Source organism: Ciconia boyciana, chromosome 6, assembly GCF_034638445.1.
Source record: "Ciconia boyciana chromosome 6, ASM3463844v1, whole genome shotgun sequence".
In the NCBI taxonomy this organism is placed as follows: Eukaryota; Metazoa; Chordata; class Aves; order Ciconiiformes; family Ciconiidae; genus Ciconia; species Ciconia boyciana.
In genome coordinates this window covers 65,359,675-65,488,248 of record NC_132939.1, presented here as the reverse complement: position 1 = coordinate 65,488,248, position 128,574 = coordinate 65,359,675, and the positions used below count along the sequence as shown (strand labels likewise).

Below are 128,574 nucleotides of genomic sequence, written 5' to 3'. Positions count from 1 at the left end.
GCGTGACCTAGTTAATCATAACACTTGTGCGTGATTTTTATTAGTAACTTAAATTTACTGCCAACTACTTTATTCAAATGCAATCTGTGTATAACATGTATATTTCCCTTGAAAGTTTAAAGCATGTGTATTTTTCCTTTGTTATGATCAGGAAGAGAAACAACCCACTCAGGAAGGCAATGCTCTTAAAAGATACCTTTTCACCTCATTTTCTTTCAAAAAGTAACAAATGGATCTGCTTAAATTTTCCCATTCTATTAGACAGCTGGTAATGCGCTGCTTAATGTACAAAGGCACGCGCTGTTTAATGTACAAAAGAAGGAGTCTGAACCCCTGCTTAATGTGCGAAACAACTTTGCTTCACCACTGGAGTCTGCACTACAGTCCCCTGCTTAAAACATCACATTTGTTTGCCTTTCTGAATATTAAGATCTTCCAGGCATCATTTTGTTCAGTTTTAAATATTATAAATTATATTTCAATAGAAGGCAAATTCTACCAAAAAGAGGTGATTAAAAAAAGATAATTTGGACTTGAATGGAAACACCTGTGTTTTAAGAGTGTTGGCTTTTTATCTTTTGATGGCACAAAGCAGTGGGCGGTCACTCCGTCCATCAGCTGCTTGTAGGTGAGAGTGATAATAAGATAATACATTATTATCTTACGGGTTCTTTTAGGTCACATTCTGGGACACATGCTCCCTAGCATGAGGTCAGTACTGTTTTCACGTTATCACAACTGGAGCAGGGTTAAAAGCTTTCTCCTTATCGAGAGAAATCAAGTTAGATGGGAGTTAACAGATGCAACAGGGATTTTATGAACCACTAATGGCATATTTCTCTGCTTGTCATTTATGAATCACCTGTTCGTGTGGGGAATATGATAGCTGATTTTCAGTAGGATTAAAACTAGAAAGATATTCAGGCCGTGCAGGGCTAACAGAGCAATACCTAGGTATGTTTACAAATCTGATCCTAAGGGAATTCAGTATTTCCTCTTCTTTGTAAATAATCTCTTCTTCATAAAAGAAAATGTTCTAAAAATGCTTGTAGAGGGATGTAGTGAAGTACATGGTGAAATCTTGGCTTGTCTGTATTAGCAGTAGATCTCCAAGTTACTTAAGTGAAGTCCTGATTTCATCCATGAAGGGTATATGATAAAGCTATTGTCAAGGGAGTGCATGATAGGACTGAATATCATGTTATTAATATATTAAATATGCATTATTATGATTATTACTTCTCTAAATGAATGGATACTTTTTAAAACAAAGTCTCTGTGTTGGAGTCTTGGAATTGTTTCTAGCCTCTCCACACTAAATCAACCATAAGAGTCAAAAGAACTGTGAAAATGAGAGAAATTCTGGGGAAAAAAATATTCCTGAGGATTGCTCCACAGACTTAAGTGGCATTACTGAAGGGAGAATTTGGCCATTTGTACTTTTATTTTAAGACGGTGATTGTGAATGTATAATGAATATGAAATATCAATTATGTAATGAAATTATTTAATTCAGTGAAGCAACCATTTACGCACATGCAAAATACCTGGATCCTGTGGAACTCAAAGAGATCCTTTTGGCTTGTTCTGTTTTCACTCACCCTGATATAAATCAGCAATAAAAATCTCAGAATTTAGTTGACAAGAAGTCTGAATTCAATATGATTTCTTCAGATTTGCAATGCAAAAACGGAGGGCAGAATCTGATCTCTCCACCTTTACTACATAGTGGGTCGGTCTTTTTTTCCAAGAGCTTCATGATCTGAATTAATTACTCTTCATTTTTACTAAACTGGGATAATATCATGGATTATATTTTAATGAGTTTTCATGTAAAGGTGAGGAAGGAAGCAAAACATCAGTAGGTCTCAGATCAAGGTTTTGTGCTGGTAAATTTACTGTGCAACATTTTGGTTTGCTGTTGAGAAATACAGTTTAGATAATCACAAAAATTGCTGCTTCACTATAATAGATACTGTATCTATAGAGCCTTTCTTACATATATGTGTGTGTGAACAGATGCAAGAAATAGCAATGAAACTACATCTGAATGTAATTATGGACTTTATTATTCCATCTTTTAAAAAAAAAATCACTTTTCATTTTATATTTTTAAAAATACAGGGATTGGGGTATAGTGTATAGGATTATATAGGGTTTTAAAAAATATACTGGTATACAAAACTATAAACATGTTATATATCTGCTGATTTCTAAAAACTTGTAAGTATTTTTAAAGTTTTTTAAATTTTAAAAGTAGATGTTGATAACTTGCCATGTTACTCTGACATTAAAGTTCTTAGAAGACTTTAGAGTACTATCTCTAATATAAGAGCTTACTTCCAGACTCGATAAATTTTTCATAGCATTCGCTTCACGTTATCAGGTCAAATTAAATTACTACTAGAGTTATTGTGGGTTTGTAATTTAATAATTTGCATTTCTATGCTTAATTTTGAAGCCATCATCAAATTTCTGTGAATGATACTATTTAATTTTTATAATTAAGAGATTATTATACTCATACTTTTTGTTTGTTTGTTTCTCCTAGGTGATTTGAAAGAGGAGTTAGTATTAATTAGACTTACAAGTAGATGGCAGGCAGTAAGTATGAAGATTGTTACCAGACCACGGACACTGACGTTGTGGTCACATCCCCTTTCTGGCTGGTAAGTCGTCTTTGTCTCGCGTGTGGTTTGCAGGACAGCCACGAGGTGTCTTTGTTGTACTGCTCTTTTTCTACATCAGGGCTACTAAGACATACCATGAGCACACAGAGTAACAGAGACTCCCCCCTCACTTCAGATGGGTTATGGCAGATTTGCACCAGAATAAATCAAAGATTTAAATCCCATTCTTGACATTTCAAGGCAAGGAAAGAGCACTTGCAGTGTTGCAGAGCTCAGCGCGGGTCTGTGAGAGCAGCACAGCCTTTGGGTCAGATTCGTTTTGCTCTCTGATTAATTTGCAGCCCTGACTTCTTGGGAAATGGGTCTGAGTGTGAGTGGTTTGGGTGTTGTACAGACAGCTTGGATCACATTGCATCTAAAGGTCACTGCCTGGCTGTCACCTGCTAGCAGTCAGGTTTGTTCATTGCAGGAGAGCTAGAGGGGCCTGAACAAGGACACAGTAGCATCAGGGAAAACAGTTTGTACCTCTAAGGTGAGCCCAAATGAGATAGAAGCACATGTGTAGCTGATGGAGGCAGAGGAACAACACAAAACAGAAGATAGCCCCTCATGAGTCAACTGGTTGTAAAAGTACTACGTGGAGGAAAAAGAAGAGTAGGACTGCTCACACAGCACGTGGTGCTCATGGCCTTGTGTTACTGATCTTTGTACAAGGTCAGTCCCAGCCCTCCACAGGTAACAACTGAAATTTAAGGCAAGACTTAACAATTGGCCCTCACGAGGGATAAGGGGAGAGGAAAGGGATGAGAGTGAGCCCAGATAGCTCTCTGCAGACTGCTCCGTGCAGCTTTTTCCTCTTGTGCTCTCCGTGGAATTTTGAACCCTACAGAAAGCCCCTTGTGTAATCCTGAGTAGAAATACCCTGTGCCTTAAAGCAGCCAAAGTTTCCTAAAGGACTTGGAGCTTCTGTGGCACGCTACGTCCATCTCAGATGGAGAACATTGCTGTGCCAGCCTGTTACAGGTGAATAGCTTTCATTTCTGTAGGCTGTGAAAGTACAACATGGTAAACATGAAATTAGAAATATGTGTGTACTCCCTATAGCTTTGCTTCTTTTCATTCTCTGAACTTATCTATGCTTGTGCGTAATATTCTTTCAAATTTCCATCTCTTTCAGGGATTTTAAATTCCACCTTTGCCTATTGCCAGGGCTTTTTTAAGTGTAGAATTTTATAATGGAAGCGTATTTCTGTTTGGGGGGCTAACTGCACTCCATTTAAACACACTTTCAGTCTCTCCTGTTTTAGCAAAAATTTTCCTTTGTGAATAACAGTATAATTAGAGATAGTTAAATGCAGAAGCACCATAAATATACAGGGCACTCACATTACAAAGCTTTTAGAAGAGATGTCTTCGTGTCTAGAAGACATAGTTACAATACTGGAGCGTGTATGTGCGTTCCAGGAAATACAGATTCAAGCCCTGAGAAATTTATTAGCATTTAGGTGTTGTCTCCCAAAATTAAGTTGAAAGATTTAGTAACATTTTGTTTGCTTTTGATTCACACTCCTTGCACACACAGAGTAGCACTAGCAAAGCGTGGCAAAGGAGCTGCAGCAGGACAGAGATAGAAGCCTTGAAGCTGTGGTCCTATTTCTGTGCTTCTGCCTTATTAAACACTGGTTTTCTGGTATAAAATTCAAGGTTATTATGATGTTCTCTAATTGATGTTGGAGCGCACAGGATAATGGAGGTCTTCTCGCCCCCACTGACCTGCTTATGTTCATGACAAGCAGCTCCACCACAGCCTTTGCCGTGGAGAGGCATTAGTGGGGTATCACCACTCCCAAACTTGCCAGTGCAGACCCAGACGTAAGTGGTCAAGCAGCCCACAGACAGTTTAGCAGGAAGACTATAATTTACTGACAAGAAAAGGGATAAACCTTCAAGTAAAATCCCAGACATGGATTTAAAGGCTCGCAACAGAGACATGATCAGTTCTTTGGCTGGATGCACCCAGGATTGTCTGCATTTACTTATCAATCTCTTCTGTGGGAAGAATCTCAGCAGAAAGCAAGCCTTCTTGGAGCATCTTTGTTGAATGTCACTCAGCAGGCTTACCTCCACTGATGGGAACGGAATTGCCTCTGCATACACCATTACTGAATTTGGCCCAGTGAACTGTAGTGGTGCTAGAGCAGAGAAGTTTTGATCCCATACATGCATAGAAATCGATGGGATGTTTTGGCTGCTAAAAGGATGCAGGAGTGGCCCTTAGGTTTTTTTTCTGACTCCTGACTCTAAAGAACAGTGGAGCCTCTCTAGTATAAACACTGTTTGCATCCAGCCTTGTTGCATACATTCCCTGTAAAATACAAAATGAAAGCTTGGAGCCTGAAGAACACAGGCAGATCTGCTACAGAGGCCTCGCTTCTGCAACTGTCCCCTGGGCAGAACTGTGAATGCAGGAGTCTTTGTCTATTGCCTTCTTATTTAATTTTGTATAAAGTTGATTGTCAAAAAAAAGCAAACAAAACTTTGAATCTCTCCATCTGTGCATGCATGCAGCCATTTAAAAAGTACTGGTACTGCACCATTTCAATAGCTTTTGTCTGCAAAGTGTCACACTTTTCATCTACCATTTAATTCTTCTAAATGGATGTTACTCTTCTTCCCATTATGGATGTCCGTTGCTTCTATGAAACATTATTTGCATAAAAGGAACTGAATAATTGATAGAGGATATGAGCAAGAGCTAGCACACAGCTTGGTAGGGGTTTGCTGGTAATCCCAGCGAGTCCAACACATAGCTCATAGCTCGTTTAATGGGATGGAAACTGACAGGGCTTCCTTGTACCTCTGCGACAGAACTCATCGCTGCTGCATGACCTCCTTGTACTTAGCTACTTTTCTTGTTGATCTCGCTGCTCTTTTCCTCCATTAACGGGAGAATTCTTAAAGGAAGTGATACAGTATGCTACAAATCGTGTTCACATACACCATCAAATACTACCGCATTTGAGGTCTGGTGGGCTTATTCTATTGCTTTTATGAAATAAAAAGGAACAAAAATCTTAAATGGATCATAATATTAAAGGCAAAGTCTGGGAACAGCTTTCATTTACAAGGTTGTTTGATCTTGAATTCAAACCTGAGTTTGATCTTGGGGCTAGGTGGTTGGGTTTTTTCATACCAAGATTTTGTTGTTGTTGTTGGAAGAAGTCTATTAAAACTGTAAACTCACACTATGAGGATTTTTTGCTACTGTTCTGTAACAGAAGTTTTATACTCAGTCTTCTGCATTTTAGATGTCTCCACTGAGTGGGATGATTGTCAGAATGAGTATCTATATTTCTGAAAAGAGAAAAAGCCATAGAAGTAATATATCTTGTAAATAAAATGTTTGGCAGTTGTCTGAAAAACTATCTAGAAATAAACTAAAATGACATCATTTTTCTTTTAGAGCTTTCCACATTTCTAAAGTCTATATTTCTTAATGATAAGCAGCACTATTAGGAGAGCCTGGAAACAGCTGGAACGATTAGTATTTTGTTTGGTGAGGGAGCCGTCTCAGCTGCTCTGACAAGCAAGCTGCCATTTTCAATGTAATCACTTTTGATTCTAAAGCGCTTGCTTTGCTTTTAACTTTGCGCAAATCCCTCTTGATATTTCTCTTTTTAAAGTAGATGCATTTCCATATGTCCATAAAAGTCTCCCTGACAATTTGGCATACTGTTCAGAATGACTTATTCCTGTTGGGTGATTTATGAAACGAGGCTGCTTTGTTTATTAAGTGTACATGTACATAATGTAAAACATACTTAATATCCTCAACCACTGCACAGATGTTTTTGCACTGAAAGGAGACTCAAAGTTTCGCTGATTTAATTAACCTTTCTTTTTCTCCCATTTGTAAAGCAATTTCTTAAGAACTCCTCCTATTCCTGATAAATACGTTATTCTATGGTTCAAATGTTAACTCTTAGAAAGAAACAGATTTCAGTATTCTCTGAAGAGAAATATTTGAGAATAAAAACATTTTTTTAAAAAAGAAAATCATGAAAATAACTGATCCAGATACTTCTGTTCATTCTGCCATTTTCTGTCTTCAGAACTGTGCCTGATGGTTTTTGGGGAAAAGGCTTTCCGCAACAAAAAGCTACTGCATGGCATATTTTGTTAATGTCTCAATATTTTATTCCTCAAAATGTTTTACACATGCTTTTTCTATTCTCATAAAAATAAGTAGCAAACAAATATATATCAGTAGCATTTTTAAATTTCAGTTCTTATTCCTTCCCATCAGTTTGGCTGAAAAGAGGTATTTGCAAACACTGGTAGCCTAATTTCTTATGGCCTTTCATTTTTTATGAAGTGTTTTCAAAAGACTTCAATCAACCTTAATGGTGCGTTTTTAGTTAAGGAAACAGAATGGAGAGAAGTCAATTTAAGCTCCCCAATGAACAAGTGTGTACAGAAAAAAAGCCATAAATGGGTTTAGAAAACAGAGCCAGTACAAGCAAAATGCAGCGAGCAGAGCGCTCAGGGAAGCCAAGATATAATGGAAAGAGTAAAATACTGCAGAGCTTTTTAAACTATATACAATTGTAACAATGGACTGGACCCAGACATCTACGTTAAACTGTTAGAAGATAGGTGAAAAGCAAGCTGCAATTCTGTAACCGGGGCTAGAGAATACTAGAATGGAAGGGCTTAAAGCTGAAGCAAATGAATGTGGAGTAGTTTAGCAGCATAGAAATCAAGTCAAAATTGGCATATTTCACTGTTTAATGTACCATGTGAAGAACCATCTCCTGGGTTTCTGTATTAAAGGACTATTAGCTCCTTAATGAAGCTGCTTTTATGCCACCTGTGAAATAATAATACCTTTTTTTGCACACCTATTTTTACCAAAATACTTTAAAAGCATTGGGTAATTAAGTAATGTAGCCTCTGTGAGAATACATTATATATCTACAAAATATATAAAACAGAAATACACCTGGGAAACTATTACCCAGTGATTGTTTAATTGTCTCCCATTATTTAAACATGGCATTAATAATACATATAACATATTTTTCCAAAGCATCACAACCTCACTGGTAAAAGGGTAACTACATAAATATTAAAAATCCAAAGACTGAAATAATTCAATCCTGCTAAACCAGATTGATGGAAGCTCTTGGTTGGCTGGGCCCCACCACCTCTTTGAAACAAACTACTGTACAGGGTACCAGCGATTATTATCACTTGTATCGTAGCGTATCAGTTTATACTTCGCTTTTATGCATGCTTACAGCTGAGTGCAATTGTTTTTTATGTCTGCCTTACAATATGATTCAATCCATTGGGGTAGCTTAATGCAAAGATTTCTTAATGTACGTAGGGACGAGTAGCACTAAGGCAACGAACATAGTACTCATTATTCTTTTAACGGGAATGTCAACAAGAAGAGGAATTAGAGAGGAAATCGTTGTAACTCCAAAAGAACATCTGACTAACCACTACAGATGACATGTTTTTTCCCTTTTTATCCTCTTCGTGATCCATAAAGCAGGATTTTTCCAAAACAATTAATTTGGTTGCCAAACCCTTCTTAATTCTAAGGAGATTTAAAACTCATCTACTTGGAGTCTGTCTCATGGAGCTAGACTCACAACCGGATTACAAGCTATTCCATCATATGGCCGTTGTTAGCCCAGTTGCTGCTATGCGGTACATAATTGGACTGTTTAAAAAAAAAGGAAGACATATAAACCTCCAAGTCTTCTTTACACTAAGCCCACTGACACCTCTGCATTTTATTATTTGTTGTACTTTCTCCTCAAAATAAAAGCTCAGCAGCCTGAGAGAAAAAGAGTTTCCAAAAACTTCTTCTAAGTAACCTTGGTATACAGTCCTCAAAATAAACAGTAATACTCTAAACTAAACAAGCCAATTGACAGCAATGTACACGCCAATCCTACAGCAAAACTGAGGTTTAAGTTGGTGGAATGGCTCTTCTTTGTGCCTAGTGTTGGCGAGCATATGGCAAATTTCAACTTAACAAGAATCTTGGTTTGCAACGCAACCTAAGTCCCATGTTAATTATTTTAATTATTGTATGTGTGTGTTTGTGTGCACACAAGTATGCGTTGTTTTGTTTCTTTAGAGAGAATCGGTGACCTTTAAAAAGCCGAAGCAGACTTTAATCCAGATTCACCCCTTTGTAACATCACTGACTTGGAGCTGGGGTCACAGTAATGTTTTCTTTCTCTCTGCTGGTGGTGCACAATGTTCTGCGCTTGATCTTTGCAAGCCAAGATAGGGCCAACAGTTAGATAATGTCTGCACTGACTGCTGTGGTCTTGGACCTCTGATGATCCAAATCAGAGCTCTCCTGAATACAACACAACCACCATCTAGCCTTTGTGCATGTTACCTTTATGTGGGAACTATAGAGGCCATGGAAGATGGAGGAACGTCCCGAAGGCTTATCCTGAGATGGCACTAGAAGCATTCATGGGTGAGCTGGTTTAGAGATACTGCTGAAGTCCTCAGTTTAGGATTTCACCCTAAAGCATAAACTCAGTTGTTTTGCTGGTGGCCTCATACCCTTTATGTTCCTTCATTGTATTTCTTTTATTTAATGTACTGTAGGTATATAATTGTTATTAAGCTTCTAAACATAATCTGTAGAAGCCCAAAAAGTGCAGCTGCATGCCCATCTCAATGCAAAATTAACCGGAACTGGTTGTCTCTGACAGAAGAACAAAGGTCTTAGGCAAGTGCGTTAATGGAAAGGTGTTTCTTCTCCCATTAACTTAAAAAAGATTATGTAATATGCTAGTATTTATTAAAGGTGCTGCTTTAAATTTTTTCTTTGCCATCAAAATACGCTCCTGGTGTGTTATTTTGTAATTGCCATGTGCACAGCCCCACTCAGATCCCACAACATTAATCTGATCATATGCGTGTGTGAGAACAAGTTTCAGATAAGTAAATAAACTCCTTTCCTCCACAAAGACCAGCAAGGGTGTCTGCTTTCTGTTATCCCTTTAGTGTACCCAAAGAGATGAACTCAGCAATAAATCAGTGCTTGTCATTGGTAATAGTTTTCTGATTTAGCAAATCTAAACAACTTCCAAAAATTAGGTGCTTGTGCCCTTTATCAGTCCCTTCACTCATCCTGTCCCTTTCTAACCCAGTTTGTGACTGGACATGGTATTGAGTGCACTGGATGCATTCTCTTTTTTTTTTTTTTCCTTGTGTTGACTTTTTATGACTGTTATTCCCAGGTCAAATATAAGTTGAGTTCACAAGAGTAACACAAACAAGAGTAACCTGGGATGACTCTAGACCCGACTGCCCAATATGCAGCAACACTGGCAAAATACATGGGGCAACCCAGGATTTTGAAAGAAATACTGAATGAATTACAGAAAATGGAGTAGAAGTGGTGCTTGAAATGCAGCTTGGACTGATTATTAGAAGACAGAATATAGTACAATCTGGATAGAGTATCTGCCTGGGAAGACCCCATCCATTTTTCAAACAGAAGGGATGAAAAAATTATAAGTCAAAGGGATGCTGATGCACATGAGGACCAGTCATTCAAATTCCTATATAGCTGCCCCATGTTTACTTAGGGTTGACTAATTGAATTTAACTGACTAAAGTTTGGCATGCCAGGAAAGAAACTCCTTAAAGCTAAATATTTAAATTCAGATAATCTCTTTTAAACTATTTCCTTCAGAAACAAAACGCATTGGCATCAGATCTTCACCTTTGGGTTTCAGTTTTCCAGCTTATAATAAGTCAAGAGTCCAAGTTTATCCTGTCTAGTAAATGCTACCCTTGTCCCAGGAAAGGAGTTGTCCCACAGTGCCCCTACCCCGACTCTGATCCTCTTTGGAGAGGAAGGCTGAAGTGTGAGTTTATGATGAATTCCAGCTTCTGAATCCAAGGTGCGATTTCTCCTCCCCATCTCTAACGAGCAGCTTTGGCATTCCCTCTGCTGCTCCGCTCAGCAGCGTGTGGGATCTATTTTGCCCTGCCACAGAAAAGCACAAGGAAATTCCATTAGCATTCCTCATCCTTGCTCTGTCCAGGGCTCAGAGGGAATGCCCCTTCTTCACTTCCTTCTTTTTGTGCAGCTCAAGCCAACTTTACCAACATTAAATAACAACACCCCTTCCTATCCCTGGTTTGTTCAGTATATTACGTCAGCTAGAACCAAACAAACTGCGGCATTTCCTAAAACAGAAATTGTTTTTAAAAAATTCAGGCTGGCCAGCTGTTTGGAGTCTCCCAGCTGGGAACGCTGCCTTCAGAATCCACACTTGATGCTCCTGCACGGTCTCTGTGTTGCTCACCAATCTGTCCATCTGTCTGCGTGGCGTGTCACCAGCTCTTAAGTTGGCCTGATCTTTATCCAGGGTATCAGAGCAATATGGATTTGGACTGACAGTCTCAGTAACTGCAAGTGTCACTTCTTCTGCTAGAAGTCCCTCTGCTGTGACAGCATTGCTTTTCTTGCTGGACTGCTATCTCAGGTTGGTATTTTGCCCCCTTTGGCCTTTCGGCTCTTTCAGAAAACAACAGAGAGATATTAATGCAGAGCCATAGAGTTACTAGTGAATATAAAATAATAAACACTGCATTTTTATATACATAATTTTAATGTATCTAAATATGTTCCTTCCAGTTAGGAGTTACATATCTGAGGTACATGAAAATGTAAGAAAAGTTAATTGTACTAAGTCACAAAACTCCCATTGGTCTTACTGTGACAAGAATTTTCCCCTAAATATTTTTGCTAAAGCTGTTTTAAAACGAGCAGGTTAGGACCCAACTTTGCAATCATTAGTTGAGTAGTACTGTGCTCCAAGGAAGTCCCACTGAAATGAATGAGATTTCTGCTGGAGACATTATCCATCATGACTCTGGGTACCAGGAGAGGGTTCTCAGAGCAGTGAATACGGTTTTTCAGTATTTTTCTTTCTGTTGTGTAGTTCCATATGTGAATGATCTAGCTGGACTTGCTTTCTGACACCACACTGGGAAAGGCTTCTTGTTGGGGTCATCACAATTTATAAATGACTTCTGCCATCCCTGGCTCAGAAGCAGCCTGTTTCCTTTACAAATTCCTCTTAATTCCAGTGGGCATATTTGCTCTGCAGCCCTCACAAATCAACAAGGCATTGCTTCTGGTTTTTTTCAGAGATCTAGGTAGCTTATGTACTGGATTGAGGAGAGCAAGTACCAGGTTGTCACTGTAACTGTAATTTATCTCCCAGTCAATTATTACACAGTGAAAAGTAAAAGTTTAAATCTTTAATCTGGAAATAATTGATGTAGGTTCTTGTTTTCTAAGACCACCTGGTTTATGCCCAGTTGATTGTATCGGAGTGGAGAGATAATATGTAACTTTGTATTAATTAGCATTTTAATTAAACATTTACATTTAGACCCTTTTTCATTTTTAAAAAATCTGTAAAATAAAAAAGTGCCTTTATGCAAAGAAAACAGTAAGGTGAGACTGACACTGATACTTCCTTGGGAAAATTGCTGTAAGGCAAAGCTTGCATCACTTCTATGTACACGACACAGCCCCTCCATCTTACAGTTTTCATGACCGCGAGCAGAGAAGTCAGCGCTGGTGAAAGGAAGGTTTATGGGCACCACACAGGCAGTCAGCCGAAGCACCGAGTCCCCCACGTCTCTCTGCACACCGACACGTGCCGGGGCAACAGCAGCGGCTGGGCCACCGCTCTTTCCCCCGGCTGGCAGCCAGTGATGGAGGCAGAGCAGCTCCACAGGGGCTGGGGGAAGCAAGTGGCACTTGGGACCGGGCATCCTGGGGGTTCAGGCTCTGCCAGGCTGCAGCAAGGTGGAAACAGACACATGCATTTAGCTGAGCTCTGCGCCTGAGCCGGCGCACCCGGGCACTGCCTCTAGCCCACGCCCCTGCTCTCAACCCTTCCTCCAGCCCCTGTGTTTTGTTTTTGAGGTTTTTTTAAGTAAACAATCTGTCTTGCATATGCATCACATTAAAAAGCACTGATGATCTAGTAAGTAACTTAATTCAGTATGTTCATCTTACTTCCCAATTGCTACTTATTCATAACTAAGAGGATAAACACCAGCAAAAGTTACTGTATTAGACAAATGACATGCAGGCGAGCATTTGGACCAGGGGAAACCTAGTCACTTAAATCGCTATTTAAGCACGTTTAAAAACTAAGGTGCTTATTTCTAGGCACCATAGCGTATTATGACAAACCAGAACAGCAATAAGAGCTCTGAAAGCTCAAGGTAGTCCTGTCTTAACAAAGAAGGCTACAAAAGTGAGGCCACTTCACGTCAGGAAATTTCTGAATTACGTACTGAAACCTTTCCATGCTTACCAGAAAGTTCTTGAAAAAGTATCACTCATGGGTGGTACATTCTGCATAGGGATAGGGTTATAATTAGATATGGATAATGATTTCCAAATTTCCCTATTTTCATTCTTTCCATTTTTTAATGGAGGGTTTTTTTTTAGCTTGCTTGTATTTTCTGCTCTTTTGCTATTACACAGTGTCACTAAGATTCTTCATCGGACTAAGCTTTAAAACAAAACACATGCACAGTGTAGCACACAGTTTCTCTACTGCGCAGAGAAACAACATGAAATCTGCAGTGGCAGAGAGCCATCCTAAACTACCCCCATACTTACACTGGTATTCAGGCTCTGTCGGTCTTCTTCAGGGGCAGTAATAACATTATAATGGGACTGGGAGACAAAACTGTCAAATTCTTTCCAAGACAATCTTCCAGGCTCATCAGCATAGACAATCATTCCTTTCACTTCTGGAGTAATAGGAAGATTTTAAGCAATATCTTTTGATTTGAGTTGGACTTGAAAAATTACATAGCTGGGGGCCTTATTTGAAATGCAACGAGACTGAAATGTAAAGCGCAATTTCCCATGCAGTCTGCGGAGAGAATGAGGCACTTGTCCCAGTTCTCTTAATTGTCTCTGATTGCTGTTTGTGTAGCACAGTCACTTCCTCGTCTTCAAAATCACCTTCAAGGGCTCCAACATTTTTCACTTCACTGTTTTAAATCAAGAAGGGCTAAACACCCACCCATTCAACTATTATGGCTCTTTTATGCTATTTATGTGGTTTATGCTATTAGGCTTTAAAATTTTGTTTATTTAATTGGCCTTAACAAGTACTTAAGTAACAGGTTTGAGGACACATCAGTGGGACTCAGCACATGTTGATTAAGGTGTGCTTAACCTGACAGTTAATATTTTGTACCATTTTCCCAGCAGCCGTTACTGTTATGGAAGAAGTGCTAATTTTCCAAAAATGGTTAGAGCTTGATTATTATGTTGGTTCTTTATTCACATGGCTTCATTATTTTGTTGGCGCTGCTCTGTGGGAGATGAAGTAGTGCTATTATTTCTACTCCCAACTCCTTTCAGTCTCTTGCAATCATTTAGGCACATGTGTGACATTGCTCAGATAAGCAATTCTGTTTGCCTTCAATGAGGCTGGGCAGATGAATACACCCTGTGAAACAAGCTGCTCACCTTCAGGAGTGACCACAATATTTTCTGGCATATACCTGGGGAGGTAAACAAGAAACAGTAAAAATCACGTTCATATGTCTCACCAAATCTTCTTTGTTTAAGTAAATAGCTTTCATTCACAAGACAAGTTCTGCCAGCTGGAAGCCCTAGACCCTCTCTCATTTTTGGGGGAGCCCAAAGCAGCCAGGTAGTTAAAGGAGGGAAAGGTAGGTATTGGAAATTTCCAAGAAAGGTTGCAGGTGAGTGGAAGCCAGAGTGGCCACTCTGGCCTCTAAAACTAGAAAGTCTGTTTCAGTCTGTGGCTGGAATATTAGAAGCTGGTACTCCCAAGTTATCCGACAAAGCAGAAGTCCACCTTACCTTTTTACATCAAATTATTCATGAAAGTCAGCAGGAGCTGGAGATAAACTATTCATTCTGTGCATATCTATGTGAAAGGAACTCTCGGGAGAGATCCTCAAGGTCCTGCCAAGAAAACAAGTGGAAACATTGTAAGAATGGGAGGAAACATTTATAATTGAAATCACCAACAGCATATTTTGATTAGTTAATTCTACCAGAATAAAGATGCCACCTTTCCTTAGATGAGTGGGTGGCACAGAGGAGCGCAGAGGAGGGTATGAGGGCTGGAAGGAATGTGACTGTCACCCCAGGGTATTCTGCCAGCCTGCTTTTTAAACATGACACTATTGGCCCTCTGTGGCCCCGACGCTCAAGACATCCTGACCTGACCAGAGAGTACCCAGGTACACCTGCCACCTCTCTCCTTCCTTTCTTCCCTAGTTGTCAACATAATACTACTTGTCATCATACCACTATCAGCTTCTCATGGAGATGCACCTAAAACAACGCCTCCTCCAACCTAATACTCACCCAAAGGGTTTCCAAGACCATGTATTGAGTAGCCTCCAATTCCCTAACAGCACAGTTGCAAATGAAAGGCAGGACTGTAGACAGAAGCTGTCTCTCTTTCGCCTTTCTTCACTGAAGAAATCAAAAGTTGAAATGCTGATTGAATGTTGTCTTATTTTTCCATGACTTTTTGTTGTTATTATTCACATTATCATAGCAATTCTGTCCGGTCATGGATCTGAATGTGCTGCACAGGGTTCCTGCTCCAAGGAGCTAACAACAACAGGGCGAGAGACCACCGATGGGCAGAGCCCAACAGACCATAGGGAAGGAAACAATCAAATAAGCCAGGTTACCATGTGTTCAGGGGGACTCGGAACACCCGCACTTTCATCTCAGAGAAAATAAGACTCCAGTAATATTAAAGACAGTGCCAGTTTCAAGACCATTTAAGCTAACTTTGTTTTTTCCCCACAAAAAGAAAGTTAATGCCACATAAAATATGAATTTTCTTTAAAGCCCCTAGTCTAGCAACAGGGAAAGGGCATAAAGGATGTTTTTAAAATGAAAGCTTTTGCTTTAAATACAGCATTCAAAATGAAAAGTATTAACCGTTTCTCATTCTTTATCTTTAATAACATGTTAAGGGGTTTCTTAGCAGTATTTGTGACAATGGGAATAAGTCAGGGTTAACTTGGCAGAAACCCCAAACCACACTTAGCTGTTCCCTATTGTAACAGTGAACAAAGGTTTTATTAACATCTTACCCTGTGTCGGGCCCAAGAGTCCCTCTTTTCAACACAACGGGAGCTTTGAGTCTTCAATTTACAGCTCTGTGGAGGGGATTTATGCCTTCAGATTCAGCATGTTGTTCAGCATTTGTTTACATTTATTTCCAACTGTCCCCATCAAAAGTTATCTATGAGAAGCAGAGACGTTTAAAAAAAAAGTATTTTTTAAAATGTATCCAATATGGACACAAAATCAACACATGAAAAGCCTTCTGAACTCCAAAACTGAGCTGCACATAAAAAGACGGGATGGAGGAGGGGCTGTAGTTCATGAAGCCTGCAGTCTGTAATAGCAGCAGAGGAAAATCAGAGAAAAAAAACCTTCATTGGGAAAATCTTGCTCCCCAGGTGCCTGCTGGTTCAGGTGCCTCAGAAAATCACAGCTGCCATGCTACCAGGAGGAGAAAAGCGGTCACACTGCTTGCTAAGACAACCAAGTAGAGTCGCATTCATCACCTCACCATGTTGGTGGGCTCGTGGGTGCACAGGTCCTGCGTGAAATACCTCCGCGGGGTGCCACAGCCTCTGCTTGCTCCCAGCTCTGAACTCAAGCGCTCTGTGCTCCTCTAGTCTGACAGGTACATCAGAAACAAAGAAACAGAGGTTTTGGTCAAATGGACATAGTGGACTTTATAGTGACTGTTGCTGTCGGGGCACCTGGAAGGGGCAGGAGGTCTGAAAGGACTCAGGCTTTAACAAAATACAGCCAGCAATTGCCTCCTGTGTCTATCTCCTGAAACCCTCATACCAGCATTGAATGGGATCAGATAGAAACAGCCTGGAGTGACTCAGTTGGATCCTGTGAAAAGGTGACAGCAGAGGCTGCACAGTGAGGTTAAATATATCCTGCTCAGCTGTAAGGGAGACTGCTAATAAATCAGCGTGCACCCATGGCATGCTCATCTCTCAGACAGGCTGCCCTTGCCCCAAACACTCAGCATCAACCCTATCCCAGTCCAAAACAAAAGTGATTAATTCACTGACTCTTGAGGACCCACCGTATTGCCAATCCTTGCTCCTTGTTGGATTTTAGATGAGGCATTTTTGGAAGGACAATCTGCTGTCACCTAGCAAGGGATATTTCAAGACCAGGCATCTAACAGTCACTTTAAAAGAGAAACCTACAGCTTGCAGTCCTTCACAGTAAGGTGGTGATCACATCCAAGGTGTTCAGCTTCCCCGCAAGCAGGAGGGACAGGCACCTCACTCACAGACCTTCCCCGCAAGCACAATACCCTCTATTTGACTTGAGCCCAAAGGCTGGCCTTCCTAAGGTTTCCTAATCCACTTTCGTATCCAAACATGTCAGCGTTTCCTGATGCATTTTGTGCTAAACTTCAAGGGCACCAGAGCATGTTGTGGGAAACGCGTTCCCTTCCTGCGTGGAAACAGCTGGCCTTTAACCTTGCAATGATCCGCTGGCTCGCACTCCGGGGAAATGCACCTTTATGGCCTCAGGGCACGGCAAAGAAGCATCTCCCGTGCTTTTTGTGTCCTTTCTAGTGCTTGATCTCATGGAAAAGCTGGAGGCGAAGAGATTGGCGTGCTTTTTTAAAATGGAATCCAAAAAACCACTGAATTTGCATGGAGTTATAGCGAATTTAATTTGTTTTTCAAAGCAAACAGCAATTTCTCAGCTGCTTCACCAGGGTCTGTGTTTCCAGTTTGTGTTCCAGCTGCCATAAAATAGCGAATAAAATGGGCTGCTCTCCTACCTCGAGAGGGCACCATGAGACAGTTGAAAAAAAGGAATGGTAGCAAACAAGCTTTACCTCAGGCACCAAATATTCCTGTCATGAGGATGTTCAATTACAGTAATTAGCAATAATCACATAAGCAACAGGACCTTCCCTTACCTCCCTTCACCCCTCCGAAGAATGGAGTCTGCTTCATTAAAGCCTCCGCTTAATCCCAGGGACCCGTTCACGGGTGCTTCCTTCAGAGACCTGAGGACCGGGATTCACCACCACAGCTTCCCGGTGCTGCTGCCGAGATGCCGGGTCAACGTTAACCACAACATATTATCATGAATCATCTGATTTCAAAATGGAAATTTTAAAAGGAAAAAAAATTCTTGAATGTTAACAGGACCTATTAAACAAACCGGAGCCTATCGTTAGTATGACTACCACTACGTTTTCTGTAACAGCTCTGACCTACTTACAAGAGATGAGCTCTGTCTATGAAGCAGGATTTGGGGTTTTTTTTAAATAATTATGTTTTCCATCCTACCACCTGGTATCCAACCAACTTAGTCTGACAGTACCTAATTTGCAGGGGGAAAGCTGAAATTAGGAGATTTACTGAAGGTCAGATGAAACCACATTTGTTTAAAGAAAACAATTTTTCACTTTTTTAGCCTGGAAGCATCTCAATCCAGTAACAAACACAAGCCCCTTCTTCCACCCTCCGAATCGAAGTGTCCCAGCAGGGAGGCGTGGGGCACTGTACTTGCAGGGCACCCAGACAGCAAGGCACTGGGCTATGTCCAGCCACGCAGGGAGCGGAGCTGCAGCCCAGATCTCCATGAACGTGAAGAGATTCACACTACCGTACCATGAATACCCTACGTCCGGACCTGCTTGAACAGTGAAGTTAGGAGTGAGCAGATTAATCGTAAATATCCTAAGTAAATTTTAGCAACGTTTCTACTTCCTTTCTTTGCTACGTCCACTTTATAATATTGTTATTTCAGTTGCACACCTTACTGATAAATCTAATTTTTGGTGTTATTGATAAATTTGCAGCATAAAAACTGAAGGAAACCAAAAAAATTTCAAACCAAAGAAGTGAATTAAAAAAGTAAGTAAACTACATTTATCTATTAAAAATTACTTAGTGAGTTTGGGTAAAGAAAGGTAGCTAGAGGGTTTTGAATGTGCTTAAATTTCTCAGTGTGGATGAAAGAACAGGCCTGGGTACTCCTGACCTCCAAATGGGTTGAAAATACAGGCTCCTCCAACACAAAGGCATATTCATTATTGACTCCCCAGAAACCAGGATTATGCTCCTGATGTCCTTAATGCACTGTCTGAGCCATCCATCATAGACCAGGAAGTCTGGATTCAAGGTAGGGCCCAAAGTAACAAATCTTCACAGCTGGGTGTAAATCCACGTCGTGAATTGACGACTGTCCAAGGTGAATGGCAAAGGTAAAGGAAGAAACCAAGAGGACTATCAGACTGCTCCATGAAGCTCTAGGTCCCTTCTATCCCCAAAATAACAGGCAACATGATAAAGGCACAGAAAAAAATGGGACGTATTCAGGACATTTGGCAATCTGATGGCGATTCCAGTCGGTGACATTTCACAGCCAGCATTTCGCTATATTTTGTATACTTGGGAAACAACACGGATGCTCTACTTCCTCACCATAGGTGAGCTGAGGGCAGAGGTGGTGAGGCCTTGTTGTTGGAAAGAACAACCTTGCAGAAAAAACATAGTATACAGAGAAAAAGATTAATTTCGGTTATATAAATATACAGAAAATAAGTGGTTCATTCATAACCAAGAAGCTTCTAATTACACACATTTATTTTTGGGCAGAATTCCTGTAGTTAAAACAGAAATGCTAGAAATAAAAAATTGTAGGACTCAGATTACAACACGGAGAATTAAATACCTGCAGTTCCTCTTTCTATATAAACTTAACAAAGCTAATCATTGTATGGATTGCTTTTGTTCTCATTTCAGATTTCTGACAGCCTCCAGAGCTCAGGATGATGACTTGGTCAGGATGATGTGAGAGTCACAAGGAAAAAACTTAGATAACTAACGATGTGGATTTTGTGGGAACCTGAGATACTTAAATCTCCATCTCTCCAGCTCTGTCCCAAGTGGTTCTTTGTAAAGACTTACAACAGCCAAATAGCAATTTCATCAAGTTCAACAAAGAGAATTGCAAAGTCCTGCACCCAGAGATGAATAAGCCCAAGTACCAGTACAGGCTCAGGCCACCCAGTTGGAAAGCAGCTTTGCAGGAAAGGCCTTGGGGGTCCTGGTGGACGATGAGCTGGCCACGAGCCAGCAATGTGACCTTGCAGCAAAGAAGGCCAACAGCCTCCAGGGCTGCATAAGGAAGAACATCTCCAGCACGTCAAGGGAGGTGATCCTTCTCCTCTCTTCAGCACTGGTGAGGCCACATCTGCAGTGCTGGGTCCAGTCTTGGGCTCTCCAGTACAAAAGAGACATGGACATACTGGAATGAGTCTAGGAAAGCACCACGACGATGGTTAATGGATTGGAGAATCTGTCATATGAGGAGAGACTGAAGGAGCTGGGACTGTTTAGCCTGGTGAAGTTCAGGAAGATCTTATCAATGTGTATAAACCCCTGATATGAAGGAGTAAGAAGATGGAGCCAGACTCTTCTTGGTGGTACTCAGTGAGAGGACAAGAGGCAATGGACATGCATTGAAATACAGGAAACTCCATTTAAATATAAAAAGTTTTTACTAGGAAGGAGGTCAAACACTGGAATAGGTTGCCCAGAGAGGCTGTAGAGTCTCCATCCCTGGAGATACTCAAAGCCCAACTGGATGCTGCCCTGAGTAACCTGCTGTAGTTGTCCCTGCTCTGAGTGGGGCTTGGACTAGATGACTTCCAAAAGTCCCTTCCCACCTCTGATTTCTGTGATTCTGTGACTGTCTAGCCAGTTTTTTTCCAAGTTATTGATGTGTTTTGCAACAGGAAGAGCAACAAGCTGTATCAACAAACTTGCCACTGGAAAAGCTGAATTAATTGCTAGAATCACACCAGCCAGCTGGAGTGAATGCAAGTTTCTGTTCAAAGGCCTGCCAACGTAAACATTATTGTTGCAGAATCTGAGCTCTAGCCGTGGGCTATATGCCAGATTTCTTAAGGTGCCTCAAGAACACAGACATCGTTAGCCACAGTATTAGCGCCCTGGTAAGAGCTTCATGTGATAGCACTGGGAGGGGCTGGCTGAAATGGTGATTGAGCCTGTGCCACAGGCTCTGCTGCACCGTAAGGGCTACGGGATGCCTCAGCCCGGCCAGAAAATCATCCTGTGACAAACATTATGCCAGATATAGGAAAGAACTATGAAGATGGTTACAGTGCACCCAAGAGAGAAGCCTGGGAGAGCTGACCTTCTTGTACTCCAGGGAAACCTGTCAGCAACCCCCAGATCCTCCTGATCATTTCTAGTCTTCCACCCAGCCCCTGGACGAGAAGCATTTCATGAACATTCATTTAAACAGCAATATTTTGCTGCTCCATGACTCTAGGTGGAGTGGGAGCAATGGCCAGGCACCAAAGCAGAAAGACATGAGGGATAAGCAAGACTGAACACTGCTGGGAAGGGGTGGGCTGGCAGCCATGTGTATATTTACTGTGGCAGGAGAGCGAGAGGACAAAGTGGGCAGTTGACTCTTGTTAATGCTGCGTGGTGCAACGGGCACGGAGGACTGTGTCATGGGGGACAGCCATGCTGCTGTGCAGCCATTCCCCACCACCATTCGACCTGCCCGGTCCAGCCCCACAGGCTGGTATGGGACGTTGTCCCAGCCTGAACGCTGCATTTAGCTGAGCCTCAGGGTGGAACCATCCAAACCTCTCTGTGCATGGAAAACAGGAATGGAGAGAGAATGGTCCTTCCCTTCCATTTCCTGGTTAAATGATGAGCTGCTTGGTAGAGATAAGGGAGATTTCATTGCAAACCTTGCCTATTTGGCAGAAGGCATTTTTAAGCTCCAGTTCCTGGAATACATTTAATCTTTCATTTTTTCAGACCTAACGATTTCAGAAAAAGCAATGTAAATATAACTCCTAAAGACACAAAGCTGAGAAGCAATACTCCTCCCATCTCAAAATCATTCAGCCTAGTTTTTAAGTCCGTCACACAAATTAGGGGAGGAGGAGGTCTGCCTAATTATTTACCAAGCATCTGCAGATGAAAACACTATTCTAAAGTACATAAAGTGTATTCCAAAGCCCAATTTTAGGCCTAATAGTGTGGTCTGTTACATCAACCACAGGAAGTTATTTTAACATAAGTATGGTTTTAGGTTTTATAGATTTAATTGCGATGCTTGCCTGCCCCATTCTATATAGATGACATGAAATGAAACAAACTGGAGCTAGATACTAAGGAATGATTTATTGTGAAAAAATGATTGCACATTTTTAATCAAGTTTGACATGGTTGTTTAAACAGACCTGTTCAGGAACAAAATCAATCTTTAGGCTGGCTTTATTTTTCATTTTGTAATACATTATGTCTCTCAATGTTGCACTACAAATTATTTCTAACCATACCAGTGTTTTTGTTGTACACTCAATAAATTAACATCCGAGAAAGGACATCCTCTGCATTTTGTAACTGCTCAAGCAATTTTCACTTCAAACCCTGTTATTCTTTACTCTTTGCTTTCTTGTCCAGTTCTGCACATCAAATGTCTATAATTCAAATGTCCATCCTCCAAAGTGCAAATACAGCCTGTTTATTTCTCACATCCAAAACACGAGCACAGGAATAAAGGTTGACTAAGACAAGCATAATTGTTGCTCACTAGAACAATCCCCCAAGATCCAAACCTGGCAAAGTTTGTAAGCATATATTTAATTTAAAACATGTTAGTATTTCCATTGCCTTCGAAATAACACGTTTTATGTTAAGGCTTCTATAGAAATTCTCATACTTCAATTATGCACAGCCCAAAGAACTTCACTGGACAGAGGTCTGAGCACCTTGCAAGCTGAGCAGACCTACTACACTAAATGCAACCTTCTTTGTCCTTCAGAAACTAAATTCCTCTAATTGTCTTTATCCTGTAATAGACTCAAACTTCAATTTAAGGTTTAAAATGGATAACAGAAATAAGACATACATATTAATTGAAATTTCAGATGTAAGGTTTTCTAATTTGCAAAAACAGTTCGCTAGAAGTGGTTCATTCTTAGCAAATTACCTGTGACAAGTCAGAATTTCACTGATAAGCCTCTCAAATACTACATCTTCTGTTCAGAGGAGTATCTAAAAACTCATCATGCCCAGTCGTTGGCGAAGAACAAGAATTCAATTCAAACTGAAAAGAGGCAGTGCTGGGAGAGGTTCTGACATTCAGAAAGGGTAGGAGGATAAAAGAGAGAGAAAAATGACAGACTCAGTCTGTACCATTACTAAAATTAGATCATTTCTTTTGTTCTCCTGAACCTTCTGCTCTATTTGCCAGGAATCGTATTAGCAACAGAAACTGTGAGAATCTGTCCAACCTTATTAGAGAAGCTGGACACAAAGAAATTATGAAAATCCCTTTTAAATGTACTTGCACATACAAAGAAAAAAGCAGAGTTTTAGAATTCTGCAAGATTAGATCAAAATCCAAGTCAGAAAAACTGGACATCAAACTAACAAAGCTTAATTAACAGTATTGCAGTGTGCTGAGTACCAGCACAGAACAGTACTTTACCATTTGTGTCTCTCTATATATAGTTTTACTACTTAGGACAGACCTGGACAGGCTTAAACAGACGCATGCTCACAAGCTCTTCTCAAAGCAACCAGTTCACCCAAAATGTTCCTCTACTGTCTAAGCATACTATTCAATACTGCCACCCAAAAGGGCTCTGAAGGGCCAGCTCTGCTTCTGGGAAGCATTTTGATGGCTGGCAGTGAATCTCTTCTCTGTGTGGGATATTCATCAGCAGACTTAATGGCCTGTAACGCTGTAGGAGCAAGTGATGATTCTGGTATATACCAAGACACCGTAGCTGAACTCAATATTGTGGAAATGTCACGTGAGAATCTTTACATGGAGATCTTCGGTTGCTGGTCTGCTTTTTTGAGAATATAATTAGAAGCAACAGGTAAGGACTAATTAATACTTTAAGTCAGGCACACGAGGGAAATGCTCGTCCTTGGGTGATGGGATCAGGCTCCCTCTCTAGTCTGATTTTACTAGGATAGCAGATAATGGCCCTTCCATAGTCTTATCTGTAGCCTCATGGTTAAGACATCTTTTAAGGAGTGGCACAGTGAGTTGGACCCTTTCAGGCTACGAAGGTCCTTGGCCTCCTTCCTCTTGGGGCTGGCAGTCACTAGCCTATTTGCCTACTCTGCAAAAGGCAGTGCCTAGCACCATACCACTGCCTTTTAGTCCTTCTTAAGCAGGTACCAGCCCTGCCAGGGGCATCACTGCTCCGAGTGGGTTGAGGCACTTTACGCACCACCAGGAATCAGATGCACTAAGGCAGCAGCTCAGACCTGCTCCTAGAGTGATGCTTCCTAACAGCTAACGTCAGCAGCTCTCCACTTAGTGAGCACGGGACTATCCTCCAGAGACACCTCTTTCTCTCTGTTCCCAATCTTGCACAAAGCCCAAATGTCTCACTTAGATCTCTGAATTACTTTTTTGGGGTCAAGAATATTTTTTTAAGTCATTGCAAAGTTGGATGCCTGATGGCGGTGATCGGAACCTAGTCTTTAATAACTAGCACGTGTGAATATAACCGTTCTTAATTGGGTGAAGTGCTCAAGGACATAGGATACACTGCCTTGCATGTAGATGATACAAACTTTAATACTGCTGTGGCAGCTACGAATTGTCCTTAAGCTCTAGCAGTAAAAGGTTGTGTGTCACTGGAGTGGAGCGTCTTGCACACGATCTGTCTCCATTTATAACCACAACATCTGTGTGGCCACGGAATGTGGTATAAATGACAACTGTGAAGTCTGCATGGCCACAGGACTGTTACACCCTGTCAAACTAAAGATGCAGAATATCCCATAGTCAATCCTGCATTGTCACTTACAATTCCAGTAGTACACAAATTTGCAATTTGTAATTCTTTCTCTGTCTCTTTCTCCTCATATCAGTGATAGATTCTCAAAACACAGCAATTGAAAGAGACTTCCAAGGCAAGTGAGTCTTTCCCAAAACACAAAATATTTAACTAGATTGCTGCCATAATCAAGACATTTTCAGCATTAACTGCAAGCAGGAAAAAAAAAAGGAAAACCTTGCTTTGTTAAACAACAAAAAGAATTCAGCTCACAGTTCCTGATTTTAAGAATATCCTATAAAAACTAAAAGATAAAGGCATCTGCAAACTCACAGATGGTTTTGTCCTTCGCTGGCAGTAATATTGGAAGAATACGGTTCTCATAAAATCCAAACTACATTATACACAATATACAATACTTTTATATTTTCATGTCATAATAAATAGCTAGATATCAATTCTGAAATGACCTGAATCATGTGCTTAACTGCCATACAGGAAGGGTAGCTGAATGGGAGTTGATACTTCAGCTGATGAAACTCATGACATGGATGACTGTTACCCTTGAACTCTTAATGGTAGCTCAGGAATGTCATCAGAAGCCTTTGCCTTCAGGAAACCATAGGTATCTCTCGCATGTAGGGATGGATTACTTTTTCGTAAAGTTTATTTTAAAGGGATAAAGTCACCCAGAAAGAAGCAAGCTCCCTAGTGTGTTTTTCTGCCAGCCTAAGGCCATATTGTCAAAAGGCGTTACTTCCAAAGGAGCCATAGAAAACTAGTCGTGGATAACATACATCCAGCATACGCAGCTTTCCAGAAAGCTACACAGATAAACACAAGATGGGTCCCCTACGGGATGCAGAACAAAATGACTGAGTAAAACGAGGAGTCAGATTTCACTCTGACGTCTTTTGTTTGGGAATGCCAGCTTACAGATCTCAATATACCAATAATTAACTTTGGGCATCAGGAAAAAGAGAATAAATACCTTCCATGATCTGATTTGAAAGTAACCATTTTTTTACTTAGCACTAATTCTCTTTAAAAGAATACTTTCCTACAAGCGCTGTCTTCCTTAATAATCAGTAAATGCAAGAAAGTGTCTATTTCTCCTACCCTTATAGCTGTATACAAAGATGCATTCCAAAACAGAAATCACTTTTTCAGTTTATCTTTAAAGAGGAGAAAGGTCAGTAAGAAAAATATTTGCTCCTGCATGCATCCTTCTAAACAACGTAAACATTAAAAATACAGAAATATGCAAAATTATTTTTGGGGGAGTCAGGACTAGTAGCCCTTTCACAAACTAAAAAGAAGCAAGCCAAAACCCAAGTCCCAAGTCTGCAAATAGTTTCTGTGTATCATAATTTTAAGCAGACGAGGAGTCCTATTAATTTCAGTGGGATCGTTCACACACTTGCAGTTAAACATTGTGCGATAATCTGCAAAAGACAGCTGGAGGTTGGCAGAATTTACCTAGAACAGTTTACGCTGTTAGCAGGTTTTATCTTGTTTTATATGACCAAGAAAATTCTTAGAACTCTTAAGAGAAATAAATTAGTATGCTCCCTTCTCCAGTAAATAGCTTGGAGTTTGCACTGGCTGAAATTCTGATTTATTCTTTTGAGCAAGTGCAAAATCGTAGGAAATGAGGACAGGCAAGAAGCTTTCTCTGAGTTTTGAAGGACAAGTGGCAGAGCTTGCAAAGAAATAAATCTAATGTCTGCTTCCCCCCCTGCAATTTTTATTTAGGATTTACATATTCCAGGAAAGAATCGTCATCTTTACAAAACTGTAACTGAATTGGTAAACTGGGACAGGATGAAACTTGTCAACCAAAAAGAAAATACCTGCTACTGACCTTTAGTGAATTGTACAGAGATGCTGTTTACCTTGGAATATCTATGAAACACACAAATACTTAATTTTAATAGGATTGCAACCCGAAGGACAGGGTGAATAAATCTTAAGTCATAGATCCTGAAAAAACCAGATTTTTTTTTTTAGATACTTGTATTTGTCTTCCAGGAGGCTGGACTCTAGTATCATTTGTACCATTGAACTTCATTTAAAAGAAATTCAGTAAAGGTAAATTAGCATTTTTCTTTGGTAGTGTTTCCAAGGTTTTACACTGGATACCCCAATCTAACTGCCTTTCTATTATCTCTGAAGAATAAAGATTAACAGACCTACAAAAACAGTTATGATGCTTCTTATAAGAATTTTTTACAGTGAATCCTTTAGTCTACCTAAAATTCTTAGCATATGCCTGTGTGTCAAATTAGGGATTCAGATTAAAATGGATATAACTGTTTGTAAGAATTTATACGGTGATTGTTGTAACATAGATATTAAGGTAGACATATGCATGCCCTGGTGCTCTAATGCATACAGTGAGTTATAGATTTTAGCATTATTAGATACAAATTATATTAAGCATGCTCACTCTATTCAATATTGTCAATGTTTAATGGGTGTAATTCAAAGTGGTACGTAGTATTGCAGTATTTGGATTTACATTTCAGTTTGCCAGTGAATGCTCAAGTTTAGTTAACCTAAAAGAAAACTGAGAATGCATTTGCCTCTACCTGAGGCTAGAATCAGTGTTCTCATCTTGAATGAGTTATACATAAACAGAGAAAGACCATTAACATTCAAGATCAAGGAAACTTTTAAGAGTATTTTAATGTCAGAATGCTGTGGATTGAGTATTTGTGCTAAATGTTTTAATATAATACTAGGATGTTGTGTATTGAATGTTATATGTTGTAATAATTAAAGAAACAGACTAATTTGGTTGGTTTTGCACTTTTAATATGGGAAGATTATGAAAATGACTAAAAAAGTTATGAAAAACCAGCCTCTGACATTTCCATGCCAGCTCTCAGAGGGACAGAAAGAAACTTGAGGAAACCAAAGCTGTCTGGGTGACAAATTCATCAGCTAAAGAGGGACCAACCCCAAAAAGCGGCGCTGATGAAGTGGGATATGGACTGATGTGAACAGAGGAGCCCCAGAAGGCACAAGGCCCGGCTCACGGCTGGTAATGGCGGCCACAGGTAGCCCCTGCCTGCCTTGCCACAGCTCCTCTGCGGGCAGAGGGATTTTTTTCATCCTTCTCTTTTTCTTCTTCACTTCGGGAAGCTGCTGGCAGGCCACAGCTAGCGAGATGCCTCACGCCTAATTTTACAACCGAAGGAAGACGGTTACGTGTGGAAAGCACAGCTGGAAAAACCCGTACTGCTGAGGGAAGCGCCGGCGGGCAGGGCGGTGAGCGGCCGGCGGGCTCGGGGCACCAGCCTGCCGTGGGGGCAAGCCCCGCCGCAGGGGAGCGGGAAGGCGATCTGCCCCTCACCTTCGCCGCCGCTCGCGCCTCGCGGCTCTTGTGCCGACCCCGCCAAAAAGACGCCCGGAGAAGCCCCTCGCCCCCACCCCGCGGCTCGGGGCCATTTCCCGCAGGCAGCGCGGACCCCCGCAGCGCCTCGCCGCCACCGGCTGCCTCAGGCGGACAAAATGGCGGCGGTGGCCGAGGGGAGGGAAGAGGGGGCGGGGAAGGCGCCGCCGCGGCGAGGCCGAGCTTCACCGCCGCCGTTAGCCACCGCCTCTGCCTTCCCCCCTCCCCGCCGTCCTGAGCAGCAGCAGCAGCGCCGGGGCGGAGGGGCACCGCCGGCGGGGAGGAGTGCCCGGCTGCAGCCTGCGCCGTTCACACTCCCTCAGGACAGCCTTGGAGCGAGGGGGAGGGGGAAACGCTCCGCCATCCTCCCTCCTCCCGCTGCAGGTTCAGCCCCGTTCCCCTTCTTCCCCCGCCCCGCAAAGCCCCTGACCTGCTCCGAGCCCGGGCCAGAGGTAGGTGCCCGCCTCGCAGAGGCTCTTTACCGCGGCTGCCTCTCGCCGGCCCCGGCCGTTCGCCGCAGGGGCGCAGACACCGACCTGCCCGCTTCCCCCCGGGGGCGGCAGCAGCCGGGGCGCCGCGGGGCCCTTCACTGGAGCAGGCAGAGGCGCCAGGGCCTCCCCGAAGTGGGGAGGCGGCGGTGCGGGGCCGGTCGAGGAGGCAGCGCGTCCCGCCTGGCTCTGCCTGACTGGCGTTGCCCTCCCCTGGGTTTGCCCACCGGCCATGCCTTGGCGGCCCCGGTGGCTCCCCTTCCCTTCCGGAGTTAAAAACAGCAGAGGCTTTATTCTTGGTCGCTTGGTTGATTGATTCTGCTCCTGCAGAAGATCGAGGGGAGAGGTAGCTGAGTAGAAAGTGTGGTGGCTCTGGTGGGAGCCCGTCTGGTCAGGTGCAGAGGTGTCTGGGGACGAAGGTGGTCTGCAGCCCTTCCCAAAGTGGTCCCGGGATGCTCTTCCCATAACTGGAGCAACGCCAGCCTAAAATGCTTTGTCCCCGGTCTCACTGGGGGATGGCTTCGACGCTGTTGAGGAGAGGCCCCCAGCCTGCTCCGTCTGGCTCCTGGGTTGGAAGCTGGCCTGCAGCACAGCTCAGTCTTTAACCATGGAGTAGAGGTGCGGGTGTCTGGGCACACAGGTGGGCAGGGGGTGCGTTTGGGGTTGCCTGGACAGGGGCTGTCCACAGCCCTCCCTGCGCCTCCCACGCTGGCGTTCCTCCTGTGCTAGCAGGTGGTTTATAACCATTACTTAGTCTTGCGTGAAAAGACCTCGAAGACCACTGAGGTAAGTATTTTTAAAGCCTTATGTGCTTCAGCAGCTTAGATGGCTGAGAACTGTACACGTGTTTTTCTGTAATCTGCTTGAAATAAAACCAAACGGCACTGAGCGGATCCACCGTCAGTGGACATGAAGAATGATGTTCATTTAGACAAAAATTCATGCCCTCCTATGAATTTCTGCCTGAATTTGAGCATGATTTGCTTTGTTTCCTTTTGTAATAAGGACACAGAGAGAATATTGGGGGAGGGGGGGGAACGACATGTTAAATGACTTTATGTTGTTAAAGTCCTTTTACCATCCTTGTTATGATAGTGTCTAAGTCGCATGGATCCCTGCTGGTGATGACAAACTGTTGTGGTGCGGATTGTTTGGGTAACCAGGCAAGTTGTCAAAGTCAGGCCAGGCCTGTATGTTAGGAATGTATATTGAAGCCAGGTCCTGTAAACATTCACTAATGTGTGGAGTCTTGTTGCTAGGGCTTTGTGCAGAAATAACGAGACACACATGAGTGCCTCTTTGAAGTCCTAATGTGCTACCTGGCTATTTGGAAGCCAGGACGATAGTCGAGGGTATCATCTCCATAGTTTGTGAGCTTCAGTCTTGGGATTTTCATTTATAAATAAATTCACATCTTTTTATGGCTCATTTTGGAGTATAGCCAAGTAGAACTATATTGTTTATGTGCATAGATTTTTGTGTCTCACACAAAAATGTCTATTGTTTACACAGAAACTGTAAGAGGAATGTTTTGTTAACGTTTTGTTAGCAATATAAACTGACAAACACAAACGCACACTAGAACTTGAAACAAAAATAGTCCTTCTTAGAGCAGAAAAACACAGCTGCCAGAAAACTGTTTTTCAAGGAAAACTATGCACCTTTTGGTTCTACGTTTCTTTTAAAACTCAACTTCTATCATTTACGTGCATATAAATCTTCTACGGCATGTAACTTTCGCAGCAACTTAGTTTCATGCCTATGTAGCCCTCTAAACAGTGTTTCTTTTTCTAAACAAGATTGGCTGAATTGTTCATTTTTTTTTAATTACATTTGAAATTCGTTTTTAGTTGGGTGTGTCCCTGTTACATTTTCAAATTCCTGAGCTGACTGAAATGAATTTCCCTCTCCATTGTCAACATGTGTCTTTTCCATTAAGACTGCTGCCTTCTCCTTCCTTTAAGAAACTTTGAATGGCTTGAAATAGTATGACCGAAAAAGCTCTATGTGTTCACTATGCTATGTGTAAAAATTCCAATTTAGAATTCCAACTTGGAATTTTTACTTAAAAAAAAAAAAAAAAAATCCACAGCCTACATGGAGAGTAGTTACAGAGCCTGTGGGGTCCTGCTTTTCATTGTGGAGTGTATTGACTTAGTTGAGCCTGAATGCAAATTTGCAGTTGTGATAATGCATATGAATGGCTTTTAATCTCTCTCATTTGCACTGTTTCCAACTTAGTCCCGTGATGACCAGTATCTACCCACAGTCAAGTGATTGATATCTGTTTAGATGTAAGGAGTAAGTTGTTCTCAGAAGCACCTAAAAGCATTTGGTATTGTAGGAAGAAGAGACACAGTAGTTTGGAAGCTCCACAGCAGCTGTGTGTTTCATTTTTACTATATCAGCGATGATGGCTAATAGGTATTCATCAGATTATCCAGGTCCAGTAGAAGAAAGTCAGAATTTAAGTACTTGCACATCTCCTAATGCACACCAACATCTCTTTTTTTTATAATTACTATTAACGAACTGCTTTGGCACTGCATTTTTGTGTGTTTTGTCACCCTGTTTCTTAGCATGAGTATTTCTACCTGTCGTTCATGGATTCTTGCTTTCGTGACTACTAGCATAAAATTATATTTGAGTATTGTAGTTACCATCTTACATTCATTATTTCTACATTGCCTGATCCTCTCTAAATGAGTATTCATATCTGATTTCTATTTGATGATTCATTGTAAATGTTTACAGGTATCTTTTTTTCCTTTTTTCAGCTTTCTCCATTGACATACAGAAGAATATATGCCAACTCTGCGACAACTCACAAGTATTGTGTTTATTTTTTAATTTTATATGTTTTAGGAAGCAGAAAGTGAACTGTTTATTTTATGTCTTGTGTAGTGCTTAGTACAGTGAGATCCTGTTTTGCAACTAGGCTGTGTAGGGAGGACAGTAAAAATGCTGATGTGGAAAACAATTTTTAATGCTTCTACTAATTTTTTTTTTACAGTTAGTTTATTTCATAAGGCTTTGATTTTTAGAGGGACCTCAGTGTGACTGTATCCTTGCACTTATGTGGCTATTCACTGAAATCACTGACTCTTCTGTTTGTATATGGAGATCCTTAACAGGGTTAATTGGAATTAGAGGTCTGTGGCAAGATGTGATTGGAATCAGACGGGATGGAAACAAATTTCAGTTTTAGGAAGGTGTTCTGGTGTGGAGACGAGTCGGTTTTATCATCTCCCAAGAATAGATTGTATGTTTTATTTGTTGCCTAAAGCTTCAGATCATGAACATATTCTTTATTTTAAAATAGATAGTCTTTTGCCATTTTAGGTGTTTTCTTAGTAGTTGTATTCTAGCAGATTCTGTGGGTGCTTTAGGATGATGTCTACTAACACTAACATCTCAGAATTCCAATATAACTTGCTAAATGAAAATAGGACAAAAGAATTCCCTGGTTAAATTCTGAGTTCCAGATTCAGTAATGTTTCCATCTCTTTCTTTCTGTTCTCTTACAGGAAAAATGATATTCATCCAGCATTCCTGAATAATAAGAATGGGTCCAGATGTACCTCTGCTGAATGATTACAAACAGGAGTTCTTCTTGAAGCGCTTTCCACAGACTGTGCTGGGAGGTCCCCGGTTTAAATTAGGCTATTGTGCCCCTCCTTACATATATGTGAATCAGATCATTCTTTTCTTGACGCCATGGGTTTTGGGAGGAGTAGGAACACTTTTGTACCAATTAGGCATTATGAAAGACTATTATACTGCAGCACTTTCAGGAGGACTGATGTTCGTTACTGCACTTATTCTTCAGATGACAAATCTATATGCGAAACAGAAAACAGTGAGAGTAGAAAGAATGCAAATTCAGAATACCCTAACAGATGAAGATGAGTTTGAATTTTCCAGCTGTGTAGGTTCAGAGACAGTAAAATTTATTATTCCTGGCAAGAAGTATATAATCAACACTGTATTTCATTCCCTTCTGGCAGGGGTATTGTGTGGGTTGGGAACTTGGTATTTGCTGCCAAACAGAATAACCTTGCTGTATAGCAACATTGGAGGAACTGTTATGATCTTTGTATTTGGATGGGTGACTATATGTATAGGAGAGTATTCGTTAATCATAAATACAGCTACCGAAACAGCTACTTTCCAAGCACTGGACACTTATGAAATCACTGCTCTGATGAGACCTTTCTATATTTTTGTCTTTATTGCAGTGGATCTTGCACACAGGTAAACCTAATATGGCATTTAGCTGATAAAAGTAATGGTTATTCCATACATTTGTGATGAGAAGGATGAAATTATTATTCTGAGGAAAATTTATTTTGAGATTTTAATCAACTGTAGGAACTCCAAAGAAAGAAGCTAGAAAAGTGTATGGTAAAAATTGATGCTCTACGCTGTGCATAAAAGGTTGTTGTTAAATTTTTATAGTGTTCCACGTAAATTAGGAAGAACAGTTTCTAAGTAAGGGACAGCTAAAATTATCTTGTAGTGTCAATTTCAGTATTTTTGTACAAGAGCATTTGCATCAACATCCTTTTAAAGGGTGTGTTTTATGTTTTCAAAGAATATGTTCCTGATCTGGAACCATAGATCTAAACACTGCAGACTTCAGGAGCGCTGGATTTGTATCCAGATTTCATCCTGGAATATTTTCTAATTTAATCTCTGCAAAGTGATTGCAGAGGGTTATAAATTACAGGCAAAAAAAGCCCATAAATTTGGTTTTAATGAGTGGATAAGCAAATATGAATATTGCTATATCTTTGTTATATGGATTTTGAACCTGGATTTTTAAATGCTTTTGTAATACAAAAGAACTATGTCAGTCTACAAATAGGAGACTTCTATATTTCCACTTTTCGGATGAGTGTCGTAGCTAAAGTATTTGTAGAATCTCTTAAAGCAAGATGCTTTTAGATTTACTTTATGCATTCTTCCTGTCAGGTGATATTTATATCACTTTGTCACATGTACATATTTTATGGTTGGGGTACTTCAAATGCATTAAAAAAAAAAAACCCAAGCATGTTTGATTTTACTAGTTTTGCACTCGGAGGTGTCTTTGTTAATGATTTACTATAGTTGCCTCTTCAGTTATGATAAGAAAATTGTACTCGTGGTCTTGGACCCCAAATTCTACTATCTAATTTCCTGAGGAGAAAATTCAGAGATTCTTTAAATTCCTGAAAAAATTCCTTTGAAGCTTACTTACTTATTTAGTAAGAAGTAAAGAGAAACCAAATATCTTAGCAGTCCACCTTTAACTTAATTAGGTAGCTGGTGAACTACATATGGCTTAGAATTTATGCAGATTTCCAATACTGATCTTTGTGTTTTTACACGAAGATTTTAATACTTTTATGTAGCAAATAGCATTTTATATTCCTAAAGAGAGTTTATCTCTTGGTGTACAGGCAACATGCCAGTTCTTTCAGTGTTAAGGCTTACATCTTGGGTCTTAGACTTGCATAAAGTCTTGCTTTTGTAATTCTGAAAAAATACTTAGCATCTTTTTGTTAAACAGTTGAGGTCTTAGAGCCTGTGGACCTTTCTTTTTGCACAAGTATTTCTTGAGTGTATTATCACAACAGTATCAAAACAATTAGGATACTTGCATCACTTGATTCATCTGCATAATCTGAAGTCTTCAAATCTTTTGAATGAAAAATTAGCCTGTGTTCTGATGTTCTAATTAGTGTATTACTGCCCCAAGCATAAATGTATGTCCTTATTTTTCCTTTTAAAATATACTAGTTGAGGTTTTGTAGATTGAATATGTAATGTTTATATTCTGGATTTGCTGTAGTAGTTAAACAAAAAGTCGTCCCACACATGAGTTATCTTTTCCTTCACAGAAGTCAAATACATTTCTTCTTTTATCCAGGTTTGCTGTCAACACAGCCATTCTAGAACAGACAAACCAGATTTTGCACGTCATATTTCTTTTTCTGCCGTTCTTATGGGCAATGGGAATTCTGCCCCCACTTGACGCATTTTTTCTATGGGGAATGGAACAACTGTTGGAGTTTGGACTAGGAGGTTCACCTATGTCAAGTAACACAAAGTAAATGTTGTTTATATAATTGTAAAATATATCAATATTGTTTATAACCTTTTTCTTTTCAAGCAAATCTTTTTTATTTTCTCCTTCACAGGTTATTAGTAATGTTTCTCATTTCTGCTGGAACAGCAATAGCATCGTATTTCATTCCCAGCACTCTCGGTGTGATCCTCTTCATGACTGGATTTGGGTTCATACTGAGTCTTAACCTAAGCGAGATTGGTTTTGCCTTCAAACACACCATGATCAGCCATTTAGCCTCCAGCAAATCTAAAAATATGCACAGAGGTCTTAGAATACAATTTGGGTGGAGGGAATTTATTTTTTATTTGACTGTGTTGACATTTGCTCTCATAGAAGCTAGCCTGCTGCATCAATTTGCAGGCTTTTCATCATTTTCCAAAGCCAGTCCTCAGGCTATAGCGAGTTACATTCTGATCATATTGCTTATAATTATGTGGATTCTTAGAGAGATTCAGAGAGTGTACTTGTTTGGAGTCTTCCGAAACCCCTTTTATCCAAAGGATGTCAGGACTGTGACTGTGTTCATGGAGAAGCAAAGAAGGCTAATGAAAGTTGGTGTTGTCAGGAGGATTTTACTAACACTAGGTAGGAATACGCACTGTCTGTTGTTTGTTAGATGATGCTTGTAGGAAGATTGAAACAACGCTAGAATTACTGTATGTGCAAGATTCTGTGAATGAACTAAGAAAAAACAAGTAGCTGGAAATATTTGTTGATTGTTTTGCTACATTGTGCATTGCAGTCAAAATTACTGGTTCAGAATATTTGGAAGTGATTAGTGATTTTTATTTGTTTCTTTTTTAGGGGTAAAGCTAAAAAGTTGAGCTTTTTAAAAGTCCAGCTCAGAAAGCAAAGGCTTTTAAAAGATTTTAGTTGTAACATCTGAACAAATGGCTCTTGTAGATTTTTTTAAAAGGTACTCAGAAACAAAAGTGAGTTGAGAGTCTTCAAGCTGACTAAATATTTGGTTGTTACAACTTGCTGGTAAAGGGAACAGTCTCCTTTCTGGTAGGTTAGGGACAAATGTATCTACTTTGGGGGAACCAAAATTTGATCTAAATTATTTAATTTTAATAAAGAGAGAAGGATCAGTTTGGGGAAGTAGATTGATGAGTGCTATTCACATGTTTCTTTTTACTTATTTGAGTATTCCCATTCTCTTGGGGAAACAAACAACAAAAAAGTAATAGCAAGTAACAACTAAGCGTCGACATAAATGTCTGCCATCTTGGGCCATTAGTGCAAGTACGCTGTTTGGTATCCTAGAAGTGTAATGCAAAGAGGAGTTTATAATAATGAAGGGAAGAGTTCTCTTTTTACGCCAAGATTTCCATTCTGCAATAAGACTGCTTACCTCTGTAGACTTTAATTATGTTTTTGAAAGGAAATCAATGATTCTTTTATTTCAATTACAGTGTCTCCGTTTGCTATGATAGCATTCCTGTCACTAGACCGTTCGCTACAAAATCTTCATTCTGTGTCTGTTTGCATTGGATTCACAAGAATATTTAGGATGGTAATTTGAATTTTAAATATGTTAGCCTAAGAAATTCTATTCTACGTGATTTAAGTATTAAGGTGACTTGGAAGAAATATTCCAGGTCATGAAAGCAGAGATAGATAAATACATTTTTAAATGTATGTCTAACATATCTCTATTTTAGGTCTGGCAGAATACAGAAAATGCCCTACTGGACATAGTGGTTGTGTCAGTAGCACAAATGTTGGTGTTTAATCCAGACCTCTGGTGGAACAGGAGCCTAGATACAGGAATCAGACTCTTGCTGGTAATTGTCATAATGTAAATTTGCGCAGATAGTTGTCACTTAAAGTCTTTGTTTCCTTGCCCTCTCCTATTAGAGAATTACAGAGTCCAGGACCTAGCAAATAGAAGCTAAAAAACTGTGTCCTAAGATATACACTCTAATACCAGTCAATGATAATCACTCTTCATTTTCTTAAAATTATAATAGATAAGGCAGCTTTGGCAGTGCTGAATATGATACGATACAGGGTACAAATAAACGTGCTTGCTGTATGTATCTTGCAGGTTGGTATCCTACGGGATCGGCTGCTTCAGTTTGTCTCAAAGTTGCAGTTTGCCATAGCTATTCTTTTGACATCGTGGACAGAGAAAAAACAACGTCGTAAATCTACTGCCACCTTAATCACACTCAATGTCGTTTTCTTCCCAATCCTGCTGACCTTCGTCACCATCTCTGCGCTCCTTTCTTCTCCCTTGCTGCCGCTCTTCACGCTACCGGTATTTTTGATTGGGTTTCCTAGGCCTATCCGAAGCTGGCCAGGACCTGTGGGCGCTACAGCGTGTGTTTGCTCCGATACCGTGTACTACCAGCAGATGGTTCCAAGTCTGGCTGTTGCTCTGCAGTCTGCACTAGCAGCCGGTAGCCTAGGTAGGTATGTTAGCAACACTGTGAAGGAATGTAGCTAAATATTTTAGGAAACATGATTTTGCTGGAGAACAGGAGAATCATAGCATCTGATTTAAACCACGTTTCATGGCGTAGGTTAAATCTGATATTCAGAGATTGTTCAATTGAGGAAAATGTGATTACTTCTATCCTTCTCGTACATCTCTACTTGTTACATTCTTGTAAAAAAATAATTTTGGTTTGTTATCTTTAAAATAAGGAGAAACTAAATGGTGATGAAACAGTATCAATCCTAATCTTTTTATACTGAACAAAAAAGGATGGTATGCGTTCATCCCACCTAATTGGAGGCAATAAATTGAGGAGTTTTCTTGGCAGTCAGTGGAGAGAACGAGGTGTGCCAGACTGCTCTTTGTGGTTGTGTATGTATGTGTCTTTCTCTGCATCAATCCCATTACTCAGGATCCAGAAGGTGACTTTGCTAATTTGGCTATGCTAAGTAGGTACGGTGAATATGGACTGGATGTTTGTAAAATACATGACGTAGCCTACCTAGCAGTAAACAGCTGAGAACAGAAGCAGTTGGTAAGACTTCATGTCATCTCTTGTGCAGGCAGTTAGGGTAGGGTTGTAACAGGACTTGTGGTCTTAAAGCCTGTGAAAGACATCATGATGGGTATTTTACAGAATTATATAAACAGAGGTGAAGAAAAGCCAAGTGTTTTTCCCAGCTGGAGACAGAATAACTGTTAAAATTGCAAGCTCGTTTTCCTGAGAAACAGTCTTTGTGTAACCTGAATAATCAAAAGATCGTTGCCCTTAGACAAGAGGCAAATATTTACATAAGCCTGTTAGAAAATGGCTTATGACTGGAAAAAATGGACTAATATTTGAAGACAGTGGAAGTTAACCTTAATCACACTTTTCTGAAGACTATATGCAAGTGCTTTACTAGGAAACATTTGCTGCATTTCTAGTACTGGTGTAGAGAGAGGTATTAAAAAAAATAAAACTAGGAAGCATTTTCCTCTAAAAAAGAGAGACGCTTCAGTTTGTCTACTGCATCAGCCTATGTAGGTTTTATATATATATATATAATAGATAGATACATAACAGATAGATATATTTATATTATATATAAATCTATCTGGTTTGTATCTATACATATTTTTTATATATATAGATTTCCCCATTGCCATCATGACTGTGGTGGCATGTATGCCTCAGATTAAATAATTTAAAATGCTAGTCTCAAGGGGGGAAAAAGTCTCTTCTTTAATGGGAAAATCTGTGAATGAATGTTTTCAAGCAAGAAAAAAATGTGGTGCTCTCAGATGAGTTCAAAATGAAGAGGTACCACTTTGTGTGTCTCTATTTTAATTTAAAACTGTACTTTTTTCTGTGTAAAGGCGTTTTAGTAGCTTTAACAGCTAGCAAGAAAAGAATTAAAATCTTTGCAAAATGTTAGCAAGAAAATGCACTTCATTAGCTCAGTGGGATAGAAGAGGTTACTTAAAATTTAACTACAGCTTAATGGTTGGTTTCACTGATTTCATCTTGCAACATTCTAAAACTAAAATTCTCTGTGCAAGTGAGTGGTCACTTGGACGTGAGTGACAGCAGAAGCAGGTCATAAACTGGCAGCAAATATGCTTAAGAACAGCACCATTGTATTGGAGAAGTTGACAGTAGGCTATAACTTAAAAGAAACACAGTATAACCACCAGTTGCTAGGAACTTTGGCATTGCACTTTTTATTGAAATAGGTAGAAGAGAGAAAAAGTACCAGTTTTTTGGACATAAGTGTCATTTAATTTTTACAGTGAGAGCCAGATTGTGGGATTTTTGAGTACTAATTACTTTGATGCGTGTTCTGAAGTTGTTCAGAACTTGATTTTCAAATTCCAGTTTGTTTGGCTGTATTTTTGGTGATGTCAAACTTCATACAGTGGGATCAGATCTATTACACACACACACAGAGACACACAGAGGTATTTCAGAAAGACTACAGATGATTTCCACTGTATCTACTGTTAGTGTTCAATGTGTATGATACTGATTCACAAATCTTTAAAGATGAGCAGGTGCTCTTGCTCTGCCTCTTATTTATGTATCTGTAAAATGGGTATGATATTATTGGTTGGTAAGCTTGAGCAGAATCATTTACACTCTGGATTTCGCATCCTATGGGATATTTTCCAATCATTCTGGAATACAGACAAGTCAATTTAGGAATTGGTAGTGTAGCTGACAAATCCTGTTGAGTTACATTTTTATTTCTCCCATAACATATAAACTTCATACTCCACAGCAAATAGGGCCATTAAGATACTCATGTACTAGATGATGATTCTTTAATGCATTTGGCAGTCATAAGAATTTTAGATCTCCAGGTGACATCAGTGGGAACTGTGCAGTTGGAAATGCAGCCAAGGATGATCTTTAATCATGAAAGTCATCTCTACAAAGGGAATTGAGGATGGGGTTGCTTAACCCTGGTCCAGTATGAATATTATAGTCCTGCAGTTGTGTGAGGGTTTCCCAGTTTTCCACAGCTTTTTCAAAGATAGCACTACAATTTCAAGATCTAGCTCTGCAGCTAGTTTCTTTAAGACTCTAGGGTACTAGTTAGCCAGTTTTAACTGATTTTGATGTTGATACAGAAATACTTTGTGTTTGCAGTTGAATTCCTCAATTGGCTTGTAGAAAAGACTTTCATCAATATAACACCACAGTAATACCATAGTTTTTGGTTTTTCTTCTTGTCTAGGTCTCTCTCTACCTGGATCACATTACTTGTGCCGTTTTCAGGATAGACTGATGTGGATATTGGTGCTAGAAAAAGGCTTCACTTACTGTGGTGTTAACATTAAGGTAACTGCATGCTAAGGCCTGACATATTAATGTTTTGAAATCATGCAAACATTTTGCTGTATAACATTTCAGCAATACACCTGACGTTACAGTCAACTTTTTTAAGATGAGTGTTATTGCTATATTAACTAGTCTTGCAACTGACATGCTTAGCAGATGTGAAATTTTTATCATCTAGCTTGTGACACAACATCTTTAAGCTGGCTAATAAGATCTGTATGAGGCACAGATTTATTTTTTTAAAGACATTGATCTGTGTCTAATGTTGTAGAGAGTGCTTTGCTATGACTGTTATCTCTAGTTAGATTTGTAGGTTCAGTTGTGGAAATACTGACAGTGGAACGTATCTTTATTTGTTCAGAAAAAATTTGTTGCAAGAAAACAGCTTGCTAGCATTTAAGATATGTACTGGTAAAGACTAAAACCAAATTGTTTTTCTTTATGCTTTAGGGGCTAGAATTGCAGGAAACATCCTGTCACGCTGCTGAAGCTCACAGAGTTGATGAAATTTTTGAAATGGCCTTCGAACATCAGGAGCACGCAAAGATTCTCTCTCCCAATCACCATTTTGGACACATTTTGACTCCTTGTACTGTTCTACCTGTGCGGCTGTATTCTGATGCCAGAAATGTGTTATCTGGAATAATTGACTCTCATGAGAATTTAAAGCATCTGAAAGATGATTTCATTAAAGTGCTTGTATGGATGCTTGTCCAGTATTGTTATAAAAAATCAAAAACATGGGAAAGCCCAGGCAATGCCGACAAGAACAAAAAAGGATTGTTTCCAGAAAATCAGCATAGCGGTGCAGTAGAAAGAGCCAGGCCTCTGAGGGAAGAAGATAGCTTTAGTGTTGATACAATTGAGGACTGGACTGATGATAGTGACATTTTTGATCTTGAACCCAGTGGCAGAATGAAAGACAGAAAAGAACCTGGGCAGTTGGGAACTACACCAAAAGTACCTCTGTCTATTCCAGGATCTGTAGAAACACAGAGCCAAGATGTCCCACAAGAAATGTCACCAGAAGATAAATTATACAGGGCTGTTGTGCTTGGGCTTCCTGCTGTAGACAAAGGGAAACAGCAAGAAGTTTTACCTCCGGTTGAATTTAGTTGCTGTTACTCGGAGCTATTGAGCATCCCTGAAGAATGGAGAACAGCCCCGGTGCCTACTTCCAAAGTCAATGAGATGAGGCAGAGGTTTCCAGAAGAATGGTACCATTTCATTTTGAGTCAACTGGACTTTTTTCATCTGAAAGAAAAGCCTTCCAATTTACTTGAAGACCTTATGAAAGATAAAGCTTTGAAAGACTTATACATCCATGGAGTATTGTCGTGTTGTTTTGGTCTGTTTGGACTGGATAACACCGTGCCTGCCCCAAGCCATGTGTTCAGAGCGTACACTGGTGGTATTCCATGGTCTGTTGGTTTGGACTGGCTAACCAGCAAACCAGAGCTATTCCAGCTTGCATTAAAAGCATTCAGGTAAAAGAACAATATTTCTTCAGATTATAAAAATGATACAAAGTGTCCTGTGCTTTGATAGTAAGTATCACTTCGCTAAGCATAGTTCATGTTAAAACTGTATCATTTAAATGTATTTGTAGCTTCTTCCTACACAAATATTGCCTGTAACCCCAGGCAGTGAAGGCTGTGATACAGAGATTCCTTCCTTCTTCCCTTCCCCACAGCAGCTGCCTCCAGCACTGGAAATCCACTGTGTTAAGTGGGGAAAAACCAACCCATTTTCATTGTCTCCATAATCTAAGAGAATTGTGATGGAGTTAGATATTTGGCACTTTCCATTATCAGGCAGCAGTAACAGGGTTTGTGGTGAATGAAAGATGTTGAAGCTAATGTGTTTTACATCTGGGTGAGCTAAAAGCATACCCGTACTAACTTCTAGTGACTCAACTGACAAGCGATAACTTAGGAAGTTGCTAGTGCTTCCTAACACTTGATGGTGCCTTCCTGCCTTTTCTAGCCTGAAGAGGCTTTCTTCTTCCTGTCTTCTGCTGCACTGCTTACGGCACGGCTTTTTGTACCTTTCAGATACACTTTTAAACTTATGGTTGACAAAGCGAGCCTGGGTCCAGTTGAGAACTTCAAAGAGCTGGTTAACTATCTGGAAGAATATGAAAATGATTGGTACATTGGACTGGTATCAGATCTTGAGTGGCAGCAGGCAGTTCTTCAGGAAAAGCCATACCTTTTTTCACTGGGGCATGACCCAAACATGGTAAGAAGAAAAATTACTAGTAAGCAAGGTCAAAGTTGGTTTTCCTTTCCACTGCCTTTTTTTTTTTTTTTTTTTTCCTTTTTAATTGTGTTCTAAAACATGAAGGCCGTGCAAGCAAAGATTGTTTGTACTAGGCTGGAGCTGACCTCACTGTTGTTGAAAATCACACTGCATTGTTCTTCAGATGCAGCAATATTTCCTGATTATCTTCATAGAGGGAAGAATTGAACTGAGGAGACTAGTTTATACACTTTGCCATTTTTAAAGGGACGATATTCATAGTATGTAGCCCCAAAGCTTGATTTAGTGCTTCGTAACCAAAATGCTTGGAGAGTGTGCTGAACATTTTGATCTGTGTGTTCTTAAAGGGAATTTACACTGGGCGAGTCCTCACTCTTCAGGAATTGTTAGTACAAGTGGGAAAACTTAATGACGAAGCTGTCCGAGGTCAGTGGGCAAATCTGTCCTGGGAGCTGCTGTATGCTACAAATGATGATGAAGAACGCTACAGCATCCAGGCACACCCCGTTCTTCTGCGAAACCTTACTGTGCAAGCTGCGGACCCGCCTCTTGGCTACCCCGTTTATTCATCTGAACTTCTGCATCTGCCTTTGTTCTAGAATGTCTGTAGCACTTTTATTATTATTATTATTATTTCATATTTTCCATCTGCATGTTGGGAATCAAATGCTCATGCTACATTTATACACTACAAGTAAGATTTTCCTCTCAAAATGGCGTTGGATGGCAGCGCCAAGCCAGTGTACATAATTTGCACAGAAATGGTGCTAGCCAGAACCTTCAGCAGGCAGGAAGTTTTGAACAGTTTTCTTGCTGCTGGAACATGTGAGACACCATTGCCTGTGTGGCTGACGAGCCAGGAGATGCTGAAGTTCTCTTCTCCAGTTTAGAGAAGAGCAGCATACTTCTGATCAGTAACTATTTTTGGTGCATTCTGATTTTTGTTTTGTTTTGTTTTTCTTTTTAATAGTTGGACAGGTGACTTGCACTGACAGGTTACAGCTCACTGTAGTACCGTCAACCGCAGAGTTGGTAACCAAAGTGTACATACGACTATTTATATGATTTTTTTTTTTATTCTGGCCATTTTATATTGGACTGAGTTCAATTTTAGCATTTGTTATATGACTTTAGCTGATCTTCCTTAGTTGTAGTAAGCTATCAGCTATGCTTTAACAAAGGAAGTTGTAAGGGACGATTTTTACCAAAGTACTTGTTTTGGGGGGCAAAGAGCATTTATATAAACCAGCGTGCATTCTGATGCATCAATAACCTGGGTGACCTACTGATGAAAGTAAACATGTGGAATTAGGAGGGAGAAGGAATTTAAGTCCAAAGGGATTCCTTTTATTTCCTCCTTCCAATATCCATGTATTTTATATATATAAATATATATGGGGTTTTTTGCAACCTATGGCCACATCGCTAACCAGTCTTCCACAAATACAGTGAGAGCTTGATGATGGGGGGGAGGGAAGGAATGCAGCTGTCTGTGCCAGAATTCCTTTTTTTTTTTTTTCCCCAGCCTTACCAGAGGTTAGAACAGAATTTGGCGATTGGTTTGCAATATTACAGGTCTCCTTGAAAACAGGTCTGGGTCATCTCTCCAGTGGCTTGTTTGTCCTGTTCGGCACCACCCGTCACTAGCGCATAAATGGGTTTCCTCTGTGGATCTGTAGTTAGTGTCGTTACTGCTGGCATATGCAGAGCAGGGTGTAGGTAATTGTCTGTCTTTAACCTGTAGAATCAATTTAAATTGGATCTGCTCCATAACTGAATTAATTCTGGTTTTAGGACACCCAGAGTCATATAATTTAGAGTCGTATATTTGGAGTAATAACGTTTATTACTTTTACTCCTCACCTTTCAGACCTTTTTGTATCAGATAAAATTTGTCACAGGACTGTGTACTGTGTATTTGGCTAGTACCCCTTCTTTTGATCAGTGACTATAAATGACTTAAAAAAAAAAAAAATGCAAACCTTGTAGTGGAATTCAGAGGTGGTAAGGAAATGCCTGTCAAACTCCATGGTATAACACTTTAACGATGAAAGGATGAAATTCACACAGAACGTTAATGGAAGCAGCTTTTAGAAGGTGACTGTTTGGTGTGTGGGAGCGTAAGTAACAAAGTGCTGATAACCGCAAATCACCTTGCTTGGCCATGGACTGTATCTGGAAATACAGAGTCAGGGAAACCGATCTTTTACATCAGGCTTTTAGAGAGCACCTGTTTCAGCTCCCTCTCAAAAGGAACTACTCCTGGCAAATGTTTAATCTGATTTAAAACTTTCAATACCAGGAGTACCATGACTTTGTCAAGTGGTTCCCTCCAGTTCTTTGCTGTTCTTCCAGCAGTTGGTAAGTTTGGGTTTTTTCCTAAATCTACTTAAACCTCCCTGCCTCATTGTAAGTCTCTTGCTACTTGTCTTCTGTATGGTCACAGAAAATTTAATTACCTTTTTTTGCAGCAGCAGTCTTTTATTTGAAGATGGCTGTAATTTCTGCCCTCATTCTTTGTCTTCTGTAAACTGAATAAACTGGTTGAGAAAAAAAACTGAAGAGAGCAGTGATCCTTTTCTCTTGCTTTCCTCCGCTTCTCTCCATCTGGTACCCAGTCTTCTTGAAGTGTTGCTGGTAACTGGCCCTGGTGTTCCTGCAGGGATCTTGACTGGTACCAGATGGAGGAACGGAATTAGCGATGTGCAGAATTCCTGTTTGTGCACAGGAATGTGGAGTTGGGCTCTAACGCACTGTCACAGCCTGTCCCCTGCTATTGCAGGCAGCATGTCCTACGGCCCCTTGTTCGTTAATAGACTGAGCCAGTTCACACATTCTGGTGTTTTGCAACAGTATGACCCCAATTCACGTTACAATTTTCTGTAACCCTCTTTAGATTCTTTTTTTTGGCAGAACCACAAGTTACAGCCTCTTGTTCTGTATCACAAATTTGCGCAGCCGAGCGCCCCTGTTACGTGTGTTGTTTTGTTTGTGTGCTCTTCAGCTGTGTCCTGTTTGGTTTGGAGCATTTCCTTGATTTATTAGGAATTTAGAGCGCCTTCAGGCCTGGTCTTGTCTGCAGCTCTCGTAAGCATGTAATATATGCTGCTCTTTGGATTACCGATGGCATACTCGTACTGGACTGAATACCTGGGACTGAGCTTATGACAGGTCCCCCCGCCATTTTTCCATGTGACCACTGAGAACTGCTCTAGGTTTTCTAACCAGCTGCGTGCATCAGCTTCACTGTCATTCTTATCAACACCTACTTGCTTTACAGATTGCAACGTTCATCACACAAAGGCAAGCATAAGACACCTTCATCATGGCTCTGGAGAAGAACCTTTACGTAACAAGATCAGTTTTAAAGTATTTTTCTAATAAATGTTCAGTGCTTACCAAAGGATTTTCACCCCCTTTTTTTGAGCCTTTACAAAAACCATTAAATCCTGGAGACTGCCTCTGTCCCATTCACATCCAATAAAGCAACAGGAATCACTTTAGTGGAACAAAGTGGTAGGGAAGTGAAGTTTTCAAATGGCAAATGCTTTTCCTTTTTGGAAAGAGTCTACATTCTGCATTTTCCTTGAAGGTCAGCTCCCTCTCTGAACAAGGTAATTTTGTTGCCAACTGGTCCCTGTCATCTCTGCTGTCACTCCTTCCATGCTGTTTTGTGTGCTGGTGGCAGCGGTGGCACGGGGGGGGGGGGGGGTCTGTGTTTACACATCTAGCAGCAAGTGTCCTTAGCTCACGCAAGAGAAGTGAACTCTTGGAGCACAAAAGCTTACACTTTTTTTGGTAGAGAAAAAGCAGCAAAACCTGTACATAAATGGGAGAGCAAGCCTTCTGCTGTGTGCAATACTGCCAAATCCTCTGTGGATTAGAGGATGGAAGCTAAAGCATCCCGTGAACATCATCTGCACAGGTGTTGTATTAAGAGTAGCTGCATTTTGTCATGCAGACTTACTGCTGCCTCTTAACTGTGGTTTGTGAAATGTGCTGTAGGAACTGGTGTGTTAGCAAGTGACATGAGCCTTCCTTCCAGACACTTGTCGTCATTTGATCAGTCTGGTTTTTTTTTTTCTAGACAGTCGTTTCCATCTTTGTTAAATGTCATGTTAAAAACATCACTCTTGGCTTATTCTTTGCTATGGTTGGAAAGTTTCAATGTTATAAATGGGCTGTTATTCTTTTATTACCACTTAATGATATAAGTAAGAATTTTTCTTAACTGGATAGTGTGTGGCCTGAGATACATCTAAACATTTCTAAGGCCGTTGTCAACAGCAAGAAGGTCACCAAGCTTGTAAGCACAGACTAGTTACCACTGCAGAGGTACTTCTAGCTAATGGGTGAATTTGGTATCAAGGGGATGGTAAATGTTTTTAAAAGTACAGTCCTCAGTTCCTCATGGCTGTTGCTGTTCAGTACACCACCACTACTGTTGAGATTGGCATCCTCTGTGTGTGGAAGGGCTTGTTTCTGACTGAGATGGGAACTCGGCTTCTATTTCATGCTTACATTGCCTATAATGTGATGTCTGCCCTAATTCAGCTCTGGCACGAGCACTGGTGTCTTGGCTGTAAGCAATCTGCTGTGCAATGGATTTCTCGCTAATACCATGCCCCCTCTTGTAGCTACAGGCTGTTCTCCTACAGGACCTTCCCCTGCTCCTCTCTCCATGACAATCCATAGATGTAACATACACCAGGTTCAGAGCACGGCTGAGTACTGCCCGTGACAGGGGTTACAATTATACCGTCCCGCTCTCCCTTCCCCTCCGCTTCTCTACGCACTGCACAGTCCTCAGCCCTTACAAAACAACCACGTGACTGAGGACTATGGACTCTGCCGTGGTGCTGAGAGACCTAAAGATTAAGTACTTCTAAATCTTGTGCCAGAAGTTAAGGGATTTAGCCCTAAATACACATCATGGTGATACACATGTTGCTCTCAGACCACCTGTACAGCAAAGATGAAATATAATCTCCTTTTCCCAAAGGAACACTTCACCAACACAGACTATACATCCTTACCCTTTATACCACAAGCTTCTGCTTGTGGCTTGGGTTTTTTTTTTGCTCAACATCCATTAGGAATGAAAGTGAGGGAAACAGGATCCTGTGGGTATATCATTTTCAGCCTGCTCATCAAGTATTTGCCAATGTCATAGCAGCAATCAAAATAATACTGCCTGGCCTCTTCTGTCTCAGTTCTTGTAAGCTTAAAAATTCAGCCTATGGGAGTTTGGCATGAAACAGGTATGTTTAGAAAGAGATTTTTATTTAGTCAAGTGTGTATACAGCTTGATAGATTTGTCAAGTTACATGATGACAAAGGTACAACAGATAAAAAAAGCTTTTGTTTGCAGTCACGCAATATGAAAAAAGTTTCTCAGCCTTAGCACAAGCGTGATTTTGTACATGTTTGTCCTTACTTCTTCTTTCTTGAGTAAGAGACATCAGCGTCCTGGAGTGAGAGTACATTAAATCAGTATTTTCCCACCCTTATTTAAGTCCCTCGCCCACAGTGTTATTTTGCTTGAAACAGCTTGTGACAGCATACAGTTACAGTGTGGAAGCAGGAAGTTTTAAGCTGCATGTGCCACCCTTATTTTTGCATTTCCCACTTTTGGAGTACTTTAACATTTTTTTTTGTACCACGTTCAACAAAAACACAGTAAGAAAAATACCATCTACCAAGCAGTACTGCAAGAAGAGAACACTGCACTGCACAGCTGTCTTCTGGGAAGTGAATGTGAGTGAAGAGCCCCGACAGACAGTAGTATTGCTTAACATAATTCTGGGAGGTGGTCGGATTACATGCCTGATATAAAACCTAGACCCAACCAAGGGAGAGATTTTCAACAGTCTTAATTCCAAGCTGCGTTAATAATTTACACTAGTGACTTATAGCTCAGGTTTGCCGAGTTCTAAACTTGCAGCCCGGGTGATGAAGATCAGCGCAAGAGCTCTGGCACTACAAGACATACTGACTTCCCTCTTCTGTGATGTGACTGCACTGCAGTAATTCTAGACTACCAGGCATGCAGCAATGGAGTCTGGCCTGGCATCAGCTGCTAGGGAAGTGAGGAGGGAAAAAGGAAACAGATCCAAAATGCAATCCCAACATTCCCGTGGCTAAAGAGTCTGTCAGCAGAGTAAAACAAGCAAGCAAGCACAGGAGAGAGGAATAAACTTACCACTCCGCTCTTAAAGTTCTGTATCCTCTTCTTGCCCATTCTGTTCATCAGCCACCAAGCCCAAGTGGGTGCATACTGCCAGAGGTAGCAAACGGCCAGATAGGGGTGGTCACTGATCCAAGCCTCCTTCAGGTCGTTGGCTGCGCTCACCAGAGTGAGCCGGACACAGCGGTCGGTTGGCATCTTGTGGGACTGATCACCGCTGTTCTCTAGGGACTGGAGGGGAGAGAGAGCAAGGAGGGATTAGAACTGGACTTCTGTTTGTGGGAGAGAAAGGGCCGGACTCTGTGCAACAGACATACTCCTCCCAGTGTCTACACTGTGCACAAGCAGAATAGCCCAGCTGGTACAGCAGAAACTGGGGCTGGGGAACCCATGCCTTGCTGTGCTAATCCTCTAGTTTTCAGTGTTGGAACACTTACATGCTTTAGCACACATGCTTAAATAAAGCACCCTTTCAATTAATGCCTCGATTGATGGGTCAAAGAAGGTTAAAAAGTGGATCTCCACATTCTGTCCTGCTTCAGCATGGCTTCCACTTTATTGTGAAATAAACAAGTTACACATTCTGCAGCTGAGGGCTCTGAGAAATGGGAACTTTCCTGTTCCCAGCTGCCTACCCCATTATATGCTACAAGTTATTCAGTAACCAAGTTAGTAGATGAGGCCACATTCCCCATTAACTTAAATATTCCTGCCAGCTCTGCTCTGTGGGCAGCCATCTCAAACAAGAGAGAAGCAACAGGCTTCTTCAGTGGCAGGGATGTCTTGACTTGAAATCCTGTCCACACGTATCACTTAGTGAACATAAGCCACAGCCCTGTAAATTTATATGCATTTCACTCCAGCAATAACAGACTGCTCTACCAATCTGTTCTTCTCTTTCCCAGAGCAAAAGCAATTCTGGTCTAGATTCAGTCTTCCTCCTAGGTCTTTTGCCACGCTGAAATCTGAGGAATTTGTTTTGCAAGCTTTCCAGACTGCTCAAAAAGTACATCTTTTCTTTTCACGGAAGTATGAAGTTTTGGAAGCCAAAAATCCTTTCAGAACTTGATTCAACAATGGGACGTTCCCCCCTGCCCCCTCACTGGTGGGTTATCCTGAGCTTCAAATCAATTGAATTTAGGACCTATTACATTTTGATGTATCACAGTAATGATTTTTGCCAGCCAGTTTGTTAGACAGCCTTTATTAAAAGCAATTGTGCAGTTGGAAGGTTTTGCTTTTTCTCCTTGAACAATCACTAACAGGAAAAGAATGCATGCCTTGCATCAGCTGACTCTAGTGGCTTTGCCAACAACAGCGTCAACTGAACAGTGGACATCGTGACTAGGGCAAACAAAAAGCTACCTGTACAGAAAGGACAGTATTCTGCATGCAGAATTGTGTCCAGAAAATCCCAGCCTTTCCCCCAAAAGTGTAGCAGGGCAGCTGTACAGTAAATTTTACTAGACTTGGATTGTATGTGATGGGATAGAGAAGGCATGACAATTCTCAAACTTTATTTTCAGTTGATATGGACTTGATACCACAAAGAATTACAAGACCATACATAGTTCTGCACCAATCAAAGCATTTCTGGGTAAGAAGATGAGGTTAGTGTTCGCTAGGAGGAGAAAAAAAAAAGAAAACCATGAATCACTGGGCCTGCAGCAGAAGTTGGATTTATCACAACAGAATTGAGTCCTTACCTTTGCAAGATTCTCCGTAAAGACATTTTGTATAATCTTAGACTGTACAGGCCCTGGGCATATGTTGATGATACTTATCTCAGGGTAGTCAGTCAGCTCAGTCCGAAGAGAATTAAAAAAACCCTAGAAGAAAAGACTACAATGTAATCTTCCTTTCCTGTATTTCCACATGTAGCAATGTTTAACTGACTACCTATTTTCATACTAATTCTATGCTGTAAAGATAACGGTATTCCACTAAAAGCAATTCCTACTACTTTGTTTGACTTTTCACATTCAGCGGCTAATTAAAAATTTTATCTGCAATTACAGACTTTGATATATAAATCACTGAGGAATCTATCCTTGACTTCTCAAATACACAATAATTTCTCCAAACTACAGCCAGATGCTGCTGCCTCTGTACTGAGGACGAGCCTCACTGTTTTGGTAGTGGAAGTGCCACCAATTGTAAGAACAGCAGTATCATGGGAATTATCTTTTGCAGGTGAGTTGCTCTTTGTGGTGAGAGTAAAGATTTTAAATTGTTTCTATTGAGTAAGTGGCACTGGTTTTGTATAAGAGAAGGAGGAAAACTTTTCAGCATATTAAGTCAAAGGTGCACCCTGATATTTTAGGGGGTAATTCTGCACCACTGAATTCACTGCAGAGTTTGAAATTTGCATCCACATAGATATAAATCTTATTTCAGCTCAGGAATATGCTACCAGTGTACCTAAGTTAAACTATAATTACAAAAGCTGCAAGTATTTATTTTCTTTAAGCTAACAGGATACAAGTTTTTTAAATCTCTGTAGCAACTCACATTTAGACAGCAGCTATTATGGCAAACATGATCAATTCAGGAAGGTGCTTCCTACCAAAGTTGCTGGTCAAGCACTGTAGAGCTATGATTTAGCAAACACCACATCATGTCTTACCTTTGACCTGGTTAACAACAGTTCCCTGTATTTATTCTAACACATAATTTTGTGTCACAACAGAGAGAGTGAGCACAGGCTGATAAACTTCTCCCACTGTAGTAAAAATTTGTAATTTGTACTCCCATCCAGCTTGGGAAGAGGGCTGGCTGACCCAGAGCTCTGAACTAAATTGCGAGACAGGGCTGAAATCAGTCAGGTATGCTCCTGTGACGACACAGAAGTATCAACTGGGGCAATCCACTAAAGCTAAGCAATGAGTTGCACACCTATGACCAAGACCATGGGCTCTAACTTCCCAATTGCTGGTGACTAATTCCAGCTCATAGATTGCATACAGGCTTTGCAGTTACATTCTATAAAAACACTGACCAGGTATTTCAAGTTATAAGTACCTGCAGGCCCCATAGCTAGTATCAGATCTTCACAGCATGTTGTCAAAGCCTGGAGATGTGTAACTTCCAGAGGAGTAAATTCTAACATGAAGACACTTACATGCCCAGAAGTCTGCTTCTGGACACATCGGGAAGCATCTCAGATCTGCCAACTGTACAGCTGTTTTGGATTAAAAACCCAGGCCCTCCCCTAGATTACCTCCTGCCCCAAGAGGAGCCTCCTCCTCCGTCCCTGGTGCACACCTTCAGATGTGGCACCAATACGGCTGTGCTTTATCCACCACTCTAGGCTCATGCTACAGCCCAGACCCGCACTTTCCAAGTCCCCTCCTTCCCCCAAGGGGTCCTGAGCCTGCTTATCTCAGAAAAGCCCCTTAACCCCCAAGTTGTGCAGTCCTGTCACAAAAGTTGTGCCATCGGTCCAGCTGAGGGAAAGTAACAAGTAAAAAGACACTAGACCCCAAAGGGGAGAAGGTGGCAGCCTGAGTCATCAGCATGGGCACTTGGGTGAGGGGGTGAGGTGGTACTGCTCCTTGTTCACCTGAGTGCTTTGTATCCTATTCACCCAGCCATGGCTGGAAGTCCAGGCTCTCCTAGAAATACAGCCTGAACAGCAGCCTACGCAGCTATCTTCCCTCCTCTGGGCAATCTTAGTTACTCCACCAATGCTGAACTGCATGAGCAGGACTAAGCAAGAGCTCTCCCAGCCCACATTCCCTTATCACTCCTTGGTGATTTGGTGAGGAACAGAACTGACTCCCATTTTGCCTGAAGGAGACAAACTCAAGATGTACTTCCAGGAGTTGAGGAGGTGGAAGGGTGTGTGTCTGGGAATGCTGTGATAGAAAGGAAGCCAGAAACATTGCTTGGTCACTTGTGACAAAGCACCTACACTAGCTTAAATGCTGGGAGGCTTCTGGGATACAAGTTCTACCTAAAAATGGGCACCTGCCTGCAGTCCTGAGTAGCCACATGAAGGCACACGACACTAGTCAGCTTTGTAGGCAACTCCAGACACGTTCCTGCAGAGGGCACTGGCTCTGGCACACTCCCTCTCAGACTGCTGCTTCTCTCCAAGCATTACAAAGGGAGCCTTGCTGACCTGAGCAAGTTGCAAGATACCAAAAGCCGAGTGTTGGGCCAGTGAGCTTATGTCATCTTTGAAGATCTTTTCTGCGCAGTGGCCGACCACAGGGCTGCTGAGGCTTTTTTCAGAGTGCTGTTTGAGTAGCACTGTCAAAGTCAGTGCTATTTCATTAAAGGGTCGCACAGCCTGTAAACATGAAATGCATGCAGAGATCACAGCGAGCTCCTGTTTCTGCTCTGTGGCCATTCTGCTATCCCCCTCCATCTCAAGGGGTTTGTGTGCCTCCCTAGTGCTGCCGTTCCAAGTTTTTACGCCGTGGAAGAGGTGCAGTCTTCACCAGCAACACAGGATGGCCAGGGCACTTGCTCAGCTGAAATCCTGGCTGACGTGCTGAACAGAGCCTCTTGAAGGCCTGAATTGTACATACTCTTAGTCCCCTCTGGAGGCTCTATCTACAGTATATACAGGTTCTCCAGCACTTATCTTAGATATCCAAAGGTAGGTGGTATGAAATTTCTCCACTTCCTCCCAGAAGAGAAGCTTAAAATTCCTAAGTAAGAAAAGAAAGTGCTCTCTTCTTTAAATTCAGGCAGGAGCAGACCCAGATTTGGCAGCAGTAAAGAACTCAAGCACAAGGGGAAGAATCTGAGTGTTTCCAACAAGCCCAGGCTGAAGCCAGCTCTGACATACAGACACAGGGTGTGTGGAACAGGAACTGCTTTAAGCCATCCCTGGCCTTTCCAGCTTAGTGACCAAATCCTAGAAGATGCTGAAGAAGGCAAGGCTGAACTGACTTCTGCTACAACAGAAACATTTAGAAGTTCCCCTAATGACTAGAGACTGAACAAAGAGAGTAGTGGTTGCTGCTCAGTGCAGTCCATGTGCTTATTAGACAAGTTCCTGATTAAGGAACATTTTGAAGGCCACCATTTCTGACCCACTCCACATGCCACCAATTATATGAATTACAGCTAGATGAATGGCGCATGATCTCCATGAGTACCACCACAGTAGGAGAGAAACTGCATCAGTCAGATGCAGACTCCCATGGACATGACTCATGCTCTTACAGCACTCCCAGAACTGAAATAAAGGGTAATTACATCAGTAGAACTTTGTTATGAAGAATTCCAATTGGCATGAATCAAAGCGTAATTGTTTCAAGAACAAATTTTAATTCTTAGCAGAATTCCTCCCTTCATTCCTCCTCCAACTGCCATATAAAACAAATTTAAAAACCAACCAAACAAAAAAACCCACCCCAGAACAAAAGGAGGGACTTTTTCAAAAAAGGCATAATGAAGATTACAGCATTAACTGTGTCAGCTGTGGTAGATTCCAAGGCATGAACTGAAAAAAAACCAAAAACTGTAATAGATTAATCGTGTCAGATGGGCTTACATATTTAATAACTGGTGGCCAAAATGCAATCTTCAGTTCAAGAAGATCTTAGAATACAAGTTGATACATGCTGGGAAAACACAACAGGAAAAACACCACTTTATGCTTCGTCTTATTTTTCCCCTACCCTTTCTCTAGCCATTTCTTCTTGGTCATCGCCAGAGATGGGCTACTGGGCTATCTGAAGAGGACTGCCATTCCTACAGACTTCCTTCACCTGAACTGTAGTGGTGAAGTTTGATATTTCAACAAAGCTTTTCTAGTTTTTCAGAGTTTCATGCCCACACCTAGCCATAACTCCAGGCTGATAAGAGACTCTCGGACAGAGTTTTTTCAAAATCTGTGTTGCAAATCACGTGTTTTAACACCTGCAGAATTACTGTGAAAAAAACAAGAAAGGAGGTTTGGAGTCTGGCCTGGTTCTTGAGCAGAGGTAGAAGCTGACAAAGATATAAGCAGTTCAGTTAGCTTATTTTTAATTAATGCAGAAATTTTAGTAAACTATCTCTTTAAAGTTTCTTCCATGTTCTAGATCTTAACATGAGATGCAGATTTCTGAGAATTTTTAAAGCAACATGTGAATTCCTTGTGCTCTGCAACGAATTAGCCATGCTTAGACCAACTACACCACACCCAGAAGATAATTCAACTGAAAGAACACTTAATAAAAGAACATAAAGGGAATTCATGCTTCTGCTCACTGCATTCTTCTAATTTAAATCTACTAGACTTGAACCAAAAGCTGGCCTCTAATGGGCAATTTCATCACTGCCACTCAAATGAAGAGCAGCACTGCTCTCCCCGTCACTAACTAAAAACTTTTTATTAGCAGAGGCCTGTCACTGTCTTCGACATCTTCATTCTTTCAAGTGTCTAGTGGTTTTGCAGCGTCAGACACTTGTTACCTTTTTTGTTGTTGTTAGTTAAATTGTCAAAAAGATATTGATCCCATAGCTTAAGTAAAGTTAATTCCTCTGTTTATGTGCTTAAATCCAGTGGGGAGTAAGAAGGTGCCAGTTTTTTAAATCATCACTGAGCACAGCTGAAGTTTATTTTACTGAGATCAAAATGTACTTTAGCAGGAAGTCAAACAGCAATGAAAGACAAATATGTCTAAATAAATTTACTCGTTAAACAAATGATTCCTCAATGATACAGGCTTCCTTTTTTCCCCAGATACTTTTCTGAGCTCTTCTTTTATGTTTTTCTACACAAGTGAGACTACTTTCAAAAACTCTTTCCAAGCAGTATTGAAAGTTAAGTGTTATGCAGAAGAGAACTTCCTAAGACACTATGAGCTGCCAGTTCTTTACGCCACAGCAAGATTCAGAACTGGTGAGAAGATTAGTTCAGATGTTCCCAGCTAGATCAGGAATCCTCATTTCTCTGAGTAGTCTGCTTTACCACTCGCTGTTCTCACTTTACTATCCTAAAGATTTCCTGTAGTCTTAAAACTCTCACCAGTGACTCTTCCTCCCTGACTGAATTAAGATGAGAACATTAGGGCTTCTACAGGCAAGAGAATAATCCTCTGACTCAGGTATTCCTTCATCTGAAGGCCAGAGGCTAAGGCCTTGTGTTTCAAATTGGAATTTAATTATATAGTGGTTAGGACCAACTAAGATGGCATCTGAATTTTAGTCAGGAAAATAAATCTGCACTGGGAGCTGAGATACTTCACATTTCAGAGCAAATTAATTTTAAAGGACTTTCAAAACCTGAGAAAGCTACATATGCTGTGTGCAATTTCAGGTGAGACTTGTGTTTTCTGCACAGAATAAAGTCCTCTGCTACAGTACTAATTGATGCTGGTCTATTACACAACAAGACTTAATTAACCTCAGAAATTTAACTTACCTGCAGAGCATGCTTGCTGGCACAGTACCCAGAGGCAAGAGGAGCTCCCATGATACCCATCACACTGCTCACAGTAACGATCTTTCCTTTTTTCCTTTGGATCATGTGATTCAGGACATGTTTTGTTAAAGAGATTGTACCTAGGTAGTTGAGTTCCATTATGGCACTGTAGACATCCAGGTTTGTATCCACAAACAGAGAGCGTTGGGAACGTCCACCATTGTTCACCAAAACATCAATCTCAGGAAAGATACAATGATAAATTAATATAACACATTTACTTTAATATTTGCACTTCCTCAGGCAATTGTTGACTATTCTCTTCCCTCTGGCGTCATCTCTGCCACACACAAGTAAGATGTATCAGCTGCTGAAGAAGTTTCAGCAGTTGCTCTCCCCCACTAGACTTTCCCTTTGAATTGAAGGCTGGCTAATTTTGAGCTGAGTCAACAAAACAGGAATACAGTGTTTGATGCCAAAAAAGGTTAACTCCTAGTAGCGGAACACTGGCAGCTGGAAAGCTGTTTTCCAACCAACATTTTTTAACCCTACTGCACTGTAGCAAATAACACAATGCTCAGGTCCCGCAAGGTGACCTCGGAAAATAAGTTTTGTGCAAAACCAGAAACCAACTAGAGTAAAGAACAGAAGAAACAAATCTGTTAGCAATCGTTTCATTGTGAAACCAAAATATCAATGGACTGAAGGCCTAGCTTGAAGCTTTGCACATTGTACTTAATGTTAGTTACACCCGACTGCTATTTTCTGCACTCTCTGGACTAGCAATCTAGAAGACTATGCACAAAACAAGGAAAACAATTGAGCCTGGTGTCCAGTTGTGTCCCGTATGGCTCTGAAGCCAAATTATACGCATTACTGAAACTACAAAATAAAGGTTCTGACTTTCATACAGAATTTTAGGCCCTAAATATACAGCTGAGGATTGTTCCAGTTGGTCCAGAAATTCAGTGACATCAAGCAAGTGATTTTTTAGTTCTTGGTAGTGACCAGTGATTGTTCATTGCTGCACCTCTGTAAAGCCTGCTGAAACCCAGAAGCATGCAACAGAAGGGATGAAAATTCAGGTACTTTTTGGTAAGTTTAATATGGAAATTTAAGAAAGGTGTAGACACTGGTGAATTTACCATATGATAGAATAAAAGTGAAATACAAACATAAATGCAGGTATAGGAGATAGAGAAGAAAAAGAAGTTTAACCCCAGAAGCACACCTTACCTTGCCAAAATGCTTAAGAACACTGTTGGTTGCAGCTTCATGAGAGCTTCTATCGGTCAGGTCAAGACGCAGAACAAGGATATCTTTTTCACTCAAGTTGCTAATCTCTAAAAACAACCATAAAGTGAATGGGAACCAGTAAGATTGCTGACATAACAATCGTGGGAAATGTAATCTGCTTTTAAATACCACATTGTCACCAAAAAGACACCAAGAAACCATAACATTAAGTTGGAAATAAAATGCTTGCTTTGTTTTCATTTTGATCTCCACATAGAATCCATTTTCAATCTGTTCCTACCAAGTCTTTCTTTTCTCAGCATTATGTTTTTGCTTGTGAAAAGCTTGACTTTATTAAATAGGCTTGTGTAGCACAATATAGAGAATTCAAGTCTCCAAATAAATTGCAATAGTTGTGAGTAACATGCAACAGGATTACTTGATACTGAAATTTTTCACTGAGCCATTCAGAAGTGCAGCGTATTGACACTTTGCTTGTATGTTAACTGGTCAAGTATGTTTATTCCTGACAATAGGACTAGTACAATTTAGACCCAAAACACAACATATATACATAAGCAGCTGTGAGGCAAAGTCTAGAGAAGCTAGATTATTGGAGGAGGTAGAAGGAGATGGTTTTTGTTTAACTGATAGCTTTTAATATGTCCATCTCCTGAAATAAAATTCAGCTGTCATCCAGTTCAAGCCTTCATGTTGAGTATCTCTACCACTGTCCCTTCAGATCACCTGATTTTTTCCATAGAAAGTATTTCTTGAGCAGTGATTAGTTACCCTGCAGTTTTGGGGCAGATGACTCACAAAAATAAGATCTTCAATGTTAATCTTTCCAGTTTTTTTTTTTTAACTACGTATAACATGATTATTTTACTTTATTTATATTAGTTTGATAGTGCTGGTTTTGTTTCTAAATTGATTCCTAGCCACAACTAAGTGTACCTGCTCCCCTTTAAGCAGGTGCCCTCTTTAGAGAGCCTAAGGCTCTGATTTTTTTAATTACTACTTCTTGCGTATACAGGTAAGGTTGAACTTCGTCTTTACAGTGATGTACAAATAAGGAGGTTACTTAAATCCGTAAGTTGCCTCTGTTCAAAGGTCACTAGTATTTAGGCTACTGGTTATAATAAACCCATCTGTCTGGTTTAAAGCTACTAGTATTTCCATTTATTGCTCCCTCCAACCCCTCCATGTGCATTTTCCCCTCCATTTCTTCCAGAAAGACATCAGTAAAATCCAGGTAGTTTACCCTCTCAGAGACACACTCTACCTCATGCTCCCTCAAGCAGATTTGCACAGCTGAAGCCTGCTGGGATGTGGAGTGTTTCTGCTGTGGATTAACAAGACCACACAGTCAACCCAGCCAAGAAAGCTACACGGGGGAAAAGAAAAAAGCAGAGGAAGAGACAGACTGCTGATAAGGAAGGAAGTGCTCTTTTATATGATGTAAAAAACTTTGGACTTCAGGAAATATCAAACCAGAGGCCTAGTTCTTGTTTTGGTGCAATCAGTAGTCCAGTCTGATTTCCATCCCCCAAAGCACTCAGACCATACATGTCTATCAGCCTCCTTATTTCTTTTTCTAGGGTGAGGAACCCTTGTCTACCTAGTCCCTCCTCAGACAGCTTTTACAAGACTTCAAACATTCTTGTTACCCTTTTTCTACACTTCTTCTACCATCCACCCATCCCCTTTTCTGGCAGATGACTAGAACTGTGCAGTGTTGAAGGCGAGAACGTGTCCCAGTTTATACTTTGTCGGAATGATGTTCTCCATTCCTTTTACTAATAACCCCTAATATTCCACTTCCTTTTTTGCCTGCTACCAAACTGATGTTTTTAAGGGAACAATTATGATAACCCAGAAAAACACTTCCTCCCAAGTGGGAGACCTTAGATTAGAGTTCATCGTTTCACACAACTCCTAACATACATTAGTTAACATCCTTTAGTGAAGTGTCTCCAGCTGCAAAGTGAATTGCACATGGCCACCAGCACTCGGATGCAACATACCTGAAACTGAGTGCTCAAAGCTCAGTCTACCCAGAACAAAGGCCACTTTCACACAGCTGTGTGTATTTTCTGGAGGTCTTTAAAATCTCCTTACATAGCAGCTTTGCACTACTTGGCTCCTCGTCAGGATCAAACTGCCCAACCACCAAGCAGCAGGTCTTCTGACTGACATTGTCCTATCATGCAACCATGGGCTGCCTCTTCCCTGTTGACAGTTCATTAAGTTCTAGTTACTTTTTAACTAAAACATGGTTACAATCACCCAAAGCCAACTTGTTTTTTGAAAGACAGCTGCATAAGTAATGCTGACTTAAAATAATATTTTGTTATGACATTAAGTGAACACCTCCTTCCCCTAGAGGATTTCAGATCAACAACTCTTTTCCATACATGTTAATCCAAGATAGCAGTTTCTCATAACACAATAAACGCTATTACTCAGCAGAGACCCTTTATTTCCCAGCTCTTCAGCACTTCCTCTTCTCTCTTTTATTTCTTTCTTGTATAATGCCCTTTAACAGAACATGAGCTTTTAGCAGAGGCTGAACAACATGACCACCTGAGGTCCATTCCAACCTCCATTACTGTATAAATCTATAATTTATAGATTGTCTGTCATTTATTTGGCCTATCTATATTTAAACCATATTTGAGCTTTGTCAAACCAAGAAACACAACCCCCATCTTTTTTTTTTTTTCTTTTTAGGGCTTGTGAGAGAAAACAGCCTCCAAAATTACCGGTGAAATTCAACTCATGTTCCAGAGAGTGGTCGGGGAAAATACAGAAGGCACTTGCTGGAACCACGTTAGTTATGTAAGTTGTTTTCTCTCCCTTCTGCAGATAAGTGTTGAGTTGGCATATGCATGACTCAACAGGTATTACCATAGCTTTTATGGTACTTTCCTTCTCTCTCTCTCCCCTTCAGCTTTTAAGCAGTGCAGAATGCATAAACGTGTATGATAGGGTGGTGTCTCTGAATTTTGAACAAGATAAATGTGCTTGCTTCTGACACTAATATGAAAACTATCCAGTTAAGTTCCTGCTGTGTATAGCATCTACAACTGGCACGTTAAACCCTATTAGCTGCAATTATGCCATATAATTCAGCCAAATTCATGTTGATGTTACATGTTGCAGCTCAATCTTAATCCATCCCACGCTAATCAAACCTTACAGAATACTCTTGAACTCAATTGCAAAAAGAAAACATGCAGGTGGAAGCAGGGACAAGCCACCCAGGGAGCACGTGGATCCACTGCCCAAGCATGCAGGGACGGAATCAGGAAGATCAACACTCAGACGGAGTTGAAACTGGTGAGGAATGTGAAAGGCAACAAGGGCTTCATAGGTACAGCACCAACAAAAGGAAGACCAAAGACAGAGTGAGCCCACTGCCAAATAGGGATGGTGATGAAGTGACGAAGGGCACAGAAAAACATGAGGTACTCGTTGCTGCCTTTGCCTTAGTCTTCACTGGCAAGATCTCCTCTCAGGTCTCCCACACTCCTGAGGCCACACTCTGGGGGAAAGAAATACTACCAATGTCAGAGGAAAACCAAGTTAAGGACAAACAGGGCAATATATACATCCAAGATTTACAAGAGCTGACCATACTACCAATGTCAGAGGAAAACCAAGTTAAGGACAAACAGGGCAATATATACATCCAAGATTTACAAGAGCTGACCAATGTCACTCATCTTTGGAAGGTACTTGGTAAGTGGAGTAGCTCCCCAGTGACTGGAGAACACCAAATGTCACACAGCCTAACCTCAGTCCTTGGGAAAATTATGTGGCAATTCCTCCTGAAAGCAATTTCCAAGTACACGAAGGACAAGAAGGTGACTGGGAAAAGCCAGCAATGATTTAGCATGGACAGATACTGCCTGACCAACTTAATTGCTTTTTGTGATGAGATGACTAGGTCTGTGGACAAGAGGAGAGCAGTGGATGTTGTTTACCTTGACTATGTAGCTTTCTATGTTGTCTTCAATAGCATCCGTGAAGCTGTATTGGGGAAATATGACGGGTCTAGATGAGTGGATTACAATGCAAGTGAAAAACAGGCTGGATCACCAGGCCCGAAGAATAGCAACCAACCATTCAGTCTAACTGGTGGCTGGTCATAAGTGGCATCCCTCCGTGATCAGTATCTTTTAATATTTTCATTAATGATTCAGATGGTGGGACAAAACACAGGTTTTCAGCACATTTTCAGTTAACATGAAGTTCAAAGGAACAGTTGCTATGCTGGAGGGGAGGACTGCCATTCAGAGGCATCTTAACAAGCTATAAAAACAGTCTGACAAACATCATTAAGCCTAACAAAGTCAAATGCAAGATTTCATACCTGGGACAGAATAATGCCATGCAGTACTGCCAGCCAACGTCCAAACAGCTAGGTATCAGCTCTCCAAACAAGACCTGAGGTCCCGATGGAAGGACAACAGCAAGTTGAACATGTCAGCAATGAGCTCTGGCAATTACAAATGCTAGTGGGCTGCACTAGCAAGAGCAGACTGAGGGAAGTGATTTTTAAGTGCCTGCACTTAAAAACTGTATCTAGAGTACTGTGACCGATTTTGGACCCCCCTAGTTCAAGAGAAATACTGATACACTGGAGATAGTGTAGCATAGGGCCACTAAGATGGTTAGGGGGTCTAGTGCACATGGTAATCAAGGAAAGAGGTGGAAAGCTGTGTTTATACAGCCTTGAGAAAAGAAGGATAAGAAGGGAAGGGGGCCTAATTACTCTCTTCCACTACTTAAAGGCTGGCTACAGAAAATATGGAGTAACTATGTTCCTAAAGAGTCTCCAATATTCCTACTAATCTGACCCATAGTTAAAATAAAATTCAGTAGCGTATATTTGCAAAACACATGGCTATCTAAGACGTTAAAGCTAGTATATACCACAGCTAAGACATTCACAGGGTTACTTCAAGTTGGCAGAGGCAGAAATTATCTTAAATAAATCTGTACTCCTGGTTCACATCAATTGAAATAATCTTTCTGAATATTCCTTAGCACATCGCATTCTCATACAAGCGTGGCCTGAAAATGGATATCCAGGATTATGGCTCCTGCCAGCCTATCTAGTGTTATCAGTTTTGCAATGACAACAAATGGCCGCAGACGCAAATGTAGTTGCATACTTTTACTGACCGCTAAACATTGTGTCATATAGCATTGGAATTTTGCCATCATGTGCTGGTTTTGGCTGGGGTAGAGTTAATTTGCTTCATAGTAGCTAGCATGGGCCTGTGCTTTGGATTTGTGCTGAAAACAGTGTTGGTAACACAGGGATGATTTCGTTACTGCTGAGCAGTGCTTACACAGAGTCAAGGCCTTTTCTGCTCCTCACCCCACCCCACAGCGAGTGGGCTGGGGGTGCACAAGAAGCTGGGAGGGGACACAGCCGGGACAGCTGACCCCAGCTGTCCACAGGGCTATTCCTTACCATACGGCGTCATGCTCAGCATATAAAGATGGGGGAAGAAGAAAGAAGGGGGGGACATTTGGAGTGGTGACATTTGTCTTCCCAAGTCACCGTTACGTGTGACGGAGCACTGCTTTCCTGGAGATGGCTGAACACCTGTCTGCCCATGGGAATTAGTGAATGGAGGAACCAAACCTTGTTTTGGTTTGCTTGCCTATGCAGCTTTTGCTTTACCTATTAAACTGTCTTTATCTCAGCCCACGAGTTTTCTCACTTTTACTCTTCTGATTCTCTCCCCCATCCCACGGGGGAGGAGTGAGCGAGCGGCTGTGTGGGGCTTAGTTGCCAGCTGGGGTTAAACCACAACACATGATTACAACTTAACCACACTCATCTTATGTCCCTTGCTTCCTTTTGAAGATATCTATTTAAGTGACTGCTTTTTTGAAGCACCAGAAAATAGAAATAAGGAGTTGTGTATTTTTGAAGCTCCTTGACAGATTTTCATAGTAGTTTGCTGCAACTTCTAGATTTCTAGAAATGTTGAGGTGCTAACCCAAGACAAACATTTCATTATTCACCAGCACTCATGCAAGTAAACTGTGGACATTCTGTCAACATTACCAGGAATGAACTGTCAGTGTCATAATATACTCAGTATAAAATATTGTGTACTGAGCTACAGAGGATATATAGTCTGAAAAAGACATAATATTAATCATGTTCAAAACTTCTATTTATCACCATGAATTAACTAACCCGCTTGCTGTCAAGCCAGAAAACAGGAGGAAAAGAGAGAAATAGGAGGAATGAAGCCAGACTACTGACTCAGCAGGTGTATGAAAGATAACTGGAATAGTTAAACATTCCGCTTCACATTTGTTCCTCTTGATCTACAGGAGATCCTCTTTCTTGCACTTGCTCAGAACAACTTTTTCTGAACATTTCTATTCATTCCTCTTCCAAAAAGGAAAGTCAGTTGTCAGTCTGCCTTTAACATCCACAAACCTGAAGGAAGATGACCTCTTAGTAGCATGTAGCTACATGGTTTGTTTCTTAATAGGATGATACCCCTCAGATTGTTTCCTCCATTCCCCACAGTATTTATTCCTTTTCTTAATCTAGTGTCTTACAAGACCACTTGCAATTGATTATGAGATTTTTAGGTAACATTGGCTTATGAAGAAACTCATAATGCAAGTCTATACAAAGGCTTCTCTCTCACAAAAAGAAAATACCAGCTTCAAACATACAGTGAAGCTACGTATAAAGTTCACTTTCATCATGAAATTTATTCCTGTGATATGCGGGTTAGTATTTCTGTGGCCACTCCATCACAGCAAGAGTGGAACTGCTCGCAGGAAGTAGCAAGTTGTACTTACGAAGGCATTTCTTTTTCACTCTTTCCAGCTCATCCTCTCTTCTTGCTGAGATGGCAAGCAAGGCTCCTATCTTTGATAGCTGGTAAGCCAATTCTTCTCCAATTCCACTTGAAGCTCCTGTCACCCAGACAACCTTGCCACGCAGTTCATTTTCTATCAAAAGAATCAAAACACTAGTTCACACATTGCCAATGCTAGGATAAGCATTTAAATCACTGCAGGGGTATAATCTGATACTGTTTAAGAAATACGCTCTTTTTTTTTTTGCTATTACAAAATCCTGACTTCTTTATTTTTTGGTCACATGCACTTGTGAAATCGTTCATAGCTGTTCTGTTGCCACCTGAACTTTGTTCCACAGCTAATCTGAATAAACACTGATTATCTACCTGATGGAAGAAATTTGATTGCATTTCTGCAAGCCATCCACACATAGTGTTTCCACTAACCCCATCAAAAGGAGCTTCAGAGGAAAAGGGAGAATTCTTGGAAATGACAGAAAACAGTTACTGTATTGCAAATCCAAACAAAAGCCTAAGCAAACCTTTCCCAATAATGTCCTACCCCAAAAATGTTCCTAAGTAATTGTCAACAGAATAAAATTCTCTGAACAAAGACAGTTAATCATAACAAACCAAATGGGTGTTCATCCACTCTGTTGTGTATCTGATGCAGGTTAATTCCTGCATTGGCCAGAGTAGAGTAGACAGAGTTCCCAAGGTACAAGCTCACATGTGAATTTCCTATGTACTCATACTTTCTGCCCAGGCACACTTTTTTAACCTGTAGTAAAAATAATAGCATCTTACTTCTTTTACTCCTCTGCTTCTATGCCTGTTCCCCCTTGTTTGCAATCATCCCCACTCCGTGATACAGCTGGGTACTGGGAAAAGGCTTAGCTTTCCAGACATATATCCAAAATCATCAAATACAACAGATGGATGAAAATCACCCATTTAATTCTAGAACATGATTAAAGGATGAATGATCGCTAATTTCAGAGCACTTTCCAGCATATATCGTTGCCTAACACTTGTATGTGTTCTTCAAGACTGGTCTTAGTGAAAATCTGACTCGAGTACTCAGAGCACTGCTGACAGGAGCTCTTCCTTCTATTTCTCAAGTTTGTACAGAAGAGCATTCCAACAATGTCTAGCCAACCAAGAAAGATTTCATGGTATAATTCAAATAGCAGAGCCAAATGCAGTTCCTCAGACTTAAAGCCAGTCCTATTCTGAAAAAGGCCAGAATTGCATTTTTCAGCTCACTGAAAAACTTACCCACTCATTTAATTTAGCAAAAGTACTTCTTTTTCACTGCAGCCAGTGGCTGGGACTGCTTTTACTTCCTGCTTACTTCAATAATCAGTTCCTGGTTCTCTCTACACCACACTGTCTTTCAAATTTCTAATTTCAGGGCCTTAATGACATAAATCCCATGAAGAGATCAGCACCAAAACCTTCCACCCTTCTGACAAGAGCAGAGAGCACTCAAGACTGAGTATCAGAGCTCAGCTTGAATCTGTGGGACTGGCAGTGAGTATTATTTGTCTTTTTTTAAGCTGATTGTATTTCAGTCAAAGAAAAAACCCTCCTAAACCCAAGCTTTGGTGGATTTGGGTTGTTTGGGGTTTTTGGTTTGCTTTTAAAAACAACAACAACAGTCACATTCCAAAGCAGAGATGTATTCTAAGATTATGAACTTGGGAGGTGGAAAGAGGTGTTGCTGAAGTTGTCAGAATAACCACTGTATTAATCGTTATACCAAATGGCTGCTGACTGTAAAGCTTATTCACACTCTTTTCCTACAGTTTTATTCCCATGTTACCAATTCATTGAATTAACCACAAGAAACACAGGGGTTCATCTCTCCTATTACATTTCTTTTTTTTGCAGAAAACCTGTGTAGACAAACACTACATGAACAAAAGAACACATGGACATACTTGAAACCCTGCTTACCACACTCATCTCCTCTTGCTACTGAAAACAAATCCGCTTCCTCCTACCACTTAGTTTCCCTGTTCCCAACCTGTCTTGGGTAGCTTCACTGCAGTTATTCAGGATCTTGTTCTGTGGACAGAATAATTAGTTGAGATAAGGAAAGTTTTCCACTGATTCCTCAGTGCTGATAGTTACCAAGCACTGAGCTACTGAGAGTTAACATAATGGAAAACCTAGCTCAAATGCTGTTGTAGGACAAGTATCAAACTACCTGCTTGCTCTAGAATAAGTGTCCTGTTGTTACTGGAAATAAGTTTAAAAATTAACCATGTCAAATTAAAAAATAAAAGCAGATTATACTATTACTAACCATTAACTACTGTGTTACAAGGCATAACAAATCAGAGGTTAAATAGAGTAGTACTGAAAGTAATCCAAGAATTGCCTTTGTAGCTGTTTAGTTTTTTTCCTCACATTTTACAGCTCCTACAGCACAAGGTTGCCATGTAATTTCATTCATGAAAAAAATTCAGGGTGAGGAGGTTTAAAGCAGAACATCCTTCCCACACCCCTAAAGAATCACACTATTATTCCCAGTTTTCAGAGTGGCCTTTCAGATACGTAGGCTTTCGTACATAAAAGGATCCTCCTTAGCCTGATAATATTACGCTGCCTGTGAAAAGCACACCGTTTAGAGTGAATGCTGTTCAGCTAATGAAACACAACACATAAGGAAAGTCATCCAGCACCCAGTAACCCTTGTCTCCCGACCACACAAATATTTAGAAGATGCGAAGCAATCCAGCACCTGCCAGTGACAAAATCCAGAAGTGAATGCTCCCTACAGAATTGAATCATTGAAATGGAACCAGTCTTACCTATATTAAGGCCGTTCCTCGTAATCATAGTTTACAGCACAAGAGAAAGAAACATATGAGATTAGTCTACTTTCTGGTAAGTATTTTTATCTCCAAAAACTTTGATATCCATAATAATGTTCTAGAAGCGATAACACAACATAATGAATGCAAGAGTGACAGCCCTAATAACAGCTTTAAATAAAAATCAAGGTTTTTTTCCATGGGATCCACACGTTACTTACCTAGGCACACTACACTATGTGCACAATATGGGGAGGAGGAAGAGAAAAGGAGGAACATATTTAAAGAAACATCTTTTCTAGTGTTTGTCCCTTCTGTTTTCATACCTGAACAGTTAGGATCAGCACTGTGGCACCACCATCCCACATGTATAAGGCTGAACTATCAGCAAAATGCCACTTAAATGCTACCGTTTCAGCTACATATTTTAGTTAATTACAAGCACTGAGGCTGGGAGACGGGGGGAGCAAAACACAGCTCGCCTCTTTGCAAAGCGAAGGAGGCTACGTTGACAAAATTCTGCCTGATTCTTCTTACATGTTGAAACAACTACATCAGAAAATTACTACATTGCTCTTTATATGGGAACTTTCAGATACTAGTTAAAAGGTTTCCAGGCTTCCAATAAGACTGAAGGCTACATTCAAATAACACTATGTCTACCTGAGAGCTCCTACATCTTGATGTGCGTTGCACATAGATCCCTCAGGACAAAGCTTCAGTTCAGTTTGTATTAGTCAAGATTTATCTGCCCTGAGTCTTTCCACTATCTTTGCAAAGTCCACACATGAAGCTTTTTTGTAGTTTTCTTATAGTAAGGGAACTACCTGATGGAGTTACTATAAAAGTTACTATAAAACTTTGGGCTGCATATCCAAAGAGTTACAGAAGATTGCTCACACAGATTTAAATTTAGTATTTCTTAGAGCTTTATTACTTGCGCATGCTTTTCTGTTCTCTTCTCCATCATATGGAATAGCACTTTTGCAGTAAGCTTCTACTGAAAGCAGAAGACAGAGATGTCTCAACAAGCTTGCCCGACTCTTCTCTCAAGCCCTTCCTAATGCCGACCTTCACCCATGCCACCATCCCCTACCAAATCATAGTCTCAAGCCCAAACCCTTACTCCACCATTCCCCCCCAGTCACACATTCCTGATCCGTCTTCATTCAATGCGGTTCTATCTCCCTATCTCAACCCAACATCCAGTTTCATTTCCCACATGGGACAGGCTTATAGTGACCCTGGTCCCATCTTCTTTCACATCAGCTTCTTCCCTTAACCGGTCGGATGCAAGAAGAGCTCCCCGCTTCCACCTCAACCACCCGCACCCAGCACAGCTCACAGAAGCCCCAAATCGCCACTGCTTGGCTAAGCTGAGGGGGGATATTCAGAAGTTTGTGGCTTTTCTGACCAAAAGTCTCTATTAAGCAAATAAAACCTAGGATTTTTAAAGATCTTTGTCCAGAAGTAGGCAGAATTAGTCAAATTAGAAAGATTAACATGTGCAAGAGCTGAAAATCCCTGACGGCATTTTCTTTAACCTTTGTACCCACAGGTGTCAAAAGGAGCACCTTAGAGAAAAGTGGTGTAAAGCCACAGCCAGCAATCACATGGTGCTGTCCCCTCACGCCTTCCAGGGCACAATTCTCAGAAGAGGAAACCCATTTAATCTGAACATTAATATTCATGTTTACTATGTTGTAAACACTTTCAGCACTACTGTGAAACTGTAATCTGCTTGACGACGGAACAAACTGAAACAGAAGCTAAACAGACTACGAAGCAACTCATCCTGGCCACATGTGCCAAGCATCCCCTTTTCTTACCCACCTGCCCTCGACACCCCCTGAACCCCACGCTCACCGGGCAGCCTCTGTTACTCCACATACTGATGCCAGAACCGGACATCTGCCTGGAAACTGTGCAAAACAACTGGTTTTGGGCCAAACGAGCCAGCCCTCACCACAGAACTGCTGCAGCTCACCGTTGCTGCAAAGTTGCTTTTAGACAGCTACTTTATTGGCATGAGGGGCACCACGCCTTGTTGGATAAGGGCAGGAAAATTATGCTTTTGGGGTTATTTTTATTGCTCTTCAGACAAGCCCGCAGGCTAGCTGCCGAGGGCTGGGTCCACCCAGCTGAGGCGACTTCAGGACTGTCCCCGGGGACCCCTCTCCTCCCCACACGCCGCCATGCCCCTTCCCCTCACGGAGCGCCCCAAACCCGCCCTCGGCGACACCGCGCCCCGCCACGGACCCCCGCCGCCACCCTCCCGGCGGTCGGCGGCTGCTGGCGGGCGGCTTTACCTGGCTTCTTCCCCCGCCACTCGGCCCACAGCACCGCGAGGTCGCCGTCGGCCCGCAGCCAGCGGAGCAGCTGCGCCAGCAGGGCCAGGAGGGCACCGCCCGCCACCAGCAGGCAGGGCACGCAGTCCCAGGCCATGGCCGCCCGCCGCCACCGCCGCCTACGGCCCCTGCCGCCCCTTTATCAGGGCCGCGGCGCGGCGGGAGCCGCCCCCCCTGCCTGAAGCCAGCGCCTGCCCCACGGCAGCGCGGCGCCGGCCTCCTCCCCGCCTCCCGCTTCGCCTTCCACCCCCTTTCCCCGCCGGGCAGGGGCGGGCAGCTCCGCTCCGCGCCGCTCCGCACCGCTCCTCCCGCCGCGCTCTGCCCTGCGCTTCCCGGCCCCGAGGCGGCCCCGGCGGAAGCCCCGCGGTGGCCGGGGCTGGTGGGTGACGCGGCCCCGGGGCTGGCGCAGTCAAGGCTGCGGCGATAAGCGGTGGCTTCGTAGGGGAGAGGCCATGCATGTGACAGCGGGTGAAGGTCGGCTTCTGGGAGCGGGGCCTTCTTTTATTTTCCCTCCCCGACGTGCCCCCGAGGGGAGAGGAGGGCTGCCCGGCCTTTTCCTGCTCGTAAACAACGCTGGCCGGTGCACGTCCTCGGGCGTTGGGCGGGTGTCCGGGGTGGGTTGGCTTCGGTGTTTAGAGATCAAAAACCGGTGCCCGTCCTCCTGACGAGAGCCTCACGGCTGTCCCTGGGGACACTGGTGATGCCTCTGCCCCCTGGAGCTCCCCGGCGGCCCCCGGCCCGGCTGCAGTCACCCCCGGCTCTTGTCACAGACCTCCTTTTGCAGGAGGCAGCGGCTCATTTCGCAGCGTGGAGGCCTTCCCTGCCCAGGTTTGTGCAGTAATGCTACCCTTGGCCATGCCTCCCGCTGTGCTGCCTGCCAAGGTGAACCCAGTTCTCGCATACACCCGCTCTGGCCAACGTTTCAGACCTTGGCTTTAAACCCTGGGCTCTGAAATCAGTGGTGCTGGATACCCACAAGTACTAAAAACCGAGGGACCGCAGCATTTCTGGACATCACATCACTCTCACCTACAGCTCTTCACCATAGATTTGGTACTGCTTATGTGCAGAGGCACAAAACTCTGTTCGTACTACCCTGATGTTTCGAAGTCTTTCACAGCAGGAGGTACATAAAAGGGGAGCTCATAATAATTTCTGCCTCCTTGCCAGACACTTAAATGCACGTGGAGCTTCTGTAGGACAGGCCGCATAGCTGTTCAGAGAGGCACACAGACCCTGTTGCCAAAATCTCATGGGCTAAAGCCCCTGATCTATCAGAAGACTTAACACAGGATGACCGTGTTTACTGCACACAGCTCCCCAGTCTGTCCCAGCTCCACCGATGACTGAAGGATTCATGAATCAACACTTGAATTGCCACAAAATTTGCATTACAGCTTTCTGAGGCAAAACACAGCCATGGTCTACCTTTAAACCTTTGGGTTCTGACTGATTTTTCAGGAAATCAGTCCGAACCTAATCCATACGACAAGGGAAAGGTGACAGAAAAGTAAAAATACACTGCCAACATACTTTGTTTCTATAAATAGTGCCAATCCTCAACTGTGTCTAAACCAATCGTTAATTAAATGGTTGTGTTTCAGAATAGGAACGGGTCTTTAGAGGTTATGAAGGAAGACTATCACAGGAACTGTGACTGCTTACAGTTATCGTCACGGTTACAGATATTCTTTGTATTTCCCTGTTTGCTTCTGTTTCACTGAGTTGAGAACTATTTTGTGTTAGTGCAATGCATAGCGTAATGGAACCCTAATGCCACACAAAACACAAATAATAAATAGCAAGTAATTTATTTTCCTTACTTTCCAGTGGAGAATTAGGGCATGATGAACAAATTTTCTCCTTGCAAAATTCAGCTGTCCATCCCTGCCAGATCTTTTTAAGCCCCGGTAAAAAAAAAATCTGGGTCTTATTTCCTCCTTGTGCTAAGTGCAGATCATGCACACACAATCATGGAGCTTTGCACCACAACACACCAGAACAGGCAGTGTGAAGTTGAAAGAGGATGTACACTGCACCTGCACAGTATATTCTTAGTGAGGATTTTCCCAGCTATCCCCAAAGAGACAGGTATACGGCAGCTTGGGCTGAGCGCAGAAGGCATGCGTAGGAGAAGCTCACAAGGTCCCAGCATCCTGTGATTGGTGAGCGGTGAGAATTTATCCTGTAACTCTGTGCTTCAACCCTTCTTTTACAACAAAACTGAGTAAAATAGATTTCTCATGTTAAAAAAAAAAGTTCTGTTACAGAGTTCTTGTGCATTTGTACAGCAGCACGGTCGCCATCAGTGGGGATTTTACTGCCTATGCCAAGATTACAAAGACAGGCATGAAGTGCCTGCTCAGTGCATGAAGGCATGCTCAGTGTCAGACTGAGCATAGGAAGGAGAGCACTGGAAAAAGTTACAAGGTCCTTTACAAGGTAATGTCCATTCTCGCTGTTTTCCAACTTATAAAAAGTAAATATGCTCATCTCATTAGAATTATCTTGATGATAGATAAATATACTTAAGGAATTATCTTAATTATACACACCTGAGTCTATTAAAAAGATTCCTTTTGAGATCCCCATCAGCTAAAAAGCAGCAAAGCTACCACAGGCTGCAGCTTTTACATATGGCTGCTGTAAACCATCCAAATCATGCCAGACTGTGAGATTTCTTCTCAACCCCAAAGCAACTGGCAAATGATCGAAGGAAGTTCAGGGTTGCCACTTCCAGTCAAACCTTGACGGCCAGCAGTGCTCTGACTTTCCTTGATGGAAGTACAACTTTGAGTGTTGACAGTAACATATGCTTTTTGTTGCTTCAGAGCCAGCAACTACTTAGAGAAGAGCTGTTTGACAAAGTACCAAAGCAAAGCGAAACATCTCTTAAAGGATCACATCGTAACGAAGCCCTTGGATTTGACCAACATCTGAATTCCCAAGGAAAACCAAAAATATTTCTCCTTCTGATGCCTTAACTTAGTTTACACAAGAAGCCAATTTTCACTTTCTGAAGAGGCCATTACTGCTAACAGTTTTTAAAAGTCAACCAAAGTCAACCTGAACATCAACAGAATGAATGACAGTTCTGTTGCACTTTGTGCTGTGATTGATGCAGACAGCACTTTGGAGTTCAGTAAACACACTCTGATATCTATACAAAGTACTTAACTGTGGTTGTGAAGTGCAAGAGCCAATGTAAAGCTGAAGTACAAGGCTCTGAAAACAAAATGAGAAATAGTTACCAATGTGGGAGGTCATAGTCTTTCTCCACACCCTGCTGTGAACTTTGCTGAGGTTCCCCATGTTGACTCTGTGGCAGCAGATAACAGATCAATCAAACTCAGCACATAACATGATAACGTGCCTTATTCTTAAGAGTTACACAAATTATATTGACACACTCAATGTAAATAAAAGCAAGATAAGCTACTTTCTGTCTCCAAAGCAATAAGGCAGAAATAAATGTTTGATTAGATTGCTGTTTCTGTATTTTTGTTTCTCCAGTTGTGCAGTATTGAGAAGATCTTGTGCAAAAGTGCAATGCCACAATGGAACAGGGGGATGAATGGCTTGAGAGCTGTCCTGCAGAGAAAGACTTGGGGATACTGGTGGGTGAAAAATTGGATGTGAGCCGGCAATGTGCACTTGCAGCCCACATTCTCCCCCTCTACTCCGCTCTGGTGAGACCCCACCTGAAGTGCTGCGTCCAGCTCTGGGGGCCCAGCACAGGAAAGACATGGAGCTGTTAGAGTGGTTCAGAGGAGGGCCACAAAAATGGTCAGAGGGCTGGAACACCTCTCCTATGAAGAAAGGCTGAGAGTTGGGGTTGTTCAGCCTGAAGAAGAGAAGGTGCTGGGGAGACCTTATTGTGGCCTTTTAAAATATAAAGGGAGCTTATAAGACACACGGAGAAGACTTTTTACCAGGGCCTGTAGTGACAGGACAAGGGGCAATGGTTTAAAACTGAAAAGATTTAGTTTGGGTATAAGGAAGAAATTGTTTGCGATGAGGATGGTGAGACACTGGAACAGGTTGCCCAGAGAGGTGGTACATGCCCCATCATTGGAAGAGGTTGGACGGGGCTCTGAGCAACCTGATCTAGTGAGAGATGTCCCTGCCCATGGCAGGGGGGTTGGACTAGATGATCTTTAAGGTCCCTTCCAACCCAAACCGTTCTGTGATTCTATAATTCTATAAAATGTGTACATTGTCACAGATTTATGGGTGAAGTCCTTCCTCTTTGAATGTTCACAAGGGGGCCTCAGACAACTTGATGCCAACCCTGATAATAATACTGTGAGAGCATGGGTGTGAATATTTTCCACAGTACTGTGATGCAATTTCTTTGATCCATGTTAGAGTAAATAAAGCTCCAGTGCAATTATCTGAGATTATTTCAGTGTCTGTGTAAAACATAGATTTGAAAAATGCTCTTACTCCACTAAATTATTTATGCAGGTACAATAACATTAAAATGAATAGCAATTAGAGCAGCACTATATTCCCTTGTCCTGTATTTCCTCTTCCACTGTGAGCAAATCAGAACAACTTCTAAGGAGAAAAGCTCTTTGCTTTGTTTAGGAAAACAAAATTTTAAGGAGAATCCATCATAAAATGCACACAAGTGAAGTACAGACAGTTTTGACTCCATGCTCTCTGCTTCAGAACGTTACCTATGCCATATGGTTTAGTGTTGCTAGAAGAGGAGACAAACAAACACACATCCAGGCAAAGACAGTCCCACATAAATGTAATGGAGTGCCAAAAATACTTCTTACATAAATCTGTTTGATCAGACAGTGGATATATACATTTTTTTCTGTAGTTTTTATTTTATAGCTGGTTTAACCGCAAATTATTATTTAAGAAAGTGTTGTCTCTTTTGTAATAACATTTACTGAAAACTTAAAAATTTATCTTAGGTAAGGGACATCCATTCAAGCCTTTTAAATGCGGGAATCATTTTGATCCGACACCGATTTGAGGTACAATTCTGCTGTCACTACGTCAGTGAAATTTTTCCTTTTGCTTACAAAGAGCACAAGCTGTCTGCTTTCTGTATCAGAATTACCTTCTTGAGTTCAAGTCTCTGAGGTTTTGTGCACTTAAGCCTCTGCATTCCTAGTTACCCTAATCTCCTCTCATTTCAGCTTTTAGCACGTTGTTCAGTCTTAATGGTTTTTAGCCCCTTCCACCTGCCTTCTTACTCAGGCGACTTAAAGACAGACTTGAAGGAAATAACTTCCATCTTTTCTTCCTTCAAATCTCTCCTTAATTTTACTTACTCTTTGCATCCATTTCATTTCAGTCTGTTCAGTTACCATTTTGTGTATGAGCTCCCATCAGTTTAAAACTTGGGAGTCTAGTTCTAATTAGGGCAAGCTGAACTACCGTGTCTTCTATCCATTTTTAAAACAGTAAATAAAACTGTTGGTACTGCCTTCCTGGCCACTGCATTACAGTTTAGGACAACCTGTTCCCAAGCAATAGAAGGTAAACCAGAGAAATCACATTTTTGCCAGAGCAAGCTACATCTATATCAGTAAGTCAAACAAGGCCAAGGCGTGGAGTCATACACTGGCAAGCGATCATCCATACTTTTAAACCGTTATCGTGGTTTATGGTATGGCTTTGCACACACACACTCTCCCAAGGAATGTGGGGTATGTCTGAGGGGCATCAGCTACAGACATAAGCCAGGTCAGGCCTGTTGGTCTCAGGACTAGGAAGTCCACAGGCTGTTTTACTTACTAGTAAAGACAGAGCAAAGATAGTTACAAAAGTCTTTGCAACTGTTTAGTTCAGCAAACTCTAAGTTAAAGTGGTGTAACTGTGAGTAAATCATTCTTTCCTCCTCTCTCCTCCCTACACCTCACTGTTTCCTCCCTCAGAAAATATATATATAGAAAAACATCTGACAACAACAGAGCATCACAGAAAAATACAAAACAGTAATATAAAAAGACACAGTGGCAAGACAATTCTTATTCAGACAGCCAGGACAAATGTAGGAAGCATCTTCAGACACAGAAGTAGATGACTCCTGGTTGTTGGTTAGTGACTTTTTGTGGGAAATCCCTGGGAAGGATTTCCTCACTATAAGAAGTGAGAGCCATTTTCTACACTCTACCCAGTGTCACACTTGTGTTTGAAGCTATAAAACTCTGCAGTGATCCCAGACACCTGCAGCTACACTGGGCCCTGTCCTTCTTCCAAATTTCACATCCATGACTTTAAAATTAGATTATAAACTGCTTGGCTTTGCTTTTTGTTTGCAAAGTGCTTGCTGTGCTTTTACTGACACCGACATTAACTGTATGTGTTTAAAAGGGGCATGTTACTTTTTAAAGGACAGTGTTTGCCTCTGACAAAGAGCTCCTGCACATCAAGTCACCCTCACTGACCTAACTGGAGATCTGAATGTGACTTAAGTGTTCCAGATGTGTCCTTCGCATAAGGGTGAATTTTATTCAGGACTGCCTACCTGAGCTCTGCTCATTCCTCTAGACCACACTACTTCAACTTCTCTTCCTGTTTATTGACATTAAAAGCACTTTTACTCAGAAATAATAAAAAGAGAAATCCAGAAAAACTCCAACCTTTTCTGCAGCAGACAGGCCATTTATATGAAGATAAGATTTGTTTAGTATGATGGGACAGTGATGGAACCCAGAGTCCTTAAGTCGCATTATCCATTTCCTTTTCATAACATACCTTCTTTAGTTTACATTAAGGGGTATGACTAAATCACCTTGTTTATATAAATAACAGAAATACAGAACATGTTCAGGTGAATTGAACAAAACTCCATTTGATGATAATGCCATTTTGTTTGTGTGACATTACTACTATGTAATTCTTCGTGATTATTCAAATGAAATATTAGAAGAAGTCAAGATACAAACATATGAAGGACTTTTCCTCAGAGGAATAGCTAAAGGTAAAGGCTAGAACATATCTGAACATACAATGTCATATGAATATATTATATCTGGATAAGCGAGGGAAAGCAAGTATTTCCTGTTTTTCTTTTAAAAAAGGTTTCTCACTTTCTTGATATGGAACAAACCTCTCATGATGGTGAAGAAGAGGAAGACATTATCATTGATGTTTACATTCTGATTCTTAGATCCCTGTTCTGTGTCTGTCATCCTGGGCTGGGTTACAAGGTCACCAAAGTCAATGGAAAGATTTGTGCCCCCTTTTCCACATTTGGAATTTTCCAAATACGTACATAGATATATAAAACAATATTTATTCAATTTAAATCTGTTGTAATGAATCTAGAAAGGTTTCTTTCTGTGGGCTCACTCATTGCACTAGTACTGAAAAGACGACTCATACAGGGAACTAGTGAAAATTTCTCTCCTGCCTCATTTAACATTAAGTGAGGGATAGGAGGAGGAAAAGAAGGTGGTGTCCAAAAGGCTGATTCTGCAGAGCTTCGTCTCCCTGAGCACCCTCTATAGTCAGCAGAAACAAACTCCACCGTGGGGGTGGCCAGGGAACATAAATGAGAAACCTGCTCTGAATCCTTCACTGAAAGATTTTCTCTTCCTCCATCTTTTTACACAGAGGTAGGTCATGGAGTAGCTTATGGAGGGAATGTCTCCCAAAAGCCATGAAAAGATACTTCAGGGAACCAGTCCTTTAGTAGCTGTTAGCCAATGACAGAATCAAGATAGCTAAAATTCCTTTCCTAATCCCCAAATTATTTTTTTCTTTAATTATTAGTACTACTTTTTTGACAGCCTCTTAATAGTGGGGTTTTGCTAAGGCAGTTAGTTTCCCTTCATTTTCATTAATGTATTCCTCTTTGGTTTTAACAGAGAACTAAATTAAAGTTTACTTCTTTTTTTTACGCTCACACTGTGAACAGTTCCAGCACAAACCTGGAATGGGGTTTGCTCTCTAGCTCAGGCACCCTCTGCTGGTCTTCCCAAAGCAAAACACAAAATATCAAAGAATATTCATTAACAACCAACATTTTTAAGAGAAAAATCCAGTTTTCTGTTTCTAAACCTTTTACTATCAGAATACAAATTATGAGGAAGATCAGCTTTGGGGTTGTAAACTGAGTATGGGGGAAGGTTTTTCATGAATTCAAGAAAATAATTGCATAATCAAGCATGTGAACCTGTGGAATTTCTCAGGCAAAAAGTCCGAAAGTGAACATGGCCTAAAAAGCTGATCACAGTCTGACCTGGCTTTTAGCAGAACCCTGTGATTGGCATTTTAATGAAGACATTATGTAAGGAGCCCTAGAAGCATACGCTACTGGGGACTTTTTTTCTGTGTATCTTGGTTAACAAAAGTCATAGGCAGTAGTCCTGCTTAGACAGTACATATTTTAAGGAGGTAAAGAGGTAAGGAGATACAGTGGCTAAATATTAGCTTCCATTCCAGCAACACAATAAACAGAGAGCTGATCTAATTATTCATCTGGGAAAATCCCTGGGTTTTCCTGAGAAGTAAATTAGAGCATAGTGCTTTTGTAATCAGCTGACGGATAAGACATCCTGGTGTTGGGAGAGGGTAAGTTTGGTGCACCTGGTACTCCAACAATCCCTTTCTGTTAACCAAAACCAAGAAAAAGCGGCTCTAAGACTGCTCTAACTACTACCAACATCTAAAAAAGTTTCCTGCGCTGCCCAGGATCAGGCAGATGTGGGTCTGTCAGGAAGGTGGCCCTGTTGTGTATAGGACTGTATGCTGCACGAAGTTTTGTTTAAAATCTACAGGGACCCAAATCCAAGATGTGTACATGATTTGATGAGCATTTCACCTATTCCACTTTCTGAAGTCAATTTTTCCTTGGCACTAAGCCTCAGTGCAAGCAGCCACGTGCTTTACTGAGGATCCATCAGCTTTCTGTATATGGTAGCACACGTGTCAACCCAGAGAGGTTCAGAAGAGTCGCAAAAGTTAGTAACATTTTATTTTGCATAGCTGAATTTTTTAATGATGTTAAAAAGCATTTTACATGACACAGCAACAGGCAAGATACTAGCCACAAGTATTTAAATCAAAGCTATGTAAGCAGCCTCCTGTTACCCTTCCTGGGTAAGTAAATTCTTCAGCATACTGGAGAAAGTGCAGTGGAGGGCCACCAAGATGAAGAGAGACTTAGAGAACTCTTTGTTCAGCTGTGAGAAGAATAAGGCAAGATTTTATTGCTGTCTTCAACTGCAGACTCTTTTCAGAGGTACATAGTGATAAGACAAGAGATAACAGACACAAATCGCAACACAGGAAATTCTGATTGGAAACACAAAACCAGGTGCCCAGAGAGGTGGAATTTCCATCCTCAAAGATATTCAAAACTCGGATGGACAAAGACCTGAGCAACCCCATCTCGTTGGACCTGCTTTGAGCCAGGGGTTGAACTAGATGACCTCCAGAAGTCCCTTCGAACCAAAATTATTCCATGATTTTATGATAAATGACTACTTTATCATTAATCCAGCTTAAACTGATGAAAGTCATTTTGACAGTACTAATGCTTCCCTGAGCAAATAAGAAATTTAAACCCAATCCAGACTCACTGAGGTCAGTGGGAATCTTGAGTATAACTTGAAAGGCATTGGATCAACTTCAACGCTTTTAGGATTCATGTTCAGAAAAGATCCTAAACTTCATTTTTGTAGACAGCATTAGAAATTGCATCAGGGTGGTGGTGTTTTTTACTGTGGGTTTCTCAGTAGGTTGCTTTCGCAGCGAGATGAGAATGAAGCATTCCACAACCGCTATCTGAGTATTCACAAATTCTACCTAGAGAGTTAGCAGCAGCATGGAGTGTTTGCTCAGTGCTCTGAAGGTATGTAACTTTGCTTTTCAGTTTGCACTTGCAGGAAAATTCCTATTTGCTAACTGTTATTGGTAATGAACCTCTCATCTAACTTGGGTTCAGCTCAGGTCAACTGCTAGTTTCATGTTGAGACACTGTCTACATTAATTGAAATTTGTGGCATAGAATGGCAATCTTGTGACCTCTGTAGAGTGAGCTAATGATTCCAATCCCATTTTCAGCAGGCTGCTGTGAATTAATATCACCAGTGCTTTCCCTTTTTCACATCATCGTTTTTCTCATCTTTGTAAGACAAGCTTTTTTCCTCTTCCTTAGCTTGTCTCTTACAAGGGATTATATTATTTATTTTGAACATAAAACAGAGTAAAACAACACAAGGGAGTAATTAGAATATGACATGATAAATGTCAAGTACTAACCAATTATTTTGATTATTCCTATAAAGGTTAAAAAATGCAAAAAATAACTGCATTTGTAAAAATATAATGTATGCCTTTACACACACAAATATAACGGAAACATAGATTTATCTTAATAAATGCGTGAGTGATATAGTATGATGAATGAAAACAAGCAAGAAAACAAACATATTTGAAATCCTGAAAAGAAACCACATTCCCAAATCTCTCAAGAAGTAGTTGAACTCCTAATCCATTGGATTAAGTGAAATTTCCTGAGAAAGAAGGATACTTTTCTGTTTAGGGTAGAGACTCAGATTATCTCCAAGTAGCATCCATGTTTTGAGTAATACTCTGATACGAAGCTGCACCACATTACTTGCACTTAAATGTTCTACAAAAGATATAATGTGACCTGGAATATGAGATTTTCCTTCCCTGATAGGTTCCTCCTCCCGAAACTCTGAGCTTCAACTGCACAACAAGCAGTTTCTTTTCATAATGGCCCTTACTGCTTTGCTAATATTTTGTTCTGCACCATCCCCAGAGAAACACAACACTGTCATGGGGGGTGGGTGATGTCATAAAAATGCTAAAAATCCAAATTACTACATGTTTTGCTTTCCTAAGAAAACCATCACATATAGCTTGTGATCTCATATCTATTTTTAGCATGTCCTTTATGCCAGCAAACATGAAACAATGTCTTTACTTCTTACAGTCATACCACATCAGCACCTATGTAATGAAACTAAATTTAAACTTCAGTTACGTTGTCAACTAAAAAAGGCGTAAGTGGCAAAATCCAGCTGCGGAACAGGATTAGCCTTTAAATCCTGGACTCTCCAGAATCCTTGGTACTGTGTAAAACCTATTTTGCAAAATACTAAGCAATGTTCAGATTTCAAATATCTCCACACCTTGGCTATTTGATTCTGCCATGTTGCTTTTAGTTTAATTTAACTGTTTAATTGACACAAAAAAATTATTTCCTCAGCTGTGTCCCAGCTAACAGGCTTGTTAAAAGAGACAACTGATTGAACAGATTTATATTAATAAATGTAGCAAAAAGTAAGTTGTGTTTGGTTGTACAAAGAAGGTGACCAGATCCAGCTATTTAAAGAAGAAAAGGACGAGTAACAGAAAAAACAGAGTTTACAGAATATAAATCTTATCCTCTCATCAGAACTAATCTCCTTCACATCTGGAAATTCCAGTCTTTATCGAATTTCAGAATCTCTTGCTTGAAAGTTAATAATTATAAAACTCTAAGAGCATCATAAGACTCTTGATGACTCAGTATGAAGTATTCTTATGCATCAACAGTCTGACATGTAATTTTATCTGTGATTGTTAAGCTAATTTTTAGGTTAAACAACTGACAATTGTAGGCAGGCCCATTAAAATTGGCTGGGATAACAGCCGTTTTTACAACATGCTAATGACTAAGGGTTTGATCCTGCAATGCTGAGGTCAATGGAAGCTTTGTCACTGACTTCAGTGAGGATACAGGCCTTCATGCACGGACTACTAATAGCAAATGAAAAGAGCAACTTACATATACCCTCACATTTTTAAAACAGAAGAACCATCTAATGAACGGAATAGGCTAAAGCCTAGCTGATAAAATATTCTAGTTGTTCTCCACAGCTTGTCTTACAGCAAAAGATCTTGTCAAGAAAATTAAACTTTCAGCAATTGAACACAAAGACTTCACCATGGACAGATGAAGATTCAAAAAAATGTATCCCCTTCAGGTGTTGGAAGGAACCATAGAAAGGTGTCTGTGCTGGAATCCTGTTGTGTGTGAATTCGACTCAGCCTTCGGAATACTTCAAATCCACTTCTATTTTCTACTAATGTTGCTTTAAGCTGACTCATGGTTTCTACGCTGAAGCGCAATGCAGATGGTCCCCATGAGACCATTTACATCGTACCATCATGGATCTGGTAGACAGCACAGGGGACAAAATGAATTGGCATACCCTGGAAGGCCATGCCAGCACTTCTTCAGACACCAAGCATGTCTGTTTTGTCCCTTTTTATGTAACAGGTTCAGGGCACACCGGCTTTCTAGCAAGACTTTTCCACTTCAACTACTGAGGCAGCTGAGATTCTAAAGGGTGGGGGGAAAAAAATCAATATTTAAATGGTTCTCTTTTTTCCCTCATTTTTCATTTTCTTTAAAATGCTTGTAGACTATATTGATGTTCTTTTTTAATTTCCCCATTTCACATGAAAAGCAAATTTTCATGGCCACCAGGTCTTCAGTAACATTTTGCTACAGATAGAAGGAACCATGTGAAATGCAGGTGATTTGCAGATGAGCTCTGAAAACCTTGACAAACTGCATTTATCTTCCTGAGCTGCCTGAATTTTTGTCTTCTTACTTTTGTGTCAGTTTTGGACTTTTGTACAAATTGGGAGGTGCCATGCTTTTCCCTTATTTCACATAGAAAAAAGCAGGAGAAAAACGGCCGGGCAAAAATAATAACAATATACTAGAATAAAGCTTTATATTAATTTTCAGCATAAAAGGATTTTCCCTCTATTGATATTTAGGTCTTTCCGTACTTTGCTTTTGCTGATTTTCCTGAATTGCAGGTTACTTCCATCAGCAAATTCTCACCGGAAAAATAAAACTCATGACTGAGCATTGCTTTCTGTCTCTTTCAGCTAGAGTAAGAAAACCACAATCTAATGCCCTAATGATTTTGTACGTAATTTTGTAGAATTGAAAATTACTAGCATTTGTTTTTAACAAATGTCCTAACTGTTTGAATGTTGTTTCAAAAAGCTATCAGGAGAGCATAAATCTCGTCTCAGAGGGCCCAAAGTGTGGCAGTTTGCATAGCACTTTTTCAAGACTCCAGCAGAAAGCAAATATGATCAGAACTGCTGCATTTCAAGAATGCAGGACGTTGGCATACCATGTTCTTCAAAAGTCCAAAGTCTTTGTGGCATCTTTCAGATAAATTCAGTTTGGATACAGGATACACCCTAGGTGTGCGCTTGTGATGATTTAAACATCATGTGATTATTAATCATAGCTGCAGTACTGGCATTTTATGGAGTTCCCAATGGCACAGCTGCCTGAGCAGATACCTACAGATGTCATCACACCAGGGTGTTGCAGGAATAGTACCAAGAAGACGTAAAGCCTGCAGCATAGTCATCCAGCTGGCTTTTAGATTCCAAAAATAGGTACAGCCCACTGGAGGAGATGGGGCAGGGCATCAGTACTTCACAAGCCATGTATAAAGTGGTGGCAAGCTCATGATCACACTATTACAGGCCACACATATCATTAATATGAAGATTTCTATTAGATAACCTCTGAGCACCACAGGTAATTAATTAATTTTAGCCATATGAAAATTAAAGGTCTAGTCTACGTGGTCATCTCAGCTTCTTCTGTAGTCACAGAAACTACAGAAGAGGAAAAAGTCACCTTCAGAAGGCAACTCACCCAACCTGCTTTAGATACCAACATAAGCATGGGAGTAACGATCATCTGAAGGTGCCTGTCTCTCTCCACTGAACCAACACAGCCTGGACAACAGCTTGATTATACATCTAATATTTAGATGAGTGTTATTAGGTGATATAAATCCTATTCCAAACAAAACAAAACCCCACAGTCTACCAGCTTTTCAGGTTGCAGAGTAACTTCAAATACATTATTTCCCATCTACGTCAAATATTCATGGTAGACAATAAGAGAAACAGGGACAGTACGTAAGGGAAGCTGAAAGCAAAAGGCTCTGCTTTTCCTGACCTTTTGAATAAATGACATGTGAGACACTGAAAGAAGTACAGCTTTTTCACTTAGGGATCAAGAAATCTAAATCATGCGACACAACAGTTAATATTTGATCCCTCTTTAAAGAATACACAGGCAAAATTCTCATACTTCACGATATACCTTATAATAAAAGAAGTTTAACCAACTGGTATTAAAACTGAAAGAGTTAAAAGGAGCATTGGGCAATACCAACACGCGAAGATTACAGCAGACTCGTACAGAACATGGCCATTACGATGGAAACTGATTCCAAAACGCAGTTAAATTGCTATGTGATCTCAGTAGCAACTGCAGTCCCGTATTCTCTTTTTATGGGAAATGATGTCATTGGGAACGTTGGATAAAGTGTTGAATTTTCTAAATTGACAGTTTCAATGAATACATTGGACAAAATCATCCGCCTGCAATAACCAAGTGTGCATAGGTGGTAAGTATCTATTTATTTAGGTACATAGATTTTTTTAGAAATACTCTTGGCAAATACCATCCATCTAAAGACTTTTTTAAAGCTGTAACAGGAAGCAGAAAAAAATGCTCTAAAAGTAATATTCTCTAAAAATATCCTGTGGAACAGCACATCATTTTAAATATGCTTTATTATGCTAATAGAAATTTCTTGTTCCAAACAGTGAAATACGATTCTTCTCAATAATTCCGTCATGGTTTATGATGCCGTGCTGAAAGAGTTTCGCAATGGTTCTTGTTAGGGCCTCCTTGACTGCAGTGCTAATGACTCTAGTGACCACAGGTCCCAGTCAGCTGTATCCCATCTTGGTCTACAGCTACAGAGCAAATAAAGAGTTGTATGCTGGGAGATGTAGTCTCGTCAGCTACAAATATGCATAGTCGAGGCATATGTTAAACACAGCTCTTTTACCCTAATTAACTGTGATGTTTGAATTTCTTATAAGTATTTATTACCGTTGTCAGTACAACAGGCCAGGCAAAACTAGCAAACTAAATAAAAGTTACACTTTAAGAAAATACTGTGGTAATTTGACTCCATCCAATTTCCCAAAAAAAACATATAAATAGAAAATGACAGCAGCAAACTCTCTGCTGTCATTACCTTCCTGCAGCTTAAAACTAGGGCGTCACAAAAAAAGCTGGGCCATGTTTTCATTCACTTTTATTTAAAAAAACACACAAAAACCCAGTTGCAGGTAACATAGAATCTAAATGAAATCCACAATTGTATGTAATTCAAAGTGTTAGGAGAGATTTATTAAAGTGGAAAAGGAGGGTGAAAAATTAAATTTATGTTTAAGTGTAGAGGTTAAAGACGCATGGCACATGCCTGCAGGAACAATTCTGCATAATCTCTACCTTGTCTGTATATTGTAGAAGGTTGCGGGGGGGAGGAGAAATGCAGTTTTTACAATCTGAACTGCATCAAAATTGTAAGTAATTGTCTTTGGATACCAAGAGGAAATTCAAAATTGCGTTGACAAAGATTCTTGGAATTACTCCATGACCTTCCAAAATCTCCCCTTCATTGTGGAATACGCTGCATATATTCTGCTCCCCCACAACATATTTTCAGAATATTTTGCATTTAAATCTCCCTGCAGGGTTGTTTCCACTAACAAATTTTGCTGCATTTAACTGCAATTCAAAGCCTGAAAGAGTATAACACAACCTCGAGCACCATTGAGTGGTGTTCAGTATCACGCTAACAAACACGATTAGGATGAATACAGTGAGATCAGCTCCAAACATACCATTCAGTCAGTCAGCAATGGAAACTGGAGATTTTGTAATCATGCTGAAACACAGTTTATCTATTACAGGAAAGCCCGACAACGATGAGGTTTTGTTATATTTGTTACAGGTTTTTTTAGCTATCTCTGGGTAGGGTTTTGCTGGTTTTGTAGGTCTTACCTGCGCAAGAGCCCTCCATTAACTGTGTTCAGTCTTGGCACTCTGGGGTTGAAGCTGCGCTGATCCCCTACAATGGCTAGGGGAACATAACCAGCAATTTGAGGGCTTTCCAAACATTCAGTTTAGGCAAACCTGAACATGTGGCTGTTTGCTCTGATTGCTGTGAACGATGGAAACTATCTAAAGTAGATAACCTTCCCAATTCTTTAGCCGAGTACCCTCTTCACCCTTCCCCAGCCCTCTTCAGTATCTCTGCCTCTGTAGTCAATTCCTTCTTCACAGCCTCAAAACTTACTATGCATCCCCAATCCTTCCTTTAAAAGCACTCCTTCTCGCATCCACTCCACCTTCAAAAGTCCCCAGCCCCGTGATTTAACCCTGGCTTGCTGGAATTAGCTGCATGGAGCATTCCCCCCGGCCCGAGTCACCCCTCTCCCAGCCAGGCCCTGCTCCCACTGCAGCCTCCTCGAGCATCCTCTCCCACAGCCCCACCACATGCACCTCCCCGTGGGACAAAATACAGGTTTGTCTAATAGCTTGTCCTCTAAATTTGTTCCCTGCAGACTGTCGGGGGCAGTCGCTCCTGGAACATACTCCCGTCCCTTTTGTCAACAGGCCAGCCTTCATCAAAAGGTAGCTGAAAATCATGGGATTATTAAACCCATTATGCGTTCATTACTGGTAATCCGCTGCTGATTTTGCCAGCAGTTGTGCTTTCAGGAGGGAAGCCTGCAGGGCTCTGGTTTAGGCGGCTAAGAGGATATCCCGGGATATCCCAGCGTGTCCCTGCAGCCGTGCGCCTACCCGCGGCTTTGGGGACGGGAGACGAGCAGGGTGCCTCTTCCTCTGCCTGTCCCCGGCAAGGAGCAAGAGGCGCAGCTCCCCACGCCGACCGCCTTCTCAGGGAGACGGCCCCGCTGCCCGCTCCCTCGGCGTCAGGCGAGCAGCGAGCGGGAGCTGCCGCCACAGGACAGGGACGGGGACCGGGGACGGGGACGGGGACCGGGACCGGGCACAGAGGCCGCACGCACTCACCCCGGCCTCTCCCCTCAGGGAAGGGGGCGGTGCCGGTGACGTCTTCGCCCCCCCCACCCCGCCCGAGCGCGTGCCTCTCCCACGCGCTCCGCTCATGCTCAGTGCGTCCACCTCCGGGGGAGGGGGGGAGGGGGGGGCGGGACACGGGACGGCGGGTGATGTAATACCGCTAACGGCCTCGCTCCGGCCCCCCGCCGCTGCCGCCCTCCCCCTTTGCAGCCCTCCCAGCCCCAACATCCGGGCATCCCGCCCGCCGCGCCACAGGCGGGTTTTTGCCCTGGCAAGCGGCGTTTGTCGCGTTTTGGTGTTGTGGGGGTTTTCTTGGGTTTTGGTTTTTTGTGTTTTTTTTTTTTACCGAGGGGGGAGGGGCGGCCGGCGCGTGCGCACGTGCCCCCGGCGAGGAGGGAAAGGGCGAGGGGGCGCGCGCGCGCGCGTATTCGCTCCCGCCTCCCTTCCCCTGCGGCGCGCGCGCGCGGTGGCCGCGGCGGGGGAGGGGAGCGGCGGCAGGCAGGCGCGGGGCGGCGGCGCCCGATGCGCCTGCGCAGAGGGGAGGAGGAGGAGGCGGCGGCGGCGCAGTGCGTGTGTGTGTGTGCCTGCCTGCCTGCGCGAGAGGCGGGGGGCGGACGACGCTCCGCGGCGCTGCGCGAGTGGGCGCGGAGCTCGGGCGGGCGGGAGGGGGCCGGGGAGGGGGGGGCCGGCGGCGGCCGAGCGGCGGCGAGCGAGGAGGGGGGAGAGGAGCGGAGGCGAGATGAGCGCTGGGCTCCCCCTGGGCAGAGAGCCGCCCTCGACAGCCGCCGCCTGTGAATGAACTGAGGCGAGGCCGCCAGCCGGGTGCCCCCCTCCTCCTTCCTCCCCTCCTTCCCCTTCTCCCCCGGCCGGGCCGCCCGCTGCCGGCCCCACCGCGGACGTCCCCGCCTGCCCCCGGCCTCCCTGCCCCCACGCACCTTCGGGAGCGCGGCCCTGCCCGCCACAGCCGGCGCCGTCCGCCGCGGCCGGGGGGGTAAGTGGCGTTGCGCAGTGCGGGGCCTCCGGCGGGCCGGGCTGAGGCGGGGTGAGGGGGTGGCGGCGGGGCCGGGCTACGCCGGGGTGCTGGAGGGCCGCGTCCGCCGCCGCCTGGGCCCCGGGGCCTGTAAACAAGCGGGGGCGGCCTGCGCGGGGGCTGCTCTCCCTCTCGGCTCCGCGGGAGAGGGGAGGGCGGTGGCGGGGGGTCGTCCCTCCCGTAGCCCGGGTGAGGAGCGAGCCGCCATCCCCGGCGGCGGCAGCGGCTGGCACCAGGTCGGGGCGGCGAGAGGGAGGGAAATGGGAAGGCGGGCGGGGGGCGGCGCGGGTGCGAGCCTGCTCGGGATGCTACTGCCAGGACCCCCCCCCGGGGCTGAAGATGGCCTGGCCGCGGGGCTCCGCTGCGCAGCCCCCGCATTGCAGGCGCTTTTGCAAAAGGGTGGGGGGTGGCACGGCAGCCCCTTGGGGCTGGGTATGGGGAAAGAAAGGGAGGAGGAGGGTGAGCAGAGGGGTTTGGGCCTGGCTCAGGTAGCAGCAGCTTTCCTTTTCTCCCCCACCCTCCCGCTTCTTGGCCGATTCAGAGTTCATTTAATAATGGCTATAAACAGCCTCCTCTCCCATCGCCACCCAAACGCTTGGGGCACGGCGCTGGGAAAAAAAACAAAAACACGCATCTATTTATAAAGCACCCCACCCTAGCGAGGGTCGGAGCATCAAGCACTCCCCAAATAGTGACATTATTATGCAGCGGGCGGTTTTCCTTGCTAACGCCTTTCAGGCGTCTAAAGTTTGAGAGAGATTTTGCTGCCTTTGAAAACAATGTCGTGAGCAAAGGTTATGCTGATGATCTGTGATCTGTCATAGCGTGCATGTTAGAAGAGAATGCTCTCCTCGATTAAAAAGTTGTCCAGTGATGTACTGGATAAATGGGCTTGCATGTTAAATGCCAGAGGTTGTGAGCATACATCTAACCTTTTTATTACATTAGCTTGTATTATAGTAGATATGATACAGCTTTAAGACTGGCTGCAGGTTAATAGTTTCAGAAGAATTGATTTTGTAGACATCTGTTCTTATGCATTTGTATTTATTTAGTACAATTAAAGTATTTCAGTGTTGCCATGTGTATGGCAAAATTTTGTCGTTGCAAAGCTAATGTTTAAGTTTACAGTAGTACTTGTGAGGAACTAATTTTTTTTTTTAGTTGTACCTTTTGTCAAATGAGAAAGTGCTGGTCATTCAGATGGCCTGTGTGGTAACCTCAAGGTTTAAGGTCCTATATGTCATAGAAAGGAATTTTTTATTGTTATTTTTTTAAGCAGAAGGCAGTTTTAGATCCTGAGAGCAGTAGGTTTGAAGGTAGGTGATATGTCTTCCTTAGGTTGTGATGTTTAGCATCAGAGTAAGTAGAATCGTATTATAAAGTAGAAGTTCTAACTCCTGTGTTTCTAGGAAATGACTTCCCAGGTATGAGCCCATGTAGAACTTCCCTGAGCCTGTACGTGTACCGTTTTAGTGGTTAGGTGGCTGAGGCAGGATTTGTGAAGGACTAGTGAAACTGAAGCAAGACAGCTGCTGTTACTCAGGACCCTGTGTGAATTGCCAAATAACCAAGAATTGTGCAAGTTCTACCCGCATTTCTTCTCTGATAGCTTCCCTTCTGTTACTATTAATAGTTTTTCTATGAATAACATCAGAGGCAGGGGATGGGGGGAAAAAACATGGGTCAGGGAAGTTTTACATTTTACCTATCCAGTCAAAGTAGCAATCAAAGGAAAAGTGTTGAAGGAGAGCAAATTTGATAGGTGTACCAGCATTCTTCACTGGGGTAGGGTCAGCTGCTCCTAAAGCTTTCCCTTCCAGGCCTTTCTGGGTCTACCTTTTGTATATGAGACTGGGCTAAGAGTAAAAGACTTGCTGATGCATCATGCCAGTTACTGATGTTTTCCTCACAGACATAGAAAACTGATAAAACCCTCTGATAAACGTAGCTTGTAATGGAGAGAGCTGGTCTGTACTCTCACGCTCTTCTGGCATAGCCATGTTTTTCTCGTATACAGACAGGGCCTAGCTCTGGTTAATAGGTTTAGTCCTTTGGCTGGTGGTTGGTAAATCTCTCCCCTTGAGGTACAGTAGAAAACTATACCTGTTTTCCAAGTATTTACTTAACTGTCTATAGGTAAGCTTGAGATACTTTTGTTGAAACCGAGGAGGAGAGGTGGAAATGCCAAATGACTGGTGAAGCTTGCAGGTCTAAACAAGCAGAACTCACTTAGTGCAATTTGAATTAAAGCAGAATACAAAAAAGTTTTTTCTATAAAATCAAGCTAGTTGCTTCTTATCTGGAGTGCAGCTTATGCACTGAAGTTGAGTCATTCTTGCTGAGATAGCATTTTACGAACTGTCATTAAAATGCTTAGGTATTTAACTCTGGCACAGTATAATTTGCAAACTTATGTAACTGGTATGTTTTTGAATGCAGCTGTCAATAAGCGATCTTATTGCACTTTTCCTTTCTAGTGGAACTAGGAATATAAAGCAGCTGCTTTCACAAGATGACCTAAATATAAGCCATTTAACAATAACATATTTCTGGCTAAAATATTGACATTACTATTGACTTAATTTTTACATGTTCAAGTCTATTCTGATGTAAAAATGTTTTTTTACGTAATTGGCTAAGCAGAACTGCATTGGAATTAAGTGATTGAACAATGCAGGTTGTGCTATGAAACAGGTTTTGGAATGGGAAGTACTGTAAAATGATTGTATGCATTTTGTCTCTGCAGACCTGCAACTCATTTTAAAGACTTTAATAGTAACAATGTTTGAAGTCAAGACAATAGTGGCTCAGCATAGCTACACCTGAGCCAAACAACATTTATTCTTACCGTTGCATGTGGCCCTTCATGATTTTTTGCTCCTCTTTTCGCATAAATTGTACTTCACTTTTACATTTTTTTTAAACATTGGTGTATCATCTGTAACTGTTTTTAAATGATGCAACCTGTAGTCTCATTTGTTCTTTTGAAAATTAGGCTCTTTTTGGATACTGCTTTGTTGCTGAATTCTTGCTGATCTCTGTAGGGTTAGTCACATGATCCAATTTTCAGTTAAAAATACTAGGATAAGAAATAAACATCTGTAAAATTTAAACATGCTTAACTAAAATGCTCTTCATTGAAAGAATGGCAAATTGCAAAGTATAAAGTCCATATAATCCATATGTAATCCCTGAAAAAAGGCCGGTGATCTTAGGATATTTAGAAGATCCAAGGAATGTACATAAAATGTGATTTTTATGGCATTTTATGTACATTAGCCAGTGCATAAAAATATTGTTTAAGAAGGATTCATGTATTTGAGCCATGATGTGGTGTGGATCACAGCGGAGATAGCATTATCTCCTTGTAGCTTCTTTATGTTGTTCCTGTTGCTCTCTGTCTGGAAAGGAACAATTTGAGAGTTATTAAGATTTACTATAGCTAAAGTAAATAATTTAAATCTTAAGACTATGAAGAATGTTTAGACCAAGGAAATTGTAATCGGGGCAGGAGAAGAAAGCAAGTGTGATACCATGGGAGTGAGTAGACTGATTTTTGTTCCTGGATAGAGGTAGTATCTGGCTGAGTGGTACTGGTGTTAAACCAGTACTGTAAGGTCTGCTTTCCTATATTTCTGTCTGCTATAAGGTCTGGTTTTCTATTTTTCTATCTGCTAAATTCTGCTCTGTGTTAAACCACATAGTAGGTTACAGATGTCTGTTAAGTCTCTATCTTTTTTTTAATTATTATTATTTCTGTATGTGTTTAAACTGAACAAGCCTTTGTTTTACTGGGTGTTCATTTTAATTGTTTTGTTTTCACGTACCAGTAAAATTAACTAATGGATATTTCAGCTCGTTACTGAAGTCTACAGAACAGAGTGTGTTTATAAATACATGAAACAGTTGCTCAGATTTTTTTAACAGCTCTTCTAAAAAGGTGTTTATATGTGACTAAAACAACAGAATAAAAACTTCCTTCATCTACAGATAGTTCCAATGAAGTACACTTCTACTGTTTAGAGTGTAAACTTTATAGCAGTATACTAGCAAAAGAGCATCTAAGAGTGTGATACAAAGGAAAAAACAAAACTGGCTAATCAGGTTTCACTATTGAAATGTAGAGAAATGCTAGCAGTTTACACATAGAGGAAAAAGTACATTAGCCTCTTTATTGCTAACATCTTAGTTCTCAGTTCAGGTAAGAATATTTTTAATAGATAAAAAGGTCTCTAAGATAATAGTTTACAAACCCAAGAAACTCAAGTGTAACATGACTTGTATTCTGATAGCTGCAGTTTAAATAAAGCAAAGCACTTAAACGTGGTTATGCTGATACGCCACGTGCAACTGAATTATGTGGGACTACTCAGATGTATGTTGCTCTCATGCTTAAATGCCGTGCTGGATTGTGACCTAGAAGATGAAATGTGCTTTCATGTGTGGGTCTCAGCTGTAACTTGAAGGATTTTCTGTATCTATGCATACAATTCATTTTAACTGCCAACTGTACTTTGATGTGGAATTTGAATGGTAGTCTGTATTCTTCTTGATCATGTATCATAGCTATTTGTGCATAAAATTCCGTTGTATTTTTTACTTACAAAATACCCTAAAATGCAATAGCCACAAGAATTGTGTAAACTGTGCCTAAGCTCTTTGTGTTTGGAGATGCGTTTAAGGAATTCTCCAGCTGTCTGCAAAGTTAAGTAAAACCCAATCTTTGGAAAGGGGTGCAGAATGTGGAAAAATGTGGGCAGGTAAGTGGTTAGTGTTAAATTGTAGGAGCATTTCATGAAGAAAGAATCAGTTTCTATTGCTAAATAACTTTCTGGTTCCCCTAATCAATTATAGTAACTATTTGGACAGCCCCTTCTTAAAAATCTAGTACTGCTGCTCTCTGTAAAGAACCATTCTGAGGCTGCAGAATGAGGCCCTGGAAGCTTAGGTTATGCTGGCATTAGCACTGCTTGTATTTTGAAGAACAGGTGAATTTGACAATGTGCTCATTCAGTGACCAGAATATTTAGAGCTGCAATGAAGTCAAGTTTGGACTGAGGAGAGCACCTTACTGCTGCCTTCATCATAGGCAAATCTGTCAGCTCTGCACTGATAGTGATAGAAGTGAACTGGGTAGTCAGTGTGACCCTCAGAGGAAAGCCTTCTGTCCTGGAAGTTGTCTGCATAAAAGGCTAAAACAGTAGGGGTTTTCCCTTGGTTTCTTATTTTATATTTTTATGTAGTCTTGGGAGAAAAATCTACTTTATTGGCAGCAGTCATCCTCTGTCCTTGTTCTTTTAATGAGATAGGAATGCTGGGGATGTGAGGGCAAAATAACTTTGTAAATAAAAGCTCTGTGTGTGTACAAATGAACAAACTCTGGCTTTTCCTAAGCTTTGAGGATTTGACTTCCAGGTCTTAATGTGCTTCTGGCATAGTTTTGATGTCATTTCCTTGCAAGCAAAGCCAGGTTACAGCTGTACACTTCAGAACATTTCCTATTTTATTCCCATGTGTAGTCATCAGGTTTTAAGTCTCCTGTATGCTGCTTTTCCTATATCCTCACCAGAATAGTGGTAAGCGTGCTGAGATTAGAACCCCACAAATATTTTCATGTAAAATGAAGGGTCTGGGAAATTGCTTATGTATCTTACTTTGAATTATTTCATAATACTGAGTACTTGGCTAAACGGGAAGTTTTGGGGCCTTCATGCAAACATCGTCTTCTAGTCATTGGGCGCATGCATACTGGTTGCGTTTTCTCTAAATAGTTTATTTTTATTTTACTCCCAAGCACTATCTGTATAAACTTTATTTTCACTTGGGTTTTATTCTTCCGTATTGATAAATAAATTACTCATAAGACAAATCAGAAATAGGTGGCTGATGCTTACTGTTGAAGTTAGGAAGATGTGAAGTTTGAAAGCTTTAAGTAATTATTTTTTAAAAAGAGCAGTGACCTTGGTGAACAACTAGAGACGCAAGGACTAAAAATTAAAGAGGAGATAGCATGATGATTCCATGTGTTCAATTTTCTTTAAGGTATATAGGACTGTATTAACTTAGATTTAAGGATATTTGTTCTGAGGTTATCAGTGAAACAGTGACAGAAGGATGGTGGGATTCTATAAGAATTCGTACACATTACCACAGGCAACAATACCAAATTATGTTAATTGTAAAAAAAGTGGCAGTTTCCTGAACTTCATCACCACGGATGAGAGAGAGTGTATGTGAGTGTATTTTTTTTTTTTTGCTGTATTTCAGGAATAGTTCGATTAATGCACTTGGTGTTCTGTTGTTTTTTAAATTATTGTTATTTAAGCCTCCCTTTGTTTTTGGAGTCTCAGCGAATAATCCCATTGGGACCTTTTTCCATGTAGCGTCTTTTTCCTAGTTTATTTTAACACTTCAGCTAAAACACTGACAAAGACAAATTGGCAGTAGCTTGACTTGACTCCAGTGGCTTTTGAACAACCTGAACAGTCCTGGTCATTTTAGTAAGTCATTCTGGTCTGGAGACTTTTTACCCAAGAACTTCACTTCCCTCTTTTGGGTAGTGGCAGGATGGGCTAGGACTCCAGTTCTGTCTGATTTTTCTGAATAGGTCTAGCTGAACTTGATAAAAAGGCAAATGCTTTTTGTTTGTTTGGGTGTTTTTTTTTCCTGATGCAGAAATAGCTGTGGAATAGTGTGATTCTTTCACTAAAGAAAATGTTCCTCTGTGAATCTCGTGAAACTGTATTGCTGTGCATAGTTCTGAAATAGCTGCATAGCACTCTGTACTCTTTCTGACATGAGCAGTTTGGTTGGAATTCTTATTTTCACTTGTTTGCCTTGCTCTTTCAAAAAATTTGAATCTTAGTGCATCTCATTGATATATAACATGAAGCAAGGCCTTTCTTTCTCCCAACTTTTGTCTACATAGACTGCAGCTTCCTTGGATCTTCCAGTTCCTTTTTACAGTGCTTGCTTCAATGGGGCTTTGAATTTTGGCTGGAGTCTGCAGGAGTTTGTGTGCTATTAACAAAGCAGTTGTCTAATCTCTGTGTCTAAAATGGGTGTCTTTTGTTTATCTTCCAGCACTTTTAAGTAAGAAATCTTTGGAAAATGAAGTATAACCAGAAAGGTGCTGAACTAAACACCAGCATGGGCATGTTTTCTGCTTATTAATGCTTTCAAGCAAGGACTTTGGCTTTTTCATTCTCATACTGTTCAGACAGCAGCATATGAATTTATGCAGAGCTACCTCATTGATTTTCATAGTACTTGTTAATGCCATTTTGGTTGTCTGCACAGTTTTTCATAGTGATTGGGCTGCTTGTACTTTGATACTGCTGCTTAGTGGTTTTTTTTCTTACGCTTTCCCACCTCTAATTTGTAGTACAAATATTTAGAAAGAAGCAAGAATTCTGCCTGGGCCAAGAAATACTACCTTAATTGTGTTTTGAAGGTGCCAGTCATGTCAGGATCCTGATGAGTGACTGGTACTTGCGGATGCAAGTTGTATCTCCTCTCAGAATCACTGTAGTGATTTTTCTGTTCCCAGCAGTGGTCCTGGTGATTCTGGAAAGAAGTTACTTTCTTCAGTAACTGACCATAGAGCAAAATGAAAACAACTCCATAAAGAAATCTTGAAACTACATCACTGTCTTTCAGGTTTTCACTTGCAGGAACAATTTGTTAGAGCAATGAATTATCTTTTCCAATGTCCAGAGCTTTGTTTTTCAAATCAGATTACATCCATCTCCTTTGGAGAGAGTTTGAACCTCAGCCAACATACATTCATATCAAGAATAGCAGCTCCTAGTTTAACCTTGGAACAGGTTTAGTTGTCTGCAGGGAGGTAGGTAGGAGCCGCAAAAGATGTTTTAAGAAAAAGCTGAAACATGTTGTTGGAGGGAGGGTGTTAACTTAGAAATGGTTAGCTTCTGTATTCCAGAAGACTTCTGAAGGCTTTAGCAATCCTCTCCTAAACCCTACCTACCCCGCTGTACACACACATGAAAAATAAATTGACATAGGAAAACAAGTGGGATAAAATATTTTGCTGCTTAGTACAGGGAAGCATTCAGAAAGGCTGTCAGCTCCTAGCAAGGAGAAGGGATTTTAAGCAGAAGAGAAGTTATGTTTAAAAAACAAAACAACTCGCAAAACAACCTAGCTCAGTGAAATGACAGTGCCAGTGGACCAGCTATCACGAGGTCAGAGCTCATAGGTGTCTGTATCAGAGGTGCAGTGATTTAGTGTTTTCTGCTGTGGTATGAAGTTGTAATTGTAATCAGTGTTGCATATTAATTACAGGGGGAGAGGGAGGGTAAGTGGGGAAAGGTTGAAGCAATTCATACTTTCCCTTGTATACACAGTCAGTAACTTGCTTACCTTTGGGGTTTTTTTGCCCTGTCTTTCACTTGCGTCCATGTATAGATGTTCTTGCCTGGCTGAAGGTCTTTTTCTGAGAGCTTTGATATTTCTCTTTACTTTCTTTAAACTAATGTTTCCAGCTGTCAACCTTTTCCTGTTCCCTTTGTCTGCCACATGCCATAGCTCCTACATCTGTCCTGAGGCAAAAAATTGTTAATGTTATTACAAACTTTCTTACCCCTATGGCTAGTTTCTTCTTAATGTTCTTCTATTTGTAATTGTCGTATTGAAATATAACGCAGACTACAGCTGCATCTCCAAGAAGTAAGTATTCTGGTGGGGAAATGGTGTGTTAGCCCATGTTTATTAAAATAGCCTCATTTCTGTGTTCTGTTTGTTTTATTTCTTTTTCATAGATACTTCACATCTCCTAGTTGGCCATGTGTTCCTGTGTCTGAAAGTACACATTCAGAAACATCAACTGTAATTTTCAGTACTTTATTGATGCTGTTGAGCCGTGAGTGCCAGAACTCAATCATGTAACCTCCAATAGTTTTTTAAATAGTTTCATTGGCAAGAAGCTTTTTCATGACTTCATTCAGCCCATGACTGCAGTGTAATTATGTCTCCTCATCTGCGTGTTCTGTTTTATTTTAGTCATTCTTCCAATCCCTGGGATGATCTCTGACATGTTGTTAACATTAATTGATTTGGGGCATCCAGTATTTACTGTCAGATTTTCATTCAGCAGGCGCTAACTTCTGAAAATGTTTCTGCATTTGCACAATTACATGCTGACTGGTTACTTCATCCAGCCCGCTTAAGGCAGGGGGAGAAGTACCAAGGATCAGATTGGAGTTGAAGTGATCAAATGCCCTTTTTCTATTCAGTAGCAGTCTCTGTAATTTGGTGACTTGCTCTGTGTCCTGTAGTTCAAGTAAAGGCTGTAATCTTTCTTTATGGTGCTTGTGACAACACACAGGGTGTAATGTCACTTGGAGAATTGTTCCAGGAAGTGGGAGTATGGGGACATCTCTCACCTTAGTTTGAACAAGTGCCTATGACTTTAGTGAGGTTCATATAAGCAGCTTATCCTAGTGGAAGGAATACAACTCGAACATTGTTTTAAAAGGATTATTAAATTACATGTTGTTAAAGTACAAGTTTCAGATCAGAGTGGTTGGTTTTCTTGGACAAGACGATGAAATCCTTGTCTGAATTCCTTGGAAAAATAGTCTTTTTACAGGGGTGCATGGAGTTACATTAACTGTCCTTTGTGAACAATTTAAGACTTAACTTCATTTGAACCTTCAAGCAAATGAATAAGCAAATAGCAAACCAGTAAAATTTATTTTCGTGTGTATCAGAAGGCATTACAGTTGTGCTGTCTGGATAGCACAATTTGAGGGACAGATGAAGAGATTTCATGCATTCCAGTGATGTATCTGTGGTATATGTATCCATGGTCCGGTATACTAATTACCCTCCTTTTCTTTGCTGCTCTGTTCTCCAGTTGTGTCTATTTTCAAGAACTTTAGCTACTGACTCTTTGGCATGCTCCATTCATTATTTCAGTTTTGTTTCTAATGCTGCAGTCCTTTGAATTTTGGCAGTCTTGTGTTTTATCCAAGATCTTGTTACTTGTGTTGATTTTTCTAGGCCCTGTAGAGTATTCTTGCTTTTCTGTCTGCAAACTGCACCCTGAGTTTTTCATGCATTTGCTGTAGAGGCTGTCCTTCAGTTTGACCTCCACAAAATCAGCATTTCAGAAGTCATGGTTTAGATGCACTTGTAGATGCATAGATGCGTCCCCTGCCTATTCATTTTTCTGCATAGAGGTCCATTTTCACTTTAGTTTTGTTGAGAAGCCTCTCTGTTCTTCAGAGCCAAAACCCAGGAATTTTGACTGCAGAAATCTCTTCTCTTTTAGGAGAAACTAATGGAAGTCACTGATATGGAGATGGTGAATCAAGAATCATCTTAGGTTAAAATTGAAGTTTGCTTGACTAATCGTTGTGGCAGTTGCAGTGCCAGATGATGTTTTAGAGTTACCATTTCTGAAGAAAATGTTGCACCTCTGATCTTTTTACAGGGCACCGCTGCTATCGTACTGTTCAGAATTGTCCTTCTCTAAGAAAAAAAACGGTGGTGTACATTTGCCACTAACATGTCTGTCTCCTTTAGTACGTATGTGTATTGTTCAAGCATCCTGAAAGTTGAGGTTTCCAGAGTAGAGGGCTGGTTCTGTCTCCTGCTATGAGACTGCAGTTTTCTAACATGATTGTAGAAATGTGTGGCTGGGTTAAGAAGGGCAAGGGAAAGAGTAGTAAAATTATTTGGAGAATAAGGGTCCTAAGAGGAGGAGGACTGTTAAGGAAGATGACTAAAGAAATATAAGAGGGGGCTAAGTTAAACCATGTTCAGAATCTGTTGCTTTATTGTACATCATACATGCAGACTGTTCTGGGTCGGACTTCTCTCTTTAGCGTTATTACATAACAAAGTCATGCTGTAACTTGGGCACTCGCACTGCTGTAAGTTAATCTGATTTGCATACAGAGTTATATGCTTAACTAAAAGTGTCATTTGGACTTAATCAGTATAGTGCATACACCACCTCATGAAAGAATGAAGAATGTATTAGTGATTTAGGTAGACGCTGATGTGTGAAAGATGTTTCCGTAGACGGGGACTCAAAAACAGGTCTAAGAGATATTTTTAGTAGGAAGGAGCCACGGCTTTCTTATGTTAGCCTTTTTGTGCATGTGTGTCCCTTCTTTTAAAAGTAAGAAATTATTATTTTTTTTTTTTTTTTACAACTAAGACTTTAAATTATTCAGGTTTTAGCCACAAGGGTGTGGGGGAAGAAGTAGCAGGTAGCCTCCAATTCATAAGAATTCACAGATTGGTCATATTAAACTCCAATTTTTCTGAACAAGAATTGAAACTCTGGAAAAACTAAAGGCTTGGCATATTCATCCTATCCACAAGTAAACTATGCTTTCCCTTCAGATCCAGTGAGGATTTTGAAAACCTGGCCTACTCTCCTACAGGTTTAGACTGGCGTTCTGGTGGAAGTATGATGAGCTGGAGTGTTGCAAGGAAGGCAACTGCAGTCTGTTATTTCAGTATTCAGAAGGTGACTACTTTATCCTATGGGCTGTGAATAATTTCCTAAGTAGAAGTTATGTGACCACATTGTGGTTATCCTCCTGTCTGGTTGTATTCGCATCTGTGGTGGGTAGCTTGCACCCTTGAAGAATCATGTGTCAACATCTCGCCTACAAGGCTTGATTTAGGATAGCAACAGCTTTCAGTTTACCTTCTGGGGAGGGATAAGGCAACTTGATTTTAAATGAGAGTGGATTTGTTAATTGTTGAAGCGTGCTAGCAGTTCTGTATGAGTTGCTAGAACTGCATATGACCTGTCTGTATGTATTTATAGTTGTGGTTTACATGACACACTACTGAGAGGGACAAACAGCTTACAAAGCACAACTCTTGTCTGAATATTGTGTACCTAGTAATGTGAGAGATTAGAAGGAAGAGTGCCTTTTTTAGTCCAAATTTGACAGTGCTTTTGGTCAGTTTAACTGTACCCTGTTCTTAATGCTTTTCTGGTTTGTTTTGTTTTAAACACAGTAATAATGTAAAATACTTCACAAAAATGTGGTATTTGCCAGGGCAGTTTCTGCTTTTCGAGCTCTAAATTAAGGTGAAATAATTGAATATCTGCATTCTATTTTATGATCTCTTCAACAATAAGAAAGCATTAGGCATTAGTTCAAACTCTGTTGCTATCATGGAATGAATAAAAAGTCTGTTATTCTGCAAAATAATTCCCCATTTGATTTATAGCAGCATTCTGTAATTATTTTGATCACTCTGACTTTACTAGAGTTCCAAGTGAAGATAAAAAAGTCAGTCATATTTTTTTGCTAGCAACTGCAGTAATGTGAACCTCATGCATGCGCTTAGGATACAGGACCAGTGTACACTATATTTTGTTGGCTGGTTATAGTTCGTGTGGGCATCAGTATTTTGTGTTCGCTTGAGAAGAGACAGAACTTAAGAGCAGGGGTTGGGGTGAGAGGAAGCAGAGGTGTACTGCTGCTGACATCTCTTTCCATACAGCTGAAGTATGTGCGGCTTTTGTTTTGGTTAATGAAGTGTGTAAGCCAAAGAGGTATATCCAGTCCCTGTGCCTCACATTTGAATCACTGTTGTGGTGAGATCAAATGTAAACATTTCTTGACTGTTTATTCTAACACATACAGAGGTTTTAGAAAGGTTGATAGTGGCTGGAAGAGACAATGTGAAAAGCTCTGTTGGATATATAGTGTCACAGCTGGAGCTGTATTGCAATAAAAGCATGTTACCAAAAAGTGATGTTATCACTTAGAAAACTGATTAAATGTATTCCACTTACAAGTTACAACCTTCTAAAACACCTAGTGTACTAACTTTTCTACTAGTGCAGCTGCTCAGTTGGGGCCTCAGGTAAAATCTGTTTCAGAGACTCTTCTCACAGTTAATTTTTGTCCACTGTCTTCAAATAGAAAAGCTCATAGTCTTATTCCATTACCTTTTATTGTATAACAGTGATTTGCACACTCTTTGATGCTTCCCAGGGCAGAATTTGCAAGTATGTAAAATGTGTGACCTATTTTGTATGATTTTTTAATAATGAATGCACAAATAAACTGATGTGGATTAGAAGGGTGGGTTGGATGGTTAGGGTGTGAAAGCCATGAAGATAAACCAGTCAGTTTACGCTGCCTGCAAATATAATTCTTATTCCCTTAAGCATGAATATTTGCTACATCACATCCCAGTGATGGGAGGTGGAGGAGGATAGGGTGTGTAGTATATTGGTCTGGCTTAAATAAAGAAGCATGAATTTACAATACTTGTGATTTTATTTCCAAACAGATTTCCTTAGGTTTGTCAGGGCAGTTGTCTTTCAGTGAAGCATGAATACATTAAGGTTTTAAGTAAATCTGCAGCATGGACATCTGAGAAGCTTGCTGTGTAATTTAACTGAAAATCTAAGGATGAGCTCTCACAAGATGGCTGAGCCAAACTAATGGCTTGCTGCTGCCTAAAGGGACAGATGCTCTGTTGCTTCTGAGTCCTGCTCCTAGTTATCCAGTGTTGCCTCTTCCTTTATGCAGATTCTGGCATAGTCTAGATCATTTAGATCACTTTACTGTTAAAAAAAACCAAAAAAACCAACAACAACAAAAACCCAAAAAAGACCCCAAAAAACCACCAACCAAACAAAAAACCCCAAACCTCCTCCCCCAAAAGAAAACTTAATCAGTTTGCTTTCATTTCCCTGTCACCATTGGAAAAGCAGAGTGTGAGCAGGACTTTGTGGCCAGCAGGTAGGGATCTAGGGAATGCCACTGTCTTGGAGACACTGAACGCTTTCACTGGCTCAGTAATTGCATGGAACATAGCTATTCAGGTGTGTGCCAGTTAACAAGTCCTCTTTCAAACTAATTTTATACATACTTATACTAGAGGCTTTTGTCAGAACCGTGAATGATAGTGGAATAGACATTCTTCAAGTAAAACAGCTGAAAATACTTAAAAAAATATGAAAAGTGCAGTTCAGCTAGTAGCAGTGTCCTTGTTTAAATTAGATGAAAGTAATGCAAATTTGATGAGAGACACAGAAAAATCAGCTTTATATCTGTGTATTTTTATAATCGTAACATTATTTGGGCTATTATTTAATAGTTTCCAATAGGATGTTTAAACAAGAGATGTTTAAGAAATATCTTAATAATCCTTTTTTTCTTTTTAGAACTGAAGGAAAGTCATCATGGGAGCATTTTTAGACAAGCCAAAGATGGAGAAGCATAATGCCCAGGGGCAAGGGAATGGGCTTCGTTATGGTCTGAGTAGTATGCAAGGCTGGCGAGTTGAAATGGAGGATGCACATACGGCTGTGATTGGTTTGCCAAATGGACTTGATGGATGGTCATTTTTTGCTGTATATGATGGGCACGCTGGATCACAGGTTGCCAAGTACTGCTGTGAGCATTTATTAGATCACATCACGAGCAACCAGGATTTTAAAGGGCCAGATGGGCCACCATCTGTGGAAAGTGTAAAGAGCGGCATCAGAACAGGTTTTCTGCAAATTGATGAACACATGAGAGTCATCTCTGAGAAGAAACATGGCGCAGACAGAAGTGGGTCAACAGCTGTGGGTGTCATGATTTCTCCCCAACATACATACTTCATCAACTGTGGAGACTCGAGAGGTTTACTTTGTAGAAACAGGAAGGTTCACTTCTTCACACAGGATCACAAACCAAGTAATCCACTGGAGAAAGAGCGTATACAGAATGCAGGTGGCTCTGTAATGATTCAGCGTGTGAATGGCTCTCTTGCTGTTTCAAGGGCACTTGGGGACTTTGATTACAAATGTGTCCATGGGAAAGGTCCTACAGAACAGCTAGTCTCACCTGAGCCTGAAGTTTATGAAATTGAGAGATCAGAAGAAGATGATCAATTCATCATACTGGCTTGCGACGGTATCTGGGATGTTATGGGAAATGAAGAGCTGTGTGACTTTGTAAGATCCAGACTTGAAGTCACTGATGACCTTGAGAAAGTTTGCAATGAGATAGTTGACACCTGCTTGTACAAGGTAGCCAGACTTGAGAGAAGAAGTTTACTGTGTTTTCACTATGACAAGTTTATGAACAAGTTAAGAATAAGTTTTGGTTCCAGTCTATAAGTATCCAATGGTTTATGTTAACATGACTTTGACAGTAATTACCATGATTCCCACAAAAATGGTGATAGAGGGGGAACAAACGCACAACAGAAACAGTATGGCTTTCTGGGTGGTTTTGGTTAATGAAGAGTTTAAAATAATGTACAGATACGTTGTGATCAGTGGGAAACTAGAAGCTGATGGGATTTTATGGGCAAGCCAAGGACAATAACTGCCCTTTTCTGTTTCATAACATACTTTACAAAACCTTAACTCTTAATCAGGCTAGAGAATATTCTTTCCCTTCCTAATCTTCCCCTCCTTTCTTGGGCATATAGTAGTAACATTACTGTTATCATTACACCAAGATAAATGCAGAATGAATGAACGTTGACTTCATATTTTGCAGTTTAAAATTTCTTCTTGACTATATGAAGATCTGGCTTCCTAAGTTAATTTTAATTCTGGTTTAATTACTGTATTTCTTATTCAGTGTTGTGTGGTACAGCTCTGAAACTAGCTGAAATAGAAGAAGATGGGACTGTTTAACAAATATGTGTAATTTTGTCTACAATAACTTCTACTTTGTATTAGTAAGTTGCAGGATGGTGCAGTTACAGAAGAGATTTGAAGTACTGAGTTTCATAGCTTGACACTTAATTTTCCAAAGGCAAGCTATAAGTCATAATGTAAAAAAGCCAACATTTTTGATACTAAAGAGACAAGCCAGCATCTCCACTCTTGCCACATGGCTAACAAGGTCATTGTTTCCCTTCTGGAAAAATGTAATTGCTTTCCAACACTTCGGCAGGTTAATAATGCATATATTTTTGTTTACAATTTTTGTCTGGTAATCCTGAAAACAAATACCAGGGAAGGAACAGTGGTTTGTGGATGCTGTAAGCTTTGCAGTAGCCAACTGTCAGCACCTCCCCATATGTCCATATACTCTTGTTTTAAACACTGGCTTGTTCTTGATCTTGTTGACTTCAGTGGATTTAATTGGTGTTAAATGTTAAGTGTATGGATGCATGTTTGTAGACCAGAGCACAGGGATATTGAAAGTAAACTAAACAGTTACTTTTCATAAGCAGAATGTGTTTGTATTTTAATGTATTCAAGTATTAGGGTTCTGTTTAGTTGGAGTTTTAAATGTTTCCATTTCAAAGAATGCTTTTGTAAAGGCCTGGGCCCCTTCCAGCTGATCTTTTAACAGATTCTCTCACTTGTAACTTTTCTTTTTTTAAAAGAAAAGGGGGGAAGAAAAAACCCTAATAGCTGTGATTTTAGGTGGAAGCACTGTCTGAATTCAGCTCCTCCCTACTTAGTGCTTTTAAGCAGTAATGGTTTTGTTTACCCATCTAATATTCATCTGTGTTCCCAAAATGATTGGATAGTACTTAAAACAAGATGGAACACAACTTCGTAATTACACATCACTCATTAGTCATGTCAGTTTTTAAAAGACAATGGGCTGTCTGTAATTGGCTCCATGTAGTCTTCAGACCATAAAAGAGGAAAGAACAAAGTGACTTAAAAGTTGCATTGAATGAATGGGCAGACTTCTGGAATTATGTAAGGGGGTGGGGGGAAATTAACGCTAATGATAATATTAATCCATAGTAGTAAAAGTTGTATTCTATTACCATATGATTTGTGAATTTTTGTGTGTAAAATGCTTTGATGTGTGTTTAGCCTGGTGTGTATACATTCTCAAATCATTTTTTCTTTTCCACCAGGGAAGTCGAGACAACATGAGTGTGATATTGATCTGTTTTCCGAATGCACCAAAGGTATCACCAGAGGCGGTGAAAAGAGAGGCAGAGTTGGACAAGTACCTGGAAAGCAGAGTAGAAGGTGGATCATTTAAAAAAAAATAAGTAACTTTGTTTCTAAACAGACCCCCGGCCCCCTTCCCCTTCCAACACCTAAACTCTTAACACATACAGGCTTTTTAATAGACCTTCAAGTGCCATTGGCCATCTAGTGTACATCTCTGAAAAAGGCACTCATAGTCCTGCTGTATGTCCTGAAAAAATTCTGCTATGAAAGTGCAGCAGCCTGTAGCCCTGAAAATTATTCAGGATGGTAGAGAAATAATTCGCTTGTGCTCAAGTGTTCTTCACAAGTCCATTGACAGCACTAACTTCCAACTAGTAAACCCTGGTTCCTTTTATATGGAGTTAAATGAAATAATCAGAATATCTTGCAAAGTGTTTGTGAAAATGGTAATTTGAGTGCCATTTTTCCATATAGTTATGTACAAATTAGCCATAATATTTTATTATCCAATTATGGTAGAGTTACAGCTTAATTACTGTCATCTTTAAGGCACCTGCTAATATATTTACGTATTTGAAAGTACATCAGAAATTTGTCAAAGCTAATCTTTAAGCATTCATGATGAACAAAAGCTGGGAGCTCATCCTACCCTGATAACAACTTCAGAATTTTGCTTTAAATTTGTATTTCAGGAGTTCTTAAACTTTAAACTGAAACTGCAAGTCTTGGGCATTTTGGGTTACCTAACTAAAAATTATATTTGAAATTGATTTGATTTAAAAGATTTCTCATTAAAACTGGATTTATAGTGCCTTTTGGTATTTAAAAACTACCGCAGCTTGGAGTTTGTTTCTGAAACATAAGACACACTGTATGCATTATTTGCATAGGTTAAGTCTATTTTTGAAGCGGACTCCTCTAAGCCTATATGTTACAAGTATAGTTATGTGTATATACTCCAAGAATCCTTAATAGCGTACAGGGCATGATACGCAGAGTTCTTCACAACTATGGTACCAGTGATTAGTAAGTTAGAGGAATATATTGTGCACTTCTTACCTTCATGCAAGTTAAGGAGGGAAACACAGTGCCGCTTCAGAAATTTCACAGAGAACTTGCCTACATGGGAATTCTGGGTTCAGACAAATTAATGTGCAATTTTAAAGCACTTCTTACCTGTGTAGGTGCTCCTTCAGAAAGTATCACCTTTTTCAAAGGCCTCATTCGCAAGGTCTTGGCAAGCTACATCTGTTCTGGCCTGAACAAATGTCCAGACAGACATTTCTGTGTTTTAATCTAACACTTGCCTCATAGGAGAAGTGGGTGCACAGTAAGCATTAGTGTGAATCTTTTTGACAGCGTAGCAGGAATATCCAAGTGCATGGTAACACTGCATGAGTTCAGTGTCAGGTGGCTTTCTCCATTTCAAAGCAGTGAGCAGTTTTGCACCAGGCATTTGAAGAGCTTACTATGTATGCCCACTCACAGAATCAGTGAAGAACAAGTATGCTGTAAATTCACAGATGAATTTACAGCATGCTAACTCTCCTAATTTGGGTGAATATTACCTTCGTATCTTAGATATTTTGTCTGAGTTCAGACAAACCCATGACCTAGAATATGAAAATATGTTCAAGTTAAGGCTGCATTGTCAGCTGGCCTCATTGTACCCCAGGAATATTACAATGAGGAAAGCTGACATTTTTGTATAGACACTTCATTTTGTAAATGAAGAACCTAAACACTGGAACTGCGTGTGATCATGGTACATACAATGAATTTGGCTGCCAGTACTTTGCATTTATACAAATATAAAATTTCAGGAATGAGCAAAGTGTGATACTTGCATAGAGGCAGAAGGTTCTATATGTAGTTATAAAGCACTTTAATACTAATTTAATGGGGTGACGTCTGAACAACTTGAGGAAATACATTGTACTTCCCCTCAAGGGTCTTTGCTTCTTTTTTAGAGTCATCCTCCATCTTTTGTCTGTTGTTGCACAGAGATATTATTTAAATTAATGAATAGGTAGTAAACACTATTAAACCCAGCAGTGATTTGTATCAGCTGTGTGCAGAATTTGGCCTTTTAGGTCTTCCTCATGAGGGAAGTTGAGAGGCTGAACTAAAGCAGAACTTCAAAAACAGGAGTTGGTTAACTTTGTTACATTTAACTTAATTCTTGTGCAGTTGAATTGTTTCCTCGTGTAAATGGATAATGCAGTATTAGCTAGTAAGGTAGGACTGCTACAGCATCTGAAACTTTCAACACTACAGTGAATAATCTTGCTGTTATCGTAGGATATTTTAAGAATGGCAGTGCCTAACTTTAAAAGCCTAATCTTCAGCTGAAGGAACTAGAAAATGTAAAGAGTACTTTTAGAACAATCTTACTAATCTATAATATCAATTTAAAGCTAAAATTAATTAAAATGGAAACTTGGTGAAAATGCACATTATGTATTTTTATGCACTTTAGTACTCAGTGTAGTCCAACAAGTAATGAGATTTGATGCTTACTAATGTGGATTTTTTTCTGGTTGGACTTTTATTCCCTCAGCCCAGAATATATCTTTATACTGTTAAGAAGTAGTGCAAATTTTAAGACTGAATAGGGCTTAGTACTGGTTTAGACTTAGTACAAGGGTCACCTTGAATAAGGAGAGGCGATTCAGATTTTGAAGAATGTAGTTTCTTAAAAATTTTCTACTTACCGTGCCACCTAGGACTCTCCTTTTACTAATTTTGGTGTGTTTGTGGTCCAGATTCATAGCTACAATAAATAATAATGGAAGAAAAAGCAAGTGTGGAGAAGCCTCTTTGTGCCATTACTTGCAATATATCAGTGTTACTCCTAAAATACCATGTGAACTTAATGGTAGAAGTAATCAGTCATTCCAAAATGTGTTGCTATTATTTGCACTAATATGTTATCGATGTGTTGACTCTGAAAAGAAACTTGTCTCAGCTTTTTTTATGTTTTCTTTTTTTTTTTTACATAAAAACATTCCGTAATAGATAATCCTTGCACAATTTATACCTATATAGAGATAAATAATGTGAAGTTAGCTGTTATATGTTCCTTCCCGTATTTTCACAAAATCAAAGCTCTGGCTTTTTCTTAAACTTTGTGTGGAATTCCCATTCAGAATATGAAAAAGCAGATATGTTTTGAATCCTTTATTTTAGGGTTGTAAGTAAATTTTTCCAGTCCTTGATGCCATGAAAATGTGTAGAAGGTTTAAAAGTAAATTAAAGGTTGGGGGGAGGGTTGTAAGATGTATTGAAAGCAGATAATTCCAATAAATTAAACACAGCTAGCAGACCGACTCCATTTGTTGTGTCTTCAGTGTTCATTCAGTCTGTATCTATAGTTTTATCAAAATACAAATGTATTCATTTAGTGGAGACTGTATGTTAAATGTACTGCAGTTACAGGTCGTGAAACTGTGTAGTATAGGTAAACTATAAATTCCTTATTTTTGTACAGCAGAACTTTAGCACTAGCACAATGTAGAATATACTAGATGTTCAAAATTGCACAATAAAGGAACTTGGCAAACCAAATCTGAGATCTTTGCTTCTTATTCAGATTTAAGAGTGTTAGATTATTTATTTACTAAATACTAGATATTAAAATGAATTTTGGATATAGATTTTGAGGAAATGGCAAGTTTTCGAGGTGTCCATGGTGTGTGGTGTCATGTATTTTAAATGTAGGTTTTGAAGTAAACAGCTTAAAGCTTTGTGTTGCAGAGTCTGACACTGGTTGAGGGCTAGACAGTGTTTCCACTATACCTTGCAAATAATTTACCCAGCCTGACTGCAAAACAGCTGATGCTTTTTGTAAACACACACAGCCCTGAAAAACTATTACACGAACAAAAAGTAATTCACAATTGTTGTTTTTAATTTTATAACTGAAAAGGACTAGATACTTGTTGGTTTTAAAAGCTTTTAATGTGCCTTATCTCACTAATCAAATTTTAAAGTGGAAACTTTGTATGCTTTTCTGGAGTTACCATTTAGGACAAAAACTGAATGCTGGAGTATTTTTCAAAAGTGGTACTGATGAATTCCAACTACTCTTCAAGCTGTGTAAATGCTTTATTACATGAAGAATAGTGTGCATGTACCTACATGCATGTATATATATATGTACATATGTGCATGTATATATATGCACATACGTACACATTATTGTATGTGTGCTGCAGTATTCACTTGAAGATCAACAGCACCAAGTCTTAATAATTCACCTCTCTCATAATTTCTAAGAGCTCATGTTTACAGAGAAACCGATGAGATGCATTTTAAAAAATGTGCATGTTCTTTAAATTTCATAAAATCCCTATTTAAAGAGTGACTCTTCAGGGGTGGTATGGTCTGAAATCCGTTGAGTTCAAATAAAATTGTGTGCTTATGACTTGGGGGAAAAAAAAAAAAACAGGCCTAAGAATAAAGTTAAAGAATCAATTTCTTAGCAAACGTGACTGTGGCTACTGTACAGATTCTCTTCACCCAGAAGTTGGAGTGGATCAGCTTTAAATAAGTGCCCAATGTTCACATATCCCCTGAGTGAGTCGAGGATGGAACTGTCTCTTAAATGTGATGTCCCTGGCTTTTAATTTGTATGTAATAGTTCTTAAAATGTGCATGTTGCTGTAATGCAGTGAGGGACAACTATTGGCTAATACACGTACAGCCATGGGAGTTATTTTTAATATGTCTAACCTTTTGTTTCTTGAAAATATTATGCTTTCTATGATGGTGATAATATTTTATCTTCTGTTGCAGCGATAAAGCTGATGTTAATATCTGCCTCATGCCCAGGGCATTTTGTTGGGAAGATACTACATCTTCTATTATATCTAATGTATAGCAGGAAAGCCACTAAAGAATTTTTTCCCGCTTTTATTAGGTAGCTGTGTATTTCTAAAACCAGCGTGCATGTTAACAGTTAGCAGTGTATCTTTGTCAAATCCGTTACAGGTTCTTTTTCTTATGGAACCAAAGTTAACAATTACCATGTTGAATATGGTCTGTCATCTTTTTTTTTTTTAATATATTAACAGAAGTTAAGCTGCCTTTTTATAAAACTGAGTGTTTCAATCTTTTGAAGTTAAATTTGGACTGCACTTACAAAAAAAGTACTTCTGATTCCCAGAGATCATAAAGAAGCAGGGTGAAGGAGTCCCAGACTTAGTCCACGTGATGCGTACGTTAGCAACTGAGAGCATCCCAAACCTCCCGCCGGGGGGTGAATTGGCAAGCAAGTGAGTTCACATCAGTGTAAATGTGGTTTTTGATTTAAATCGAAACTTAACTGTGAGGCCACTCTTAAAAATGGGGGGAGGGAAGAAGGGTACAGGACAAAAGGTGATGATCTGTTCTCCAGTTTTTATCATTCGGTTGTTCTGAATAAAAAGGACAAGCATAAGAACAGAGTTAACGATGAATCACTGCTAAAATTAAATGTCAAACTCTAGTTTTGGGAAGGACTGAGGGTTTTTTAAGGGTGGCCTGAGTGTGTCTTTTTTGTAATTAACTGGGTTTTCTGGGTGGGAGGTTACATTTGAAGATGCAAAAGTAATGCACTGACTTTAGTAGTTACTTCGATATGTAGTTCTACACTTCAGCAAGAAGTGATATGCATATGATGTTTTGCTTGGCAGCTTTCTTTTCTTGTCTCTAGCTAAAGCAATGTTGTAATTGCTTAAAAGTTTGCTTTTGTATCTCTCTGCGTGTGGCAAATCTGAAAACTAGAGAGAAGTGTATCAAAAAAGAAAAGTGGGAAGTTAAATTTACAGCTTTATATAGGCTGGCTTTGTCCTTGAAGACTTCAGTGTTGATGCTCTGTGGCTTCTCAGATTGATGTTCACTCTTTAAGGAAGCAATGCACTTAGCTCGTTTGCACACTGAACCAAGTGCTTTCTGGTTCAACAGATTGTTCATGAACCTGTGCCGTGTTAAAATGGATTGGGCACATGTGGTGCAGACTATATTTTTAACCCTTCAGAGTATGACTTTTGTATTGTTACACCAAAACATGAAGACTCTAGATATGACAGTGAATAAATGATAACTGAACTGTAAAGATTACTTCTACAAACCAAATTGTTCTTATATGAACTGTTTGGCTAGGAAAAGAAGAGATGGAATTTTATATATAATAGCAGCACCTATTTAGGATGTGTTGCTGTAGTCTTGAAGTATCGATGAGTCAGCTACTCATGACATATGGCATACTACAAATTGATTTTTCTCAATCTCCTTTGGCTACCAGTAGCATCATGGTTGTGAGGAAGTACTGAAGTGACTGACTTCCGTGGGATTTTGTGTCTTAGTGATGCTAGTTCGAATAGGGATTGATAGAAGTATGGATTTAATTGGATGTTAGCGTAACTCAAAGCACTACTGCCAATTTGGAAGGAGAATAATGGTTTTCAAGAAACCTGCCTTTATTTAGAATCAGAGATAGCTATTTCTTGAAAGATAAGGGAAACTTTCTAGTTCATAGGTACAATGTACTTTGTGTGTAATTGCCTGTTTTTATTGCTTTAAATTCAGCCTCCTCTTCTGTGCCCTATAATCATTCACTATGATGTTTATACTGCTGCATGGTAGTTCCTGACTTTTCAGTGTTATGGGATGATTATAAAGCCTATCATCTGCTTTTTTTCTTCTAATGCACTCCTTTGTGATTGCTCTGCATGCATTCATGAGCAGTTGAAAGGTTGTTCTTTGAAGTTTGTTTTGTATCACAGTTGTAGTCTACTACTTTGTCATACTTGGTTCTGCAGAAGGAGATCTGGAAGAAAGTTGCTTTTAAAGTCCAACCTATAATTCCTGTCTTTTACTCCCTTCTTTCCTTCCTGCTCCCCCTCCAAAGTTGTTTCCTTATACGCTGGGTAAGGCAAAGGCTTCCTCTTCCTTCAGCCTCACATTGGGTTTTTTTGAGGATCAGTTTTCAAGAAAACCTTTTCACCCTGTGTTAAAAAAAAATAAACCCACAACATGTTGCTCATTTACATGTTGTTTGCAATTTTTCTATTAATATTTTATCAATATATTTCCTATTAATATTTCTATCAATATTAGAAAAGCTGAGAATCCCAGAGACGAAAGTTAATTGCAAGCTATCTTAAATATGCTAAGTAAATTTTTTTATAGGAGGAAACTGTCAAGGTGCCTGAATTAATTTTTTTTAATATTTTTTACCAGACAAAATTCTTCTCAGTCTAAACAAACGATATGTAGAACTGCTATTTGCAGTTTAAGTTTTTTTGAGAAAAGTTGCAGGAGAGTATTGGACATAGCATTGTGAAAGAGTATTGCTTCAGAAATAATTTTTCCAGGTTTGCACATGGAAAGTACATTTCAGAATGTAACACGAACAAAAATGTACTTCAGAATGCAATTTTTGTGCATCCAGAAAATAAAAAAACACTATTGCCCTATGAAAGTGCCATAATACATGAAGTACTACTGCAGCATTCATCAGATACACAAATGACCAGGGCATTCAACATCTATCAAGCTTTCTGACGCCCTTTTTCAAAGTCAAGAGACATAGCACCAAGCAGCATCGCAGCCTCATCTGAATGTCAGCTTGTGTTCTTCTCCTTCTGAACTCTGAGTGGTATTTAGGCTTGTTTTTCTTGAACCTAAAGGTTTTAAAGGATCCGGTAGCTGTGTTCAGTGTTTAATTTAGTGGTAACTTGCAGTAAACTTGGTTCTGTGAATTTAAAACCTTTTAAAGTTTGCATTTTAAATTAAAATTGTACATAGGGAATTTGACTTAAAAAAAACACAACCTCAAAATCTTGTGGGTTTTCTTTTGCTCTAGACGGAGTGTGATTGAAGCCGTTTATAACAGACTGAACCCCTACAGGAATGATGATACTGTAAGTATCCTTTTTCTTACGTTATCTTTTCCCTCACCCCAATTATTTTAGCTGTTTTGTAAAGAAACATATTGCTAGTTCTTGTTAAAAGACCCCTTCCCCCAAAGAAGCAATAGCAATGTTGTGCTCTTTGGACTATGTTTTGTAATTGTTTTGTACTGCCTTCTGCTGATAATAGTCTCAAAACTCCAGTATGGTTGATTCGTTTGTCCTCTGGAATTTCATTATTTGAATCCTGCCTGGGTTTCCAAATGTTTTCCTGCCAAATGGTGCGGTCATGTATTCCCCCCCGCACCCCCCCTTATGAGAGTCATTTTTCCCCAAATATCAAGAAGAAAAAGGCTATACTTGTAGGTTAAACAGATTTGTAACTATCAGCTTTAAGGATATATTAATTTTCCAAATGGACTGTGTAAGCACTTTTATTCTTAAGCATAGAGCATCTTCCAGTAAGGATACAGTTTAGGTTCTTATATGTCAGTAATCAGGGTGACATGAATCTACTGTCAGTGGGGAAAATGCCCCAAAACTCTAAAATATGAACAGTGATCCCAATTGCAGTTACATCACTGGAAAGTACGTTCTGTCACCGAAAGTGCTGTACTTCATAAAGTAGTTAAATTGATCTATCAGAAAAAATTACATGCTTAGATGAGACATAAGTGAAATGCATCCAGACATAAAGAATTGTGCATTGGCTTTACCACTGGGTGCTAGTTTATTTGGCAGTTCTCATATCTTTAGCATAAAAATTCCTAAACAGTGGCTGAAAGAGCATGCTTTACCTTCAAAATACATTCTATAGTATCTTACTGTTCTACAAATGTACAGTACACAAACTTCTCTGTTTTGTGATGATGTTGGCAACTTGGATACAGAAATTTGCATACTGAATAGTTGGCATGCAGCTCCTGCGTTTTTACTCACTACTGCTTTTATTCTTCATCCTTGCACTTGAAACAAACACAGCCATTTTGGTCTTTCATATAATTGCTCTCCTTTGCTACTTCTGGTCTTGAAGAAAAAAACTGGAGGTGGTACTTTTGCAAAGGGTAATTTTAGTGATTTTGGGTTTTTTTACTACACCTCCGTGCCAACTGTTCTTCTTTACGGTTTGTAATGAATTCTGTGTGCAAGTTTGAATGAAGGGTGCAGAACTTCAGTGCTAAGAAATTGTCATATGTGGCATTGCTAGAGACTTAATTAGCCTCTTTTCTCTCGAAGGAATCAGTAAGGCAGTGCTTTTAAAGAGGACTAATATTTCTACCTCCTGCAGTCTTAGTAATGATAGGGAAGTGTAGCTGTGGAAGCACCAGCATACACTGTTGTTAAAGCCCATCATAGCCCTTAATTACTTAGGGAAAGGTAGCAGGTAATGCTGAAACAACCAAAGATTGCTGTGCAGAAGCAGTTTGCTCTGATGCCTGTGCTGCTGTCTTAGCTGTTGCTTCAGCTACTGAGCTGTGGTCCCACTTCTTAGTCGTGGTGTTAACCTATGTACCCAACTGATGAGGCATTACAGAAAGCTGAATATAGAACAATCTAAGCAAGGGAAAAGGAAACAGACATGACAAAGGCAAATGGATTAAGAAACACTTAATAGAATTAAATACTTGATTTGTACTAGGATTTTTTTTAACTGATAGTAGGAATCAGGTAAACACTTTTCAGGGCTGTGATAGTTACACAAAATCCACTGTTGCCTGTGGGCCTAAATGGACCAAATTTTAGGGATACTCAGGTATTGGGTGCATGGTTGTAATGCCATGTAGTGTGGCCATACGGTTATGATTTAGAGCACGGCATGTCTCTGCTTCCAATTTTTTTTCTTATATACATTTTTTTTCTCCTTGCGGTTTTATTAGCATCCAAAATTAGGGTTTCCTGCAGTTGCCCAAACTACACTTCTCTAACCTTAAATTATAAGTGTTAAAATTGATCTGAATTATAACAGCGTGTCAGTTGATGACTGTATCTTCCTATGCAGTGAGGGAGGGCTGAAAACACAAAAGACGGTAATGATAATAACAAATGGCATGAGGCACATCCTGCCCTTTTAACACACCTGTTAGTAAGTGTATCTATTTTGTATTACTTCTAACTACTCTGGGAATTCTTTGGAATAATGTTCCTAGGATATTATTTTGAGGATTGATAAGGCTATTATAAAACACTTGGTCAGATTTTGAAATGTCTTGGTACTAATGTTGTGTTAATTAAGCATATGTGGGTTTTAGGTGGTACTTAAATGCTATTTCTGAAAGGGGAGAGAAAACAGACTCCTAAAATGATTTAAGTCTTTACCCTTTTCAGTCTGGATTATCCAGAAACTGCTGTAACTATGGGCACTCCAGACTTTAAAGGGTTCCTTCTTTTTTCTTTAAGGATTCTGCCTCAACTGATGATATGTGGTAAAACTGCTCATCTAGCTGTGGAGTTCACGTTTCATCCTTCAAATGAAAGTGCAGCCCAACCTCAGTGACCCTTCTTAACATCCATCCTCAACCTTAATTAAAGAAGGGAATATGATGTGTTGGTGAGAGTGACTACAGCAGTACGACATCTAGCCCAGGAACTGATCTTTTTTTGTAAAACAGACTTCTGTAAACGTGATTTCAAACCATAATTCATGTTGTAAATCAGACTCCAGCAATTTATGTTGTATGATTTTGTTTTTGTAAAGTGCAATTGTCCTTGTACAAAATGCTCATATTTAATTATGAACTGCTTTAAATCACTATAACGGTTAGAAGAAATGTTTGGCTTGTGTGTTGCAACAATATATATCCCTTTAAATTCATGTTGTGGTTTTGGATTGCAAGGAGCAGCAGCCTAGCCAGCTAGGTGCTTAAGAGGTGCACAAAACTGTAAAGATAACTTTTTGGTTTATATGAAAGCTGAACTTGTGGGCAACTTACCAGAAATTACAGTGTGTGAATTTGCTTGGCAAAGGAAAAATAACTAAGAGTAGTGCACATTCTTCAACAAATGTATATCACTTTCTTGAACGCACTCCTGCTCTCACATTGAGTTAAAGGGAGTTCTGATTTTGACTTCAGTGGGAGTTAAATCATGCCCTATTAATAGTATTGTGTTCATATGCGTACAAACCTTGGGATTAGAATGCCTTGATTCTTTGCACCTCTTTTTTCATTAACCCTTACCTGAAACTACTAATCACTGAGCATGAACAGGCAGCTTTCTACATACAGTAGGAGTCTGCAGCATTTTTACAATCCTGATTGGCTGGGTCTGCTGCTGTTCCAAGTAAAATACTTTGAATTCCATTTTATCAATAAAGCTTGATTTAACAAACAAGAAATTTATCCATAAATGTGTAATTCCTTTTTTCCTGCCTTTGAAAATGTCAGTGCCATTGTAAATGCTATTTTACTTGTGGAAGAATATTTTTATTAATTGGTAGCCCATTTTTAAAATGGGAAGGATTTTGATTATTGCCCAAGACATAGCCATATGCTAGAGGATGATGTGGGATTAATCCGTTACCCTATTTTTTACAAGTGTGGGTTTTTTCAGGCTTTTTGGTCATTTTTTTTTTCTCCCCACTGAAGATGTGCATTGGTTTGAATTTGCCTACTGTTTGATAAAAATACATTTGTCAAAGCCTGACAATCTTTAACATTTTATGGTGTGTGTTTTTAATTGACCCACTTACTTAGAATGAGAGACTAGTGGTTAAACAGTACTTGTGATTTGAGATATAGCATGTTGACAATATTTAACTGTTCGTTGGTTAAAATTATAATTTAAAATTTTATAAGATAATAAACTAATTTGATTTAAGCTTAGCTTTCTCCCATTGAGCATACAAAAATTAAGTTTTCAAGTCAGTCGTGTTTGCAAAACTGCTGTTTTGTGCACCTTGTATTGTCTTTTTGGTTGAGAATATTGTATTTAATATGTAGTTTACTCATTTAGTAGGCAGACTCCCCAAAAGGAAAATCAGTAAAAGTAGATTGTAACATTTACTGCAGTTAAACAGAATCAAAACTTGGTGTATAATTACTTTTTAATAGGAAAATGTAGTACAATGCATTTTGCTATATTTGTCTTTCCCTAACTTTGAAATATACATATTTGTATATATAGCCTTAAAACTAATGCAGAGTTAGGGAACACTGAACAGTGAAAAAGTAACTTATAGTGTCTTGGAACTAAGTATAGTATATACCAGCAAACTTTTCTTTTATCCCTCTTGTCTATGTGGGGTGCTTAAACGTAACTTCATTGTATTCAGTTTGTAATCTGTTCAAGCATGAATGAAGAAAACATAAGCACTATTTGTATTTATAAATTTATAGCAATTTTTGCTTAAAGAACCAGTTCCTTACCTACCTATGAATAAATGCTTAAAATGTCTAATTTTGTTGTAGAGTGCAAAACTATAATAATGTTAAGTTATAGCTTCACAGGCACCTAATTAACAAGCATATTTAATAATACATGGCATATTAGTGCAAAAAGCTAAACCTAATTTAGGATGAAGCAGATAAAGTTCTGTCCTTTTTCATAGAGACTAAAGTTTAGTTTTGGAAACTGCAAAACCTTGAACTGGACTGTGGAACCTTTGAGTTTTAAACTTTAAAAATCGGAAGCAAAACTGTGGTGTGAAAAGCCATACTTCAAACCATAATCACTTAAACTGTCTCAGTGACAAATGATATATTTGAAGCCTCTTCTTATGAGGTCTCCTAAAGGTTGGAAAGAAAATAATTCTGCTATTGCTACAGGCGATGTAACTAGGTTTGAGGGTAGTGGAAGAAAGCCCGTTTCAGGCCTTTCTCTCTCCCGCCTATGCTCAGCATTTTGATGAGGTCAGAGCACTGAATCTACTATGTATGCATAAACACTGCCATTTTAGATACAGGTTTTGATTACAAAATATACAAATTAAGTATATGAAGCATCCTAGAAAAGAGGCAAGCTGTACTTTTCACTGCTCTGAAAAGAAAAAGGCACTTTTGCACCTTTGTGCATCTCCTTGTTGCACCAGAAACTTTTTTTTAAAATGCTAAAAACATTAGCACCTCAGGGGCAAGGCAGCAATTTTTTTTTTTTTAAAGTATTGTGTGCTATTTATTTCCCTCTTGGAAAAGATTCCTGTGTGGCAAAAATGAAAATTGTGTGATGTTAAAAGATGTGTTTTTAAATACATGTTCAAATAGGATGGTCCCAATTTGCTTGTTTTTAAAAGGAAATGACATTTGTAAAGCTACTTTGCTTCGTATGCCATGCAACTTTGTTTTCCTTCTACATTTGACAGCTTCACTGGCTTCAGTTTCTGTGAGTTTTGTTATAGTCAGATTAAATGTTTCACTGATCGTTCTGGGAGAATACCTGTACTGCTTTATAGACAACTGTTTCAAATAATTCTCACTAATTCAGCATTGAAATATGTTCAAGACAGAGGCTTCTAAAATGTGTTTTAAAACCAATGTTGGATTAAGTAAATGCAATTACATTAAGTAGGGTCCTAGATTTGCAAGGCTTTGTAAATCCATTGTATCAATAGAGTCCCCGGTACACGTGGTGGGGCAGAAATCTGCAGGTCCTGTGCAAGTTATGAAGCCAGGGCCTTTTAGCTGGCTTGCCCTTACCTAGCCAGGAAGCAGCACCACAAAGACCTTGATGCGTGGCCATCGTTCGTTTTAATCTTCCTGCAGAAGTCTGAATTGGAGAGAGAGATTTCATCTGCTTGCCATTAAACTACGCTGAATTGCGGTAATCCTAGGTTGTGTCATACTAGCAAGATGCCTGATGAGTATTAAGCAGCAGATGAGTAATGGTAGCACTTGCCTTGATTGTTCATGCAGGTGCCAAAGCTAATCATTTTAACATGTACTTAGGATAAACTGACTTCAGCATCTATTAAATTATTGCAAAGCTGGTACTGTCTCAACTAAAACCTGAGCCATTAAAATCTGAGCCATTTTGCTCAGTTCAAGAATTGGAAACTTTAAAAGGTGATTTAACAAAATCAGGGAACATTTGTCACTTCAATTGGTTCCCTGATAAGAATCTCATTTTAATTTGTTACACTGGGATAGGATAGACTTCCTGTTGCATTTCACTTTTTAGTAATTTATGAACTAAGGATATGGTCTCATGATCAACTTGCATCAAGACTAAACTATTGCTATAAGTTTGCCCCTACTGCCCTTTTCGTGCCAGCAGTCATGCTTATGCGGCCGTGCAGTTAGGAGGAAAAAAAATCTGTACTTTTCAGCTGGGTGAGATGATAATCCAGCTGTGGGATGGTGGTACTAGGGCAAGATGCAGAGTGGGGAGCCAGGACTGAGAGCAAAGGAATGGTTGCACCACCCCTTCTGCCAGAGTTTGGGAAACCACACCTTAAATGCAGATAAATGATTGATCTGAGTATCGAAGCCTTTGCAGATCTTTCTCCACTCTGTACTTAAGACAAACATTTTGCTTTGGTAAACATTCTTTTTGTTAAAACTAGGATTGTGAGACTTTGGTTTTGATGTCGTCTTGTTTATGAGTTCCATGCTGACAAACTTATTTCCTGTTTGCATTCTCTAGATGTATGTAGCTCTGTGGGGTGAGACAGCATGGCTGCCACAATTAGGTTTAATGATATGGTTGTTACAGTTTACCTTTTTCAATGTACCTCAGGATTTCGTCATGCTGAGATGCTCACCTTCATCTCTACCTGCACCTTCTTGAATTGCTTTCATGCGCAAATGACTTGGTATATTTAAATTTCTTGATATTTAAACTTGGCCATGTCTGTAATGGGTTAACCTTTAGTAAAATGTTACCCTTTTCCTCATCATTTGGCAAATACAGTATTTTAATAACAAACCTGACGTACTTTGCATAGGTTCAGAAACAGCAAAACTGTGTAGAGCTGTAGAGCTGTACCTGACGGTTTTCTGTAGAAAATGGAATTGTTACTCTGTGCCAAGCTTCATGAGGTGTGAAAATAATGTCTCCTAGATAACTAGTAGAGCTCCTTGGTCCTACAGCTATGTGTGCTTGAGGTGATCATAACCCGAGACTTTATATACCAATACAGGGTGTAAAGTCTCTACTTGGCTGGATAGATTTTTTTAACTCTTTAAATGGTAAAGAGAGGCTCCACATGTGAATTTCTAGGATGCTGTAGTGCATAAAATGAATGTGGTTCCTGCTATAAGCTGTAAAAATGGAGCAAAATTTAAAAGTAACAATCTGGGGCTGAGTACTTTGACCTGTCTGTGAAATACTGATCAGAGAATCTGATCTGCTGGGGAGCTCTTTCTGAGTTGTCTCTGTGGAGTGCTTGCACGGTCTGCAGGTCTCTGCAGACCCAGGCGTGCACCTTCTGAACGTCTCCGTAGCCTTATTTTGCTTCATAATGTTGCTTTGTAAATGAGGTAGCAGTCACCTGGGCCATGGCATTTGTTCACAGATGTTCAAGAAGCTGTAGGAAAGCTTAAAGCTTTTCTTTATTGTCATGGACCACTAAACGCTTCCAACTAAAAAAAAGAATATACAGCATGCTAAAAGTTGAGTTTACACTGTCTCCCACTGAAGACTCGTTTCTAGAAAAATCTACAAATATTTCTGCTATTTACTCAATATGTGAAAAAAATATCTGGAGCTTTAATCTCCTGATTTGTTTGAGTTGTTGACCTATAGTGACCTAGGCTTTATGCATATTCCTTGCTTTATCTATGTTTTTATTTGCTGTTCCTTTTCAGTAGCAGTAAACCGGATCTCCCCTGTCCCCATGTAGACACTCTTCTAAAGTCTTTGCTTCCAAGCTAAGAGAACAGGAGCGATAACGGTGTCCTAGGGAAGGGGTTTGGGGGAGGCTTGCTTTAAATGCAACAACAACAACAAAACCCCTAACCTTTGCAACCACGAAATCTGGGGAAGTGGGCTTAATGTTAAAAATGCCTTTTACAGAATTAATGAGAGAGTTCTATTCTGACAGTGTCAAAACTTCACTAGAGGTGGGGTGACAGGTCAGATTTCTAGAGTATATATTGTTTTATGCCTAGCCAGATTTTTACACTTAACTTGTATGGATTCCTGCCCAAATGCTTTTTAAGGTATTGCTGGACATCTGCTTTTTTCTACACCTCTTCCTCCCCCCCCCCCCCCCCCAAAAAAAAAAAAAAAAAAGGAAAAATAAAACCAATGGTCCTTACTACTGTGTAACCAGACATTTATTTGCAAGGGTGAGTGCTGTGTCAGATAGTAACATTTTCCTTCAAGAGCACTACATCTGCACTTCTCAGCTCGCTCAATGACATTGAGCCAAAACCAAAATTCACTTTTTCTTCCATTAACTGTATGGCTCTGAAGAGCTGGTGGCAGTGTGGTTTTTTTACAGCTGAAGTAGGCAGGACTCTCCATACGTATTGTGAGTAAGCCTCCAGAGTTGAAGGAGGTGCCATTGTTGTTTCTTTTGAGAAATACCTTTGAGAAGAAAAATGAGAAAACTGAGACTGGTGGGTCATAAAACATTGCATACTTCTATCAGTGCCAATAGACTAAGGTCCAGAGCTTAATTTCACTTGCGTTACTGAATTCAACCCAGTCTGAGCAATGGAAATACTGAGTAGCCGATTTCATTTTCACTCATGGGATTTCAGGCTGAAGCACAGTATTTTTGTTCAAACTACAGGGGAAAATTAAATTAAGATAGTCTTGGGAAAATTAGGCACATACTTAACTTTACATCCTGCTGACGTTGATGGAGCTTCACTTACAATATATAAAGTTTGCACATATATTGTTGGAGCCTTATCTGTCCCACTTTTCTTGGAATGAAAAGGAAATGTAATCTTTATTCAGTTTTGGTTTTGAAAAAGCTTTTCAAAGCCAGAGGGAAGAAGGTGGTAATGTTAAAGCAAAATGTTAGATTAATTGGAGATAACAATTTCACAATTCTTTAAAAATGTAAGTCAGTGGTTTTTTCTTTTAAAACATCAGAAGGGCACAGTTTAAGAGGTTCGGTCTTTGATGTAGTGCTTTTAGCTGTAAAGAATAAATAAAAGGATGAAACCCAAAATGAGTTACCTGGGACGGAAAAACAATGAGACCCTAAAAATGTAGGAATAAATGTGCTGAATTTATGTAGCATTATTTCCATGTCCAGTGATGGACCTACTGAAAGGATCTTTGTTGGTGTTTTTAGGGGAACTTTTTATTCTTGCTGAGTGTTTGATGCTAGACTGGCAAGTCTGCTGCAATTTGAAATTTCCAGACGCTGAAACTGGGCATTACACAACAGAGTCCCCAGTACGTGAGATGCTGCAGTACCCGTTACCACGCGTTCTGCGGGTTAATGCCGTGCAACTGTTTGATGCTGGAAGTTGGGATTTCCTAGCGTACGTTTTATTGCTGATGGTGTGATTCACGATGACCTTGAGTACCAAGAGTTACGTTGTATTTATTAACCGGATCTAACTCTTTGGTGCCAGGAATCTAGTTTTTGGAGTAAGCGCTGAATTACGCAAATGTTCTTGGCAAATCGTGCCGGGTAGTTCCCTACTCGGAAAACTAAATTACTAGCGACAAAGGGTTAATACGAGACAAAAGCCTAGATTCTCCTAGCCAGGGAGTATGGGACATTTGAAAAGTGTGAGGTGTGATTTCCAGAACTGGCTGCTTTATAAATCTTTCAAAGCAGAGATTTTGGTTTCTAGCATCTGTCTTGTTACTAAGACCATGTACAAACATGCTGAATTAGAGAGGTTTCACCTGTCTTCTCACAGAATTGACTCCACATCGTAAGAGTCTCGTTTGTAGTGACATGCTGTGCCTGTCTTTTTAGAAAATTCATGACCTCTTTGTATCTATTTTGTGGAAAGTGTAACTTTTTTCATTGATGACCTGTATAAATGTGTGTTACGAATGGAGAGATTTAAGCTTGAAAAGCATGTTTGCAGATTACACGGCTTCATTATGGAATTTATAAATTTAACAGAGTAATATACAAGAGCATAACTATTTTCCTTAAGTAGAATGTATAACAATATAATAATAAATTATTCTCCACGTAGTTCACCCACTATTTACAGTTTTACACAATTCAAACTGTGTGTTTACAGAAAGTTCAATAAATGTATATTTTGTACTATGTACAGATTCCTGGTCCCAAAGAAAATGTGTGAACTTAGTTTCTAACTTGACTTTTGAGATTGTACTTTTTTTTTCTTTTTTTTTTTTTTTTTGGTTTGGAATCAGTTGAACAACTGCATTATGCCTGTCGATGGTGGAGGCTTGCGTTGGAGTAAATGGGAATTGGAAATATTTCTAATCTACAAAAGTGATTCCACTAAATAAAACAGGCAATTACATTGTGTGTGTGTATTTGAGTGGTATGCTATAAACCATTTTCACATCTGTTTTATTGTCACTAATTTATAAACTTATCAGGCCTCCTTCAGTTTTCTGATTCAAGCTAGTTGTATTAAAATGGAATATTGAGTGCTTATTTTGATCGTGTGTAGTTACAGTAATAAAAATCCCCCTTTTCACTGTTTGTCCCCTGCCATGTTGAAATTCCAAGGTAAAAAGCGGCGTGCGCTTGGCTCCAGCCACGGTGTTCCCCAGAGACCACCCGGTCTGGGGTTTTCGGGAGAGCTAGGAATCGAATAGGTTGCCCAACTTTTGGAAAACCAAGTCACGCAGGCGCAAAATATATTTGTATCTCCTGCCCTGATTCAGTACTGTAAAATGCAGGATAGACTTTTGTAATATAATTTGTAAGAATTTAAGGATGCTAAAAGAAATCTTTACACTGGTTTTAGCCAGTGTGATTTGAAGGGAGAATGAGCCTATATGTTACCAGTTCACATTTATCTTCCCTGGAAATCTTTATAGACAGAGAGCTGGTAGGATTCTGACATGGACTCTACAAATTAAACCAGAGGAGGGGGTGGGAGGCTGTTCCGCTATCACTTCTGACCTGGAGCAAAGTTATCTTTCCTAAAGATTCAGCCCCATCCCTTTAAGGATTAAAAATTGGAACTACTGAGTTGTCTAGCAAAATGAGGGAATAATTTCTGTGGATTAAAAAACTGAAATTGCTATGATACGATGGACTATTAGCCTTGGTTCAAACTAATGGAGCAAACATGGGAGACAAAGTATATCCCTTTGTTTTCTAGCTCAAAGTTTATAAAAAGAATGTTTTATCTCATCTAATTGGAAATTTACATTTTAGTGTATTTTTCCTCAAAGCCAAAGGATAATATACCTCTGAATAGCATTGTTGGTTAATGTAAATGGTTTTTTTAATCTTGACATGTAATAATTTTGAATGTCATCAGAGCTGTTTAGATAGAAATATTAAGCTAACTTAAGGTGTTCATTGTGGCTGAATTTAGTCAGACAGCATTTACATGTGCTAATTTAAAAGAGGTTGAGCACTGAAGCCCAGTTAAATCATTTAACAGTGATTTTGATTTTAGATTTCAGGAATTTTTAAGAGTACAAGAGTTTATTCTAATGTGATGTTCTGAAGGAATGAAAGTGAATTTGGCAAAGAGTCGCAAGAAGAGTTGTTACAGTTACTGATAGAAATAACTAAGACAATTATCCCTGCAAATATGCATACACCAAGAGAGGCTCTGGGAGTTGAATGAACTTGGTCTATGGCTTTCATTTGTGAGCTTGCAGGACTGGAAGTTCATCAGTATAACGAGAGTACGTATATTGGTGAAGTTAATTTGTACTTACCAATGTTAGTACAACCTTTCCGGTGTTTCTACTGAAAGTGGGAGAACTTAAAATTATCCGCAACCTTTCAAAGATCCTACTTATGAGCCACAGCTGTGAGAAAGATTTATTTTCTTTTCCCAATTAGCAACTTTTTCTGGTGTTCACCCTCTACTTTAAGAAAATAGTTGCTAGCCAGGATTTTAATCCTATTAAACAGGACTGAAAACTTTGCTGCAACCTACCACTGAGACTTGTCTATTCAGCAAACTTTTAATTCAAGACATTTAAACCAGCAAGTTTATTTGTACAGTAGAGCAGACATGAAGTAAATACAATTAGCTATATGTGTTTTCTTATCTTTACCTCTCCTCCTTAGCAGCAGAAGTGTCTATGACACCGTCCAGTGTCCTGCTGATTCTCTTTAGGAGGTATCATCTTGCCGAAGCTGCATCGTGGCTCTTCCCCTTTGCTCTGATGTAGTATGTCAGAATTTGCTGCTGGCTCTGAATCCCAACTATAATTTGGTGAGAACAGTCACCTTCCTCTGAAACTTGAATCCTGTCCCATAAACTATACAAAGGTACAGGATAAAACAGCTATGTGTAATTTACTTCAACAAAATAATTCAAGGTATGTTACAAGCATTACAAAAAAAAGCATTTAAGGAAACAAAAGCTTTTCTGGTCTGTTTTTAAAATAACCTGTGGAGACCCTAGACTAAGATCTAGACAGTAGGAATAGGATATTTGGACATGGCTGTCCTCCAGATCTTTTTTTTTTCTGCATTTCCTACTTATCCAAATTACTTTTTCCAAAAGGCCAGAAGCCTTTTGAAATACTCCTTTAGAAGAGTAATTTATTGTTTTGTAGTGCTCACCCCTGTCATGGATATAGTGGGAGTCTGTTACCTGAAGAATATGAAGTGACACAATCACCCTAAATCAGTCTTAATCCTAATATGTTTTACTTCATAAGTATCCTGAAGTGTGCATTTCAGAGTGTTTTTGGATTTTTTTGCTGCCGTTGCAATGTTTTGTTTATTTGGGGGATTTTAATGCTCGTTTTCAGCTATCTTAGAAGAGTATATACAACTGGAATAGGAAAGTAAGTGAAGTCACCCTCCAGTTGGTGGTTGTTGACTCCCAATAATGAACTGGAGACTGGCAGGATATCAGGAATTAGTTTCAGGAAAAAAAAACAAAACAGAAGGCTGATTTTAGAAGGCTTTTACTGAAAATATTAGCAATGAAATGTACAGCATGAATTGAAATAATGTAATGTAAATATTTAATTACAGAAATATATTAGCTTAATGTTTTTACACTCTTAAAACTTACAGGATTTTCAATATGAAAACTTTATTGTTCTGTTAGGACACATTAATAGGTGGCCAGCCTAATAGGCTGAACCTGGCCCCAGTTTCAGATGTTAAGCTGAGGGTGAGTGTCTCAATTTACCTGCATCTGAAAACCTCAGGCCATGGACATGAGTTCAGTGCTAGAAGAAAGCTGCTGCAGGCCACAGCCCAGCTTTTGTTATCTGATAGCCAATACAAAGCTTTCATAGTAAAATTTGATAAGGGGCTGTGCTCACCTTATCACCTTGTTTCTAGGCAGACTGTAACCTTTAGCCTATATATTCCCTACGTACACGAATCAGTTGGGTCTTGTTCTGTGGCTGGTTCCTGCTTTGCATGCAGTGAAGCGCATTCCTTCTGCCACCTCTCGCATACACCCCATCCCTTTGATTTTTCTTCCTTAACCATCTCCTTTTGGCCCGAAGCTGCCAGACTATTCTGTAGAAGTCTGCAAATCCTCTAGGTGTTGTTATATTCCCTCTTGCACCTTCTGTGTGCATTTTCTTGTATGTATAGTCGTATTTTTCTCATATTTGTCATTTTCTTGTATAATAGTGCGTGCTTTCTTTCTACACCACCTGGTCTAATAGGGGTTGAGGCTCTTAGGAGCACTGCTAAAAAGCTAAACTCTTTCTACCGTCTCTACAGGCAGCTGATTCGTGCTGTAGTGTGAATACCTTGTCTCCGCTTATCTGGCCGCGCGTAGACATTTTGTCCATTTCCACTCCGTAGGTCCTGCGTTGGCAGAGCCCTGCAGCATGTGCTGAACATTCAGTCCCAGCTGAAGCCAGTGAGCTGCTCGCATGCTTAAAAGTAAGCCCATTCATATGTTTTTGTGGCACTGAACCCGCAATTCATTTCCTCTACCGTTGCTATGGGTTTTTCTGAAAGAAGAAAGAGAAACAAAGGAAGACACAATTGGACGGTCTACATTAGCTAAGGCAAAGAAAATTAATGGAGCTTCTTTTGATCCTTTTTTTATTTTCTTGACTTCAGTATTGCTTGACTTCAAAAGGTTTTTGCACCTTTGCCTGGAAAATGTGTTTAGTCCAGTGAACTGGTGCTGGTGTATCATGTTCTCCATGTTTGAAAAGAGTATGTTTTTAAGCTAAATAATCCCTGTGCTCCAATTTACAAGTTTTTTAGAACTAGCGATCTCCAACCTTATTCCCAATTCCTTCATCTTTATCAGTTTAAAAATGTTTTTATATGGTTAGCATAAATATCTTTTGTGCTTCAAGCCCTGATGGAGAGAGCAGACTCGATGCATGTCACTGAACCGAGAACTTTACCAGTTCTCCTGCTCTAACGAGGATGATGGAAGCAGCTATTGGCAGCAGAGTCTCTCCCAAGTAGTAACACAATAAGACTCATTTTTCTATGAGCATCATCAGTCTCAATGTTGCCACTGCTTTGCACCAAATCACACTCAGTGGTTCTCTCCTGTGTTTGAATGCTCTGCTCGCTGGGAGCAAATCCCTTCGTTCTCATGTGTTAGTTATGGCTTACGCTGTCTAAGCAGAACAGCTTTAAGTGGACAGTTGTTACAAATCCTGAAGGGTGCAAGCTTAAGTTCAAAAAAGAAGACATTGGCAATTGGATATACCAGAGAAAACTCACCTTGTTTCACCAGTCCTGATTCTCCTGTACTTCTAGCTAGAGAAAACCTTAAGACAAAGACACTGGGCAGCCCAAGCCTTCAGGCCAGCTGTCTCTTTTGACATATATTTCATTGGGCAGTTGTAGTTCCTGAATTACACACGTTCTTTGTCTATTACATCGTGACCCCTAGCACAGCTGGTGATGTTTTTTTGAAGGGGAGGAGGAGAACTGGGGTTCATCCATTTTGATCTCCTGGAAATCCAATCTTTGTGGAAAGAAAGCCAATGTTTTCTTCTCCTGATCTGAAGAATAGCTGGGAGGGGCTGTTTCCATAGGTCCCCTTTTGCTAGCCACCGTGAGGATCTTGGGCCAGGAACCCTCATGTGTATTAGCTCAGAGAAGATGTAGCTGTTTTCCTTTTGCCATGCATAGATAGGGTCATTGACTCCATTCAGCTGAAGGCCTTCTGTAATCGATTTTCAAAACAGTCTGAGGTCGTTGCATACTGTGCCCTACGGCATCCCAAGGATTTGTATATTGTGTGCTTTGACCTGATTCTTTTTTCCTCTCTCTCCCAGCATCCTGAGGTAGATCTGCCACGCTTTGTTGTCCCTCGCAAGCATCTAGGGGAGTGGGGTGGTAGAGATTTGATTTGATTTTTTAATTAATGCCTAGAAATCTACATGTAGCATTAGCTTTTGGCTTTCCACTGCCTGACCTTTGGTGTCACTGCCCTGAATTACAGCCGTGATGGGGCCTTTGCATGATGTGTTCAAGCTGTTTGGACTTGTTCTGGCAGCACATTCACAAAAATTTTTATGAAGCCACAAGACCAGGCCATGGGTCTCTAAGATGTAGAGAAAATACATGTTTTGAATTGTGCTTCTTGCTTACTTGCAAGGTACAGAGATAAAGGCATCGCTTTGCGTAGATCCCTGGTCTAAGCTAATTAACGGAGCGTTCAAGAGAGCATTCTTATTTGTTAGACTCAGCTCAGAATATTTTGTCCTAATTCTATACCTGTACAAGTTAAAATGTTTATATGGATCTGTCCACGCATGTGGCTGGTGCTTTACTGTCAAACATAAACAGAAGATACTAACAGAGGACTTCTCACAGCAAGAATTTAGAAATGAGAAATTCACACAATTTAAGTGTGGAGAAAATTTGCAGTGAAAAGAACCTTAGAAAAGGAAAAGATGATAAGTGTTATTTCTCTAGATTAAATGTTAATTAGTTAGATAAATATTTGCACATATTGCACACTCATGGTTAATATTTGATAGAAGTATGAAAATAGGGTAATTACTTTTTAAAATATAGTTTGGCAAACCAACTTATTCCTGTAAAAATGTCAAATATGGTCTGTGTTTAAATGGAGTCACCCTGCTGTCAAAAACGCATAAAAAGTCTCAAGACATTACCCAAGCAAATACATGTGTACGTGCCAGTCTCATTTAGGAGCACAATCTCTAATTGCAAAAGTGCTTTTGAAAACTGTATTAGGAATTTTCTCCACTAGCAAATCAGCTATTTTCTTTGCAGAAGCGAACAATGGAGAATTGACCTAAATACACACAATTATGCAGGAAATTTTGCTTTGGGGCACAAAATGGAATTGCAGGCTGGGTATGAAAGTTAATTTGAATTTCAGACCGAGTCCCAACTGTTGCAGAAGGGAGAGTCAAAGCAAACTATATTTGAGGGATTTTTCCAGCCAGCTGTGAACACTGAATTTACCTGCAGAAATCTCCTTTTTATAAATGAGACTTGTAAATGCTTGTAGAATAGGCTGTCACTACTGAAGTTTTCTCACCCTCTTTCCTCCTGTGCTTCAAATAATTGTCTGCCTGTTCTCAGGGAGACGTCCTAGAATAGGATGGCCTTTTTCTCCTGGTTAGTGGTGAATGTTGGATCTGGGCTGTTGCCACTAAGTCTGGCTGCTGCAGAACTGAGCAGCAGAAAATGTGGCTGGTATGAAGGCAAGGTCCAGACATCTCAGCAGTAGAAATCTGGACAAAAATTTGGGGGTCAAAATGCTGCACTTGCCTTCTCTTTCTCTTTGCAGACAGGGTATGCTTTCCAGAACAAAAAGCAGCAGAGAGAAACAAGTTAATGAAAAACAAAACAGTCCCATGTAACGAACAGGAAGAGGCCAGAACTGTCTGTTCATCTCAGCTGATTATAATGCAGAATGGTGAAAAAATAGCAGAGGAAATGGAATAG

The 128,574-nt window shown here is 40.4% G+C and overlaps 3 protein-coding genes across 13 annotated transcripts; 2 read left to right on the top strand and 1 right to left on the bottom strand.

Annotated features, from left to right (window-relative positions):
- Positions 1-28,223: 28,223 nt before the first annotated feature.
- PCNX4 (pecanex 4) lies at positions 28,224-45,154 on the top strand. 4 transcript variants are annotated; one of them, XM_072865312.1, is made up of 12 exons: positions 28,224-28,432; positions 31,246-31,298; positions 31,996-32,722; positions 34,383-34,562; positions 34,654-35,168; positions 35,999-36,099; positions 36,248-36,370; positions 36,634-36,997; positions 39,747-39,850; positions 40,301-41,337; positions 41,905-42,091; positions 42,460-45,154. In XM_072865312.1, the coding sequence occupies exons 3-12, from the start codon at positions 32,034-32,036 to the stop codon at positions 42,709-42,711; spliced, it is 3,552 nt and encodes a 1,183-aa protein (XP_072721413.1). In that variant the 5' UTR covers positions 28,224-28,432; positions 31,246-31,298; positions 31,996-32,033; the 3' UTR covers positions 42,712-45,154. The 4 variants fall into 4 exon arrangements, 3 of the variants coding, with proteins under 3 accessions (XP_072721413.1, XP_072721414.1, XP_072721415.1); XM_072865313.1 differs by having other exon boundaries at positions 35,029-35,168; positions 42,460-45,153; XR_012043082.1 differs by lacking the exon at positions 42,460-45,154 and having other exon boundaries at positions 40,301-41,397; positions 41,905-42,034.
- A 2,228-nt stretch (positions 45,155-47,382) lies between these two features.
- On the bottom strand, positions 47,383-85,887 carry DHRS7 (dehydrogenase/reductase 7). Of its 3 annotated transcripts, none has more exons than XM_072864446.1 (8): positions 85,859-85,887; positions 84,824-84,899; positions 63,751-63,903; positions 56,902-57,008; positions 55,666-55,905; positions 50,006-50,128; positions 48,315-48,530; positions 47,383-47,581 (listed from the first exon to the last, which is right to left on the bottom strand). In XM_072864446.1, exons 2-8 carry the CDS (start codon positions 84,840-84,842, stop codon positions 47,546-47,548), a joined length of 894 nt encoding a protein of 297 aa, XP_072720547.1. In that variant the 5' UTR covers positions 84,843-84,899; positions 85,859-85,887; the 3' UTR covers positions 47,383-47,545. The 3 variants fall into 3 exon arrangements, with proteins under 3 accessions (XP_072720547.1, XP_072720545.1, XP_072720544.1); XM_072864444.1 differs by lacking the exon at positions 85,859-85,887 and adding an exon at positions 85,628-85,830; XM_072864443.1 differs by lacking the exons at positions 84,824-84,899; positions 85,859-85,887 and adding an exon at positions 68,884-69,071.
- Positions 85,888-86,439: 552 nt separating this feature from the next.
- Positions 86,440-117,033, top strand: PPM1A (protein phosphatase, Mg2+/Mn2+ dependent 1A). 6 transcript variants are annotated; one of them, XM_072866078.1, is made up of 6 exons: positions 86,440-86,858; positions 98,318-98,403; positions 101,077-101,928; positions 103,737-103,854; positions 108,947-109,055; positions 111,629-111,737. In XM_072866078.1, exons 3-6 carry the CDS (start codon positions 101,095-101,097, stop codon positions 111,735-111,737), a joined length of 1,170 nt encoding a protein of 389 aa, XP_072722179.1. In that variant the 5' UTR covers positions 86,440-86,858; positions 98,318-98,403; positions 101,077-101,094. The 6 variants fall into 6 exon arrangements, with proteins under 6 accessions (XP_072722179.1, XP_072722176.1, XP_072722181.1 ...); XM_072866075.1 differs by having other exon boundaries at positions 98,277-98,403; XM_072866079.1 differs by lacking the exon at positions 98,318-98,403 and adding an exon at positions 114,072-117,033 and having other exon boundaries at positions 86,443-86,858; positions 111,629-111,686.
- Positions 117,034-128,574: the final 11,541 nt, after the last annotated feature.

Excerpts from the sequence above, each read along its gene's own strand:
- PCNX4 (XM_072865312.1), top strand. The coding sequence starts at position 32,034 with ATGGGTCCAGATGTACCTCTGCTGAATGATTACAAACAGGAGTTCTTC. Across the intron at positions 34,563-34,653 it reads CCTATGTCAAGTAACACAAA|GTTATTAGTAATGTTTCTCA; the intron begins GTAAATGTTGTT and ends TCTCCTTCACAG. Across the intron at positions 41,338-41,904 it reads CTTGCATTAAAAGCATTCAG|ATACACTTTTAAACTTATGG; the intron begins GTAAAAGAACAA and ends TGTACCTTTCAG.
- DHRS7 (XM_072864443.1), bottom strand. The coding sequence starts at position 69,019 with ATGGCCTGGGACTGCGTGCCCTGCCTGCTGGTGGCGGGCGGTGCCCTC. Across the intron at positions 50,129-55,665 it reads CCAGCAAGCATGCTCTGCAG|GGTTTTTTTAATTCTCTTCG; the intron begins GTAAGTTAAATT and ends CTTTTCTTCTAG. Across the intron at positions 47,582-48,314 it reads AGAACTTTAAGAGCGGAGTG|GACGCTGATGTCTCTTACTC; the intron begins GTAAGTTTATTC and ends CTCTCACTCCAG.
- PPM1A (XM_072866078.1), top strand. The coding sequence starts at position 101,095 with ATGGGAGCATTTTTAGACAAGCCAAAGATGGAGAAGCATAATGCCCAG. Across the intron at positions 103,855-108,946 it reads CCTGGAAAGCAGAGTAGAAG|AGATCATAAAGAAGCAGGGT; the intron begins GTGGATCATTTA and ends TCTGATTCCCAG. Across the intron at positions 109,056-111,628 it reads GGGGGTGAATTGGCAAGCAA|ACGGAGTGTGATTGAAGCCG; the intron begins GTGAGTTCACAT and ends CTTTTGCTCTAG.